Source organism: Mus musculus, chromosome 2 (genome assembly GCF_000001635.26).
Source record: "Mus musculus strain C57BL/6J chromosome 2, GRCm38.p6 C57BL/6J".
NCBI classification, from domain to species: Eukaryota; Metazoa; Chordata; class Mammalia; order Rodentia; family Muridae; genus Mus; species Mus musculus.
This window is the reverse complement of record NC_000068.7, coordinates 16,914,273-17,058,451: the sequence shown is the minus strand read 5'-3', so window position 1 is coordinate 17,058,451 and position 144,179 is coordinate 16,914,273. Positions and strand designations below refer to the sequence as shown.

General features: G+C 38.2%; 1 long non-coding RNA gene and 1 pseudogene across 1 annotated transcript; both read left to right on the top strand.

Annotated features, from left to right (window-relative positions):
• The first annotated feature begins 44,725 nt into the window (after positions 1-44,725).
• 4930515L03Rik (RIKEN cDNA 4930515L03 gene) lies at positions 44,726-139,774 on the top strand. Its single transcript, NR_040632.1, has 4 exons — positions 44,726-44,788; positions 60,372-60,464; positions 131,794-131,843; positions 139,496-139,774. It is a non-coding gene; the product is annotated as an RIKEN cDNA 4930515L03 gene (long non-coding RNA).
• Positions 78,603-79,832, top strand: Gm13326 (predicted gene 13326; annotated as a pseudogene).
• Positions 139,775-144,179: the final 4,405 nt, after the last annotated feature.

Sequence of the window (144,179 nt, the reverse complement as noted above, 5' to 3'; positions counted from 1 at the left end):
ATAAATAAAAATGCTCATTAGAAATCCTGCAAGTAACTGATGAGCAGAGCACCTTTGGGTAGATTGGCAATGTGTCAAATTATCTATAATACTGTTCCTATACAGATAGTGTTTGAAATGGGTATTCATAAATAACAGATTAATAACAAAAGACACCATGACAGCCAAACTATAAAGAAAAAGGCTCTGAAATAATGTTAAAACATGTTTTGATTAAAGTCAAGGAAACTGTTAAAAATGGATTTTTCTGGGTTTTGAGATCTCTGGCTAATAAATATTACAAGAAATATTTTGCTCTAAACTAGCATGCCTTGATCTTGTAAACTATTTTCTGCTTCAGGAGCAAAACTTGTAGTGTTTTATCTCAAAGTTCATTTTGATCGCCTAGTTAATTTTAAAAGTTCATTGTTGGTGTGAAAACTTATAGCTCAGCCACCATTTCTGCAAGGATGAGTAAACAGGTCAAGAAGTTAATTTTTTTTAAAGTGGTCCCAAGAAACAGCAGTGAGACTTCTCTTATCATTTCATTTATGGAAAGGTCACATTAAAAACCAACTACTAGAAACAGGGCACTGGCAAAAAGGGAATGTGGTTATCTGGTTGCTTTTCCTGCATCCAAAGATTACTTATATATAGTCTAAATCTTCTGTTCTGCTACAGCCAAAATATCTGTATTGGGTTATTGTCATGTCTTCCAGAGGATATTTTTGCAAAGAACTGTGAGATATGTCTCAAGTTTTTCATGTTAAACTCATTTCTGCTAATGATAGACAGATTGTTATTTCTCTATTGGTGTCTATTTCTTGCAACAGAATAGCTTAATCATATTTAAACTGTGAAGACATTTTTCATCAAGCCACAATGAGCAATCAGCCCTACACAAAGAACACAGTGGTATAAGAGATAATAGATTTTTGAAGTCTTTCTATCAAAAAAATTTAAATATACACTTACCAAGCTATATAATAATAGGTGACTTTCCCCTTCATCAAAAAGAAGTAGTTGAGATTTTTGCCTTAACTTGTGGGAACTATGTTTTCTTTGTGGTTGATTTAACTTTACCATCAAAATAATTATTTTCTTTTTATAGATTAAGGAATATGGAGGTTTTAAGATTTAGTAAGTTTTCCCCAAAAGTTCCAATGGCTACTTAATGTCTGAGACTGGATTTGAATTTAGCTTGATTCTAAATACATTACTTCCCAAACATTTTATAGTAATGGGCCCCCTCCATGTTCTTCGTTTTGGGCCAGTCTGAAAAGCTTGTACCTTATCTATTTCTTCCAGCCTTTGTTTATTTAGCTTTTTCTTCCCTTTGTCTTTTGTAAGCAAGATATTTAAAATGCAAGGCAACAGATGAGCCCAAGTTTGAGCAATTTGGGACACTCTTACACTTTGAAGTACTGATCTGCCTTTTCCATTTAATTTAACACACATCTTATAAAAAGCTACCCCATGCCTTGAATACAACTGAAGAAAATGAAGGAATCTCAAAATTCTCACAAAGAATGGGATCGAACTGATTTGATGAAAAGCCCCACCCTCTTTCAAGTGATTTAAGTACAAAAAAGTTGATTTCTAACCTGACTATTTGGATGCTGCTGTTCCCTCTTGTCCTGCTTCCCTGTTCTGCCACTTCTGAAAATTAATGCCATTGGCAACTCTTTGCCAGTACTGAACATCATCCCTTTTGCTCCCCCTTTGCCTTAGTTCAGAGATCATCTATATCTCTCAGCCTTCCCACTTGTGAATATAAGAATCTACAGTCAACACAAACAAGCTTGAAATAGAAGTCGACAATGTAGCCATCCACAGAGTAGAGCTAATTACTGGTCTAACTGAGCACTTGGGTCCCCCCCCCCAATCTGAACATAATGCAATGTCACTAAAGATGTAAAAAAAATATGCAAACTTCTGTAAAAAAATTCTTTGATAATTGACATCTAAAGGAAAGCAGACAAGTGGGTGGAGCACAGTAGCTTTCAGTGAAGTGAAATGGTTCTGTGTGATGCTAGCTAGCATGGTGCACACAGAGCATATAATATTTTTCTAAACTCAGATATGCACAACACAAAGAGCTAATCCTAGCATGAACCATGGGCTCTAGCTATCACTGAGTAGGAATACTTGTTCAGCTGTAACAAATGAACCATAGAAATGCAGGATGCCAATTACCACAGTGGGTTGGGAGTATATTACTTTGTATCTTATGTTCATTTTTTTCTATAAATTCAAATAAATTCTATTTTGACATCTACTATTTAAAATTCTGCATTTTGCAGGGTGGGGATGTTTTATTTTTGAGATAGAGTTTTCCTACATAGCTTAGGCTGGATTCACACTCACAACCCACTTGCCTTAACGTGTAAATACTGACATAATAGGTGAGTGCCTCAATACCAGGTTAAAGTTCATTAAAAAAAAAAGGAAATAAGAACGCATTCTGGTTACAATGGATGCATACTACAGTAATAGCAGTGGACCACTATTCCCAAGGTCCCTTCCCAGGAAAATAGATGTATAATTATAGGGCTTTTGTTTCCGTTGATCAACGAGTTTATGGCCAAAAATAATTGCTCTAGGCAATTTAGGAAGGAAGATGTTTTTGTCTTTTAGCCCAGTCACAAAATAACACACATAGTATGTACTTATTGATGAGTGGATACTAGCCAAAAAGAAGCTCCAAATACCCATGATACAACTGGCAGACCATTTGAAACCCAAGAAGAAAGAAGACCACATCGATGTATGGATGCTATAGTACTATTCAGAAGGGGGAAGAAAATAATCTTGGGAAGTAGAGAGAAGGGTGAGGATATGGGAGGGAGAGAGGAGGGGGAGGGAAAAGGGAGGCCAGTTTAGATACAGGAGGAGATAGAGGAGAAGTACAGAGGGTCAGGAATTTGAAAGGAGATGTGTAGCAGTGGAGGAGTAGTAACCGGGGGTAGCCACTAGAAAATCCCAGATGCCAGGGACCCTAGAGGTTCCCAGAAGACAACAGGGAAGACATTAGCTAAAATACCCAATACAGGGGAGACAAAACCTGTAGAGACCATATCTAGTGGATAGGCATGGGCCCTGGTTGAGAGATGGAGCCATTCACCCACCTCAAAAATATTAATCCAGAATGCCTCTTGTCAAAAGGAAATGCAGGGATAAAGAATGGAGCAGAGACTGAAGGAAAGGCCATCCAGAGACTGCCCCACCTAGAGATCCATCCCATCTAGAGACGCCAAACCCAGACACTATTGCTGATGCCAATAAGTGCTTGCAGACAGAAGCTTGGTAAAGCTGTCCTCTGAGAGGCTCTGCCAGAGCCTGACCAATACAAATGTGAATGCACAAAGCCAAACATCGGACTGAACTTGGGGACCCCAATGGAGAAGTTAGGGCAAAGAGTGAAGGAGCTGGAGGGGTTTGCAACACCATAGGGAGAACAATATCAACCAAATGGAGCCCCCAAAGCTCCTAGGGACTGAACCATGAACCAAAGAGTACACATCAGCTGGATATGTAGCAGAGAATTGCCTTATCAGGCATCACTGGGAGGGGAGACCCTTGGTCCTGTGGAGGCTCCCAGGGTAGGAGAATGCTAGGGCACTGACAGGAGTGGGTGAGTGGGTGGGTGAGCACCCTCATAGAGGCAGGAGGAGGGGAGAGGAGAGATCGGATTTGTAGAGGAGAAACTGGGAAGGGGGATAACATTTGAAATGTAAATAAATAAAATAACTATAAAAATGAAAATATAAAATGAAAAAAATGAATAAAAATGAAAAAAGAAAGAAAAATTCTAATAAAATTGAAAACATACTGAAAAACTCCATGCTAGAGGACACTGGTTTGGGGCTGGAGAGATGGCTCAGCAGTTCCGAGTGAGTGTTGGTCTTTTACAGGACCTACTTTTGTCTCTGGCACAGACTTTGGGCATCTCACAACCATCTGTAACTCCAGTTCAGGACATCCAACACTTTCTTCTGGAAGGGGACTCAAACACATATATAAGAAATAGAATAAATCTTTTAAAGAATAGTAGGGGTTTAATGAGCACCATTCCATGCCCAAGTTGCCAAATGTTTTGGTGAGGCTAACACAAACATGCTGAGGGTCATTTGGAATTGAGATCTGGCCTATCATCTTGGCTCTTGACTTGAATTCCCAAGGAATCCTAAATCAAGGGCTTATTGGATCATATCATATTCATTTCACAGATAATAGATGCTCTGATGTCAGTTTGGGAGGTGGATGGGGACAGAGTGCTCTTCCTTTTGGAAATATTGCAGGGCTATTTGATCTGAATCTGTATTTGACATGGCTTCTAAAGTTCCTAAAGGGAGTTTTCCATATGAATGGGGAACGTTGAGACTAGCACTACAAGTTTTTTTTATTATATATTTTTGGCATATATCCATTGTGCAAATGATATAAACATGATACCTATCTTTCCAAGTCTTATTTTGCTTAACATATTATCCAGTTTCACCTGTTTTTTCCCCTATGGAGATTACAATTTGTTTTCTATGGCTGAATAAAATCTCTTCGTAATATATACCATGCTTGTTCTAATATTCATATATTGATGACTATTTAGAATGATTCCAGAGCTTAATTATTATGAATAACTATGAACAAAGATGTTCAAGTATCCCTGTGACATTGACTTAGAGCTCCTCAAGTACAGACTCAGGAGTGATAGAACAGGATTGTGTAGAAGTTCTACTTTTAGACTTTTGAAGGAAACATCTCCAAATGAGTTACACCAATTTACATTCTCACCAGTGGTATACAAGGATCCCCTTTTCATATAGCCTTGCAGCAATGGTTGTTATTGACTTTGTTAATGATAGTCATTCTGAACGCAGTGAGACAGAAAGAACATCAATGCTGTTTTCATTTGCATTTTACCACATTTAAGGGTGGCAAACTTTCTTCATGTCTATTGCCAATCCAATCTTCATCTTTTGAGAATTTTGCATTACGTATTGGCCATCTTCACTTGATCATTTGAGAACATTTATTCATTTAATGTGACTTTATTGATGTGACTAAGGTTTTGATGTTTAGTTTTTTTTATAAATTCTTGCTGTATTCTATAATTTAACTCTCAGATATATAGCTACAACTATATTCTGCCTATTCTTCAGGCTCTTCATTCAGTTATGTTTCCTTTAATTTGCAGAAGCTTTGAAGCTTCATGTAACCCCATTTCCTGTTTTGCTCTTTTTTTTTTTACTAATTAATTATTTTATTTATTTACCTCCCAAGTATTCCTCCCCCTCCAAGTCCCCACTTGCAGAATTCTTCCTCCATTCTCCCTTCCCTTTGCCTCTATTAGGATGCTCCCTCACAGTGGGTGTCCCCTCTCTCTGAGGGATGAAGTCATTAGGCATGTCATCTCCCACTGAGGCCATGTTATTTCTTGCCCTTTTTTGTGCATATATCTTGAGGCACGAGTTTCAGGGTTTTTTTTACTTTTTATTAGATATTTTCTTCATTTACATTTCAAATGCTATCCCAAAAGTCCCCTATGCCCTCCACCCACCATGCTCCCCTACCCACTCACTCCCACTTCTTGGCCCTGGCGTTCCCCTGGACTGGGCCATATAAAGTTTGCAAGACCAGGGGGTCTCTCTTCCCAATGATGGCCGACTATCAGTTCTTTGTTTTTTAATTAATCATTTTATTCATTTACATTTCAGATGATATCCCCCTTCCTGGTCACCCCTCCACAAAACTTCCCATCCCATCCCCTCTCCTCCTCTTTGCCTCTATGAGGGTACTCCTCCACCCACTCACCCACTCTGCCTCACTGCTCTAGCATCTCCCTATGCTGGGGCATCAAGCCACCACAGGACTAAGGACCTCCCCTCCCATTGATGTCAGATAAGACTATCCTCTGCTACATATGTATCTAGAACCATGGATCCCTCCAGGTATAGTCTTTGGATGGTGGTTTAGTCCCTGGGAGCTCTGGGTGGTCCAGTTAGCTGATATTTTTCTTCCTATGGGGTTACAATCCCCTTCAGCTCCTTTAGTCCTTCCCCTAGCTCTTCCATTGGGGTCACCAGGCTCAGTCTGATGGTTGGCTGTGAGTATCTGCATCTGTATTGGTCAGGTGCTGGTAGAATCTCTCAGGGAACAGCCATATCAGGCTCCTATCAGCAAGTACTTCTTACCATCAGCAATAGTGTGAGAGTTTGATGTCTGCAGATGGGATGGATGCCTAGGTAGGGCAGTCTCTAGGTGGCCTTTCCTTCAGTCTCTGTTCCATTTTTTTTTAAATCCCTGTCCTTCCTTAAGAAGGAACATTTCTGGGTTAAAAATTTTGAGATGTGTGTGTAGCCCTATTCCTCAGCTGAGTGTTGTGTCTATCTACTGGAAGTGGTCTCTACAGGTTGTACCTCCTCTTTGTTGGGTATTTTGCCTAAAGTCATCTCTTTTGGGTCCTAAGACCCTCTCACTTCTCTGGAGTCTGGGGCTTTTTAGTGGTTCTCCATCCCCCAGTGCTACATATTTCTATTCAATTTCTTGACCCTCTGTAGTTTTCTCCTGTCCCTTCTAATACCTAATTCTGGCTCCTCTTTTCCCTTTCCCTCCTCTCTCCCTCCCAGGTCTCTCCCTCCCTCTACCTCCTGTGACTGTTTTGTTCCCAGTTATATATAGGATCAAAGCATCTATCTATAATTTGGTCTTCCTTCTTCTTAAACTCCATGTGGTTGTGGGTTGCATCATGGGTATTCTGAGATTTTGGGCTAATATCCACTTATCAGTGAGTACATACTATGTGTGTTCTGTTGTATCTGGGTTACCTCACTCAGGATGATATTTTATAGTTACAATCATTTGTCTATGAATTTCATGAAGTCATTGTTTTTTAATAGCTGAGTAGCACTCCATAGTGTAAATGTAGCAGATTTTCTGTATCCATTCTTCTGATGGGGTTTCCAGCTTCTGGCTATTATAAATAAGGCTGATATAAACAGTGTAGCCTGTGTCCTTGTTATATGTTGGAGAATCATTTGGAAATATGCTCAGTAGTAGTATAACTGGGTCTTCAGGTAGAACTATTTCAAATTTTCTGAGGAAACCACCAGATGGATTTCTAAAGTGGATTTACTAGCTTGTAGTTCCATTAGCAGTGGAGGAATGTTCCTCTTTCTCCACATCCTCTCCAGTATCTGCTGTTGTCTGCGTTTTTTTCCCCCTTTCCTCACATTTACTTTTTAAATTTAGGTATTTTCTTCATTTACATTTCAAATGCTATCCCCAAAGTCCCCCAGACCCTCTCCCTCTCCCCTCCCCACCCACTCCCACTTCTTGGCCCTGGCGTTACCCCGTACTGAGGCATATAAAGTTTCAAGACCAAGAGGCCTCTGCGGATTTTATCTTAGCCATTTTGATTGGTGTGCAGTAGATGTTGAACATTTCTTTAGGTGCTTCACAGCCATTGAATATTCCTCAGTTGAAAATTCTCTGTTTAGCTCTGTACCTCATTTTTAATAGGGTTATTTGGTTCTCTGGAGGCTGCATATACAAACAGCATTTTGCTGCATAAAAGAAACACACCTCAGTGACAAAGACAGCCACTAACTCAGAGTAGAAGGCTGGAAAAAAATCCAAGCAAATGGTCCCAAGAAATAAGCTCGAGTAGCAATTCTAATATCCAATAAAATAGACTTTCAACCAAAAGATATCAAAAAACATGGGGAAGGACACTATATACTCATCAAAGGAAAAACCCACCAAGATGAACTCTCAATTCTGAACATCTTTGCCCCAAATGCAAGAGCATCTATATTTGTAAAGTAAACATTACTAACCTTCAAAGTATACATTTGAATCTCACACAATAATAGTGAAAAATTTCAACACTCCTACTCTAACCAATTGTCAGATCATGGAAACAGAAACTAAACAGAGACACAGAGAAACTAACAGAAGTTATGAACCAAATGGACTTATCAGATATCTACCAAACAATTCACCCTAAAACAAAAGAATATACCTTCTTCTCAGCACCTCATAGTACCTTCTCCAAAACTGACCATATAATTAATCACAAAACAAGCCTCAACAGATACAAGAACATTGAATTAATCCCATGTATTCTATCACAGTACCACAGACTAAGGCTGCTCTTTAATAACATCAAAAACAACTGAGTTTCAGGTCTTAATATTAAATAATTCAGTCCATTTTGAATTGACATTTTGTACAGGATAAGAGCTGCAGACTGGAGTTCATTCCTCTCTAATACTCCTGGAACCATTTGTTGAAGAGGCTGTCTTTTTTTCCCCAGTGGGATTGGTTTTTTGTTTGTTTTGTTTGTTTGTTTTGTCAAAGATTAGTTGGTTTTATCTGTGCAGATACTTAATACCATACTGTGTGGGCTTTTTATAATGATCTGTTGATCCACAAGTTTATTTTGTGCCCAATACCATGATGTTGTGGGTATTATGACTTGAAAATAGGTATGGTGAGTTCTCCATCATTGTTCCTTTGCTTAGAATTATTACATTGGTTACCCTGGTTTCTTTGTGATGCCATGTGTGTATGTAGGATGATATGCTTACACTTGTGTGCCTATAGAGCCCAGAGGACAATGCTGGGTGTCTTTCTCTTATCAGTATCTACCTTACTTTTTGAGACCATGTCTCTAGCTGATAAGAGAAGTCACTGTTTTAGAGAGAGTATATAGTCAGATAGTCCAGTGAATCTGCCTCCATTAGTTAATACAAGGGTCTCAGATACACACAACCTAACATGCCTTTTAAGTGGATGCTGGGGATTTAATGTAGGTTTTCACACTTGGCAGTAAACATTTTACCTACTGGACCTCTCTTGACTTCCTCTTTTATTGAGTTATGTTTCACTAAATAATTTATTTCCCATTGTCAATGAGTTCATATAATTTGTAATTTTTCTTTCTGTTTTCTTCTTTTGTTTGTTGTTCCATTATAAGCAGAAAGAATACAAGAAATTATTTTCTTTTTCTTGTATTTGTTAAGAATTACTTCATGTCTGAATGTAAGCAGTATTTTATAGAGAGTGACCTGATGAAAATAATCTGTATTCTATAATATTTGAGTGAAATATACTTTAGATGTCTGCTAAATCCATTTTACATACAGTTACACTTAGCTCAGATGTTACTTTATTATTATTGTTGTTACGCTAGGTATTATTATTATTATTATTATTATTATTATTATTATTATTAGGGGGAAGTACTGTATTACCTGTTTTTGTTTTTTGTTGTTCTTTTTTTTTTTTTGATGATAGTCGAGTATTAAAGTCACCTTCTACTTTTGTGTTAAAGTCAGTGCAATGCTTTATTTTAAGAAGTTAGGTACACCAACACACTGTGTGTTTGTGTTTAGAGTTGATTGATTGTTCCCTTAATTAATAAAGGGTGTTTTCTTTAGCTTTACTCCATCTGCTTCTTCTTTTAGCTCTATTTCTTCTTTTTTATTCATGTTAAACAAAGAGCAAATATCATGGGCAGGAAACAGAGAGAGCTAGACTAAAACTAGGGATGATATTGCCTCTAACGTTCTGCCTTTAGCAATTCATTTCTCCCAGCAGTGAAGAGACTCCATGGCCTTCAAAATAATGCCACGGACCCGCCGAACTTAGGAAATTAGTCTGAACAGGTGAGAGGGTGCGCCAGAGAACCTGACAGCTTCTGGAACAGGCAGAAGCACAGAGGCGCTGAGGCAGCACCCTGTGTGGGCCGGGGACAGCCGGCCACCTTCCGGACCGGAGGACAGGTGCCCACCCGGCTGGGGAGGCGGCCTAAGCCACAGCAGCAGCGGTCGCCATCTTGGTCCCGGGACTCCAAGGAACTTAGGAATTTAGTCTGCTTAGGTGAGAGTCTGTACCACCTGGGAACTGCCAAAGCAACACAGTGTCTGAGAAAGGTCCTGTTTTGGGCCTTCTTCTTCGGCCAGGAGGAGGCCCAAATACAAGATATCTGCGCACCTTCCCTGTAAGAGAGCTTGCCAGCAGAGAGTGCTCTGAGCACTGAAACTCAGAGGAGAGAATCTGTCTCCCAGGTCTGCTGATAGACGGTAACAGAATCACCAGAAGAACAATCTCTAAACAGAGTCAACTATAACTACTAACTCCAGAGATTACCAGATGGCGAAAGGTAAACGGAGGAATCTTACTAACAGGAACCAAGACCACTCACCATCACCAGAACCCAGCACACCCACTTCGCCCAGTCCAGGGAACCCCAACACACCTGAGAACCTAGACCTAGATTTAAAAGCATATCTCATGATGATGGTAGAGGACATCAAGAAGGACTTTAATAAATCACTTAAAGAAATACAGGAGAACACTGCTAAAGAGTTACAAGTCCTTAAAGAAAAACAGGAAAACACAATCAAACAGGTAGAAGTCCTTACAGAAAAAGAGGAAAAAACATACAAACAGGTGATGGAAATGAACAAAACCATACTAGACCTAAAAAGGGAAGTAGACACAATAAAGAAAACTCAAAGCGAGGCAACACTAGAGATAGAAACCCTAGGAAAGAAATCTGGAACCATAGATTTGAGCATCAGCAACAGAATACAAGAGATGGAAGAGAGAATCTCAGGTGCAGAAGATTCCATAGAGAACATCGGCACAACAATCAAAGAAAATGGAAAATGCAAAAAGATCCTAACTCAAAATATCCAGGAAATCCAGGACACAATAAGAAGACCAAACGTACGGATAATAGGAGTGGATGAGAATGAAGATTTTCAACTCAAAGGTCCAGCAAACATCTTCAACAAAATTATTGAAGAAAACTTCCCAAATCTAAAGAATGAGATGCATATGAACATACAAGAAGCCTACAGAACTCCAAATAGACTGGACCAGAAAAGAAATTCCTCCCGACACATAATAATCAGAACATCAAATGCACTAAATAAAGATAGAATACTAAAAGCAGTAAGGGAAAAAGGTCAAGTAACATATAAAGGCAAGCCTATCAGAATTACACCAGATTTTTCACCAGAGACTATGAAAGCCAGAAGAGCCTGGACAGATGTTATACAGACACTAAGAGAACACAAACTGCAGCCCAGGCTACTATACCCAGCCAAACTCTCAATTATCATAGAGGGAGAAACCAAAGTATTCCACGACAAAACCAAATTCACGCATTATCTCTCCACGAATCCAGCCCTTCAAAGGATAATAACAGAAAAAAACCAATACAAGAACGGGAACAACGCCCTAGAAAAAACAAGAAGGTAATCCCTCAACAAACCTAAAAGAAGACAGCCACAAGAACAGAATGCCACCTTTAACAACTAAAATAACAGGAAGCAACAATTACTTTTCCTTAATATCTCTTAACATCAATGGTCTCAACTCGCCAATAAAAAGACATAGACTAACAAACTGGCTACACAAACAAGACCCAACATTTTGCTGCTTACAGGAAACTCATCTCAGAGAAAAAGATAGACACTACCTCAGAATGAAAGGCTGGAAAACAATTTTCCAAGCAAATGGTATGAAGAAACAAGCAGGAGTAGCCATCCTAATATCTGATAAGATTGACTTCCAACCCAAAGTCATCAAAAAAGACAAGGAGGGACACTTCATTCTCATCAAAGGTAAAATCCTCCAAGAGGAACTCTCAATTCTGAATATCTATGCTCCAAATACAAGAGCAGCCACATTCACTAAAGAAACTTTAGTAAAGCTCAAACCACACATTGCGCCTCACACAATAATAGTGGGAGACTTCAACACACCACTTTCACCAATGGACAGATCATGGAAACAGAAACTAAACAGGGACACACTGAAACTAACAGAAGTGATGAAACAAATGGATCTGACAGATATCTACAGAACATTTTATCCTAAAACAAAAGGATATACCTTCTTCTCAGCACCTCATGGTACCTTCTCCAAAATTGACCACATAATAGGTCACAAATCAGGCCTCAACAGATTCAAAAATATTGAAATTGTCCCATGTATCCTATCAGATCACCATGCACTAAGGCTGATCTTCAATAACAAAATAAATAACAGAAAGCCAACATTCACATGGAAACTGAACAACACTCTTCTCAATGATACCATGGTCAAGGAAGGAATAAAGAAAGAAATTAAAGACTTTTTAGAGTTTAATGAAAATGAAGCCACAACGTACCCAAACCTTTGGGACACAATGAAAGCATTTCTAAGAGGGAAACTCATAGCTCTGAGTGCCTCCATGAAGAAACGGGAGAGAGCACATACTAGCAGCTTGACAACACATCTAAAAGCTCTAGAAAAAAAGGAAGCAAATTCACCCAAGAGGAGTAGACGGCAGGAAATAATCAAACTCAGGGGTGAAATCAACCAAGTGGAAACAAGAAGAACTATTCAAAGAATTAACCAAACGAGGAGTTGGTTCTTTGAGAAAATCAACAAGATAGATAAACCCTTAGCTACACTCACTAAAGGGCACAGGGACAAAATCCTAATTAACAAAATCAGAAATGAAAAGGGAGACATAACAACAGATCCTGAAGAAATCCAAAACACCATCAGATCCTTCTACAAAAGGCTATACTCAACAAAACTGGAAAACCTGGACGAAATGGACAAATTTCTGGACAGATACCAGGTACCAAAGTTGAATCAGGATCAAGTTGACCTTCTAAACAGTCCCATATCCCCTAAAGAAATAGAAGCAGTTATTAATAGTCTCCCAGCCAAAAAAAGCCCAGGACCAGACGGGTTTAGTGCAGAGTTCTATCAGACCTTCAAAGAAGATCTAACTCCAGTTCTGCACAAACTTTTTCACAAGATAGAAGTAGAAGGTATTCTACCCAACTCATTTTATGAAGCCACTATTACTCTGATACCTAAACCACAGAAAGATCCAACAAAGATAGAGAACTTCAGACCAATTTCTCTTATGAACATCGATGCAAAAATCCTTAATAAAATTCTCGCTAACCGAATCCAAGAACACATTAAAGCAATCATCCATCCTGACCAAGTAGGTTTTATTCCAGGGATGCAGGGATGGTTTAATATACGAAAATCCATCAATGTAATCCATTATATAAACAAACTCAAAGACAAAAACCACATGATCATCTCGTTAGATGCAGAAAAAGCATTTGACAAGATCCAACACCCATTCATGATAAAAGTGTTGGAAAGATCAGGAATTCAAGGCCAATACCTAAACATGATAAAAGCAATCTACAGCAAACCAGTAGCCAACATCAAAGTAAATGGAGAGAAGCTGGAAGCAATCCCACTAAAATCAGGGACTAGACAAGGCTGCCCACTTTCTCCCTACCTTTTCAACATAGTACTTGAAGTATTAGCCAGAGCAATTCGACAACAAAAGGAGATCAAGGGGATACAAATTGGAAAAGAGGAAGTCAAAATATCACTTTTTGCAGATGATATGATAGTATATATAAGTGACCCTAAAAATTCCAACAGAGAACTCCTAAACCTGATAAACAGCTTCGGTGAAGTAGCTGGATATAAAATTAACTCAAACAAGTCAATGGCCTTTCTCTACACAAAGAATAAACAGGCTGAGAAAGAAATTAGGGAAACAACACCCTTCTCAATAGCCACAAATAATATAAAATATCTCGGCGTGACTCTAACGAAGGAAGTGAAAGATCTGTATGATAAAAACTTCAAGTCCCTGAAGAAAGAAATTAAAGAAGATCTCAGAAGATGGAAAGATCTCCCATGCTCATGGATTGGCAGGACCAACATTGTAAAAATGGCTATCTTGCCAAAAGCAATCTACAGATTCAATGCAATCCCCATTAAAATTCCAACTCAATTCTTCAACGAATTAGAAGGAGCAATTTGCAAATTCATCTGGAATAACAAAAAACCTAGGATAGCAAAAACTCTTCTCAAGGATAAAAGAACCTCTGGTGGAATCACCATGCCTGACCTAAAGCTTTACTACAGAGCAATTGTGATAAAAACTGCATGGTACTGGTATAGAGACAGACAAGTGGACCAATGGAATAGAATTGAAGACCCAGAAATGAACCCACACACCTATGGTCACTTGATCTTCGACAAGGGAGCCAAAACCATCCAGTGGAAGAAAGACAGCATTTTCAACAATTGGTGCTGGCACAACTGGTTGTTATCATGTAGAAGAATGCGAATCGATCCATTCTTATCTCCTTGTACTAAGGTCAAATCTAAGTGGATCAAGGAACTTCACATAAAACCAGAGACACTGAAACTTATAGAGGAGAAAGTGGGGAAAAGCCTTGAAGATATGGGCACAGGGGAAAAATTCCTGAACAGAACAGCAATGGCTTGTGCTGTAAGATCGAGAATTGACAAATGGGACCTAATGAAACTCCAAAGTTTCTGCAAGGCAAAAGACACTGTCTATAAGACAAAAAGACCACCAACAGACTGGGAAAGGATCTTTACCTATCCTAAATCAGATAGGGGACTAATATCCAACATATATAAAGAACTCAAGAAGGTGGACCTCAGAAAGTCAAATAACCCCATTAAAAAATGGGGCTCAGAACTGAACAAAGAATTCTCACCTGAGGAATACCAAATGGCAGAGAAGCACCTGAAAAAATGTTCAACATCCTTAATCATCAGGGAAATGCAAATCAAAACAACCCTGAGATTCCACCTCACACCAGTGAGAATGGCTAAGATCAAAAATTCAGGTGACAGCAGATGCTGGCGAGGATGTGGAGAAAGAGGAACACTCCTCCATTGTTGGTGGGATTGCAGGCTTGTACAACCACTCTGGAAATCAGTCTGGCGGTTCCTCAGAAAATTGGACATAGTACTACCGGAGGATCCAGCAATACCTCTCCTGGGCATATATCCAGAAGAAGCCCCAACTGGTAAGAAGGACACATGCTCCACTATGTTCATAGCAGCCTTATTTATAATAGCCAGAAACTGGAAAGAACCCAGATGCCCCTCAACAGAGGAATGGATACAGAAAATGTGGTACATCTACACAATGGAGTACTACTCAGCTATTAAAAAGAATGAATTTATGAAATTCCTAGCCAAATGGATGGACCTGGAGAGCATCATCCTGAGTGAGGTAACACAATCACAAAGGAACTCACACAATATGTACTCACTGATAAGTGGATATTAGCCCAAAACCTAGGATACCCACGATATAAGATACAATTTCCTAAACACATGAAACTCAAGAAAAATGAAGACTGAAGTGTGGACACTATGCCCCTCCTTAGAAGTGGGAACAAAACACCCATGGAAGGAGTTACAGAAACAAAGTTTGGAGCTGAGATGAAAGGATGGACCATGTAGCGACTGCCATATCCAGGGATCCACCCCATAATCAGCATCCAAACGCTGACACCATTGCATATACTAGCAAGATTTTATCGAAAGGACCCAGATGTAGCTGTCTCTTGTGAGACTATGCCGGGGCCTAGCAAACACAGAAGTGGATGCTCACAGTCAGCTAATGGATGGATCACAGGGCTCCCAATGGAGGAGCTAGAGAAAGTACCCAAGGAGCTAAAGGGATCTTCAACCCTATAGGTGGAACAACATTATGAACTAACCAGTACCCCTGAGCTCTTGACTCTAGCTGCATATGTATCAAAAGATGGCCTAGTCGGCCATCACTGGAAAGAGAGGCCCGTTGGACACGCAGACTTTGTGTGCCCCGGTACAGGGGAACGCCAGGGCCAAAGGGGGGGAGTGGGTGGGTAGGGGAGTGGGGGTGGGTGGGTAAGGGGGACTTTTGGTATAGCATTGGAAATGTAAATGAGCTAAATACCTAATAAAAAATGGAAAAAAAAAAAAAAAGAAAAAAAAAAAAACAAAAAAAAAACAAAATAATGCCACAAGCTGGGGACCAGACATTCAAAGCACAAGACCATGGGAGACATGTCAGACTCAAGTCATCACATTGTGTTCTCTCTTCTTCACCTTCCACATCTTCTCATCTGAACACCACAGGACAGCTGTAGGCTCCCTTTTGTAGGAAAAGCCTATTAAGAAGTTTCAGAGTATACAAGTCAGGAACTGAGTTTTTAATTTTTTCTGCTCCTTAAAACCCCTCCCACTCAGTAAATGGCAACTCTTTTCTTCTAGTTACTTGAACTGAACTCCTGATAGTCTTACTGAAATAAAAACCCCTGGGAGCCTGTAAAAAGAAAACCATGGTGTTGCCTAATGCATGTCTGTCTCCTAATTCTCTGTCATTGTCACTAACACTCCAGCTTTCTCTGTTCACGTCTTCTTCTAACTGGCTGGTCTTTTCTTCAGAACTAGAGCACTGATCAGAAACCAGGATGGAATTTGGATGGATGCTAGGTTCATACATTCTATACTCCCTACTTCATTTGCTGTTTCCAATGAAGATTAATCAAAGAGCGATGCATTCAATAGGAAAACAAACCTTTATGAGATCTACTTATGAAAATAAGGTAGTTTGCGAAAAGTCTAAACAGGAAACTTTTTAAAAATGTCATTCCTTCACAAATATATTCCTATATATATAAATTGTAATTAAATAAAGAAACATTCCAGGATCTTGGTGTCAAAACATGAATTCTTAGCTAAAGAATGAATCTCAGCAAAAACATCTCACCAAATGTAGACCCAGGGGTATGGAAGATTTCATTTAGATAGAAATTGATCATAAAAGAGAGTTTTTGCATTAATTTCATGGCTAAAGATACTGTCATTTTTCTGTTTGAATAAATGAAATAGAACAATTGCATTACATTCAGAATGCTTAGAAGTGTACTTTATAAACTTTATAATGAGAGCAATGTGTCTGGATATCTGAGCACATCGCTGTAAGGCATTTATTTCCATGTCCCCCCTGTGTTACTGGAACCTTTTCATGTGAAAGCTTGCAGAAGTTTAGAGCTGTTCTTAACAACTCCTTACCATATGTGCCCTGTGCAAGAAGTATACCTGTTGAGGCTGCTCACTCCTCTACCATAACAGTATGGTTATTGTGACTCTGTGAGATGTAGTTTAGTTTATTTCCTTCAATATCCTCCAATCTACCATTCACTTAGGTATTTTTCTGATATTTCATCTTGACACAGAGAATAAAAATGTAAAAGCAATTTTAATAATCTGTCACATAAAATAGTCAACCAAAATCTTATATGTGGAAATAGAAATTGCCTTAAACAATGCAGCTAAAAGATACTCCATAAATTGCAATTACTTCATATTTCACTACTGCTGATACCTATTAACAAGACTGATAGATGTCACCAAGTAATAGACAAAAATGTGATACAGCTTCACATGAAATGAATAAAATGTGTAAGAAATTTCACTTGAGTACTTTATTGACCTTTTTTCTTACAATGTATGTCAAGAGATCAATATATAAGGTATAAACCTAAGTAAATGATCTATAAACTCATGTTAAACACTGTGTTCTAGAAGGGAATAAAAGGGAAGAAGATGTTTTGAAATGGATAACTGTTTTTCACATATTTTATAGATGGGCACACTTAAAATGGAAGACAATTAAAGGTGATAGGCAAAGCCTAATGGGTGCATTAGAGCCTTCAGTAGTCTCTGCATAGTGCCTAATAGATTTGGGGAAAGTACAGGGATTTTTAGATAATCTCTATAGTTGTTTGAAACAAGACATAGAGATTGATATATGTACATGAGACAGGATAGGAAAATTATAGAGACCTGGAAAGGGAGAGGAGCCCACACTCTAGCATCCGTGTAAGTACTGGGTATCCCCAACCTTGCTACACCAAGTCTGTGGGGCTGGGTACATTCTTTCCCACTGAGGCCAGACAAGGTATTCCAGCAAAAAGAATGTATTCCACAGAGAGGTAGCAGCTTCAGGGACAACCCCTGCTCTAGTTGTTTGAGACCCACATGAAGATTGAACTTCACATCTGCTACATATGTGCAGGTGGCTTAGGTCTATCCTTTTTATGCTTTTTAGTTGGTGATTCAGTCTCTGAGATTCCTAAGGGAAGAGGTGAATTGATTCTCTTCATCTTTCTGTGGAGTTTCTATCTCCTCTGGGGCCCCAACTCTTCCAAAACTGTCCCTAAGTTCCATCCACTGTTCGTCTGTGGGTCTCTGCATCCATCTGAGTCAGCCGCTGGGTGAACCCTCTAGAGGACAGCCATGTTGGACTCCCATCTACAAGTATAACAGAGTATCATTAATAGTGTCAGGGATTGGTGCTTGTCCATGGAATGTGTTTTTAGACAGGCTGATTATTGCTTGGCCATTTCTACAGTCTCTGCTCCATCACCTGTCCCTGCATTTCTTGTAGACAGTATAAGTTTGGGGTCAAAAGTTCTGTGGGCATGTTGGTGTCCCTATTGCTCCACTGAGGTTCCTCCCTGGCTACAGGAGGTAGTCTCTTCAGGTTACATATTTTCGGGGTGTGCAGGAAGAGGGGAGTAGGAGAGTGCCAGCATCCCACCAGAGTTCCTGTGCTCTGGGCAGGCATATGTGGGAGGACTGCCGGATGCTTTCCACGCAGCCCCAGGTGGGCATCTGGCTGTGTTAGGCCACTGACCCCAGACGGTGGGTGGTGGACAAGGAGCAGCCCCCGGTACCAGGTTCTCAGTCTCCGGCATCCCACTCTGGATACAGCAGAGGCGCTGAGAACAGAATAGGGGCCCCAGGGTGCCACTTGGTCCTGAAGATAAGGGAAGAGGGCAGAGGGAGAGGGGGGTGCTGGGTGGTTCCCACGCAGGCAACAGCCCTTAGTCTGGTCCATGGCTGTAGCATAGGAAGGCCTTCTGTCAGGAGATTAGACAAGGCTCATTAGGAGAAGGCCTATCCCATCGTTCAAGCACAGCAGGCCTTGATGAACAGAGACAGTCTATGGTGTTAGAGTTTTATTGTAGAAAGGCAGGGAGAAAGAGAGAAGAGAGAGAGAGAGAGAGGGAGAGAGAGAGAGAGAGAGAGAGAGAGAGAGAGAGAGAGAGAGAGAGAGAGGGAGGGAGGGAGGGAGGGAGGGAGGGAGGGAGGGAGGGAGGGAGAGAGAGAGAGAGAGAGAGAGAGAGAGAGAGAGAGAGAGAGAGAGAGAGAAGAAAGGCAGAAAGGCTAGAGAGTAAGAAAGCTTAAAGAGAGTGAGGAGGGACCAAGCAGCCCCTCTTATAGTGGACTGCTATCTTGCTGTTGCTAGGTAACTGTGGGGATGAGTCTAGCCAAAATGCCAGAAGCTTGGGTCATTGTCTACATGACTGCTAGCTACATGCCTCTCATGTGGGGACTTTGGGGGCGGTAACTTTGATGATCAAACACCTTCCATCTCATGTAGGTGGAAATTATCACACATCGGGTCCCACTGGGGTTCAAGACCTCAGCTCAACTGGAGACCAGGTTGTCTGTGCATAGCTCATTACCCCACACATATCCCCAATGCTGTGAGTTTTAGCTAAGGTCACCTCTATTGATTCTTGGCTGTACCCCCATCCCGGGTCTTCTGCACATCCTCAAGATGCCACTCATCCCTCCCCCACCAGTTTCTGATTTCCATTAACTTTTATGGCCATATGGTCCTCTCTCCTGTCTCTCCCAACACCTGATCCTGAACTTACCATTCCCTTCCCCATCCCTTCTCCCACACAGTTCCCTCCCTCCATCTGTCTACTTTGATTAATCTATTCACATTTTAAGTGAGACTCAAGAATTCTTGCTTGGGCCTTACTTCTTGTTTAGATTCTTTGGATCTGTGGAATGCAGTACAAGAATCCTGTATTTTATGGCGAATATCCACTTATAAGTGAGTACATACCATCTATTCCCTTTGGGTCTCCGTTATCTCACTCAGAATGATAGTCTCAAATTCCATCCATTTGCCTGCAAAATTATCATGTCTTTGTTTTTAATAGCTGAGTAGTACTTCAATGTGTAGATGTACCACATTTTTTCTTATCCATTCTTCAGTTGAGGGACATGTAGGTTGCTTCCCCTTTCTGGCTATTAGACATAAAGCTGCTATGAACATAGTTGATCAAGTTCCCTTGTCAAACATCTTTTGGCTATATGTCCAGGAGTGGTATGCTTATATTTTTCAAAATGTAGTTTAATAAGGGTACTTAAATATTGTAACCCCTGTTAGCCCACCACACACCAGAGGTAGTGGAAAGGGCAGATTAATAGGACAAAGAAGGATGTGGACCTGTTTAGAAATAAGAACACTTATTTGGGATGAATCTGATCCACAATGTCAGGACATCAGCAGTTCATTTCACAGGAATGAACAGTGGTAGCTGAATCCACTCACCATCAGCATTCACAAATCAGCATCAGAAGGTCAATCAAGAAGAAACTAAGAGTCTCTGCCAATCATTCAAGTCCCCAGAAGCAGCAGAAAGTCTCCAGAACACCACCTGAGTCCTTTGTTGCATTTCTCACTATGAAATCACTACAAATGATGATCAGCAAAGAGAGGCAAGGTGAACCAATACCACACACAGCATTCTCCACTGTCTGTTGGCTCATATTTATACACTTTTCAAACATCACAGGTTTTCTCAAGCTCTAGCAAAACATCACAGCTCTCTTTTCCTCTCATGCATCTGCTTTAGCATAAACATCCTCTTATAAGAAATTTTCCAGAAAAACATCACTTAACACAGCTAAGTCTCCAAAGAAAGCAAGAATTTCCACTTCATTGGTATAGCTTTGCCGGCAGGTAGCATTCTGAGAAACAACCAAATTGATTTCCAAAGTGGTTGTACAAGTTTTCACTCACATCAGCAATGGAGGAGTGTTCCTCACTGTTCCACATCATTGCGAGCACGTGCTATCAATTGAGTTTTTGATCTTAGCCATTTTGACATATATAAGATGGAATCTTAGCATTGTTTTGATTTGTGTTTACCTGATGAATAATGACTTTGAACATTTATTTAAGTGCTTCTTGAGTTTTTAAGTCCTCTCTTGGGTATTCATTTAGCTCTGTCCTCCAGTTTTCAATTGGGTTATTTGTGGTATTGGTGTCTAACTTCTTGAGCTCTTTATAAATTCTGTCAGATGTACAGTTGGTGAAGATCCATTCCCAATCTGTAACCTACCATTTTGTCCCATTGACATTGTCCTTTGCCTTGAAGAAGCTATTTAGTTTCATGAGGTCCCATTTATCAATTGAAGATCTTAGAGCCTGAGATATTGGTATTCTGTTCAGGAAGTTGTTTCCTGTACCAGTGAGTTCAAGGCTATTCCCACTTTTCTGTTCTATTAGATTTATTTTATCCAGTTTTGCACAGAAGCCTTGGACTTGATTTTTGGGAATTCTTCTACATGCAGAGATTTACTTAGACCAATGCAATTTGTTTTTCCATTAAATGGTTTTGGCTTCTTTATCAAAAAGTATATGTCCATACATGTGTGAGATTATTTTAGGATCTTTGGTTCTATTTCATTGATCAACATTTCTGTTCCTATATGAATACTATGCAGTTTTTATTACTATTCTTCTGTAGTACAGTTTGAGGTCAAGGATGGTGATACATCAGGTGTTCTTTTATTGTTCAGGATTGTTTTAGCTATCCTGAGTTTTTGTTTTTCCATATGAAGTTAAGAATTGCTCTGTCAAGGTCTTTAAAGAATTGTGTTGGAATTTTGAAGGGAATTGCATTGAATTTGTAAATTGCTTTTGGTAAAATGGCCATTTTCACTATGTTAATCCTACTGATCCATAAGCATGGGATCTTTCCATCTTCTGATATCTTTCTCAATTTCTTTCTTCAGAAACTTGAAATTCTTGTCATATAGGTCTTTTACTTTCTTGATAGTTACACCAGGACATTCTATCTCTATTCATGGCTATTGCAAAGAATGTTGCATTTCTAATTTCTTTCTTCGCCCATTTAACACTTATATAAAGTATGGCTACTGATTACTATGAGTTAATTTTGTATGTAGCCACTCTGCTGAAGGTGTTAATCAGCTATAGGAATTATCTAGTAGAATTTTTGGGATATTTTATGTATACTATCATATTGTCTACAAACAGTGATACCTTGAATTTTTCTTCTCCAGTTTGTATACCCTTGATCTCCTTTTGGTGTCCTATTGCTCTAGATAGAATGTCAAATACTGTATTAAGTGGATAGGGAAAGAATGGGCAGCCTTGACTTGTCCCTGATTTTAGTGGGATTGCTTTAAGTCTCTCCTCCTTTAATTTGATATTAGCTTTTGGCTTTGTGTATATTTCCTTTATTGAGCCTTGTATCTCTGATTTCTTTAAGACTTTTACATGAAGGGGTATTGAATTTTGTCAAAGGCTTTTTCAGCATCAAATGAGATGATTGGGTGATTTTTTTTTAGTTTGTTTATATTATGGATTACTTTGATGGATTTTCATGTATTCAGGGATGGTTGCATCCCTGAATCCCTGATCTTGGTGGAAGATTTTTTGATGTGCTCCTGGATTCAGATTGCAAGTATTTTATTAAGTATTTTTGTATCACTCTTCATAAAAGAAATTGGCCTGAAATTGTCTTTCTTTGTTGAGTCTTTATGGGGTTTAATTATCAGATTGACTTAATAGAATGAATTTGGCAGTGTTTCTTCTGTTTCCATTTTGTGGAATAGTTTGACAAGTATTGGTATTAATCTTCTTTGAAAGTCAGGTATAATTCTGCACTAAAGCCATCTGCTCTGGGCTTTTCTTGATTGGGAGACTTTTAATGACTTATTGTATTTCCTTAGGAATTATAGGGCTGTTTAAATAGTTTACCTGACTTGATTTTACTTTGGTAAATTGTATTTGTCTTGAAAATCATCCATTTTATTAACATTTTCAAGTTTGTTGGTGTAAAGGCTTTTGAAGTAAGACATAATGATTCTTTGAATTTCTTCAGTGTCTCTTGTTATATCTCCCTTTTCACGTCTCATTTTGTTAATTTGGATACTGTCTCTCTGTCTTCTGGTTAGTTTGGCTAAGATTTTGTCTATTTTGTTGATTTCATCAAAGATCCAATTCTTAGTTTTATTGACTCTTTGTATTTTTTAACCTGTTTCTAATTGGTTAATTTCAGCCCTGATTTTAATTGTTTCCTACCTTCTACTCTGTTTTGATGGTCTTGCTTCAGAATTTTTCTAGAGCTTTCAGGTATACCTTTAAACTTATGTCCACTTCTCTCTGCTGGTACTTCATCTGACTTAAGTTTGTGTGTGTTGTCCATATTGGGCATCAGCCCTCTTGGTCTGGAAAATATTATTTTCTTTACATATTTTTATACTTATATTATCAAAATTTTTCCAGAATAGTGAATAGCAGTACTCCTATTTAGAAAGCAGTAAACAAAAAAATTGGCAAAGATTATGAAAAAGTGGTTCAGAGACGATGAAGTTCTAGATGGTCAACAAACATATCCAAGGTGATGTTTATTGCTTTCAAGACATGTTGGTTTCAAGCATTTCTTGGATTTCCAAATACTACAGATGAAGTATGAATTTTGTATAATATATGAAGTATATAAATCATCAGAGAAAAGAGAACCAACTTCTCTATGATGAGAAAAGTGTTTCCAAAAGTCATGATAATGAATGATGTATGGCAAGACACAGAAAGGCCCAAACACTATATTGATGCTGTTATCAGTGTGTAGCCATGGAGAACTGTCAGTGGTTGGTAAACCCAGTCCAATTCCTGTGGCACTTTCTACTTCTGCAGTAATTCATTTCCTGATTGTGGGAAGCATGTCCTGCCACAAGGGCCAAGATGGCGCCCTGGCCCATTGCTAGGCCCCGTGAAACCCACATGTTTACTGCCTTGCCCAAACATGCGCAGTGAAACTGCATGCGTAAGCTGCCTGCCAAGTTAGATTATTTCTCTTGATCCGGATCTGTCAGCCTATCTGTGACCGACCTGAGCTCATGCCTGGAGCGTGTGTGATTCTGATTGGATGAGGTGGTGTGGAGCAAGATGAGGTCAGTTGCTGCTACTGTATAAATATAGCCCTTGCCCTAAGTAAAAAAAGCTGCAAGTAAAAAAAAAAAAAAAAAAAAAAAAAGAAAGCTGCGGAAGCTGTGTGAACCCGTCTTGGTGTCCATGTCGTCAGAGACTGTGGCACTGATCATATATGCTTTCGACCTAGTGCTAGCAGGTTTCTAAAGACTTTGCTAAGGAAACCGAAGGAGATCCTAGAAATCCTAATTTGATCTCTCCTATTTATGCTCTTCAGACATTCCCCAAAAATTAGTGCAGCAGTTCCAGTATGTGTACTTTGCATGAGATGGTCAGCAAGGAGAGCCAGGGCTTGTAGCGTCAAATGTACATAGAACATACTTAGTTAAAAAAATTCAGAAGTCAAATTGCTACTATGATTTGGAGAGAAGAGAGTGTGAAAGATTGAGAATAAAATGTTACCATGGGATTTTTCTTTTCTAAATGTATAATTTTCTCTTTTCTGTTATTTTCTATCATTTGGTATATTGAACTTAATCTATTCAGCTTATTTCTGTAAGTATTAAGTTTACATGGCATTAACATTACATTAAGAACAAAGGGATATTATTAGGAGAAATATATTTGAAGCACAGACCTAGCACAACTCAAACTTGAATTTACTGGTAGGCAAGACCTGCACACACATGAAACCTGAAGTCAAAGGCATAAAGTTCAGAACTATTTATATACCAAGAACTGGGGTTGTAACCTTTGTAGTCTAATTCTGCAAATCAAGCTTCCTATTAGGAATATATTTTCTGTATTTTGGATATTCCATTTGAGGTAGGAGAGTTGTGTGTGTGCGCGCACATGTGTGCGTGTGTGTGCACTCATAGTAGTCTACGATTAAAAAGAAAAGCAATTCTTCCTTAAGGCTGGGGTTGTGCCCTGTAGGCCTTCCATTTCATGCCTCTTTTTAGTTCTGTAAGGGAGTATATACATATGTATGTGTCAATATTGTTTTCATCCAAATACTGTTTGTGCAGTAAGATTTTATAAAATCTTTACTTTTTGTTCTGTTGTAGAGAAAAGACAGAAAGTATACATTTGTGATTCAGACATTTTTCCCATTTCCTGGCCATTGTCAACCTCATTGCCTGTTTTTTTGTTGTTGTTTCATTTTTCCCTTTTCTTAACAATCTTGACAAAAAAGATGCCAAGGTTGTTTCAGTCTTTGAGATAGAAACTTTTAAATAGAAACATTTACTCTTAGCACATGCTCATAGTTCCATCATCAGAGCTAAAGTCGACAGGGCTCCCTTAAACACTAGGAAATTGGCTTGGTTGTTCCCCAAGCCACCCAGTGAATGCACTGAATATCTCTAGGACTGTTGCATCATCCATAGATGCTTATGCTGGATGATCAAGTGGGACATCTAGTTCCATTTTTCCAGTGGTCTTTTCTCAAATAGTGTGAAGACAAGCTAGACAGGAAGAGTTTTCTCCCAATTAGTGATACATAGTGATAGGACGCCGTTAATACACAACTGAGGATGATTCTGTTTTACTTATTTGGAATTTGTGAAGATATCATATCTTATATATTACACATATATGTGTAAAGATCTTATATATCGGGAGCTTATCTGTCAGTTATTGGTAAGTGTAAGCACTGGGCAGTTGTGAAGCAGAGAGCAGTGTATTTAGGGAAGGTTCCTGTTGGAATAGGAAGCATGTTTTCTTAGTCATTCATTGTGATAGACTCCAGAGATGATGGATTGCTTCTCCTTGCCATTTTTAGTAGCATTGTAGTTTCATTGGACTGTCACTTGGAACTTACATCACAGAGAAGACTTTCAAAGTCTTTAAAGAATTGGTGCTGTTATCATAATATATCTAGGCATACCTTTAAAAAAAGTAGAACACAGTTGAACATCATAAAAATCACAGTTTTTCCACACCCCAAAGACTCTATTTGAGTGTGCTAGTATCACCACACTACATGCCACAAGAAAATGAATATTGAAAGAAAGAAAGAGAAGAGAAAGAAAGACAGAAAAAAAGGAAGGGAAGAAAGAAAGAATTCAATTGCTACAAAAGAAATCCCAGTTAATGGAATCCTTGTGGCTGGAGACCTGAGAGGATGTTTCAGAAAGCCAGGATTTAAATCCTGATTGTTCTGCAGAGAGGGAAATTATAATGAACACTTTTCAACAAATACACATGACCATAGTCTACTCTTTCATAGGTAAGCATGATTTTAAAATTAAAATTTGATGAATAGCCAAAGCAAAATTGTAAACCGGATTAGGCCTGTTGTTTCTAAGCAACTGAATGAATAAACATTATAAAGTCCTACAAGGCCAAGTCTATGATGATTTCATATTTACTGGATTACATATTATATGAAACATTTTTAGTAGTGTGTGCATGTTTTATATCTTGGGTTTAGCAACACAGACTCTCTTGTCTCTTGTCCCAGGAAACTATTGTCTTTTATTCTCATTACTGTTTTTTGAAAGCCTGTGAAGAAATTCCTTGTTTTGTTTTTCGAGACAGGGTTTCTCTGTATAGCCCTGGCTGTCCTGGAACTCACTTTGTAGACCAGGCTGGCCTCAAACTCAGAAATCTGCCTGTCTCTGCCTCCCAAGTTCTAAGAAGTTCTTAACACAGTAGTTGGTTTCTGGCATAGAAACTCAACCTGCTTAAAAGAAACTTTTAACCAAAAATAATTACCTAAAATTTCTATAATTGGCTGATCTTGTGTTTCTCCTATAACACCGTTTCTTCCTTCTTAGTCCACAGTACACTCACACCCCTTCCTTTCTGGTTCAGGGACCTGTGAGATAAAGTTTAGAACCTTTTGGATGGGTTCAATCATCATAAACTGACTATTGCTTCTGTTGATTAAGGCAAAAGCCATTAAAGAGAGACAGGGAAACTCTTCAGTTGTGGATAGCCCCGGGGCTAATTATATTTGATGTTAATTCCATTTTCCTGTGAGTGGCTGCAAACAAGCAATTGTCAGCAGTCAGGTGATTTCCTGTTAACCTGCTTCCCACCTTAATTTGTAAAATAAAGGAGAGCTGATCAGTGGGAAGATAAAAAAGAAGGTGGAGTGGAAGTTGAGGGGGAGAGATGTAGGAGAAAATGGAAGAGGGAGAGGATGCAGAGGAAGAAGAAGAAAAGCTGAGCAGAAGCAAATGGCTTGGAGAAACCACAATTTCTAAGGGGTCTCATAGATGTGGAAGATGATAGTGTAGCGGTAGATCTGCCCAATCTAGGCACACAACATGTAATCATCTTAACTGTGTTGTGTTTTCATTGCCAGGGCATAATTAGGTTGGAGAGATTTACCTCAACACTCTTCAGTTTTAAGAAGAGAAAGAGCTCAAAGTTGAAAAGAATGACATACTTGGCAGGGTTAGTGGGATTTCATTGCCTGATGGAAAATGACACTGCATTTGTGAGAATAGGAAATCTCATGTGTATAATTCAATGAGGACATAAATAAAAACTGAAGCTCATAGAAAGGATAGAAACACAGAGCCTAAGACTAAGCACATCTGTGAAATGATGTATACTTTTGAAATCTGTCTTTAGTAGGACATTCATGTAAAACTTCAAATTAAACATTGCTTTGCATTGGTCCCTCACTGCTTCAAATATCTCAGAGTTGTTTATTCAAATGGTTTTGAAGACTCCAAGCAATTATAACAAAAATACTAGACAAATAATGAATCAGTGTTACTCATTTGAAATCATTAAGTTGAGAATCTACCTCTGTATTTTGCTCATGTGAGCTATCAGAGTTTGAGACAGCAAGAAAGATGATGTGGAGGCAGGCAGTGCAAACTAGTGATCACCATGTTACAAGATCTGTTCCACAGAAAAATTTTTATATGAGAAGTTCAAAACAGCAGATTACCTCTCTTATCTAATCATAAAGAGTTGAAACTACTTTTTGAAAAGAGTTAAAAAAGAGTTCTAAAAAGAAATCACATATACCCTGTATAGGAAAAAAAAATCATCCTGACTCTTGCTTATTCCATATGACTCCAAAGGCTGGATGTGGATGTTCCTTATAGCCCTTCAGCTATATATGAGATGAGATGTGAGGTGGTTAGAATATCCCTGTGTGTAACTTCACCAAAATAATTCCATGATATATAACCAACATGAACTAAGCACTTCTATATCATTGACACAGTACTTGGCATGGAAGAGTAAGACAAATCAATAAGCCTTTCCTGGAAAGCTGGCTCATATTCTTAAAGCCTGGTCAACACTACAACTATGTGCATTGACAGGAGATTATTCAATATACCATAGGAATGAAAATAAATAGGAAGATTCTATTAAAAAAAACAGCTGTGTGTTCTTAAAAACACCAAATCAATGTTTCCTCTTTCTATATGCAAATTATATCTCAGCTATATGGGATAACAAGAAGGATAAATCTCAGCATAATAGAAGGATAACAAAATCCTGAATTAGACATCCATTATATATTTTTAAAGAGACAAACATAACTGTAGGATGGTGCTGTGATTTATAATGATAGCAATAAAAATTTATAGTCATTTAATTTTTAATAAATTGAGCCCCAAAGCAAGAGCCTTGGGTCTTAGCAAGGATTTCACTCTGGTGACATTTCTTCAGCAGTAAAATAACCTATGACTTCTATAACAGATTCCAAGTCATTTTGAGAGTAAAATTCCTATTGCACAAATGAAAATGAGTTTATAAGAACCTTGAGCACCAGGCTGGCGAGATGGCTCAGTGGGTAAGAGCACTGACTGCTCTTTCAACGGTCCTGAGTTCAAATCCCAACAAGCACATGGTGGCTCACAACCACCCATAATGAGATCTGACACCCCCTTCTGGTGTGTCAGAATACAGCTACAGTGTACTTATGTATAATAATAAATACATCTTTTTTTTTTTAAAAGAACCATGAGCACCTTGAACATGGACACACTGTAGATAAAACCACAAGGCTTAGAGATGCTGTAATAAGTTATAGACTAGCTAGTCATCCGGGAACAGAATGTGCTGCCCCTGTCAGCATGACTAGTCCTAAAAGCGATAGTTGTTTCCATCACATTCCTAACTCTTCTGTTGTCTATAGACCTGGACTTGATTATGGCGCTATCATATCTTGTTTGTTTGAGATTTGTTAAGAACATCAAGAGTAGTAAAGTTTGGCTTACCTTTCCACTTACTCCTCGGAATTCTTTTAGGTTCCTCATTCTCTCCTAGAAGTTATTATCAAAGCTTAAGAGGTATCTGGAAACGTGTCTTGTACTCCTGGGGAGATTCCTTTCAGACTGAAGCAATTGTGTCTTTGTCTGAATTTTTATGACAATAACTCTGGATGATTGATTTTTGGTTAATACTTGTATAATTATATATTTATCAGCATCTTTTCAACCTACCTAAACTTGTATATTCTATTGATGATGTTTGGATTTCAGACACCTGGCAATAGTACAATGGTTTTGGTGCTCAAAATCTTAGCATTAAACTTTTGGAAATATCCATTCTTGTGGACTTGTCGTTTTAAACCTCTTTGATGTTCTCTAATTGTTTCTATTTGAGGAATTTAAACTCACAGAAACTTCAAAGCTATTTTGAAACTCAAATATTTTTTGTTTTGTTGGTCCATATTGGGGTTTGAAAATAGGGTATGCTGTGGAGTGAAGAAATTGTTTAGTGGTCAAGAGCACTTGTTCTTACAGAGGGTCTGTTCCCATCTCTCACATGGGATATACCCACCCAATTTCATAGATTCTGGTGTTCTTTTCTGGCAGTCATAGGCAGCAGGCACTCATCAGTGCATATTTAAACATCAGGCAATACACACACATACAATAAAAATAATAGTTTAAAAAAGAGAGAATATGCCAAGTCGTTATGGAGTCAGCTACACTGAAGGTAGCATTGAAAGGCACTGTGTGTATCTATCCCTCCTCATTATTTTACCTATGTGGCTCTGCCTAATGGGGAGAGAATAGAAACATTAACCCTGTAGAAGGAAGGAACTCTTGGCTAATGTGATTGCCAAAGTTCCCATGTTTACCACTGTGCAATATCACAAGTCCAGTGCCTATTTGAGGTTGGGTGATAGTGGAGAAAGGAGATAGAGAAGCAGGCATCTCACTGTGGCAGATATTCTAGGGCAAGCTGACTAGAGCAGGGTTTTCAGTTTTGTGTCTAATAGGAACTCAGGAAGCCCATGTTTAACTTCCAATTTTAGATCTTAAGAACAGGAGTAAAGAAGTTGTTATTTTGAGGGATCTGACAATCTGTAACTGACAATAAAATTTCTGCTACTATGTATTCCCATCATAATATGTGGACAAGCTATAGAATCCAAAGCATAAGAACCAGCAGATTATGGGTTGAAACCTCATTTTTGTTGTTTATCTCAGGCTCTCGGTCTTGGTGATGGAAAATGAAAAATAGCAATAAATGCAACTCCATGTCAAGGAAGAATACTAGAGAACAGTTGAAGATCAAATAGAAATTCATTATTTCTATTATTCTTAAATTTTCTAATAGATAACTCTTCAGAGTAATATTAGTCATAATATAGAATGTAGACAGATAAAATGCATATAAGCAATGTAATCAGGACAAATGGAGAGGAATTCAGGGACATCTGTTGTAAAGGACTTGAGTTTTCTGTGAAGTTATATAGTGTTATTTAAAAATCAACTTAAATAGTGACAAATATAAATTGTGCATTCTAAGAAAACCACTGGAAAAAATCAGAAGAAAAAAAGGAATAAAATTAGAAGAGAGAAAAAGAAATTTTAGAAAATGCTCAGTTAAATCAAGAAAAAGGAGGAATGAGAGAGAGGAAGAAAACCAAAAGGAGGGAGGAGAAAGATGACAGGCAGAGGGAGAAGGAAAGAAGGAGCAGGAGAAGTAGAAGGAAGGGAGAGGAGGAGAAAGTGGAGGGAGGAGGAGAGAGAAGAGAGGGAAGAATAGGAGGAGGAGGTACAGCCTAAGTTAGGGTTTTATTTGTGTTTGGCTGGTGTGCAGTTTTCTTGAACAATAACAATATGATAACCTTTATTGTGCAAAATTACTCATTTGAAATTCTTTAATTCTTCATCACCATTAATTCACTAGTTAATTGTGTTTACTGAGAGGAGATATTTAAACACAAGCCTTAAAATATATTTCTGGTCTTTGAAAATGTACATATATTCCATTAAATTTAGAGAGTCATTAGGCTCTATGAAAATTATATTAAAGCCACAAATTGACTCCCCAAGGAGTTGCATAAATATACAGTCCTGTAAAATGCTTTATGAGATTTCTATAGGACTATTTCTCTTCTGAATGTATATATGGGACCTCTAGGGATCTCTGGACTTCATGTTAAGACTATTTGTACCACATTTTGTGCTTTTAAAGTAAAAATATGGCTAGGAATTCTCTTATAAAAAAATAAGTTTCCACACAGTCCAGGCCATACTTTCTGTTGATTTGCATCAATCACTACAATCCATGTGCAAAGATGTAGATAGATTCCTGCCACAAAGTGGTCAGAAAAATGACTTAGATGGAATGTTGCTGCAGAGTGGTCAGCACAATGATGTAGATAGGTACCATTGCTGATGGATCCCTGCTGCACAGCGGTCAACACAATGATCAATCACTGTGAAGCTGGATATATGACTGTTGCAAGGTACCTTGTAGAGACAGAAGTACCATTTGGTTAATATATACACAGTAAAGGAAAGGGACCTTTGTAACTTTAAGGCAGGAGGAAACATCTTATTTTATTGGAAGGGTGCAATGACCAGCAAGATATTTTGATTGAGTTCCCAAATAAATGCATGTTCATGTAAGTTGTATTTTCTGATGCCTAATAATTTTGTATTCAAATGTTCTAATTTGTAGATTAGATATATAAGTATCAGCAGAAGGTCTATTTTTTCTTTCACTCATTTTAACGGATTGTCTTGTAATTTCCTTTTCCAAATGGCTTGTATTACATCTAGGTGACCATGGTGTTAGGTTTTAAAAAGGAGAGCCAAGAGACAGCTCAGTGTTGGAAAACACTTGCTGCCAAACCTTAAGGCCTGAATTTAATCCTGGGACCCCTGACCTCTACAAGAATGACATGGTGTGCACCCTGCTCTTCCCAATACAAAAATTTTAAAAGGATGGTGGTATCTTAGAGTTTTATTGCTGTGAAGAGACATAATGACTAAGGCAACTCTTATAAAAGTAATGTTTAAGAGTATAGGGCTGAAGTAAAGTTTCAGAGGTTCATTCCATTACCATCATGGTGGGAAGCGTGGCAGTGTGCAGGCTAACTTGGTGCTGGAGGAACCAAGAGTTCTACATCTTGATCCAAAAGCAGCCAGGAGGAGGCTGGATTTGATTTCATACTGTATGCAGCTTGAGCATTCAAGACCTCAAAACCCTGCCTCTACAATGACCAATTTCCTCTAACAAGGCCACACCTCCTAATAGTGCTATCCTTATGGGCCAACTATTCAAACTCATGAGTCTATAGAGGCTGAACCTATTCAAATCACCATGGAGTGCAGGGCAGGGGAGTCAAGTAGATGTGAGTATATTAATGAAATAGTTTCCATAGTGTAAAGACATTCTATAAGGAATCTACCTAGAAATTAAGAAATTATGTTTGTTTGGGAAAAGATATGAACTGGAGAGACTAGTTGGGAATAGAGGGAGGGGTGAGAAGCTGATTGGGTAATATGATATTATATTATATACTGGTGTCAATCATTAAAATAATCAAAAAATAATTAAATAGAGTGAAAATATCATAGATACTTTTCATGTGAATTTGCAATTCAAATGAAATCTGTGCTAAAATCTTTTTTTAAGTGTCTAAGCTTTATTTTACCACAAGACCCTTTACTGCAAAGCTTGATTTCATCTGATCTCCCTTTTGCTCTAGAAGACGAATCACCAGCAAAATTTTTCTCCCCCAGCCCCTTATTTTCAAAAGATCTTTCTTTAATATAAAAAGATGTCAAAGGCAAGAAAGATAAGAGTAATGAAAAACCCTGAAGAATTCTCATTTTCCACATCTTTCCTATTGCCTTCCTTCACATGTGTCTGGATAGAGAAGAGGCTGTGTGTTCTTACTCTTCTTTTATTTTTCCAAAATGCCTTTGTTTCATCAAAGTTGATAGAACTGATGGCTCTAGAAAATTATATGTCGGTGTACAGGGTTTGAGTACTTCCCTACCCTAGGTGGCTTTACCTCTTTGGCATTTATCAATTTAGCAATGTCTACCCTATTTTATGTTTTACCATGTAACAACATATTTAAAATTGTATTCCTCTAGAACTAATAATTTCACTTTAGGGGACTGATGCGACAGGTCAGCAAGGAAAGGAATATGTAAGATAGGTTTGCTTTGGTCTTGACAACTTAGATACTCCCCAGAACCCACAGACTGGCAGGATATCGAAGCAACTCCCACAAATTGTCCTCTGATCTCAGTATATTTTATAACTTGTGATGCACACATGCACACACTTTGTAATGTAAAAAATACAACATATAGTGTATATATGTATATACTGTATCCACACATGTACACATACAATCTTAAAAACAACTTTGTTTTAATCAGTACTGTAGCCCAAAGCATAAGGTAATATTTAGCATAGGAAGTACTAAGTATTTGTCACATTGATGACTGGCTATGTAAATTTAAAACAAGGAAAAGTTATTGACTGTGAACTCCAGCATCTTCTAGGTATAGCCTGTGGAGAAGCAGACACTTGCCCTGCAAGGATTTATCAAGATCACAGACAGAAAGGGAGAAAAAGGCTCTTGCCTTCATGATGATGGATGTGAGGAGAAACAGGAAACACAAAGCATTGCTATAGTAATTTATTTTTGGTGCAGTCAGAGAAGCCAGTTGACAACCCATCAGCTGGCCTTAAGAACAGCATAAACATTTATTTTGGCCTTTGTTAAAGAGACATATATAGATGCTGAGAAACAACAATTGCAAATGTTGTATAGCTGTATGTAAGTGAAGAATGATGCAGACTCCTTTGATCTAGCTGCTCAGAAATTAATGTTAAGGAAGGCTTTGGACTATTTATATTTTATTATGTAATAAAACTGATTATATTTTTAGTCTTGTGAAGGGCTTTTGGTTTTGATTTGCATCAAGAACTTTCAACATACAATGAAATATTTTTGATCATTTTCAAATGACATTTGATTTCTTAAATGATTCCTTTACACAATGATTATAATGATATGAGTGAAATAGGTTTCCTCAGTACTTTTACTATATAAATCTCTTGCATTGGAAGAAGGAAATTGATTTTTTAAAATAAATTTCTATTACCTATTGGTGAAAAGTTGCTATAAAATGACCTTCTACATATTCAGCTGTTGATGACACAGGAATATTCATAATATAGCCTCATGGAAATCAAATGCATGCAATTACTATTATAAAAATTAATAACAGAATTATTTACTTCATCAAATATAATGCTGCTTATCTATTTCTACAAAGAACTTAATACTTGAGTGGTTGTATTCTGACAATACAGCTGTTTTATTCAAAAACATTTAATAGCAAACAATTCATAAAGTTTATGTAAGTGTTAGTGTGAAAGTAAAAACAAGAACTGATTTGGAGATTTCTGTGTCCTAGAGGCTAATTGTCTAATTGTCTCGATGTCAGATCTTATCATAATGGCAGCAAAAAAATTTAATTTCTTGAGATTTTGAAAAAGTATAAGCCCCAATGTAGAATAGACATGATCTTAAATATTTAAAATGTTTTTCCGACATATTACAAATAAAAGGATGGGATCAATGGGGATCTATTTTATAGCATGTTGATCTATTAACTCACTCTACTTGTGAAATAAGTTCTGTGTCTGAGGATCATGTATTAATTAATATTGTGTAATAAGCCACCCCAATATATTTTCTAACAGCAGGGAAGAAATTCATATTATTGTATTTCTTCTGTGTAGATTAATCTTTTCCATTGCTTCATGAATTCCCCAGTATCTATTTTTTGTGTGTAATTATGCTTGCTTTTTAATTGTATCAGATTTTAAACTAAAATATATAATGTTTAATAATCATCATTGCTATGGTTTCCTGTTCATGTTTTTTCTTCAACTCCCCAGGGCAACAGTGTGAGGAAGGAAAGAGAAGGTTAAGCACTGAGCCATCTGCATGGGTAAGATGAGCTGGAGGAACCTTGAGATCCTATTACTTTTTTGTTCTTCTATCATGTGATGGCCAGGATCAAGATACCATATTGGAAGCAGAGTCTAGGCCAATTATGAGGCAACAACTGATTATGCTGCAATACTGGATACCTCACCATCCAGATTCTCAAGAAAAATATATTCCTATCATTTTTACACACTCTGATATGGTATTGTGTTCTATCAGCATGAGCAGCTTAAGAGAATGATACTGTGCTGTCTTCCTTCCGTGAAGATTTTGCCATTCGACTACTCTTACTACAAATATGATTTGTGGTGATTTTGGTAAAGCATACAATGAATAAATATGTTGAAATGATGTATTCCTTCAACAATATTCATTTATTTGTTATTTTACTATCAAAAACCTATTGACTTCTTTTGGTTATTTCCTCCCCCTTTTCCTTGCTGCCTTTTACCTTGTTGCTTTCCTTCACAGAAGGCTGCTTGTGACCACTTTGTTCTCGGTGTTATCATTCTATCCACAAGAGTTTTTATAATGGTTCTTGCTCTTTTGGACTTCTGAAACCTAAATTAGAACACATGAAAAGTCATTAGATCTATGTTTCATTTAAAATTTTCCCCTCAAAATGAAAAGAAAAATGCTAAGCTTATATTCCTATGTGCTCATCTGGACTTTTTGAGACTAATGACTAAATTGTGATCGTAATAATCCATAGTCTTAATAGAAAGGTTTGTGCTTTAAGTATTTGTGTTTTTGTTGGTTGAACATCATAAAATATTAATGTAATGATATAAATAGTAAAATTATCATTTCCATTTGTTCTACCAGAAAAATTTCTATCAAATAAAGTAGATTGGCTGGGAGCCAATGAATCTGTCAAAGAATTAGTGATTGAATAATGAATTAAAATTAACAACCATTTGGTGAGCTATTTAGCAAGTTATTTAGTTGGATGAAAAGCAAATCTTTTGCCTTCCATGTAGAAAATTATTTCTAAGGTCACTGCACAATGAAGAGGAGAAAAGCAGTTTTAAAAACATCTGAAGTGCATTATAACAATTATAAAAGACTACATGCTCAGTAATGGAGTTGCAAGTAATTTGATGAGCATAATTTCCAAATCAGTTGGCAAAAAGGAAGCAGAGAGAAAATTGTATTAGCCGATGTTGGAGATAATTCTAAACTCAGTCATAAGGCTTAGTTGTCCTCACAAGAAGGTGTTTATCTTCTAAGTTTTTCATGCTAACATCTACTAGGCTTTGCAGAGACACTTTCTTTTCTGGATATGTGTCAACCTTATATTTATTTTGCTTTTCTGCATTACATTTAAAATTGTTAATTGCTCATTGGTATTTTTCACTATTGATATACATCATACTTTGTTTGAATGAAGTATAATCTCATGCTGCTTTTGTTTTCCATTTTTCCATAGTTCTGATGGGAATGGCTAGCCTCAAAACTTCCTATTAACACTGACTCTTGGCAAGTTGTTTTCTTATTTAGTTTCTGTTTTCACTTTTAAAAGATTTTACTGTGTGGTCCAAGCTGGCCCTGAGCTTAGAACTCTCCTGCTTCAGTTGCCAAGTGCTGGGATTTCAGGTATGTACCAGATTAGCCAGCTCCTCTTGGCTTTGATTAAAATTTTGTATATAGTTCTTTCCAACCTATGATCATTCTGTGTGGTAGTTTACCTGCAGTAATGAACTCCTTTGGCAAGAACCTTGTATTGGTCACCATTAAGATGCTTTAAGGCATAACATCAAGCAAATAAATTTGAAGACTAAATACTGTATTCATTCAAATGAAGAGATCAGGGAGGAATAAAGTATCAAGAGAATTTCCAGGAAAAGAGAGAGGTGAATTTTGAAAGAAAGACTCCAGAAAGGGTCAAAACATGGAGCAAAGTTAGCTGACTTCACAATGTCACCTCTAGCTAAACTCACCTATGATTGTAGTGACCTCCTGAGATGTGGTCTGTCCTCTGGCTTTTCATCAGTAAAGCCCAGCTCAGAGCAGAAGACTTAGATCTTGCTGGGGATGATATTCAAGAGCTCTGTCTCCATTCTGCAGCTACAATCAGTCAATGTGTATTTTTTTTTTTTGATAGAGGAATTATAGAACAGAGGGCCAAGCGATTGTTTTGCTGTTGTTTGCTTATTTGTTTATTTTTGGTTTTGTTTGGGGGGAATCCAGTTTGCTATATGTGATAAGCAAATTAAACCTAATTTTATATATAAATATTTCACACACTTTGCTTTATGACTCTGTTACTATGCTAAATGACAGACTTTTTGAAGAATAGGATCAATTTTACTTCCCTTTTCAACACCCTAGTCAAAATTAATTATTGAAGAGAGAAATATAGGCTTGATTGATATCAGTGGGTGTAGATGGCATCTTAGGATTCTATCATTTATGTGAACAGTACTAGTTTCTTTTTGCTGCTATAATAAATGACCTTAAAGGTAGAAGCTTTATGTAACTTGAATTTCTTATAATTGTTTTGAGACAGGGATTATCTGTGTAGTCCTACAAACTCAGAGATCTACCTGCTTTTGACTCCCATGTTCTGGGATTAAAGGGATTTGCTACTAATATACAGGAAATTTCTTGTAATATTCAAGGACAGATGTTCCAGTTGTGTTTCAGCAGATGAAATCAAGGTGGTATCTGAATTGCTGTTCTGACAGAGTTTCTAAATAGGAGTATTTTCTTGCTTTTGCTGTTTGTTTGTTTGCTGTTTGCTCTTGCTGCTGGAAGACAACATTCTTTGTCTTCAGCCTTTGCTCATGATCCCTTCTTCCAACATCAAAGCCTAGCTTCTCCAGGCTCTCTCTCTGTGGGATTGAGTCTTCTGCCTCTTTCTAACTATAAGGATCTTTGTGATTGCAATGGATGTGATTAGATAATCTCCAAATCCATGTCAGCCAATGGATTAGGAGCCTTAATTTTTTTTATTACCATATATTCAGTGTGTTTGAAGTATCTAAAACTTAAGAAAAAATTATTAGAGAGGGTATATTGATCTGCTTATTTCATTATCCAAATGACTGTATTTTTTATTAAACAGATTTTTTAACCTAGACTGGAGAGCTGAATTTTTAAAATCTGACTATAAACTAGGTAGAAGTACCCACATGGCATAAAATTATTTTGAGAATGAGTCCCTAAACATATAAATAAGTCCTAGCCAGATTTCTTCCAGGCAAATCGTTTTCATCTGTTTTTTGTCAGTATGAATCATAAGGACTCCTGGAAGACTGAGAACTCTGCTACAAATGAGAAAACTCCATCTGAAGCATGTTTGTACTTTGAAAATGAACCGCCATTGTGTTTGGATAATAACCCCATTAGTAAAGGTTAATCCTACTTAAATCTCAGCACATTTCGATCTTTCTAGAATGAATTTTAAGCCATTAGAGTCTCCTCAATACACTTTTGAGATAAGATTTGAATATATTGTTCCAAATAGAAGTGTAAAAATAAATATTTTCATAAAAATTAATATCAATTTTCAAAAATTAAAAATCAATTATAAACTCATTTAAACAAGCAAATTCATTATGATTTTATGCTTATAATGTAATGAATTCTAAATTGAGACTAGTCTGGGCAGAAAGAACTCTGCATTTCTTTTTGATCAAATAGAAAGGGAACTAATTAGGAATATGAAGCATTAGGGTATATTAAAGCTTGTGGATGGCTCCAAATTTGTCCTGGACTTTTTTAGCTTCCGGCTGTGATGGTAATTTTATTCTCTACTCTGTGTCCAAGAATCAGCTACCATCTGCTTCAGGGTATGTTTACCTATACTGGCACTTTACTACCAATCTAATTGCTTATTTTTTAAACTAATGAATCTTGTCTTCATTGGCTTTTGGGTTCAGAAAGGAATGTATTATATTCTAAAATCATTAAGACTACCTTCCGTATATTTATTGTCTTTCTACATTCACCTGGGAAAATTAAACACTAGAGTTTAAGACACAAAATCCCAAGTTAAAAATATTCTGCTCCACTAAAAAAATAAATGTAAATTGACTTGCTCTCTTCTGGCCCAATCTACATTTCACAACCATTCTTACAGAATAATTCTTAATCACTATCAGCATTTCCCCTTGTCTGTTCTGGAAATATAGGAGATCTGTTTGTTGTATTATGGGATTATGTTTTGGTTTTAATCCCAGATGTGGAATATTGGGATGCTTCAGATTGGCCACAGCAGCTGACTATAATTTGTCTTGTGCTATATCAGGGGTTCAATTTTGTCAGATGAAGATGTCTCCAAAATGTTGTGACATTGGAACTCTGTGGACTCTTCAGAGGATAAAGAGGATAAAGGATAGCTTCCAGAGAGGCTTGTTGCAAATTGTTGTTGTTGTTGAGTTGTTGGTTGGTTGTTGTTGGTTGCTGTTGGTTGCAGCTTGTTCAATAGTCATTCACAAAGAAGAAACAACAACAAGAAGGAATTTGTTATTCTAATGTTGAAGAGCAAACTTGACCTCCAAGGAACTCGACACCTTTAGTTAAGAGGAAGTAGTCTAACAATAATGTTACCCCATTTCCTCCACTTTTTCCTCTTCTATCTACTGTTAGGGGGTTGTAAGGGTAGGGGAAGGGTAAAGAGAGTTGAAAGAAAAGGAACCCATAAGGTAGAAAAAACTGGCTACAAGGTGTGTGGCTTGAGTCTTTAGAGAAGCTGAGGGATTTATACATTATAGGCAAAGACTCAGCATGTCGCCATGAGTTCCACAGATTTATTATTCAACAGTTAATATTTTACTGATATTGGAACTTGCTATCCCTCTGAGTTTAAATGCCATTAATATAGCTTAATTGCTTCCATTAGTGTGGATTACAGGAAAATACCATGTAAAATGACAATCCTGTGACTCGGTTTTAAAGAAGATGTTTATATTTTATAAATTCTTATAGCCCCCACTGCTTCTTTTACAGTCCAGTGATGTAGAATCTAGTGAGGGATGGAGCATTTCTCATCCATTGATGAGGTTAACACAGGATGCTAGGGTCCCAGATAATCAATGTCTTACCTCCATGAAGAATGAGAAATAAGAGTTTAATTCAGAAAGGAAATAACTAAAATAAGTATAGATTGATTAGGTAAAATTGAGAAAAAACTCAAGGGGAGTAATACCTAGATATTATTATTGCCCTAGAAAATTAACTGTGGCTATAGTGCAAGGTGTTCATGTTTCACTTACTGAGAAGCATCATTTAGGTGAATTGTTTCCAGTTCGTGTCTATTATGAAAACAAACAAACACACAAAAACACAAGCAAGCAAACAAACAAACTAAAACCCTAGTGAAATCTGTGGCTGGTTAGAACTGTGTGAATGAGCATATGCTTTCCTGGATTTGATGAATACTTAAATTTGAAGTGTCTATGTCATTGCCTATATTTTCACACACACACACACACACACACACACACACATGCATGCATGCACAGATCTGTCAGACTATTTCCCAAAGTGGCTGTAACTATATGACATTCCCACCAATGTTGTATGTTAGTTCTAGACCCTCAACAATCCTACCAACATGTGATACGGCCAGTGTTTTCTGACATGTGGCTGGGTGTAGAAGCTCATTGCACTTTTAGTTTGCGTTTCCTCAATAATTATGCTCTTGGAAATGTAAATGAAATAAATACCCAATAAAATTAAAAAAAATAATTATGCTCTTTCCCATTTTTTTCTGTGTAGCTCACCCTTGCCTTAAACTCATGGAGATCTACCTGTTTCCGTCCACTCAGTGTAGATTTCTAGATACTTGTCTCTTATCTGCCTTTAAATATCTTTATATTTCCTTCACTACATCATCTTTAGTGAAATATTTAGAAAAATTAGTTTCCGAATTTCCATTCAAGAATAGAAGAGTTTGAGAAGCTCCCAGTATATTTATTCACTAACAGTGGGGTCAGTATCATCATAGTAAATAAACCTGTTTCCTGGTTGCCTTTCTCCTAACGAATACATTTTCTCTCTTTAAATGCATCATCATTAATCCAGCTTAATTCAGTCCATGCACATGGTTTTAATTCTCTTATTGCTTTAATATAAAATTGCATAAAGGGGCTTAAATTCCTTCTTTTTTTTTTAACCAAACTAATATTTCCTAGTGAAGGTCACTTTTAAGTTTAACAAAATTCAGTCAGAGTATGCATAGAATCCCTTTAATATTCATTAAGTATCATCCAGAGCACAGACATCCTCCTGATCCATGCACTGCTCAGAAATATGCTGTTCTCCTGGAACTTAAAACATTGTAGGAGAAACTTGATGAGGTTAGTTGCAACCCAAGTTCCAAAGTCCTATCTTTCTTTAAGAAGTAAAAGAACACCAGGATATTTAAGTACTGAAATGATCAAAATGTTGAAATCATAGGACCATGCTGAGGAAAATCAAGATACCCATCATTCTGACTTTGGGAAACCCTTTGATAGTCAGTCTAGTGCAGTGCACAGCAAAATGCCAGGCCAATAGTGCTAAAAATGCATTGAAATTTAGACCACACAGATTGTGCTTGGAGTGTCCTTCATATAATTTAGCAAGTGAGAATTTTAAACCTGTTTACAGAGGGGTAGATAAAGTGCTAAAAACTCAGTGGCAAAGTAATTTCTCTCATTCACTGGCAATTTTTAGAACTTAAATAAAACTGTGGGTCCATCTTCTGTTGGTATCTAGAAAAATGGGTCTTGAATATGACACCCCTGATGAAAGAGACAACTGGACCTTTACCTGAAAACACCTTAGGAGTAAGATGCTTAGAAGATGCCACTACACCAGCAAATGCTCAGCTAGTGGTACATGCTCTGATAAATCAATTTTCAGAGAGTTATACTAAAATAAAGCAACTCTAGGAACCAAATGTCAACATTCCAATGTTAAAGCCACTTTGAAAATTTGCTTCTTGTTGGTGAACCCACCAGACACATCCTATACATTGATCATACTTCAAAATCATTGTGAAACTTACTCTGACAGAAAATTCATGCTAGCTGTAACATCATGTTTCCATCAGGATTTAGGGGTTTCCCTGCTGCTGCAACTGACCTAACTGATCATAGGCTGAAAGTCTTCTGAGAATATCATCAAAGAAGCTGATAACAAGTATGTTTGAGGATTTCCAGTTTTCAAGACTGTCTTGATTACAGAGGAAAAGGTTGGCTAAAGGGAACAATGTAAATTCTCTGTTCTTTTGTGGAAGAAATAACTTTTATAACCAGAGCTGAGCCATTATTTTAAACTGATATGACCCAATGTGCATGTGATCTGAAATCGCAGGCAAAATAATTCCCACCAAGGAGTCAATTGGGAAGTGTCTTCTCATCCTTAAGAGAGAATCTTAAAATGGAACTTGTTATTTTTCTAATTCTTGGAAATGTCTGAAGCTGTTATGCCTGATGCTATGTCTACCATAGTGTTACCAAGAAATGACAAGACTGATGAGAAGCCAATGCCATGAGGATTTCAGAAAGGAGGGTAGAAAGCATTGTTCCAGTACTTGAGAGATAGCTCAATTGGTAAGGTGCTTGCCACACAAACATCAGGACCTCAGTTCAATCCCCAGGACACACATGAAGAAGTGAGAGCAGTGGCACACCCTTATAATCCCAGCATGAAGAGGTAGGGATAGTAGGATGTTGTAGGCTCTCTGGCTAATTAACTCAGCTGAAATCGTGAGTCTCAGGATGTAGTGTGAGTCCCTGTCTCAAAATTAAGGCGAATGGTTCCTGAAGAATGATACCTAAAGTTGGCTGATCTCTGGCCTGCACATTCTCATGTGTGAAACACACACATATAAATTAATCAGTAATATTAGGACCCTGGTGCTGTTGCCTAGCCATCGAAATAATCAGTCTCATCATGGTCTTGCTACTTTGCAGACTCACATGTTGTTGTGTCACCAGTTCCACTAGTTGAACTTTCTTTTTCATTCCATAGCCTTCAGTGGAGTTCAGCCTAAGAGACGTATTGATCAGAGAATGTAAGTTCTCTTTCCACAATCCTAAGCTTTTCATAGCTGCATAGCTGTATTTAGTATGAGTTCTCAAGGCCACAATTTACATGGTGTTGTAAATTCTATAACTGATTTTTTTTAATGAAAAGGCTCAGAATAATAGGCAATTCTATCAAGTGCAAATTCTTTTATTCAATGTGGGTTTATTTTAAATGAGCACCATTGTATATTTAATATGTATAATTAATATCACACTGCTAAAACTCAAAGCTTGTTGAATATTCTGCTTCCAGACTCTGCCTACATTCTTGGATGTAGAGGATTTACAGCATACTTGCTTTGTGGGGTACTTGAGGGGAAGTGGAAGACGTAGAGGGAACCCTGAGCAACTGAAATCCCAAGTCATGTATTGTTGACATGGCCATATCAAAGATTCCATTACTCAGCCCCATGGTAGTGGCAAAGACTTTCCCTAGTGAGGCTCTGAATGATGGGAAGAGATTTCCCGAGGGTAGAAGATTGAGACCAACTAGTGTGTAGAAAATCTAGCCGTGACAGCTTCCTTCTCCCTTTTGTTTACACCCTGAGACTGGACCCCCCAGAGAGACCTCCTATAAGAATAGCTAATTCCTTCCACTATGCCATACCTATTAAACACAACAAGGCTTCATGTGGCTTAGTTGGTATCATTCTAACAGATTGCACACACACTGATCCAAGATACACATACCTTTTCTATATGTGTGTCTATGTCTGCCCTTTCTTCATTACCAAACCATTAAGGCAGGGTCTCAGACCAAGCTGCCATAGTTGTGATAGGAAGAACATTTCCAAAGGCAGTTTGATACTTCAGGAAGGTGAGATGCAGGTCCCTCCCTTCTTTTCTCTGTGTTTCCATGTGGAAGAATTTTTACTAATGACCAGCACTTTGCATTTCACTGTTCTTCTCCTTGGTAGATTGCAATTGTGTGTAAAGTGTAGCAGGCCTGTGGAAGCCCAATGGAGTTCCCTCCTACAGTCCCATCCATCAATGCTTAGCACTTCTGCTACTTTTCCTAATGCTATGCAAGCAGGCCAGTGCCATTCTGCATAGGCTGAGCACTAATGATTGTGTCAAAACAAAGCCTGAAGTAGCCACAGCAGCAGAGACAGTAAGTAGTGAGTGGACAGAAAGAGCAAAACTGAACTATCAAAACAAGTATTGGGGGGCAGACAACTTCTGTGGAGAAATACTCAGAAACAAAGTTTTGGAAATGAGTTTTCATGTCACACAGGTGAAGAGCCAGAATCTGTGGAACTGAGGTTGTTATTAATGTGACACGTTGATTCATGGGTCATCAGGGAGGAAAAGTGGATTGTAGAAAACCTGTTATGCACATGTTTTATTTATCTTCAATTTGGAGAGTTTGCCATAATTGTACCACTGGCATGATGAATTACTATAAAGGAAATTGATGAATTCTTAATCTTGAGTACAGTTTTGACCTAGATCCTAGGGTCCAGCTTACTATCTTTTGGAGGCAGAAGGCCCATGCCCAAAAGCCATTGTATCTACCCTGACACCCTCCTTTATGACCTTCAGTATGACCTTTATACTTGCCTTATGATGCCCTTTTGTCTCATCACTATCAGGAGTGAAGGTATACCCAGTATTCCTTTGGCTCCTAATAAGAATGAGCAGTCATTTGTAAGCTCTGTTGTTTTTCTAGAGGTAAGGCCAGGGACCCTGTACTTTACACTTAATCGTCCCAGGAGTACACACTTCCTACCTGATCCTTTAGAAGACATATGGTTTTGTGTGTTTATGGGATTTCTGAGTGACAACAAGCATCTGTATCTGTTTCCTGTGCCTTTTCTTGGGCTCTTTTCCTCCTGTTTGTTTTGTCCTATTTCAATGTTTTTACTTTAGCATTGTATTTATTATATTACATTAATTATAGTATATTATTATTCTTTACATGACTTTATTGTCTAATGAGAGACAGAATGGGAGTGGATACAGGTGGGAGGGAAAGTAGGGAAGAACTTGGAGAAGTAGGGGAAGGGGAAACCATAATCAGAATATATTGTATAAAAAAAAAAACCTATGTATTCGATGGAAGAGAAAAAGATGTTGAATTACATCACAGGATGTTAATATTTCCAAATTGGGATTGTTCCCAAATTGGGTTTTTATAATATATGAAATATTTTATTGAGGCCAGCCTGATAAACATAGTAAGTTCTGGGACTGCTAAAGCTACACAGAGAAATCCTGTCTTGAAAAACCAAAACAGAAAAAGAAAAACAGAAATGTAATAAAGTAAAAAGAAATTAAATGGATGTCACGCACTCAGATGTTGGTTATATTCAAGTTAGTATTTCTGTAAGCAATACTGAATACTGATTCCTTATGAGTATGCCATCCTCTGTAACCTTCAGTTAATGTGGTGGTAGTCAGTCTGGTATTTAACACATTAATGAAAATCACTTGATGAACATTGATTGATTGTCCTGAATTATTTTGTTTTTTCCTCTGTATACCAAATTAGGTGTCTTTGGTTTTTGTTTTTGATCAACCTACTCCTTAAAACATTTTGATTTCACTATGTGGGGATTTTATTCTCATGTTATTTTTTTTTTCTCTCTCTAAACTTCAGGAGCAAATGGCCATTGCTACCAGCAAAAATCACAAGAGAGCTAAGACTTAATGTATGATTAAGATCAAGTAGTTCTAAACACAAATATTAGTGATATTATATGGATTAAATAATTGAATGCAATGCTATGTGAACAGCTTTGGTCATTTCCATTGTGTGGACTTTCATCATGGAAGAGTCAACTCGATATAGTAGATTTGCTTTTACAATAAGCTTTGTATGTAAAGAAATTAATTCTCAATAAAACTAAAACTAAGTACTCAAGTACCACTTACCATTAAGCAGATTGGGTTCTTTGTTTGTTTGTTTGTTTGTTTTGTTTTGTTTGTTTTATTTTGTTTTGTTTTTCAAGACAGGGTTTCTCTGTGTAGCCCTGGCTGTCCTGGAACTCACTTTGTAGATCAGGCTGGCCTCAAACTCAGAAATCCTCCTGCCTTTGCCTCCCCAGTGCTGGGATTAAAGGTGTGCGCCACCACACCCAGCTCAGATTGGGTTCTTGGTTCTCCTTCACCATGTCTGCCCTTCCACATGATCAATGACTTGTTCTTTGTCTTTCATGCCTTATGCTCAATTAATGAATAAACCATGTTGTCTCTATATTTAACCATATAGCCTGCTTTCTGACTAGCATGTACAGCGCTGTCTGGTCCAAACCAGTATCCTTATAAAGAGTACTTCAATAATCTCCTTTTGTGTCGAGTTTATATAGAGAGCAATTATCTCTTGAGTGGTTTACTTGATTCCTCTTCCTCTCCAAAGTGGTTTCCAACATAGTTTTGGATTTCTCTTTATAAATGTAAGTAAACCATGCCAGTTTCATGATCTTCACTCATCCTACTACTTTACAGTTTGTAATAGAAGAGTGCCTCAAATAAGGTGACACCCACATCTCTTGGGGATAATTTACTGCCCATAACAAAAAGACAAGATACTGCATTGTCACAAAAGCTGCACTCATGCTTATGCTTAAATTCAGTGACAATGTAGAAAAGCCAACTTGACCTCAAATGTCCCCGTGAGTTTGTTCTAGTGTTTGTACTGTCTGGGTTTCTGTTCAACTACCCCTTTTGACAAACCTCTTATCCTTTATTTTCTCTATGTCAATCTCTATGTCATCCAGATTCACTAAAGTGTTACAAGTATCTCTGCATTAGGATGTAGACTCATTTAGTTATATTTCCCAGCAGCATCTCCTTCAGTGCTTCTTAACCATTTGTGTTTCATCTTTGAGAGCGCTCTGCTTAGTGCTTAGTGCAAATTTAAAATGTACCCCATTTTTAAGTAGGGCTATTTGTTTTCTTGTGTGTGTGTGTGTGTGTGTGTACACATGTGTGTGTTCATGTGTTGCTGAAGAGGTCCTCATGCATCCTATATAGAAGTGAGGACTTTGTACATGCTTCAAAATGTGTCTACTCCTAAGCTATAACCCAATCACTCCTTTTATCCAGGATTTAGCAGCATTGGGCAGCACTTCTTAAAGATATTATCCAACTTTTTTGATGGTTTTTGGAACCACCTCATTAGAAGTGATTTCATTCCACACAGAACAAAGTGAAATAAGCTGGTAGGTAGAAAAGTGAGCACCCAGCTCAGGTGATTTCCCACATTTGTGAAATCAGTGCATACAATCATGTCAATTGAATAGGTTTTGATTGCTGTTAAGTATGGGAAAGAAAAGGTAATCAAAAAGCTAAGACCACCAAACAAATGATACGGGGTTTTTACTTTTTAACTTTCCTTATGTATCTGGCTCTGCTTTTTGTCTTCTAGTACTGGCTTCAAGAAGTCAGGAAATGTTAATGTAGAAAGTGAGATTGTCATTTGTACAATCATGTTTTAATGAACAAACACATCACTAATGTATTTATGAACATATAAAGTGCTGCATTGTGGCTGTAAAGTAGGGTGCTATATCCTTTAGATGAGCTGATGGATACAAAATTTCTTTGCTTTAAAAATGTCTTAATTCCTGTGAGATGCATAGAAGGCCAATTTTCAAAATATTTAATTATTTCCTTACACAAACACCCGTTTTATTTCTAAAAGACTGGATGAGCACATCACTGACAAAGCCTAGTACCCTTTCAACAACTTTTGAATTTTTGTTTCCAGTAAAGAGAGGGTTTACTTGAAAAACTGATTTTTATGCTGCTACCAACATAGAAAAAGATTTATCAAGTATATTCTTTTGGAATAATACTATAATTAGTATAAATTCTTTACAACTATGGAATGTAGATTTGGAAAACCATCAAACTAAAATCCAAATTTTGGACAGCTCTCTTCTTATTGTAACAACATTCTCCACTGTCCACTCACAATCATTTTTTCAAGTAAAATATCTCCTTCTTTGAGACAGAAATTTAAGCATTCCAAAGAGACTCCATGGGCGAAGACTCCATGTCCACATCACCTTGGACTCTACATTCAATGAGCTATGGGGATGTTATCCTCAGCAATGACTCACTGTTGTCAGTTTTCAGAGAGCAACCTTTTGTCTTAGCATTAGCTAGTGTTGTTTAAGGATCTCCACAGGACCACATTGGTCAACAACTCAAAGGACTGTAACTAAGTCACTCCACTGGAAGCCTTGGGTGCTACAAAATATGGCCAGTTCAGAATCTACTTCGCCCATTATTAGGAATCCTCACTAAGGTCATCCTCATAGATTCCAGGAAGTTTCCATTTCCTAGGTTTCTATCCTCTTCCAGAATTCCCCAATTCCCTCTGTCTCTCCCCACATTCTCTGCCTTCATCTTCCCCATCCTTCCCTTTCTTCTCCACACCAGCCTCCAGCCCACCTTCAACATTTATTCTATTTCTCCTTCTGAGGGAGGGAGGTACATGCATTACTGTCTCCTACCCCACACCCCAGCCTTCCTCTTTACCTAACCTCTCTGGGTCTACAGATTATAGCTTGATTATTATTTATGTAACAGCTAGTATCCACTTATAAGTAAACAAATACCATACTTGATATTTTGCTTTTGGGTTACCTCAATTAGGAAGATGGTTTTTTCTAGTTGCACCAATTTGTCTGAAAATTTCATGATGTCATTTGTTTAAACAGCTGAGTAAAATGTCATTGTCTAAATGTACTACATTTTCTTCATCTGTTCTTCTGTTGAGAGACATCTAGGTTGTTTCTAGTTTCTGGCTACTATGAATAAAGTCACAAGGAACATAGATGAGCAAGTGTCCTTGTGGTAGGATGCTATATGCCCAAGCATTTTAAAGCTGTATCTTGTAGATTGATTTCCAGTTTCCTGAGGAATCGCCATATTGATTTCTATAGTGGCTGTAAAAGTTTGCACTCCAACAAAAAATGGAGGAGTATTCCCCTTTCTCTAAATCTCACCAGCATGACCTGTCATTTGTGTAATTGATTTTAGCAATCCTGTCAGGTATAGGTTGAAATCTGAAAGTAGTTTTGATCTGTATTTTCCTGATGGATAAGGATGTTGAACATTTCTTTAAGTGTTTCTCAGACATGTGGTATTTCCCTATTGAGAATTCTTTATTTAAATATGTACCATATTTTAAAAATTGGATTATTTGTTTTTTGACATTTGAGTTTATCATGACTTTTTAAAATATATATTTTGGATATTAGACATCTATCAGATGTGCAGTTGGTAAAAGTATTTTTCCATTCTTTAGGCTGCCTCTTTGTCTGCTCAGTGGTGTCCTTTGACTTACAGAAGCTATTCTGTTTCATGAACTCCCATTAATTAATCATTGATCTTAATGCCTGCATTTTCAGTGTTCTGTTTAGAAAGTCTTTTGTGCCTCAACGCATTCAAGGCTATTCTTCACTTATTTTCTATTTCTTGGATATTTTCTTTATTTACATTTCAAATATTTTCCCCTTTCCAGGTCTTGCCTTTGGAAACCCCCTATCCCATCTACCACTCCCGTGACTCTATGAGGGTGCTCCCCCACCCACCCACTCCCATCCTCTCACCCAGGCATTCCCCTACAGTGGGGCATTGAACACCCTCAGGCACAAGGGTCTCTCCTCCAACTGATGTCCAACAAGGCCATCTTTTGCCACATATGTGGCCAGCACCATGGGTTGCTTCCTGTGTATTCTTTGGTTGGTGGTACAGTCCCTGGGAATTCCAGGGGGTCTGGAGTGTTGACACTGTTGCTTCCTTCGTGGGACTACAAATTCCCTTAGCTCCTTCAGTTCTAACTCCTCTAGTAAGGACCCCCCCCCCCCCAAGCTCAGTTCAATGATTGGCTACAAGTTTCCTCCTCTGTATTTGTCAGCCTCTGGCAGAGCCTCTGAGGAGACAGCTATATTAGGCTTCTATTAACAAACACTTCCTGGCATCCACAATAACTTCCAGGTTTGGTGGCTATATATGGGATCAATCTCCATGTGGGGCAGTCTCTGGATGGTCTTTCCTTCAGTCTCTGCTCCACACTTTGTATCCATATTTCCTCTTTTGATTATTTGTTCACCCTCTAAAAAGCACTGAAGCATTCACATTTTGGTCTTCCTTCTTCTTAGGCTTCACATCATCTGTGAATTGAACTGTGGGTATTCTGAACTTTTGGGCTAATATCCACTTATCAGTGAGTACATACCGTGCTTGTTCCTTTGTGACTGAGTCACCTCACTCAGGATGATATTCTCAAGTTCAACCCATTTGCCTGCAAATTTCATGAAGTCATTGATTTTTAATAGCTGAGTAGTACTCCATTGTGTAAATGTATCACATTTTCTGTATCCATTCCTTTGTTGAGGAACATCTGGTTGCTTCCAGCTTCTGGCTATTATAAATATGACTGCTATGGGCATAGTGGAGCATGTGTCCTTATTAAATTTTGGAGCATCATATAGGTATTTGCCCAGGAGTGCTATGGCTAGGTCCTCAGGTAGTACTATGCCCAATTTTCTGAGGAAAATGAGTTTGATTTCCGGAGTGGTTGTAGCAGCTTTCAATTCCACCAGCAATGAAGGAGTGTACCTCTTTCTTCAAATCCTTGCCAGCATCTGCTGTAATCTGAGTTTTTGATCTTAGCCATTCTGACTGGTGTGAGGTGGAATCTCAGGGTCATTTTGATTTTTATTTTCCTGATGACTAAGGATGTTGAACATTGATTTAGGTGTTTCTGATCCCTTTGAATTTCATCAGTTGAGAATTCTCTGTTTAGCTCTGTTCCCCATTTTTAATAGGGTTATTTGGTCCTCTGGAGTCTACCTTCTTGAGTTCTTTTGATATGTCAGATATTAGCCCCCTATCGGATTTAGAATGGGTAAAGATCTTTTCCCAATCTATTAATTGCCAATTTGTCCTATTGACAGTGTCCTTACAGAAGCTTTGCAATTTTATGAAGTCCTATTTGTGGATTCTTGATCTTAGACCATAAGCCATTTGTTGTTCTGTTCAGGAAAAATTTCCCCTGTTCCCATGTGCTTGAGAATTTTCTCCACTTTCTCTTCTTCTTTTTCTTTTTTAATTAGGTATTTATTTCATTTACATTTCCAATGCTATCCCAAAAGTCCCCCACATGCTCTCCCACCCACTCCCCCACCCACCCACTCCCACTTCTTGGCCTTGGCATTTCCCTGTACTGAGGCATATAAAGTTTGCACCACCAATGGGCCTCTCTTTCCACTGATGGCTGACTAGGCCATCTTCTGATACATATGCAGCTAGAGACACGAGCTCCAGGGTGTACTGATTAGTTCATATTGTTGTTCCACCTATAGGGTTGCAGATCCCTTTAACTCCTTGGATACTTTCTCTAGCTCCTATTAGATTCAGTGTATCTGGTTTTATATGAAGGTCCTTGATCCACTTGGACTTGAGTTTTGAAATGGGAGATAAGAATGGATCAATTTGCATTCTTCTTCATGTTGACCACCAGTTGGACCAGCACCATTAGTTGAAGATGCTGTCTTTTTTCCACTGGATGGTTATAGCTACTTTGTCAATGGTGTAGGTGTGTGGGTTCATTGCTGGGTCTTCAATTATATTCCATTGATCTACATGACTGTGACTGTACCAACACCATGCATTTTTCTTTTAAATCACTATTGCTCTGTAGTACAGCTTGAGGTCCAGGACGCTGATTCCCCCAGAAATTCTTTTATTCTTGAGAATAGTTTTCGCTATCCTGCTTTTTAATTTTATTTTTTATTTTTGTTGTTTTTTTTTTTATTCCAGATAAATTTGAGAATTGCTCTTTCTAATTCTATGAAAAATTGGGTTGGAATTTTGATGGGGATTGCATTGAATCTGTAGATTTCTTTTACAAGATGGCCATCGTTACTATATTAATCCTGCCAATCCATGATCATGGGAGATCTTTCCATTTTCTGAGGTCTTCTTTGATTTCTTTCTTCAGAGAATTGAAGTTCTCATCATACAGATCTTTCACTTGTTTGGTTAGAGTCACACCAAGATACTTTATATTGTTTGTGACTACTCTGAACAGTATCATTTCCCTAATTTCTTTCTCAGTCTGTTTATCTTTTGGGTATAGGAAGGCTACTGGTTTGTTTGAGTTAATTTTATATCCAGCCACATTACTGAACTTGTTTATTAGCTGTAGGAAAACTCTGGTGGAGTTTTGGGGGTCACTTAAGTATGCTATTATATCATCTGTAAATAGTGATATTTTGACTTCTTCCTTTCCAATTTGTATTCCTTTAATCTCCTTTTGTTGTCTAATTGTTCGGCCTAGAACATCAAGTACTACATTGAATAAATAGGGAGAAAGAGGGCAGCCTTGTCTAGTCCCTATTTTTAGTGGATTGTTTTTTCAAGTTTCAATACTTTTTGTTTGATGTTGGCTACTGGTTTGCTGTATATTGCTTTAGCTATGTTTAGGTATAGGCCTTGAATTCCTGATCTTTCCAAGACTTTTAACCTGATGGGATGTTGAATTTTGTCAAATGCTTTTTCAGCATCTAATGAAATGATTGTGTTTTCTTTTCTTTGAGTTTGTTTATGTAGTGGATTACATTGATAGATTTCCATATATTAAACCATTCCTGCATCCCTGGAATGAAATCTACTTGATCATGGTGAATGACTGTTTGATGTGTTCTTTGATTTGGTTGGCAAGAATCGTATTGGGTATTTTTGCATCAACATTCATGAGATCTGAAATTCTTTTTCTTTGTTGGGTCTTTCTGTGGTTTTGTTATCAACATAATCGTGGCTTCACAGAATGTATTGGGTAGTGTTTCTTCTGTTTCTATTTTGTGGAATAGTTTGAAGAGTTTTGATATTAGGTCTTCTTTGAAGGTGTGATAGAATTCTGCACTAATCCCATCTGGTCCAGGGCTTTTTTTTTTTTTTTAATTGGAAGACTTTGATGACTGCTTCTATTTCTTTAGGGGGTTATGGGACTGTTTAGATGGTTTATCTGATCCTGATTTAACTTACGTATTTGGTATTTTTCTAGGAAATTGTCCATTTCAACCAGATATTCCAGTTGGGTTTAGTATAGGCTTTTGCAGTAGGATCTGATGAATTTTTAAAATTTCCTCAGATTCTGTTGTTGTATCTCCCTTTTCTTTTCTGATTTTGTTAATTTGGATACTGTCTCTGTACATTCTGGTTAGTCTGGCTACAGGTTTATCTTGTTGATTTTTCTCATAGAACCAGCTCCTGGTTTTATTGTTTCTTTGTATAGTTCTTTTTTGTTTCAATTTGGTTGATTTCAGGCCTGAGTTTGACTATTTCCTGCTGTAAAATCCCCTTGGGTGAATTTGCTTCTTTTTGTTCTATAGATTTCAGGTATGCTGTTAAGCTTCAGTTCAGTTTCTTTATGGAGGCACTTAGAGCTATGAGTTTTCTGCTTAGCACTGCTTTCATTGTGTCCTATAAGTTTGGGTACGTTGTGCCTTCATTTTTATTAAATTCTAAAAAGTCTTTAATTTCTTTCTTTATTTCTTCCTTGACCAAGTTATCATTGACTAGAGCATTGTTCAGCTTCCATGTGTATGTAGGCTTTCTGTTGTTTTTGTTGCTATTGGATACCAGCCTTAATCAGTTGTGTTCTGATTGGAGGCATGGGATTATTTCAATCTTCTTTTATCTGTTGAGATCTGTTTTGTGACTGATTGTATGGTCAATTTTGGAGAAGGTTCTATGAGGTGCTGAGAAGAAGGTATGTTCTTTTGAGTTAGGAAGAAATGTTCTATAGATATTTGTTAAATCCATTTGGTCCATAACTTCTTTTAGTTTCACTGTGTCTCTGTTTAATTTGTGTTTCTCTGATCTGTACATTGATGAGAGTGGGATGTCGCACTCCCACACTATTAGTGTGTGAGGGACAATGTGTGCTTTGAGCTTTAGTAAAGTTTCTTTTAAGAATGTGGGTGCCCTTGCATTTCGAGCATAGATGGTTAGAACTGAGAGTTCATCTTGGTAGATTTTTCCTTTGAAGAGTATGAAGTGTCCTTACTTATCTTTTTTGATAACCTTCAGTTGAAAGTCAATTTTATCCAATATTAGAATGGCTACTCCAGCATCTTTCTTGGGACCATTTGCTTGGAAATTTGTTTTCCAACCCTTTACTCTGAGGTAGTGTTTGTCTTTGACACTGAGGTGTGTTTCCTGTATGCAGCAATATGCTGGGTCCTGATTACATATCCAATGTGTTAGTCTATGTCTTTTTATTGGGGAAGTGAGTGCATTGATGTTTAGAGATATTAATAGTTCATAGTTGTTGCTTCCTGTTATTTTTGATGTTATTTTTTGCTTATGTGGTTTTCTTATTTTTGTTTGTTGAAATAAGATTACTTTCTTACTTTTTCTAGGGTGTAGTTTCAATCCTTGTGTTGGGGTTTTCCACCTATTATTCTTTGTAGAGCTGGATTTGTGGAAAGATATTGTGTAAATTTGGTTTTGTCATTGAATAGCTTGGTTTCACCATCTATGTTAATTGAGAGTTTTGCTGGGTATAGTAGTCTGGGCTGGCATTTGTGTTCTCTTAGGGTCTGTATGAGATCTGCCCAGGATCTTCTAGCTTTAATAGTCTTCTTTGACTGTTATGTCAATGTTTTCTATGGTATCTTCTGCACCTGGGATTCTCTCTTCTATCTCTTTTATTCTGTTGGTGATGCTTTCATTTATGACTCCTGATCTCTTCCTAGGTTTTCTATCCCCAGAATTGTCTCCCTTTGTGATTTCTTTATTGTTTCTATTTCCATTTTAGATCCTGGATGGTTTTGTTCAGTTCCTTTACCTATTTGATTGTGTTTTTCTGTAATTCTTTAAAGGATTTTTGCATTTCCTCTTTAAGGTCTTCTACCTATTTACCTGTCTTCTCTTGTATTTCTTTAAAGGAGTTATTCATGTCATTCTTAAAGTCCTCTATTATCATCATGAAATGTGTTTTATATTAGAGTCTTGCTTTTCTGGTGTGTTGGGGTAATCATGGCTCACTATGGTGAGAGAACTGGATTCTGATGATGCCAAGTAGTCTTGGTTTCTGTTGCTTATGTTCTTGCCCTTGCCTTTCACCATCTAGTTATCTCTGGTGTTAGGTTGTCTTGCTGTCTCTGACTGTGGCTTGACTGCAAGCCTCCGTGTCAGTACTCCTGGCAGACCAGTTCTCTCCAGGAGAAATTTAGGTATGAACATCTGTGATAGATGTTCAGCTCTGGGGTGCAGACAGAAACCAGAAGGATCCTGTCCCCAGCTGATCCTTGTTTCCTGTGTCCTGATGGCTCTGGGAGGGCCCCTCTTGGGCCAGAAATTTGAAGAGATGTGGTGGTCTTACCTGTGCTCACTGGTTTGTCTGCACACCTGGGAGACCAGCTCTCTCCTGGAGGTATTTGTATATGTAGCTCTGTGGCACAGGATCAGCTCTGAGCTATTCTTCACTTTTTTTCTGTCATGTTCAGTGTATCTAGTTTTATGTGGAGGTCTTCAGTTCACTTGGACTTGCCCTTTTTTTGCAGGATGATAAATATGCTATTTGCATCGTTCCACATGTAGACATCCAGTTTGAGCAGCATCATTTGTGGAAGATACTGTCCTTTTTATTCAGTTTGTATTTCTGGATTATATCAATAATCCAGTGTCCATAGGTGCATGGATTTACATCTGGGTCTTTGATTAGATTCCACTGATCAATATGCCAAAGCCATAGTCATTTTAGACACTTGATGGGTGTACACCAATTTCTGCAATGCAGAGGAAGAGTATTTGCAACATTGCAGAAACTGTTGCATGGTATTAAGCAAGAATTCTATTTTTGGGTTCCTTTGCTGTTATTTATTTTCTAACTAATGAAGTGCTAGAAACACTGTTCTGGAATATAATACACATTTAATTACTTTCTTTTGCTTTTGTGGCTAATGTGGAAGTTCTCGATTACAAACAAAAGAAATATAAGTTACAAGGGTCTTAGTGAATCCCTAAATGATGCCCTTTCAACTTTACAAGTACTCTGCACTTGATGATTTTGACACATTAACTGAAATAATTTATACAGAGTCAATTTTCACCTGGACAAGTAAGTGCAATCCTTCTGCTCAGATCCCATGTTCAGTATGATCCCTCCAGTTTTGTTCTAACCCTCACAATGTCTCACTGCAGTTTAGTGTTGCTTTTCATCTTCTGGATGCCCTACTATTTTTTACTGTTGATGTATTTTTAGACACAAATAGGTAGGGTCTTACAGATAAAACTCAAAACTGAACTTGCCATTTAGTTAATTGAATAGTATGAATTTTAACTTATTTTATTCTTTTTTCACTTTTTTAATTTATTTATTTATTAATTTTATTTATTTACACTTCAAATGTTGTCCCCCTTCCCGGTCCGTAATCCACAAGCCTCCCACCCCATTCCCCTCCTTCCCCCTCTCCACCCCCCCCCCCCTGCTAAGAGGATGCTCCTCACCAACCCACTCTTTCCCAATTCACTCCCTCAGCATCCCCTTTCCCTGAGGCATCAAACCTCCACAGGACCAAGAGCATATCTTCCCACTGAGGCCAGACAAGGCAGTCCTTTATTACATATGTAGCAGGGGCCCACAGACCAGCCTATGTATACTGTTTGATTGGGAGCTCTAAGAAGACTGGTCAGTTGACACTGTCATTTTTCCTATGGAGTTACATTTCCCTTCAGCTCCCTCAGTCCTTCCCCTAACTCCTCCACAGAGGTCCCATGCTAAGTCCAATGGTTGCCTTTCCTTTTCCAATGCATTTCCTTCAGGCATGAGCAATTCTGGGTTAAAATTTTTGAGATGGGTGGGTGGCCCAAATGGTAAGGGGGCCTCACCAGTCTATCTACTGGAGGTGGTCTCTTCGGGTTCTATGTCCTTGCTGTTGGGCATTTCAGTTAATGTCATCCCCGTTGGGTCCTTTGAGCCTCTCATATCCCTGGTGTCTGGGATTTTTTTTTTGTGGTTCCTCCTGTTCCCCACTCCTCACTGCTGCATTTCTATTCATTCTCCTGGCCCTCTGGGTTTCTCTCCTGTCTCCCCAAATAAGTCTTGTACATACAGTGTTTTCATTTTTACATTCCCTTACCATTAATGATGTCTTCCAACCCAATCCAGAGATGTCAGCCTCATAGGACCTGAGATTTTTGTCTGAGAAATAGGTACTTTCTTGTTTTTCTGATACAAATGTTCCTTTTAGCTCTCAGCTTATATCAGTGACTTTGTCACAGTAATTCTTTCTGTCATGGCAGTAATTATCTCTGGAAAGCCACTGTCCTCATTTGTTATTGTGACTTCACAACTTTCTCAGTGTGAAAGTAAAACCTCTTTATGTTTTACCACTTTCATATGCATTTGTAGCTAGTCTTTACATTTCCCTTCTTTAGTAGAGTGCACATTTCTTCCCGCATCTAAACTTAATTGATCTTATCTTCATTTTCTATGTCCTACTTGGCTCATTGGAATCAAAAGATGGTATAGTCTAGAGCTGAGAGAGGCTTAACAGTGCCCTGTGACTGAACCTCTTTGTTATCTGGGATCCCTTTCATTTCTTCATTGGGTTCTGTACTCAGAAAGGCTTTTTCTAAAAGCAATGCATTTTCTTTGGTAATCTTCCAATTGTTTCCTCCATGTCTTACCACCAATGATATATGCAATTGGTATTCAGAATTCCTCATCAGGGCAAGACTGGTTGTCACTGATTGTGTCACTACACCAAAGTGATAAAGTATCCTCTCTTCCAGCTGGGCTAGGACAGACAACCAATCAAATAGCAAAACTTAATGTTTCCAGAAGCCCTGGGAGTGTTATCTTAAGTGAATGCAAGTTTTCCACTAGGCTATTTGCAAAGCTGAAAATAGCATGGAGTAATCCTTTAAAAGCCCCTTCTGAATCAGGAAGCCTTAGGTGGGGATAAAGAATATAATCCTACCCTGGTGTTTCACAGAGGTTTTCAGTAGGTCATAGTTTTCCATTGCTCCTAATTCATGTCTTTCTGCAACTGACTCCGTATTCCCAACCTGCAGTGAGGTAGATATCACCAGCACCTGCAGATATACACCTGCACCTGCCTTGAATCCTGATCCTCTGTATCAGTGCATGGAAAAAAAAATCTCCACCCAGCAGGACACCAGCTGCCATGGCTAAGAAGCTATCAAATCACAAATACATAACATTTTCACTGGATAATCTGAGAGACCAGATGCCTTTGGGCTTCCCGGAAACAAGCATTGAACATAAACAGTCTGAAATGTGTCTAGCCTAGATGGACTTGGAAGATTCCTCAGTTCTGATAAAACAAACAAACAAACAAACAAACAAACAGAGCAGATCTGAAGTTGGAGATGTCACAGTTCTTCCTAGAAGGATATTAGGTTTGGCTTCTGGCTACTTGCTTTAATGGCTACTTTTAAATTCATCTGGTACCATTCTCAGTAACTCATAAATACTAACTCATTTAATAACCCTTATCCTCCTGTGTTCTTCTACATGGTGCAAAGCATGAACTATGATTGGTCTCTGAGGTCTTGCACTATTTCTTTTTGGTAATGTTGCCTGATGAGCAGGTAATGAATTCTGGTCTTTAATGTGCATCCAGAGATCATGATTTCCTAATAATCCAATGTGTTTTCTTAGAATCATCATTGTATTAAATATATAAAACATCTAAACTGAAAAAAATATTTCTAATAGTTCTCCAAGGCAATCATGATTCTGATTTTTATTTTATTTATAGGGAAACTGAGGCCCACACAGTCCAGTGGTTTTTTTGGGGGAATCACACAGCTTGTTGGCACTAGAGATAAGCTCTGAACCTGTAGTTTATTTTCTCCCCCAGTACAACATAGTATCTGGCTTTTTTCACATCAACCAAATACCCTCTAGTAAATGGCCGATGATGTCTAAGGTCATGTCTGACAGATCGTACAAGACATGGGTTGGACAGATGTCCAGTTTATGCTACTAATTTCTAGAGGGCAATGTAATAACATTGCTATTAGGAGGATAACTTGGGGAGGCATTTACAGGGATATAAAATTATTGCAAGAACATGACACACGTTTGATATATTAGCCATGGACTCAGGTCTCTTTCCTAATCTCACAAAGTATAACCACTGTCCCCCATTTTAATTCTTATTTCTCTCTACTCATTCAAAAAATGGTCTGATCCATATTTGTTTTCTGGCTTACCACCGTACATGGAAAGAAAACAGGGCAATAATTTCTTTCCTTCAGCAACAAGTAGCAGAAAAGTAACCTTACCATCCAAATCACAGCAGTCTCACTGTAAGTAATCATCAAAGTACAAGAACACAGACTCCACCTTCTGTGAACTAGCAGGACCACTGTGCAGTGGAAGAAATTATCCGTGATTAAAAAGGGGAGCATTCAGACTGCAGCAACCAGCTGAGGGTGCTAAAGTTGACCTCACTTTGGATTTTATTGTTTACGGGGAATTTCTCTTGTTTTGATGTTCCCCAGCAGCCCGTGTTAGAATAAAGCAAAATATATTATTGATGCTGGGATTGAAAGAAGAAAATGTATTCCTCCAGTTCCATTATGTTAACGCTTGTAGTGCTGCTCTTCAGCCACTCCCAGGGGCTAGATATGCTTGCTTTGCAATGATTCCCGCTGCCCCAATCTTTAATAAAGCAGTGGTGGGCAATTATTTCATTTGTCTCCCGCCGTTCTTTTACATTGAATCCTGGGCTTATAGGCTTCAATTGGAGGCAATCTTGGCCGTGTGTAACGTGGTCCTCAAAAAAGATGTTGGTTGCTAACATGCATTGGCAATGCTAGCTTCCTTTCCTCGGAATGTCTTGAAGTAGAACAGAACAGCATAAAGGAAGGTTGATTTTTCTGAGGCTGATGTTTTAAGGAGGAAGAAAAATAAGAGAACCCATTTGCAGAATTTTTATGCCTTTCTTTATGGAATGGCCGTTAGGATCTATTTGCAAATATCAATCACTTCCCAAAACATGGTGCATCTATTTTAATTTGCATTTTCAGTGGCTATGCTGAACTCTAGAGCAATGCATTTTAAGTTAAATAACCATTGAGGAGGTCAGCAGGACATTCCCATACCCTACTTTTTAATCTGCTCAGGGTGAGCACTATTCTATCCTAAGTGCAATCAATTTAGGGAGAAAATGACTCCTACAAATCCTAAAAGCACATGAGTTTGTACTTATGTTCGTGGAATATTCACTGTGCATCACAAATATCTCAACAGGAAGAAGAAAATGTGCAGTGTAAAACAAGAGAATGGTAACTGAAGTGGAGTTTTTACCTTGCCATTTGGAAGGCTTTCCAAGACAGATGAAAAGCAAGTATTACAATCAAATCTCATTTATTTAAACAATATTACCCACATAATTAGTGAAAACTTTATATTTGCCTGCAATCGGCAAAAAACTGTGGCAAAAAACTGTGGTCCACAGTTTCTGAGTATTTTCATGAATTTTATCTAACACACAAGTATTCAAAATTGCCTTCATCTTAGTTGTATTATTATCTTTGAAGATATTTACTTCCAGAAACTGTTTCCTTGGTGAGAAAAATGCAAGCTCTTCTTATTAAATAGCAAAGTATTTCTCTTTGATAGTTTGATAGGACAATTTAGTTTGGATAATGAGCAGTAATGGAGCCAAGGCGAGAGAGGGGGAGAGAGAGAGAGAGAGAGAGAGAGAGAGAGAGACAGAGAGAGACAGAGAGAGACAGAGAGAGACAGAGAGACAGAGAGAGAGATAGAGAGAGAGAGAAAGAGAGAGAGAGAGAGAGAGAGCGCTTAACACAAGTGTAGATTCTTCTTGATGTTCTCGATGTTCTCTCACTGCTCACTGGCTGGCTTTCCTTCTGGGAGTTGCTGCTTTGGGATTAACAGAAGAGAGGGAAGGTTTATAGATGGAGTCTAATGATGGAAATAGCAGAATACAATTTATATTTAATTTTTTATTGCCTAACTAGTGCTGTACTTTTGCAGGATTTTCCCTGTCCAATGACGTTAGTACAGAGGAGACCTATGATTGGACAGCGAAAAGGGAGGTGGGGCTAAAGTTGGAGAGAGAGAGAGAGAGAGAGAGAGAGAGAGAGAGAGAGAGGAGAATGGAGGCTGATGTGATGATATCACAAGGTTAGATTAATTGGGATAAAGCTTTTATCGTTCTCAGTTGGCTCTGAAATTATTGCATTGGCATCCTGTAAATTGTGAGTTTATATATACATAAATCTGATTGGTTAACTACCAGCTTTAAGAGTTTTGATTCTACAGGGTTACTGGGTATTGTGATTTCTAATGAATTTGGCAATTCAGTTTGAATACTGGAGTGTGGGACTGCAGATTATAGAAGATTATATAAGAGAGGGAGCTAGTGGTTCCTGGGACAAGCAAGCCAGATGCTGCAGGGCCTAGCTAGAGAGAGTTGCCAGCAAGAGCACAGGAGCACTCAGCCTAGCCCCACCGGGGACTTGGTGGGTTCATTTTTAATGTTTCCTGCAACAGTGTACAACTCACTTTACCAAATTCTGAACTGAAAAATGTTTTTATATAGGTGATTGTATTACCAGGGAATCAAGAAATGCTGAGGCGATAGGAAAAGAATTCAAATTTACCCTGTAAAATCAACTGGGGAGCTTTTTGAATGGGTCTCTTTTGAGTTAGTTAATATTATATAAAACAGTTTGTACTCACATATAGTAAAGCCACTAGGAGCATAGTAGAGCCTGATAGACTCAAGAGAAGGTTCTAGAACTCTGCACATTTGTTCCCTATCATTCTTCTCAGGCTCTTAGAGCACTAAGCAATGGTTTATAGTCAGAGAGCAAGTCACTATATACATGGGGGTCCTAATACGACCTTCAAAGACATGCTCTCAATGACCTACTTCCTAAAACTTGGCCTTGCTTATGTCTTAAAATTTCTCCCACCTTCCAGTAGCTCTAGCTCTATCAGCTGGATCCAAGCTTAACACCTAAGTTTTTCTAGGAGCATTTAAGACACACATAATAACAAGTGACAGAATTGGGTTGTCTGTGAGCACAGGTCCCAGCAATGGTCGGGAGCTGTGCACTCCTAGAACTCTTTAGCGCTTGAAGAGATAACAGCATCGGTATGTGCAGAACCTTTTCTGCATCTGATATTCTTCATCTGTTAATGTGAATTCAACTTAACTCCCCATCCTGGATACTGAGATCCTGTCATTTAAGACATCATGCAGGCACATGAAAGACAGAGAGTCAAAGATTGCATGATTTCTATCACAAATGTAAGAAAAATTGTTCCACTGATCGACTTTGAGAGCAGAGGCTTCTTGCCAGAGACTGACAAATTGGGGAAATGGGGAGGGGAAACCTCAACCAGTGGTATATATATATATATATATATATATATATATATATATATATGTATATATATATATATATGTGTGTGTGTGTGTGTGTGTGTGAGTGTGTGTGTGTGTGTGTGTGTGTGTGTGTGTGTGTTTGTAGTATATTATTATGATTAACATTTAGGTTGATTGTTCATCCTGGCCACTTCAGTACTCATCATTCTTGAAAATGGTGTCATTCTCCTGGAACTAGAATAACACCAGGGCATTCTTTGATAGGAAAGGTTAATTCTATTGTTCTGTAGCACAGCAGGGTGAGTATACATTACAATAATTCTCTATGTGATATCAGAAGGCAAGAATGTGCATGTAGTCACCTTATAGAAATACTAAAATGATGGCATGTTCATCATATTTAGTCAATCACTACTCAATTACAGACATGATTAAAGACATGTCATTTCAAAAAAATATGTATATATATATATATATATATATATATATATATATATATAAAATACTTTTGCCAATGGGGAAAAAATAATAGACTGAAAAGAGTTATTCAAAAGATTCGGTTGCCATTCGGGTTGTGAATTTTAATCTTAGAGAAGTGGAAAGCACAATATCTTTATTATACTGACAATCCTGGTAAAATTCCACTACAATTCAGAGCAAGGAAACAACCTTGAATTTGAAGGAGGGACACTATTGAATTCTGGGTATGTAATGATTCCTTAGTTCTCCAAAAGAGGGTAAATACAGCTGTAACCTGAAAAAAATCCAACTCTATTTGGGCAGCCCCATGGGAATACCTGGTCTAGTATACATTTCTTAATGCCTAAAGTCAGAGAGGCTATTCTGCCAGCTGAAATGCTATAACAAAACATTGTAGAGTATTTGGGGAGCTGTTTTTATATAATAGTAATCCAAAAGAGTCCCACTCAAACAGCTCCCTAGTGTTCCTGGGTAATAGATAGGTGGCAATTATTTCTCATAGTCTGTAGACTGGGTATGTGAGACTAGGATACAGTGTGATAGTGGCCATCTGCTAGGAGCTAATGGCTAACTTTAATAGTGTCCTCACATGGACCTCTCTGGGACCCATGATCAGAGTATGATCTTAATCACTAAAGCTTCAGTCTATGACTTAATCATATATTACAGCCCCACTTCCTACCACAGCACGAAGGCTTATATTTTTCTTTTAAAATATTTTTATTGAGAATTACATATATTCATATAAACTGTTTTGATCAAGTCCACTCACTCTCTAGCTCTTCCTTCATATTCTTCCTCATTAAACTGTTCTTTCAAATTTATGTGCTTGTTTGTTTTAACTTGTGGAGAGCCGGTACGTGCTGCGAGCAATCGCGTGCGTGCCTCCAGTAATCTCTGAGGAGAGCCGTTTGTGCCGTGAGCAATCGCCATTATAAGATGGCGCGGGCCTCCCCTGTGTCTAACTAGTAAACAAGCCTTGTACGCAGGTGCGAGAGTGAATTCACTCCTAGTCACTCCCATTCTCAGGGTGTAATAGTGGGGTGATGGGCAAGCAACGAATCAGGAGCTGTCACGCCATATCAGGTGCTGAAACATCACGCTGCGGGTTATAAAAGCAGCACCATTTTCCCAGTTCGGAATCTTCCTGAGAAGCAAGCAATAAAGCTCTTGCCGCGGAAGATTCTGGTTTGTTGCGTCTTTCTTGCCGGTCGAGTGGGATGCAATATTAACTCACTGAATTACCTTAATGATGCCAGTCTGTTTATGAGTATAATGTCATCTGTTGAATCATGGTAGACTCTCAGGAGCCTCATCCATAAAGAAAGTTGATTCTCCCTCTTCTCACAGCTATCAGTCACCAATTGTCCCCTAACTGTGACTGAGACTTCATGACTATTTCCTTCTTCCATGCTGGAATTTTGTCTGGACTGATGATGGGAAGGTCTTACACTTGCAAACACTGTGTCTTATGCAAATTTCTTTGAGGCCAAGAAGCATTGTTTGCTATAGTCATCTACCAGCCCTGGCTCTTACAATCTTACAACCTTTCTGTCTTCCACCCACTTCTGTGAAGATCCCTGAACCTTGAGATCTGCATGTGTACAGTCTCTTATTATTTGAATATTGAACAGTTGTGAACTTATGTCTTGATTGCTATCTATTGAAAAAAAAGTTCTTTAATGATACTTGTGAGATATACAATTCTATGTGGATAACTATTAGTCATTAGGAGTCAAGTTAATACTATGTCTAGTTGGCAGAATAATAGTATTAAGTTCTCCCTTAGGGACTGAGACCTGTTTAGCTACAAGTGTTCAGCTTCAATAACAGTGCCAAATATGAGCCCCATCTTGTGGAATAAGCCTTAAATCTAGCCAGAAAGTTGATTAGTCCATAGCATTTGTGCCACTGTTACATGAGTGGGTTTGTCTTGTCATGCCAGTTGTTGCTGTAGTTCATAGGGTTCACAGCTATGTAAAACTGATAGATTATGATTCACCCCCAGTAGTATATACCATATGCTACTAAACAAAATAACAGGTAGGGTACAAGGTTCCAGTCAGTACCAGATTGACTAGTGGTCTATGATTCAAGTATGTGCTATCTGCAGCAATATTCTTTCTATCAATTTCTGGGGAGTAACCATGAACAACAGCAACATAATGTACAGTTTCGACTTACCAATACTTCCAAAAGAAGTAACCTATACCCAGCACTGGGTTTTTAATTTAATAGTAAGTGAAGTAGTATCTAGGAAATAGATTAAATGGAGTTGCCCTATAAAAGGAGATTAGTTACACTTAACATACATATTTGGAGATGGAGACACAAATGTTTGGCTACAAAGATAACATGAAAGGAAAAGCCAATACCACTAGAATTTATGTTTGTCATCAGAGAAAAGAAACTGTTTTTGTCCAACCTAGGATTTTGGGGGTTTGTGCATCTAGTCTTAAAACTTTGAAGTTTCTTAGAATCACATGTAAGGCTATGGTTGTATGTATTTTACAATTAATGTTTGCTTTTCAGAGTTCCAGGGACAGATATCCCATCTTGTCATTGTATGCCTAGAAGTTAGTTACATTGTAAAAACTTAAACAAAAGGCAAAGTGATTAAATAGCTTAAGAGTTGGCCATTTGAGTTTGCCAGATATAGCTATCACAAATTAGGAATTCATGCTAAATTAAGAATTATCTAGTTAAATTTGAACTTATGATAGACAGTGATGACAAATACTACAAGTATCCCCATTGAAACATTCAGTATTCACCTGCAACTTAAATTTAACTGGTTGTCATTTATTTTTATTTAGCAATGCTGTTACCAATCTATCAAAAGAATAGTTCTATGCTACAATAAGTACTTAGTAATTATACGTTGAATGATTGTATTAAAAGATATCTTTTAATTATCTGAATATGAATGAACTTAGCTTTGGGCTTGAAAGGAAAAAATACTCACTTTTAGATTCCAGAGTGTTTTATGTACAGATATGCCTTGGACTAGACATGCTAGTGTCTGTGTGTGTGTATGTACATGTATGTTTTAAATTCTGTGATATCTGGTCATATTCCGTGTCCATAGCTTGAGAAATCATGAATTTCTGAACAAAAATGCAACATATACTAATTTTTAATAAATTATGATTCTCAAAGAAATGGATGGCACATTCTGATAAGAATGAAAAAGTATGGAAGATGATAAAGCAACCTTCTTAAAAAAAAACAACTCTACTCTCAAGGCACCAACAAAGTAATAAGAGAAAATGTTGCTTTTTCTCATTCCTCTTCCTTCTCTCCTACCTATCTGAAACTTAGTGGCTGATGATATTCATACAGGAAAAGAGATAAGTGGATGTCAGTTCTATTTCTATCTTCAATTCTGGGAGGATGTTTGATTCATTCAGCACATGACATTTCAAGGCCTCAGAGTTCTGCTAATTTTTGCAATTTCCCACACTAAGTAACCTGGGCATTCCAATCCCCTGGGATTGAGGAAAACTCTTTTAACAAGGGCTGTTTACTTGAACACATTAGTTTCTGAAGCCACCTTTCAATTTACTGTTTAGTAGTGTAAAAGTGCTGGGATCATAATATTGGGTATTTTGTAAAAGATTATCTTTGTATTATTCGAATGCTGATTTCTGTGGCAGGGGAGACTAGGGCAGACTGGACTTTGGTATGGTTATTCATACTGCTACATCATAATCTGTGTATTTTGTAAACACTCCATCTCTCACCTTCTGTTTGATTTACTAAAAAGCTGATAGACTTTAGCAAAGGCAGACAGTAGAAGGTAGGAATTCTGGAAGGGATAGAACTCTGGTCTTACGTGCGTTCGCAACCGGCCAGGAAAGACGCAACAAACCAGAATCTTCTGCGGCAAAGCTCTATTGCTTACTCAGGAGCAAGAGAGGAAGAGCGCAGCAGAGAGAGGCAGAGAGGAAGAGAGAGAGAGACGCAGAGAGACGCAGAGAGAGATGCAGAGAGAGGGGCAGAGAGCAGAGGAAGAGAGCAGAGGAAAAGACGAAGAGGAAGAGAAAGAGACGAAGAGATGAAGAGACGAAGAAGCGAAGAGAGGGAGCGCCAGAAGCCCGTCCCTTTTAAGGAGAATTATACTCCGCCTAGGACGTGTCATTCCCTGATTGGCTGCAGCCCATAGGCCTAGTTGTCATCACGAGAAAGGCAGAGCACATGGCGGGAAAACTGCCCCTGCACATGTGCAGATTATTTACTACTTAGAACACAGCTGTCAGCGCCATCTTATAATGGCAAATGTGAGTGCGGCTCCCCACACTCTGGGAAGGAGTTAGGCATAGAAGATTAAGAGCCAAGATGCAGAAGTCAAACTTATGAAACTCAAGAGAGGTAACCAGCCCCCTGGCAGATATAGACTAGTATAATCATGTTAATTGAGTTATGAGCTATTTGGGGATCAAGCTTAGCCTAAGGCCTAGGCATTAATTCATAAATAAATACACCTTTGAGTCATTATTCAGGACTTGAGGTGGACATAGACAAACCTTAAGTAACACAAAAGGCAGTAACAACTAGGATCTCAAGAAAAACAACAACAGAAAAAAAGCAATAACAATCACAGCAAAATCTAGGCATTGCTTATAGTGGTAAGCAAATGAACACAAATTTGAAAATTTGTCTTCAGTCCAGGAAGAACTGCATGAATGGCTGGCTATTTTTAATTTGCAAGTGAAAAATCAAATCTCCACTCAATGTTCTGGGGAGACATTGTGCAGGGATCTTTTGGCTGGACCAAGCAGGGGCTTTACTTTGAATGCAGAAGAACTATCTGGTCCCACTAAATCCTATTATGTCTGATGCTTGGTATGTTTGGTGAAGCATTCCATATCTTTGCACAGGAGTACTGAGCTAGAGTTTGGTGTCATGTTAAAAAAAATGGGACTTTATTTTCATGTCTCAGACATATGTAGACATGGGAAGATTTTTAAAATGTGTTTTAGCCTATGTGTCCTCTGAATGATCGGCATTCACTTATCTATGAGCCTATCTGCCTATGGCCTTTCTTTCACCAGAAGTATTTGGATCAGGATTAGGGTTGAGAATGGTAGCACACACCTACTGTAGCCTTAGCATTTGGCTGGAGAAATAAGAATCAAGAGTTCAACTACATCCACTGATGCGGCAAGTTTGAAGCCAGAGTGAGACCCTGTCTCAAAGAAACAAACACAAAGGAAGTAAACAAAAAGTTTAAGACAAGGGTCTTGGAAATTTGGAATATGGGCAATGAGACTGCAACAGTGAACTGAGTGATTAAGTTGAAAAGTCAAACAATTGGAGAACAATAATTAAAACAATGAAGTATACGAGGAGACAGATTTGCTCAGAGAAAGATGGAAGGGATTAAACTTCTTCTCCTCCACCTCTCACGGTACTAATCCAAGACGAGAAGAGGGAACACAACATGGCTGGTGGCAAAGCTGTGGCTTTGCTTCATGCTCTGGGGGTTAGTATATCTATAAAAAGTTCTTATTTTACTTCGGTTAATAATACAAGTTTCTGTTCTCTGTGACTGATTCCTCGTGCTGTCTTGCTGGGAGCCAGTGTGGCCTAGAATAAGTTGAAGCAGGACACAGCATTGGATATAGAGGTACCTTTAAAGACTGATTTGGATATAGAGGTACCTTTAAAGACTGATGGTCCTCAGATATAGTTTTAAAGACTTTTCATCTCTGGCCTTTAAACTTTAGCTGAGCTGAATGCTGTCTTCTAAAATATCTTAATAACTTTCTTATCCTTCTTCTCTAATGTAATCATTCCTGGTTTTTTGTATCTTTTTTTAGGAAAATAGATCACATAGTTTTTCCAACATTCTTTTTTTTTCTTTACAAAAGTTCACTAAGTTCCAACATAAATCCAAACCATAAATTGAATAAGAAGTTTACACCAAAGATGTTTACATCAAGAGTAGTTATCTAACTAGACATTTATTTTCCATCACTAACTCCACAGGTTTACTGAGAATTAAAAAGTCATACCACTTGTGACTAAGTTATTGAGGCTCTGTATAAAATAACATAGTCAATATTTCTTTTCAATGTGATACTGGCACATTGTTGTTTATTGTAGTACTGTTTACAATAGCCAATTTAAATATTCTAAGTTATGGACTCCACCTAGGTGTCAATCAACAGAGGAATAGACAAAGAATGTAATTAATACATATAATGGATTCTTTTTTAGCCATAAAGAAGTGACCCCTGTAAAATATGAAGAAGGTAATTTTTATTCTTAACCCTTTTAAAATTAAGGTCTTAAGATGTGGCAGTGTAAGTCATAATTCTGGAACTATGGTAATTTTTTTTGTTTTGTTGTTTTTAATTTATTACTTTATTTATTTTTATTTTTATTAGATATTTTCTTTATATAAATTTCAAATGCTACCCTGAAAGTTCCCTATACCCTCCCTCTGCCCTGATCCCCTACCCACCACTCCCCCTTCTTGGCCCTGGCATTCCCCTGTACTGGGACATAAAAAGTTTGCAATACCAAGGGGCCTCTCTTCCTGGTGATGCTACATATGCAGCTGTAGATACAAGCTCCGGGGGTACTGGTTAGTTCATATTGTTGTTCCACCTCTAGGGTTGCAGACCCCTTCAGCACCTTAGGTGATTTCTCTACCTTCTCCATTGGGGGCCCTATGTTCCATCTTATAGATGACGGTGAGCATCTACTTCTGTATTTGCCAGGCACTGGCATAGCCTCATATGAGACAGCTATAACAGGGTCCCTTCAGCATATGCAACAGTATCTTGGTTTGGTGGCTGATTATGGGATGGATCCCCAGGTGGGGTAGTCTCTGGATAGTCCATCCTTTCCTCTTAGCTTCAAACTTTGTCTTTGAAATTCCTTTCATGAATATTTTGTTACCTTTTATAAGGAGGAATGAAATATCCAATCATTGGTCTTCCCTCTTCTTGATTTGCTTGTGTTTTGCAAATTATATCTTGGGTGTTCTAAGTTTCTGGGCTAATATCCACTTATCAGTGAGTGCATATCTAATGACTCATTTTGTGATTGGGTTACGTCACTAAGGATGATATCCTCCAGATACATCCATTTGTCCAAGAATTTCATAAATCCATTGTTTTTAATAGCTGAGTAGTACTCCATTGTGTAAATGTACCACATTTTCTGTATCCATTCTTCTGTGGGACATCTGGGTTCTTTCCAGCTTCTGGCTATTATAAATAAGGCTGCTATGAACATTGTGGAGCACGTGTTCTTATTACCAGTTGGAACATCTGGATATATGCCCAGGAGAGGTATTGCTGGATCTTCTGGGCATATTATGTCCAATTTTCTGAGGAACCGCCAGACTGACTTCCAGAGTGGTTGTACAAGCTTGCATTCCCACTAGCAGTGGAGGAGTGTTCCTCCTTCTCCATATCTTCCCCAGCATCTGCTGTCACCTGAATTTTTGATCCTAGCCATTCTGACTGGTTTGAGGTAGAATCTCAAGGTTGTTTTAATTTGCATATCCCTGATGATTAAGGATGTTGAACATTTTTTCTAATGCTTCTCAGAAATTCAGTATTCCTCAGTTGAGAATTCTTTGTTTAGCTATGTTTGCCATTTTTTAATGGGGTTATTTGAATTTCTGGAGTCCAGCTTCTTGAGCTCTTTGTATACATTGGATATTAGTCCCCTATCAGATTTAGGATTGGTAAAAATCCTTTCCCAATCTGTTGGTGGCCTTTTTTTCTTATTGACAGTGTCTTTTGCCTTACAGAAGCTTTGCATTTTTACGAGGTCCCATTTGTCAATTCGTGATCTTACAGCACAAGAAATTGCTGTTCTGTTCAGGAATTCAAGGAAAGATCAGGAATTCAAGGCCCATACCTAAACATAATAAAAGCAATATACAGCAAACCAGTAGTCAACATCAAATTAAATGGAGAGAACCTTGAAGCAATCCCACTAAAATCAGAAATAGAGAAGACTTCCTACTTTCTCCCTACCTATTCATCATCTAACGAGATGATCATGTGATCTTTGTCTTTGAGTTTCTTTATATAGTGGATTATGTTGATGGATTTCCATATATTATACCATCCCTGCATCCCTGGGATGAAGCCTACTTGGTCATGATGGATGATCGTTTTGATGTGTTCTTGGATTTTTTTAGGGAGGATTTTACTGAGTATTTTTGTATTGATATTCATAAGGGATATTGGTCTGAAGTTCTCTTTCTTTGTTGCCTCTTTATGTGGTTTAGGTATAAGAGTAATTGTGGCTTCACAGAATGAATTGGGTAGAAAACCTTCTGTTTCTATTTTGTGGAATAGTTTGAGAAGAGTTGGAATTAGGTCTTCTTTGAAGATCTGATAGAACTCTGCACTAAACCCATCAGGTCTTGGGCTTTTTTTGGTTGGGAGACTATTGATGACTGCTTCTATTTATTTAGGGGAAATGGGACTGTTTAGATCATTAATCTGATCCTGATTTAACTTTGGTACCTGGTATCTGTCTAGGAAGTTGTCCATTTCATCCAGGTTTTCTAGTTTCGTTGAGTATAGCCTTTTGTAGTAGGATCTGATGATGTTTTGGATTTCCTCAGGTTCTGTTGTTATGTCTCCTTTTCCATTTTTTATTTTGTTAATTAGGATACTGTCCCTGTGCCCTGTAGTGAGTCTGGCTAAGGGTTTATCTATCTTGTTGATTTTCTCAAAGGACCATCTCCTGGTTTGGTTGATTCTTTGAATAGTTCTTTTTGTTTCCACTTGGTTGATTTCAGCCCTGAATTTAAATATTTCCTGCTGTCTGTTCCTTTTGGGTGAATTTGCTTCCTTTAGTTCTAGAGCTTCTAGGTATGCTGTCAGGCTGCTAGTATATGTTCTCTCTAGTTTCTTTTTGGAGGCACTCAGGGCTATGAATTTTCCTCTTAGGACTGTCTTCATTGTTTCCCATAAGTTTGGGAATGTTGTATCTTAATTTCCATTAAACTCTAAAAAGTCTTTAATTTCTTTCTTTATTTCATCCTTGACCAAGTTATCATTGAGAAGAGTGTTGTTCAGATTCCATGTGAATGTTAGCTTTCTATTATTTATGCTGTTATTGAAGATAAGCCTTAGACCGTGGTAATCTGATAGGATGCATGTGACAATTTCAATATTTTTGTATTTGTTGAGGCCTGTTTTGTGACCAAATATATGGTCAGTTTTGGAGGAGGTACCATGTGGTGCTGAGAAGAAGGTATATCCTTTTGTTTTAGGATAAAATGTTCTGTAGCTACCAATTAAATCCATTTGATTCATAACTTCTGTTAGTGTCCATGTGTCTCTGTTTAGTTTCTGTTTCCAGGATCTATCCATTGGTGAGAGTGTGGTGTTGAAAGCTACCACTATTATTGTGTGAAGTGCAATGTGTGCTTTGAGCTTTACTAAAGTTTCTTTAATGAATTTGGGTGCCCTTGTATTTGGATCATAGATATTCAGAATTGAGAGTTCATCTTGGTAGATTTTACCTTTGATGAGTATGAAGTGGCCCTCCTTGTCTTTTTTGATAACTTTGGTTTGGAAGTCAATTTTATTTGATATTAGAATGGCTACTCCAGCTTGTTTCTTGGGACCATTTGCTTGGAAGATTGTTTTCTAGCCTTTCACTCTGAGGTAGTGTCCTTTTCTCTGAGGTGGGTTTCCTGTAAGCAACAAAATGTTGGGTCCTGTTTGAGTAGCAAGTCTGTTAGTCTATGTCTTTTTATTGGGGAATGAGTTCATTGATATTAAGAGAAATTAAAGGAAAGTAATTGTTGCTTCCTGTTATTTTTGTTGTTAAAGTTGGGATTCTGTTCTTGTGGCTGTCTTCTTTTAGGTTTTTTGAAGGATTACTTTCTTGCTTTTTCTAGGGTGTAGTTTCCATCCTTGAGTTGGTGTTTTGCCTTTATTATCCTTTGAAGGGCTGGATTCATGGAAAGATATTGTGTGAATATGGTTTTGTTATGGAATACTTTGGTTTCTCCATCTATGGTAATTGAAAGTTTGGCTGGGTATAGTAGCCTGGGCTGGCGTTTGTGTTCTCTTAGGGTCTGTATAACATCTGTCCAGGATCTTCTGGCTTTCATAGCCTCTAGTGAAAAATCTGCTGTAATTCTAATAGGCTTGCCTTTATATGTTACTTGACCTATCTCCCTTACTGCTTTTAATATTCTATCTTTATTTGGTGCACTTGTTATTCTGATTATTATGTATCAGGAGGAATTTCTTTTCTGGTCCAGTCTATTTGGAGTTCGGTAGGCTTCTTGTATGTTCATGGGCATCTATTTCTTTATGTTTGGGAAATTTTCTTCTATAATTTTGTTGAAGATATTTGCTGACCCTTTAAGTTGAAAATCTTCATTCTCATCTACCCCTATTATCCGTAGGTTTTGTCTTCTCATTGTGTCCTGGATTTCCTGAATGTTTTGAGTCAAGATCTTTTTGAATTTTGAATTGTCTTTGATTGTTGTGCTGATGTTCTCTATGGAATCTTCTGCACCTGAGATTCTCTCTTCCATCTCTTGTATTTTGTTGCTGATGCTCGCATGTATGGTTCCAGATTTCTTTCCTAGGGTTTCTATCTCCAGCGTTCTCTCCCTTTGGGTTTTCTTTATTGTTTCTACTTCCCTATATAGGCCTTGGATGGTTTTGTTCAAATCTATCACCTGTTTGGTTGTGTTTTCCTGTAGTTCTTTAAGAACTTTTACCTCTTTAGCAGTGTTTTCCTGTATTTCTTTATGTGAGTTATTAAAGTCCTTCTTGATGTCTTCTACCAGCATCATGAGATATGATTTTAAATGTGAGTCTTGCTTTTCGGGTGTGCTGGTGTATCCAGGACTGGCTGAGGTGGGAGTGCTAGGTTCTGATGATGGTGAGTAGTCTTGGTTTCTGTTAGTAAGACTCTTATATTTGCCTTTCACCATCTTGTATTTCCTGGAGTTCATTATTATAGTTGTCTCTCATTGGAGCTTGTTCCCCCTGTGATTCTGTTAGGCTCTGTCAGCAGACCTGGAAGTCTAGTTTTCTCCTGAGTCTCAGTGATCAGAGTACTCTCTGTAGGCAAGCTCTCCTCTTGCAGGGAAAGTGCACAGATATCTGGCATTCAGCCCTGCCTCCTGGCTGAAGATGATGGCCTGAAACAGGTACTGTCCCAGAAGCTGTGTCACTTCTGCCTGTCCCAGAGCTGTGTAGCTTCTGTAGTCCACACTCTCACCTGAGCAGACTAGTCTCTGCGGGATCTGGGACCTGAGAGGGCTACCCAACCTGCTCCTTCAGAGCCTTCCCAGGAGGACACCTCTCCTCTGGTGGGGAAAGTGCCCAGATGTCTGGAGCCTGAAATGGGGTCTGTGCCAGAAGCTGTGTAGCTTCTGCCTGTCCCAGAAGCTGTGTAGTTTCTGTAGTCCACACTCTCATTTGAGCAGACTAGTCTCTGAGTGATCTGTGACCCAAGATGGCTCCCCCACCTGTTCTGGCAGAACCCCCCCGCCCCCACCGGGCGGACACCTCTCCTCTGGCGGGGAAGGTGTCTGGAAGTCTGGAGACCGAAATGGGGTCTGTCCCAGAAGCTGTGTCACTTCTGCCTGTCCCAGAAGCTGTCCATAATCAATATTTTATCTTCTGTCCTTGTACTTACAATCAATTGTTAGATCCCTTTTATAACCTTTGGTTAATTGTTTTACAACTTCTTGGAATGTGTTCTAGGTTGTAAATGCCTGCTTTCTATATCAGAAACAATTAACTCATGACACATGAAGACTAGCAGAGTTCTAATTGCAGTTTTCATATCAAAGAGGGCTTTAAAAGCAGTCCTATTAGAAATGGCTTAATGATCACTAGTATAATTTTAGGAATTCTTATAGGATCATCATTAAGAATTAAGAAACCATCTATTTGTCTATACAGCATCACTACAAGACAGTACATCTTTGTTGATCTGCAGAAATCTTTCCAAAAGGGTGGATTAATACCTAGAGTTTGTTATTCAAATTTAATAATAACAGGAAAGGCATATTAATAGCAGTACTCTTTCGTAAAATGTATCCCTGTTTGGTCTTGACAGAAAAGGGCTCATTCATTGGAGTTCACAGTCCATGATCTCAGGAAGATCACCTGCTAGTTTTTACCATCTTCTATATGGCTTCTGGCACTGTCTCAGCTTACCTCTACATTTGATTTCTTCTGATAGTAAAATTTGTTTATAGAGTTGGATCTTCCTAGGCTTCCAAAAGCTGTACCTGTGTACATTTTTTCCAGAAGGTTTAACCTACTTGACCTAAAGAAAATCCATTTGAATCATTGATCTTGTTAGTTTAAGCCATTGTTGGAGCCACAGGGAAAAGATCTGCTCTTAATAGAAAAGTCCAGTCTGTCAACAGTGTCCATTAGTCACTAAGAATGACTCAACACAGCACATTATTTCTGGTGTACCAGAATGCCAGGAAATACCACTACTGCATTGATTGTACTTGGCCAGGTTCCCGTAGATTGTGGGCAGTAGTTGGGGCTCATCAGATTTAGAACACTTGATCTACATTGAAGCTGGGAAGCCCTCTTTAGTTATTTTGGCAAGTAGATAGGTATGTCAATAAAGGAGCTTCAATCTATGTATGCCATTGTATCCTACACAGTCCCAGTGGTTGACTTAATTAGGTGATAAGGGAATGAATAAAAGACAGGCAGACACACAGAGACACATACAGAAAAACTGGCTTTAGATGAAATGTACTTGCTATTATAGATGGATACCAACTATGCAAGCAACTTGGAACCTCAGTGTGTTTGTCATGTTCTATGTTGTAGTACAAGAAAAGAAGGAGGTAAGGAGTTGGAATAGTGTTTGGCTATAAACATCCAGGAGCCAGAAGTTGCAGTTGCTGGGTTTTGTGTGCACTGCCAGCGTCTGTACACTGACCAGAGTAAGAATCTTTTGTCAACTGCAAGCCTGACCCAGGAAAGGTTTTGACAATTCCCATGGGTCTGAGACCGTGGCCCTTTTCAATAATGCCTTCACTCAAGACTTCATACACTCCTCACACTTCCTCTAAGGGGTTCATTTAACAAACTGCATCACATTTATGTGCTGCCTTTCCAGAACAGTTATATGATAGCTTAATTCTATTGGGATGTTGCTCACTTTTAGAGGTCCTTCGCTAATCTGCTTATCAACTGTCATAACAAAACTTCACAGAGAATGTGGTATAAGGAAGACAACGTTACTTCTTAGGGTTATAGAGACACTGATCTTGTTGTGAGGATACCACTCTCATGACATAATCTAACTTTAGGTCTGAAGGCTGTGTTTCCAAACACCACTATGTTAGGGTTAGGGCTTCATCATGTGAATCTTTGCACTGTAGACCCTGAGGGAAAAAAGGAATTACATTCAGGAATTCCAAACCATGGAGAAAGCATGAAGGAAATTGGATTTGTGGGGCCCTATGACCTGGATAGAGCTACTTATATTTACAGAGGTTCCTTCCCTCTGGTCTATCCTTCATCCTGTCTTTCTTGCAGCTTGCATGTGTCTTAGCTACATTGCCATTGTGAATTAGCTTGCGTTTCCCATTGAGGTTTTCATTCTGGTTCTTAATATTTTCCCATTTTGCTGGTACATCTTATTCTTCTGTGAAGCAGTTTTCATTTAACTGCATTGAACAAGTGCTTAAAAAGTTGCCTTCTTGAGAACTTGAAACATTTCATAACAATCTTCGGCTGTGGTTCAAAGGTATTCTGGAGTGGACAAATGTACTTCTACATTTTCATTTATTTTTCTTGGTGGATGTTTGACCTGTGGTTTCACTGCCATTTTCTTATTGACCACAGTCATTCACAGTAACAACCCAAGGTTTGTCAGCTCTTCTCTTCTATGTTTTCCTTGAGAACTATGGCACCTATTTCATAACTATCCAGATTTGTGTGATAGCCCATTTCCAGGGTGTTTTCTACTTCTCAATTTGTATAATTTGGTAGTCATGAAAATGACCAGCCATTTGATTTCTCAAGTAATTACAAAGACTTAAATTTTTTAGTGTACTACCAAATACCACACAACTCAGGTTGCTAGGTTAGTAAAGTCTGTTTGTGTATTAAAACAGGCTATCTATCTATCTATCTATCTATCTATCTATCTATCTTATGTTTGAGTATTTTGCCTGTGTGTAAGTGTGTCCACCCCATGCATTTAATGCCCTCAAAGGATAGAAGAGATCATATCTTCCCTTAGGACTACAGTTAGCAAATGTTGTGAGCAGCCCATCAGGTACTGTACATCAAACCTGGCTCCTCTGGGAGATCAGCCAGTGTTCTTAAGTGCTGAGCCATTTTTCTGGCTCATGAAATAGGTCATTCATCTAAGAATTTATAAATGATTAAGGTTCCGTGGCAATATCAATGCACACTAAAGCTAAAACTAACTAAATTTGCATATAATCATGTGATGGTAATAATAATAATAATAATAATAATAATAATAATAATAATAATAATAGGCAAGAAGAAAGTGATGAAACAATGTTTCATCAGCACTCCCAGTGGGCAGAGGTAGCATAACTCTATGTGGAAAATAATCATTCAGAGTCGTAGAAGCCCCAAATGCAGGGGCCCTGAGGCTGGGGCATGCTTGATTTATTTGAGGCATTATAAACTGAGCAGAGTAATCAAAGAAAGGAGGCCAGAAGTGCTGAAGAGTTAAAAAGGCCAAAGAAATGGAGTTCAATATTTCAAATCTGAGACATTTTCCACAAGATGTTTTAAATGACTGTCTCTAGCTTGTGTCACTATTGTTGCTTGTTGGGACAGAATATCATAACTACTCTGGTTCCAGTTTAGGTTCCCTGCTTCTTGTTTTGTAGCATGTATAAACAAATCGCTGCCACATGATATCTCCAGCATGAATGGCTCCACCATGATTTCCTTGCTGTGGTGAACTGAAATCTCCCTGAATCCAGGAGTCAAAGTAAACCTATCCTCTCTCAAACTGCTTCTGTATGGTGTTCTGTTATGGCCATGAGAAACATAAGTAACGCCAAGGGACTGATAAGCCCAGTGCGCTCTCTCTCTCTCTCTCTCTCTCTGCTATTACACAAGTCTTATTTTTACCTCTTAGCCCTTGACCTTGATCTTCCATGGAGAGCTTTTGTCCTAGAGTCTCAAATGACTCATTCCTCTTGAGTGTTTACACAAATGGTCTTTCCTCAGAGAAGTCATCCTCCCAACCTTTCCCATCATTGTCCCCAATTCATTGTGTTACTGCTGTGGCTGCCATTGCTTTTTAGCACTCACAGATCAGCTTCTGTCTTACTATCAGCTGCAGCTCCACAAGGCTTAGTGTTGTGATTGATTTTCTCACAACTTTCTCCTCAGTGCCTGGAAATTTTATCAAGCACCACCTAATACTTGTTGAATAAATAACTGGATAAGTGAGTGTTAATGCTCTATTAAAATAGGACAAAACTGATTAAAAACTTGAATAGTCATAAGAAAAGAGTTAACGTAAATGTTTTGAAAAAAAGTATGTGAATCTTGAAGTGCTTATGTTTGTATGTAGATATGTCTACCTTAAGGTATGTCTTGTAGCTCTGCTCATCCCTGTTCCAGAGACAGCCACAACTTCTTGTGCAGTGCTAGCCTCATCCCGTAGACAAAATGGTGAAGGTCTGTGTGAATGGATTTGGCTGTATTGGGTGCCTGGTTACCAGGGCTGCCATCTGCTCTCCACTTGACAAAGTGGAGATTGTTGCCATCAATGACCCCTTCATTCACATCAATGACATGGTCTACATGTTCCAGTATGATTCCACCCATGGCAAATTCAATGGCACAGTCAAGGTCGAGAATGGAAAGCTTGTCATCAAACGGAAGTCCATCACCATCTTTCAGGAGCAAGATCCTGCTAACATCAAATGGGGTGATGCCAGTGCTGAGTATGTCGTAGAGTCTACTGGCATCTTCACCACCATGGAGAAGGCTGAGGCCCACTTGAAGGGTGGAGCCAAAGGGTCATCATCTTTGCCTTTTCTGATGATGCCCCCATGTTTGTGATAGGTGTGAACCCCGAGAAATATGACAACTCACTCAAGATTGCCAACAATGCATCCTGCACCACCAACTGCTTACCCCCTCCCCCAGGCCAAGGTCATCAGTGACAACTTTGGCACTGTGGAAGGGCTCATGACCACAGTCCATGCCATCACTGCCACTCAGAAGACTGTTAATGGTCCCTCTGGAAAGCAGTGGAGTGGTGGCTGTGGGGCTGCCTAGAACATCATCCCCTCATTTACTGGTGCTGCCAAGGCTGTGGGCAAGGTCATCCCAGAGCTGAACGGGAAGCTCACTGGCATGGCCTTTCATGTTCCTACCCCTAATGTATCCATTGTGTATCTGACATGCCTACTGGAGAAACCTGCCAAGTATGATGAAATTAAGAAGGCGGTGAAGCAAGCATCTGAGGGCTCATTGAAGGGCATCCTGGACTACACTGAGGACCAGATTGTCTCCTGTGACTTCAACAGCAACTCCCACTCTTCCACCTTTGATGCTGGGACTGGCATTGCTCTCAATGACAACTTTGTAAAGCTCATTTCCTGGTATGACAATGAAGATGGCTATAGCAACAGGGTGGTGGACCTCATGGCCTACATGGTCTCCAAGGAGTAAGAAACCCTGGACCACCTTCCCCAGCAAAGACACTGAGAGCAAGAGAGAGGCCCTCGGTTGCTGAGGAGTCCCTATCCCAACTCGGCACCCAACACTGAGCATCTCCCTCACAATTTCCACCTCAGACCCTGATAAGAGCAGGGGCTTAGAGAGCCTTTCCTACTCTCTTGAATGCCATCAATAAAGTTCACTGTACCCACACAAAAAAAGTTATGTCTTGTAGATATATCTACAAGATAAGACATACCTTGTAGATATGTATACTTTAAGGCAAGAGGAAAATACACAATGAAAATGAACTGTGAGGAAGGGAACGGGATGGTGATCAAGTGTGGGGAGAGAGGGTATGGGAGAGGGCTGGAAATGAGATTGAAAATATGTAGCAGAGAATGGCCTAGTTGGACACCAATGGGAGGAGAGGCCCTTGGTCCTGTGAAGGCTCTATGCCCCAGTATAGGGGAATGTCAAGGCCAAGAAGTGGGAGTGGGTGGGTAGGGGAGCAGGGAAGGGAAAGTGTATAGGTAACTTTTGTGATAGCATTTGAAATATAAATGAAGAAAATATATAATAAAAAACTAACCAAATAAATAAATAAATAGGTCTTCTCTTCTCTCTCTCTCTCTCTCTCTCTCTCTCTCTCTCTCTCTCTCTCTCTCTCTTTGTGTGTGTGTGTGCAATTTGGCTAGCAATAGGATAATTGTGTGCCCAAGTTTGGGATGGTTTAGTTTATTGCTACTGTCCTGCTATAATTATTAATAGCTCTCTGACCTTTCTTCTCTCTAAAGTGTTCCAGTTTAGATGATGAATTATATGGTCATTGGTGATTGCAGAAGACACATCTGTAACTGTAACTCACCAACAGACTTGTCTTCACTTTTAATTTCAGACAATTTATCTCTTCCAACTCATGCCCTTTTCACATAAAAATCTGACCCTAAATTATACAAGGCCTTTTCCAATAAAAGAAATTAGAAATTATTCTAATTTGTCGAAGGGAGTATTTTTTCAGCATAAATTTGTTTCCAAGTGTGCCAGAAAGGAAAGCCAATGTTCCTTGTCATCCCTATGAGAGGTATAGGAAATAGCTGGATTCAACTGGGATGGAAAAAGCCGGCTCTCTGTTGATTTCTAAGGCCAGGCTTTTATTACTATGCAGGCCACAGTGTGTTCTTTGCTGGTCATCCAGGACATATATCAATAAACACTGCAGCTGGACAAAAGAAGACAGCACAATGCATTGTCCGTGGGCAGTGAGTAAACTGTTTCTCTGAAGGAAGGGGCAAGCAGCTATTTTCAGCAGTCATTCACACAGTCTGTCCGAGAGGAATAGGATTAAAAAGTCTTTGAAGTTCTCTTTTAACCTTATAATAACATCTCACCCACGTTCAATGTGGATGAATTTGGAAATCTTCTCTGGAAGTGATTGATCTTTTCCCCTCTCAGTGATGTCATGGATGGAAAACAGAATTTTCCTTGGACTCCCTTGTGTTCTAGTGTCTCCTAGAAGGTCTTTGGTCTGTTAAACAAAACAAAACAAAACAAAACAAACAACAGCAGCAGCAACAGCAGCAGCAGCAGCAAAAACAAACCCCTCTGCCTCTTTCCCTTCCCCGCGTCAGTTTTTTTTTTTTTTTTTTTTTTTTCTGGACCATGGTCAGCACATATTTTGTATTGTTGCTCTATCTCTGAAGTCTTTCATACACACCAGTCAACCATTGTTATTATTTAGCCATATCTTACTGGGGTAAACACCAAATTACTTTATTTTCTCTGATTATTTTAAAAGCTGTCAGGACCCATTTTTTTCTCCCCAGAAGTCTCATTTAAACTGGAACTAATACTAAATTTACTAATGTTTTCCACCATTCAAGGTACTCAGTACTTGACATTAATTTTTGAATGAACAAGCAAACTTTTCTATAAACTTGACTTATCTTAAAATATCAATGACTACCTCCTGTACTTTACTGCTTAACAAACTGACTTCCTTTGGGGTAGGGAGATCTCATACTATGTAGTGTTTGTCTCCACCAGCAAGAGAAACTGAGGTCAATTTCCAGAACTCATATAAAAAATAAAACACAGCAAATGAAAACAAAATATTAGCAAAACCCAGGTATTTTTGAACCTGTAATTCCAACACTAGAGATGCTGGGATAAAAGGATTCTAGGATTTATTGACCAGTTACATCAGTCAAATTGAGGTGGTCCGGGTACAGTGAAAGACTGTCTCAAAAGGAAAGGTGGAGAATGATTGAGGAAGGCTCCAATGTCAGCCTCTGGTCTCCACCTTGCACATGGACACAAGTACACATTTACAAAATTGATTCCCTTTGCTAATAACTATAATGGGGATTGATAGATAATTCTTGGTTAAATTAGGGGACACAAAGCTTTTCTTAAGGTTTTTGCTGTGTAAGCAGTCAAGCACTTTCCATTTTTCCCTTTAGCATTTGCAGATAAAGACATGATTTATTCTGATGTCATCATTCTGAACCTAAAATAAATGATGTTTCAGTGAGTGAAAAGCAATAAAGCTTGTGCATAAGTTTAATAAACTCATTTCCATCAGAAGTTTGTTCATTTAAGTCTAGAAATGACTCAAAGAAGAAGCAAATATAGAATGAATGAATAATAGGATGAAATAAGTACCTAAGAATATTTGATGTAGTTCCATAGGAGAAATTGTATATAAATGGGATATAGAAAGCAATAAAAACACCTTTCTCCAAACAGCATCCTTTTGGAGTCATATAGCATGCATTCTCATCTCAGAAGAGCAGAAGGGAGGGGACAGGAAGGGACAGAAAGAAAATATTAGTAACAGCTTGCTTTTTTATGTGTTTGTTTTTCCAGAAGTCTTTTAATGCTACTTGGACTCAATAGTAATTATTACAATCCTCATGTTCCAGGAATTAACTTATCCCTAATCAATGGTGCTTTTATAGTAAATAACCAGTGTTCTTCATGAAGCTTATTCTCTTTAAAAGTGATGGCCATTGCTCATAAATTGCAAGAGCCCAAAGTTGCTATAAAATCCAATGCTTGTTAGTTCAGAATTAGGACATTGATTAGAACTATGAAGAAAAGCTCTTGGGTCTAATAATGGTCTGGTACAACAAGTCTTCTATACAGGATGCATTTGCATGGCCAAGGAAGGCTGTCTAGACAAAAATCTGAAGCATATTTTGTTTCAACACATAGACATTCATTTTCTAGTGCTAGAGAAAGCCAACTAGGGCAAATGAAAAGAAATGCTTCATGCATAAACAATTTACCATAACTTAATTTGGATGTAGTTTAGAACCTTTTGATAATATAATTGAAGATGGTTTCTTATGGTTATTGTCAAGAAAGAAGAGGGAGGCAACTTATACATGAGAGACCCTTTTGAAACAGTTCTACCTGCCAGAGACTAAGATATCAGTGCTGGGAGCAGGAAACTGCATCACTTGTTTTACAACAAATCTAAACCCAAGACCCATATGTTTCCATGGACATCTGTCAGCTATCTCTTCCTGGAATTGGAAGAATGGTAGAAAAAGTTTTGTGCTTCCCAGAGAGCAGTAAACCAACCCAAAATGTAGAAAAGTAAAAAGATGAACGGCAAGCAGAATTTATTGAACAGATGATGCTCATTAAGTTAACGGAGTTTTGAAAAGAAGCGTGTTGATGTGAATAATTTACTCACAAATTCTGTGTATTCTAAATTCACAAGGAAAAAAATCCCAAGGCCAAAATCCTTCCAGTATTTCGTCACCATTGTCTAGAACTTACCAGAAAAATACAGTAGTCAGCAATTTAAACCAACCCATAAATATGTGCCAAAAATAAAGTCTAGAAAGAAGAACAGAGAGAGCATGAGCACAGGAGGCCAGCATAAGGCATCATGGGAAACAGAATCCACCAACAGGTTCACAGTGGAGAAGGAGGACTTAAATTTCTTCAGCTGCAGGACTAGGCTGCTTTGTAAAAACTGCTTTTCAATGTAGCCTCTATATGTATGTGTGGTTCACCTAATGCGTAAACATTTTAGTTAGTCACAAATATTACTTTGTTTAATTCATCTAATTGTTCTAACTGGTTTTATAATTGAATCATATGTCCACTTCCAGAGTTTCATGTTTGCTAGAGTTTGGATAGGATTCTTCCTTAGAGGCCCATGTGATAAAGGTCTGGTCCTCTGTTTTCACCTCTGTTGTTAAAATAGGATGGGGTACCTTTAAGAAAATGGGCTCAGTGGGGTGTCTTACAGGTGTTCTGTTGAAAAGGAGTATAGTATACTGGTCTCTCTCTCTCTCTCTCTCTCTCTCTCTCTCTCTCTCTCTCTCTCTTCATTTCTGGCTTGTGTAGTAAATGGGCATCCTCTGTTGTGATTTGTTTCCATGATATATAGACCACTGTGCCACTGGACTCACAAAGCAGCAAGCTCCAGACTGGCTTGGACCAAATCTCTTGTGAGCCAGTGCAAGCCCTTTCAACTTTTACAATTCTTTGTATTTAGCATTAAAATATCATCAGAAAGCTGACCAACATAGGCTTCATTAGAAAAATTGTAAGACCTGGTTATTATAGGTCTGCATTTTCTCATAGCCTGGAGCTGTGTTGATGTAGTTTGTCACCTTGGTTCAGGAAGAACAGGTGCAGTGATAAGCAGGAAGGCAATTAGCTGGAGGCTCACAGACTAATCTGACCAGAACAGAGGGTTCTAGGGAGAAAACTTTGAAAAGATCAGTTGGAAACAAACTGAGGGCATTTGGAAGGTCAGGACAAGCAATTTGAATTTAATCTGATAGGTTCTTCACACCATGTTCCCACAGTGGGTTTTTATTTTGTGAAGAGTCGATGTGTTCTGAGGTTCAAATCAAATAATGTCAGGCTTTCTCTATTTGTGCAAACCCAAATTAATGAAGGCAGACTTTTCCTTCTCATCATTTGTGAAATTTTCGATTCGGTATTTTTCTTAAATATTTGATATACATTCCTGTGAATTATTTGTCAGCACACTGTAATCAGTCAACATCATCATCATCATCAACAACAACAAAAGGTGAAAAATTTTGTATCTCAAACATAGACAAGTGGATAGGTTTACCCTAACAGCCTTTCTTGCCTTGGGAATTTGTTCTTATAGTGTATGGTTTTTATATATTTTCATAATAGTTGACTCATATCTCTGAGTTTATTTAAAGAAAAAGATAGAGTTTCATTTAAAGAAAGTAATAAGCTTTTAGAAGAAGGATTAATGTGTATGTATGTGTTTGTGTATATGTGTTCATGGTGTGTGTGTATGTGTATATGTGTATGTGTATTTCTGTGTATATGTCTGTGTGTCTCTATGTGTGTGTATGTGTCTCTCTCTTTTTCTGTCTGTCTCTGTCTCTGTCTCTCTCTGTCTCTCTGTCTCTCTCTCTGTGTGTGTGTGTGTGTGTGTGTGTGTGTGTGTGTGCGCGCGCGCGCGCACGCTCACGCATGCATGCAGACATGCACGCTTCTGTGCCACAGTTTTGGGGGGTCAGAAGATAGCTCCATGAAGTCAATTGTCTCCAGCAATGTTAATGTGGGTTCTAGAGACTGAATTCAGGCTGCCAGGCTTGTGTAACAAATGCCCTTACCCACTGAGCCAGCTTGTAGGCCAAGAGAGCAAAAATACTTTGAGCCACTATCAAGTAATAATGAATTCCTTAACTGAAAACCTTTATTTTACTCTCTCAGTAAATGGTACAGGCTCGAGGCAAAAAGCTCTGGAGAAGATGTGCATGGTAGATTTATAGCTATGAAGTGCAGCACTAACATTTTCTCCCTCCTCCATCTGGAGCTAGAGTCCTTTTTCGTATCATTTGAGTACCATGACTTCCACTTGTTCTTGAATTAGCCTAGAAATACTGATGGCAGGTAACTGCAAGCTGTTGACTGTTTTTGCTCTTTTTATATTCATAGTTTAATAGCACAGCATGATGGTTCATTTTAACTGTAACCTTGACAAACTCTGGAATCACCTGGGAGAAAAGCTTCAGTGAAAGAGTCTAAAGCCATTGGTCTCAACCTGTGGGCCATGACCGTTTTGCGGGGTTGAACAGGGATTTCACAGAGGTTGCCTAAGACCATTGGAAACCACAGGTATTTACATCGCGATTCATAATTGTAGCAAAATCATAGTCATGAAGTAGCAACAAAATAACTTTATAGTTAGGATCACCACCATATGAGAAACTATATTTAAGGGTCACAGCTTTAAGAAGATTGAGAACCAGTGGTCTAGATCAAGTTGGCATGTCTATGCATGAGTAATAAACGTTAAAGTTGGAAGACCTGTCACCTGTGGAGCATTCTAATCTTATCATCCATTGTCTCTAGAGAAGCAACTATATCCTTTCCAGGGCAGGATATAGTCAGAAAATGGAAATTCAGGTCACCATTACTGTTTTTCATCTTAAGCTGGATGAAAGACCTATGAGTATTGTTCCTTACATAAGGTCTGAGAGTGGTATCATCAATGGGAGGAGAGGCCCTAGGTCCTGTGAAGGGTACCAGTATAGGGGAATGCCAACACTAGGAATGGGTGTGGGTGGGTTGGGGAGCAGGGGGAGGGTAGGAGGGGAAAGGGGACATTTGTAAGGGAAACTAGGAAAGGGGATAACATTTGAAATGTAAATAAAGAAAATATCTAGTAAGAGAGAGAGAGAGAGAGAGAGAGAGAGAACCTATTTGAAGGCCTTAATTCCTTGGGGCTGTGCCTTCCAAAGCATGCTGTCTCTTGAGAAATGCTGGTCTCTTCTGCTTCTTGGCTGCTGTGTGGTGATCAGTTTCCTCTACAAAATATGCCTATCATTATGTGCTGGGTTATCACATTTAGCAAAACAACTGGCAGTGGACAGGGATCACCAAAATTATGAATGAAAAGTAAACCTTTCTTCTTTTTAAGTTGATTATCTTAGAGATTGTCATTATAGTAATGGAAAGCTGACTAACAGTGACAAGAGTAGCATCTAGTTCATAGAACTGTAAGTGATGACTGTAAGTACAAAATCCTCTCTATATAATACCCAATGCATTGCAAAATAAACAGTAATAGCTACTATCAATAAGTAGCACAAAACCTTGAGGTTTAGAAAATTAAACAAGACCATACAGCTAGTAAGTGATATAGACAGGATTGGAATTCTAATTGAGGTGACCTAGGTAACACCAGTGTATAAGCTTAATTCAGGGGTCAATAATACATTGTGAATACATCAGCCAAACTAGAATTTTAAAATGTATTAACCAAGAAAAATTTTTAATTAACATTTAAATAGTTTACTTTGAATAAATATTTATGATTGATCATTTAGATATTATTTTCATGATGTTTTGGAAACATAATAATCGTTATCGACAAGTTGCTAAAATATGAAATTATGTTCACTGAATCCTTATAATACAAGAGAAGATTCTAAGGAATGATTCTAAGAGGCTTACTAGTGCATACTAGTTTGGTCTTCCCATAAGAGCTAAAAGTGTATTTGGGGTTGTGTGAAATTTATTAAAAATGCTGTGTAGTCCTAGTTCCATCTAGTTTTCCCACATAGCGTAATCAACTGGCCAAGGCTAGACAAAGCAAATTACATAGAAGTGCAAAGAGACTTTCTGAGCCTTAATATGTTTAATACACATATATATTAAAGATAGTTAAGTACTGCTGACTTTTGCTTTAAATCATTAAATCTAATCAAATATGTTTATATGAACGTTCTTCAGGGCAAAGTATAATAAATAGAGAGATGCCCCAGAGGTTAAGCACATGTGTCACACTTGCAAGGATCTGAGTCAAACTTTCAGTAGTCACACAGGATACCTTACAACCACTTGTAAATCCAGCCCCAGAAGATTCCAGGCTTATGGAGAAACATGCACTCACAAGCACGTATCCCCACACAGATCCATACACAATTAGCATAATACTACAATACATTTTTTTAAAAAAATTTATGGGTAGAGTCTAACACCACCATAATCGTTAGTTGCTTTTCAGTTAAAAAAAAAAAATCACTTTCCTGAGAGAGATACATATTTAAAAACAAAAAACAAAAAACCCCACCTAGATGCCATTTCAAACTCAAGTCAAACAGCAGAAGTTAAATCACATTTTCCTTTAATAGATCAAAAGAGCCTTTGGTATTTCCCTCCCATCACCCCAACCTGTACATTAACACACAGAGCCGGCCAAATTGTGAAGTAGCTGTTGGCTGTGGCCGAGAGCTGAAAAATAACACAGAGCTTGTATGTTAGAGTGAAAAAATGTGACTTTCAGGGTGCTTATTCAAACAGTTGTTCTCAATCAACTATAAATTGACCTTTCTTTGTTACAGTAGCTGCCAAAGTCACACCCTCTCTCCAAAGTTTTAAGGATTTTGTTTTTTTTTTTACAGAGTTTAGTTCCTGATCAGCACCTTTAAGAACACCCAAGGATTTTCCACTTGAGTGAAAGAAGCCCTCATGTTCTTGCTTTAGGACCATAATATGAAATTGATTTTGGAGTCTCCACTCATGTCATGTATTTCTAATTTCCGTCAGGTCGGATCCTGTACAATTTCAGGAACTAGAGGTCTCAGATGAAGGAAAAATACCTTGGTCTGCAGCTTAAGAATTTTTTTTTTATTCCTGTCTTCCCAAAAAAATATTTAGGGCAGTCTTGTACTATTAAGAACAAAATCCATCAGGTATTGCTGAGAAGCACAATAGTCTGGGAGGTGGGCAGAGGGCAGAGGGCAGAGGGCAGAGGGAGGGCAATGCCCTCTTCGTTTGGTGTCTCATTTCTGTATAAGTGTGGGAAGTTACCAAAGATCCTTGTTTGTGTTCATTCTTCCGTTGTCTCTCATGGGAAGATCCTTACTACTCATGAAAAGAAGCTTAGCGAGAGGGTCATAGTAAAGAGACTGGTATTGCCCAGGAAATGCTACCTCAATAGCAATCCTGAGTTTTCAGATGCTGATTAATAGAAGTGATGATGAGCTGAAGATTTCAATGTCTCTCATTTATTCCTGTAGTGATGGAAGCAGAAGTGTGAAAACTATCTATAATAACCTGCTTTGTTCTCTGAATGGTACCCAAGGATGAATGCTGTTAACAAGGAACCAACTCACATTTTCACATGAAGGGGGAGCAAGTTATGAATGTGCCATTGTGAGCAGAAGCATGGATAGTCAGTCAGTCAGGTGACAATTGAATGATCTGTCTTCAATCATTCCTTTTCCCCAATCTATCTGCCTCTTCCTATCCCCCCCCCCTTTTTTTGTCTGTTTGTGAAATTTTCCTCTGATGACAGCTCTTTTTTTAGACTGTTACTTCAAGAGTGTTTGCAGAGCAAATGGCCTCGGAGTATGGACATAGATCACGGGGTGTGTTTATTTTATGTTTAGAATAATAAAGATAATGTCTCCTTTGGGGATAAAGGCTGGCCAGGTTTATATGTAAAACTCTTTATAGTGTTGGGAGTTTGCAAACTTGAGGCTCCCTAGATATAACTTAGACTTGTTTATTCACACAGTGTCTACATGAGCTTTCCTTGTTCTCTGGAATATGGTGACAAGAAGAACTGGCTTTACCATTTGGGCCATGATGTCTTTTCTTGTTGTAGGAATATAAATCATCCCTGCTTACCATACTTAGCAAAATGAAATTTATTATTTGTAGTGAAATGCAAAACTAACTGTAAGACTACTAACTGTAAGACAAGCAAAAACTCTAGGGGGAAATAATCCCCATATGCAACTTGTAATTTCAGATCTTACCAATGACATGATTTAGCCTTAAATTCTTCTTTTACAAAATTGATATAGTAGTTGTGTCTGTTTCAGAGCTATGAATTTAACATAAGTAATATGTGTAATCTTTTAACATTATGACTTCAATAAGAAATAGATTAAAGATATAAGTAGTATTATCATTATTATAGCTGCAAATAATACATCTTTGTGGCTGCAATGTACCCTATAGCCTTCCATGCAGTACAGTTTACATGTGTAAGACATGCGATTTACTCATTTAAGTGAGCAAATTACATTTCTGTCCTGTTTTTGTTCATTCCATTGTCTTCCACAAGACATTTTATTAACAAATCTAGGGGCCAGCACAATATAGCTGGTTTAATCCTTAAGTACTGCCAACTAGATTCCAGATAGTAAGTTCTCAGTTGATTTCCATTTACTAAACCAGAAATTTTATAGCTGAATTCTATATCAGCTTGGAGCCTGACAACTTACTGAGATTAAGCTTCATATTAAGTGGGGCTGAGTGAACTTTACTCAGAGAAAAAAGGAATCTCTTTTCGCCCTGTGGAAATTTTTCTGGGTGAAGAATTCATTCTATATGAAATTCTTTATTGTGTCATTTCTTCTTTCTCTGTGACGGATGTAAGTAATAGCAGGTCAGCATCCTTTGTCAATGACTTGTGTTTATGGACTTTAATCATTCCCATGGTTTTACCTTGGATTTATTCCAAAGTCTCCTTCTATTTTTTACTTTAAAATTGACATTTGTCTTTGGACATCTGCTCTTCCCAAGCGTGGGACTGTCATCTCCAAGCTCTTCCCAGATGTTTCATAAGCATCCTCTGGGCTTAATATAAACCAGACTCTCCAGAGAGACTGTTTCCCCTTACCATGTCACAAAGATCCCCCAACAGTTGCTTAGAGGTGCCACATGGCATCTTTCAGAACAAAGATGTATGTTGCAGAGCCCTTGGCCCATATTTGTGCTCTGACACAAGGGGGTACTACAAGATAAAAAGTTCCTGGAGAGATGAGAGATACAAGGGGCATATCGCAGCACAATAAGGAAAATTTACAGCAATCTTATGGCCAACATCAACCTGATTGGAATGAAACTCAAGCCATTTCCAGTAAAATGTGGAACAAAAACAGAATGTCCACCTCCTCCACACCTATTCAGTATAGTACTTGAAAATCTTTCTTAGATCAATAAAACAATGGAAGGAGATCAAGGGGATATCAAAAGGAAAAGTACCTCCATATTAAATTTTGGGTAGGGAGACTATGGAAATAAAGAGACATTTGTTTATAGGCAACCATGAAATATAAATGTATGGGCTTTTCCACAAAACGATACAACTTATGAAAAATACTAATTGGTAAAATCTTTTCTTTAGTGATAATTTTGAAACACTTTACATCAAACTCCTTGGGGTAGGCTCCTGGAAGCAGCATGCCCTCCATATTAGTGTAGATATAGTAGTCATTTTAACAACATGCCTGAGCAGTTTGAAGTACCTTATGGAGATATTTATATATCAGGGGAACTAGACATTTGTTTTATTTTTAAAGTTCTTATTTGAGATGAAAATTTTTGCTTAATTAAAACTGAAAAAAGGAGAGCAGCTGGGACAGTGTCCTATGGGCCTACATCTGCACCCAGGGGGTGGAGCTGTCTCCTGGCCCTCTGTACACCTACCCTGCCAGGGTGGAGTTACATCTAGGGAGTGCTCTGATCCCTGGATTCAGGGGAGATTGCCATTTTATCTCTGGTGAATCTCTAAGGCAGGGCCACTCAGGAGTACACAGGCCACAGAAGCAGCAGAGCAGCTGGGACAGGGTGTACATCTGCACCCAGAAGGTGGGGCTGTTCTGAAGCCCCCTGTCACTGGTCTTGCCAGGAGAGAGCTGGTCTCCCAGGAGTACTGACAGAGATCTACAGACTCACAGAAAGAGCAAGCTCCAGCCAGAGACAGCAAGAACATCTAACACCAGAGATTACCAGATGGAGATAGGCAAATGCAAGAATCTTACCAATAGAAACCAAGACTACTAGGCATCATGAGATGGGTGAGTACCCACCACAGCGAGTACTGAACACCATAACACACCAGAAAAGAATGATTTGGATTTAAAATGATATCTCATGATGCTGGTAGAGGGTTTTAAGAAGGACATAAATAACTCAAAGAAATACCGGAGAACACAGCTAAACAGGTAGAAGTCCTTAAAGAAAAAACACAAAAATCAATTAAAGAATTACAGGAAAACAACCAAACAGGGGAAAGAAATGAAAAAAAAAAAACATCTAGTAACTAAAAAGGGAAGCAGAAACAATAAAGAAATCATGAAGGATGACAACTCTGGAGATAGAAATCCTAGGAAAGAAATCAGGTGTCATAGATGCAAGCATTGCCAACAGAATACAAGAGATAGAAGAGAGAATCTCAGGTGCAGAAGATTCCGTAGAAAACATTGATACAACAATCAAAGAATATGCAAAATGCAAAAAGATCCTAACTCAAAACATTCAGGAAATCCAGGACACAATGAGAAGATCAAACCTAAGGATAATAGGTATTGATGAGAAGGAAGATTTTCAACTTAAAGGCCCAGTAAATATCGTCAACAAAATTATAGAAGAAAACTTCCCTAACCTAAAGAAAGATATGCCCATGAACATAGAAGCCTACAGAACTCCAAAAAGACTGGACCAGAAAATACATTCCTACCATGACATAATAATCAAAACACCAAATGCACAAAACAAAGAAAGAAGATTAAAAGCATTAAGTGAAAAAGATCAAATAACATATAAAGGCAGACCTATTAGAATTACACCTGACTTCTCACCAGAGACTATAAAATCCAGAAGATCCTGGACAGAAGTCATACAGATCCTAAGAGAACACAAATGTCAACCCAGGCTATTATACCCAACAAAACTCTTAGTTACCATAGATGGAGAAATCAAAGTATTCCATGGCAAAATCAAATTTACACAATATCTTTTAATGAATCCAGCCCTTCAAAGGATAATAAAGGGAAAACTTTAAGACAAAGTTCTAGCCCTACAAAAAAGCAAGAACGTAATTTTTCAACAAACCTAAAAGAAGATAGCCACATGAACAGAATTTCAACTCTAACAACAAAAATAATAGGAAACAACAATTACTTTTCCTTACTATCATCTAATAACAATGGAATCAATTCCCCAATAAAAAGACATAGACTAACAGACTGGCTACATAAAAAGGACCAACATATTGATGCCTACAGAAAACACACTTCAAGGGCAAAGACAGACACTACCTCAGAGTAAAAGGCTGGAAAACAATCTTCCAAGCAAATGGTCCCAAGAAACAAGATAGAGAAGCCATTCTAATATCAAATAAAATCGACATTCAACCTAAAGTTATCAAAAAAGACAAGAAGGGACACTTCATACCCATCAAAGGTAAAGTTTAACAAGATGAACTCTCAATTCTGAACATCTGTGCTCCAAATGCAAAGGCATCCACATTCATTAAAGAAACTATAGTAAAGCTCAAAGCACACATTGTACCGCACACAAAAAATAGTGGGAGACTTCAACATCTCACTCTCCTCAATGGACAGATCATGGCAAGAGAAACTAACCAGAGACACAGTGAAACTAACAGATGTTATGAAACAAATGGATTTAACAGATATCTATAAAACATTTTATCCTAAAACAAAAGGATAAACCTTCTTCTCAGCACCTCATGGTACCTTTTCCAAAGCTGACCATATAATAAATCACAAAACAAGTGTGAACAGATACAAAAATATTGAAATTATCCCACATGTCCTATCATATCATCACAGACAAAGGCTGAACTTCAATAACAACATAAGTAATAGAATGCCCACATACATCTGGAGGTGGACAACACTACTCAAGGATAACTTGATCGAGGAAGAAATAATGAAAGAAATTAAAAAAATTTTTAGAGTACAATGAAAATGAAGCCATAACATACCTAAGCTTATGGGACACAATGAAAGCAATGCTAAGAGGAAAACTCATAGCTCTGAGTGCCTCCAAAAAGAAACTGGAGAAAGCATACACTACCACTTGACAGAACACATGAATTCTCTAGGACAAAAAGAAGCAAATTCACCCAAGAGGAGTAGACGGCAGGAAATAAACAAACTCAGGGCTGAAATCAAACAAGTGGTACAATAAGAACTGTACAAAGGAAACCAAACCAGGAGCTGGTTCTTTGAGAAAATCAGCAAAATAGATAAACCCTTAGCCAGACTAATTAGTGGGCACAGAGACAGTATCCTTATTAACAAAATCAGAAATGAAAAGGGAGACATAACAACAAAATCTGAGGAAATCCAAAATATTATCAGATCCTACTACAAAAGCCTATACTCAACCAAACTGGAAAACATGGATGAAATGTACAATTTTCTAAACAGATGCCATGTAACAAAGTTAAGCAGGACCAGATTAATGATCTAAACAGCCCCATATCTCCTAAAGAAATAGAAGCATTCATTAATAGTCTCACATCAAAAAAAAAAAAAAAAAAAAAAAAAAAAAAGCTCAGGACCTGGTGGGTTTAGTGGAGAAGTCTACTAGACCTTCAAAGAAGAACTAATACCAATACTCCTCAAACTATTCCACAAAATAAAAACAGAAGGAACTCTACACAATTCGTTCTATGAAGCCACAATTACTCTGATACCTAAACCACCAAAAACCCAACAAAGAAAGAGAACTTCAGAACAATTTCCCTTGTGAATATCAATGCAAAAATATTCAATAAAATTCTCGCAAACCGAATCCAAGAACACATCAAAACGATTATTCATCATGATCAAGTAGGCTTCATCCCAGGGATGCAGAGATGGTGCAACATATGGAAATCCATCAAACTAATCCAGAATATAAACAAACTCAAGGAAAAAAAACCACACGATCTTCTTATTAGATGCTGAGAGCATTTAACAAAATCCTACACCCCTTCATGATAAAAAGTCTTTGAAAGATCAGGAATTCAAGGCCCATACCTAAACATAGTAAAAAGCAATATCCAGCAAACCAGTAGCCAACATCAAATTAAATGGAGAGAAACTTGAAGCAATCTTACTAAAATAAGGGAAGAGACAAGGCTGCCCACTCTCTCCTACCTTTGAATATAGAATTTGAAGTCCTGGGCAAAGCAATTAGACAACAAAAGGAGATCAAAAGGATACAAATTGAAAAGAAAGAAGTGAAAATATCACTATTTGCAGATGATATGATAGTATATGTAAATGACCCCAGAAATTCCACCAGAGAACTCCTAAACCTGATAAAAAAATTTCAGTGAAGTAGCTGGATATAAAATTAACTCAAACAAATTGGTAGCCTTTCTCTACACAAAGGATAAACGGGCTGAGAAAAAAATTAGGAAAACAACATCCTTCACAATAGTCACAAATAATATAAAATACCTTGGTATAAGTCTAACTAAGCAAGTGAAAGATTTGTATGGTAAGAACTTCAAGTCTCTGAAGAAAGAAATTGAAGAAGATCTCAGAAGATGGAAAGATCTCCCATGCTCATGGATTTGCAGGATTAATATAGTAAAAATGACCATCTTGCTGAAAGCAATCTACAGATTCAATGGAATCCCCATCAAAATTCCCATCCAACTCAATTTTTCACAGAGTTAGGGCAATTTGCAAATTCATCTGGAATAACAAAAAAATAGGATAGCAAAACTATTTTCAATAAAAAAAGAATTTCTAGTGAAATCACCATCTCTGACCTCAAGCTATACTACAGAACAATTGTGATAAAAAAAAAAAAACTGCATGATACTGGTACAGTGAGAGACAGGTGGATTAATGGAATAGAATTAAAGACCCAGAAATGAACCCACACACCTATGGTAAATTGATCTTTGACAAAGGTACTAAAATATCCAGTGGAAAAGAGACAAAATTTTCAACAAATAGTGCTGGCTCATCTGGCAGTTAGTATATAGAGGAATGCGAATTGATCTATTCCTATCTCCTTGTACAAAGCTCACGTCTAAGTGGTTTAAGGAACTCGACATAAAACTAGAGACACTGAAACTTATAGAGGAGAACGTGTCAAAGAGTCTTGAACATATGGGCACAGGGGAAAAATTCCTGAAGAGAGCACCAATGGCATGTGTTATAATATCAAGAATTAATAAGTGGGACCTCATAAAATTGAAAAGCGTCTGTAAGGCAAGGTACACTCTCAATAAGACAAAAAGGCAACCAACTGATTGGAAAAAGATCATTACCAATTCTAACTATGATAGAGTGATAATACTCAATATATATAAAGAACTAAAGAAGTTAGACTGCAGAGAACCAAATAACTCTATTAAAAATGGGTTACAGAGCTAAATAAAGAATTCTTTTTTATTTATTTTATTGGGTATTTATTTCATTTACATTTTGGATGCTATCCCAAAAGTCCCCCACATGCTTCCCCACCCACTCCCCAACCCACCCACTCCCACTTCTTGGCCCTGTCGTTCCCCTGTACTCAGGCATTTAAAGTTTGCATGACCAAGGGGCCTCTCTTTCCACTGATGGCCGACTAGGCCATCTTCTGATTCATATGCAGCTAGAGACACGAGCTCCAGGGGGTACTGGTTAGTTCATAGTGTTGTTCCACCTATAGGGTTGCAGATCCCTTTAGCTCCTTGGGTACTTTCTCTAGCTCCTCCATTGGGGACCCTGTGATCCATCCAATAGCTGACTGTGAGCATCCACTTCTGTGTTTGCTAGGCCCCGGCATAGTCTCACAAGAGACAGCTCTATCTGGGTCCTTTCAGCAAAATCTTGGTAGTGTATGCAATGGTGTCAGCATTTGGAAGCTGATTATGGGATGGATCCCCAGATATGGCAGTCTCTAAGATGGCCCATCCTTTCGTCACAGCTCCAAACTTTGTCTCTTAACTCCTTCCATGGGTGTTTTGTTCCCAGTTCTAAGAAGGGGCAAAGTGTCCACACTTTGGTCTTCATTCTTCTTGAGTTTCATGCATTTAGCAAATTGTATCCTATAACTTGGGTATCCTAAGTTTCTGGGCTAATATTCACTTATCAATGAGTACATACTGTGTGAGTTCCTTTGTGATTGGGTTACCTCACTCGGGATAGTGCCCTCCAGATCCATCCATTTGCCTAGGAATTTCATAAGTTCATTCTTTTTAATAGCTGAGTAGTACTCCATTGTGTAAATGTGCCACATTTTCTGTATCCATTCCTCTGTTGAGGGGCATCTGGGTTCTTTCCAGCTTCTGGCTATTATAAATAAGGCTGCTATGAACAAAATAAAGAATTCTTAACTGAGAAATACCGAATTGCTGAGACGCACCTATAAGCATGTTCAACATCCTTAGACATCAGGGAAATGCAAATCAAAACAACCCTGAGATTCTACCTCACAACAGTCAGAATAGCTAAGATCAAAAACTCAGGTGACAGCAGATGCTGCCAAGGATGTGGAGAAAGAAGAACACTCCTCCATTGCTGTTGGGATCACAAACTGGTACAACCATTCTGGAAATCAGTCTGGCGGTTCCTCAGAGAATTAGACATAGTACTACCTGGGGACCCACTAATACCACTCCTGGGCATATACCCAGAAGATGCTCTAACATGTAATAAGGACACATGTTCCACTATGTTCATAGCAGCCTTATTTATAATAGCCAGAATCTGTAAAGAACCTAGATATCCTTTAACAGATCAATGGATACAGAAAATATGGTACCTTTACATAATAGATAGAACTAGAAAGTATCAGCTGGGTGGTGGTGTTGCTCATGCCTTTAATCCCAGCACTTGGGAGGCAGAGGCAGGTGAATTTCTGAGTTCCAGGCCAGCCTGGACTATAAAGTGAGTTCCAGGACAGCCAGGGCTATACAGAGAAACCCTGTCTCAAAAAAAAAAAAAAAAACAAAAACAAAAAAACAAAAGAAGAAGAAGAAGAAGAAGAAGGAGAAGGAAAAGGAGAAGGAGAAGGAGAAGGAGAAGGAGAAGGAGAAGGAGAGGAGAAGAAGAAGAAGAAGAAGAAGAAGAAGAAGAAGAAGAAGAAGAAGAAGAAGAAGAAGAAGGAGAAGGAGAAGGAGAAGGAGAAGGAGAAGGAGAAGGAGAAGGAGAAGGAGAAGGAGAAGGAGAAGGAGAAGGAGAAGGAGAAGGAGAAGGAGAAGGAGAAGGAGAAGGAGAAGGAGAAGGAGAAGGAGAAGGAGAAGGAGAAGGAGAAGGAGAAGGAAAGAGGAAGAAGAAGAAGAAGAAGAAGAAGAAGAAGAAGAAGAAGAAGAAGAAGAAGAAGAAGAAGAAGAAGAAGAAGAAGAAGAAGAAGAAGAAGAAGAAGAAGAAGAAGAAGAAAGTATCATCCTGAGTATGGCAACGCAATCACAAAAGAACAGTCATGATATGCACTCACTGATAAGTGGATATTAGCCCAGAAGCTCGAAAAATCCAAGATACAATTTGCAAAACACATGGAACTCAAGAAGAAGGATGACCAAAGTGTGGATAATATGATCCTTCTTAGAAGGGGGAACAAAATACCCATGAAAGGAGTTACAGAGACAAAGTGTGGAGCAGAAACTGAAGGAATGACCATCTAGAGACAGTCCCACCTGGGAATCTGTCCCATATACAACCACCAAACACAGACACTATTGTGGAGGCCAATAATAGCTTGCTAACAGGAGCCTGATATACCTGTCTCTGGAGAGGCTCTGCCAGTGCCTTATAAATACAGAAATGGATGTTCCTAGCCATCAATTGGACAGAGCCCAGGGTCCCCCAATGAAGGAGCTAGAAAAAGTATTGGGCGCCACTTATCCCTTCCCCGGGGGATTCAGTTATTCGTGGGTGCGAGGGGGACTGCAAACCTGGAAGGAGATGGGAGGAAGAAATAGGAGACCAGGAAGGGTACCTATCGAGGTCTCGTTTATTATGCTGAGGTGCCTTCTTTTTAAGCATACATCGCAGGGAATATGGGAGGGGTTGAGGGAGAATTATACAAAGAACAAAGAAGTAGGCATCTGCTGACATGGGGGCCGAAGTCAGGCGCCAGGCAGCGGGCACTTTGCATCTTATTTCCGGAACATCGATCCTCCTTGACAGCCTTGGGTGTCAGGCTGGGCTCAGGCATGACTCATGTCCTTGGATGTCATGGGAACTCAGGAAGAGATAGGGAAGAGGGGACTATAATTCAGCTTTTACAGCCTCAGGTGCCAGGAAGGGAATAGGGAGGAAGGGGGTGATAATCAGCTCTTAGCACAAGGCCATTTGGCCTGTTAGGGAGATTGTGAAGGGCTTGCTTTCTCATGGGATGGTCTCTGACACCAATTAGCTGAAAGGGTGTGCAGCCCCATAGGAGCAACAACAGTATGAACTAACTAGTACCCCCAGAGTAGTCCCCAGAGCTCCCTTGCACTAAATTATTAACCAAAAACACATGGAGAGACTCATGGCTCCAGCTGCATATGTAACAGAGGATGGCCTAGTCAGTCATCAATGCGAGGACAGGCCCTTTGTCCTGTGAAGGTTCTATGTCCGATGCCAGGGCCAGGAAGCAGGAGTCGGTGGGTTCATGAGCAGGTAGAGGGGAGAGGGATAAGGGGATTTTTGGAGGGGAAACCAGGAGATGGGATAACATTTCAAACGTAAATAAAGAAAATATCTTTTAAAAACCTGGAAAATGATAAGCAATGCTGGTCAACATGTGTATATGCTATGCAAGTGGCTTTTATCCATTTTTTGTCAACACAGTTTGACTAAGTTGGTGGCGTGTCAAACTGACTTCTCATCTTCTGGGTCACTCTCTTCTCCCATCTCTGTTTTGTGGAACACCACTTCATTAAACAAACTCTAGGAAATGTAAGAATTCAGCGCATTTGCCAATACCTTGTCTACCCTAACACTGAAGATTTAAGACATACATTAAAACAATAAAAGCAAAGGCATACGTTATTAAAAATCCAAGATAAATTCTGGTAAAGAGGACTAGGGGTATGTTTAGTAATAAACCTTGTATTAGCATGTCTAAGGCCTCAGGCTTTATTTCGAATTAAAAGAAGAAACAAATGTAACTTCCTTTAAATATTCATTTTCCATAATTGTTTGATCACAGAATCCTTTCATATAAATCTGTCTTAACACTTTTCAGTGCAATTATCTTTAAAAGTACCAGGAGGTTTGGCAAAAGATTACTCCAGTCAAAACAGTGAGACTGACAAAAACAAAATGTGGAAACCCAGTTCTAGTAAAAACAGTGTAATGAGAAAAAACAATGCAATATGCCAGAAAGTCTCGTGCACTTCTCTCTCAAGGTCAGAAGTTAAAATTGTATATTGCAAAGTTTTTTTCTTTTTAATTTTGTATAACAACACCTTTTTAAGTTGATTTCTAAAAATGTATGATCGTCCAAAGAGAAAAACGTTTGCTTTTGTGTGGGAGAGGACACCTTTAGTGTTAGATGACTACAGGAGGAAGACATTAGAAGTTAGTTTTACTCGGTTCTCAAGCGTTGTTGCCCTGGTTCCATTTATGTCATTTACGACACCGAGAGCTTAGTAGGTCCTGCACCTGTTACATTTGGTTCTCTGTCTTATGAAATCACCTTTGTTAAATATTGTACACCTACAGATGCATATGCCCAAAGTATGTGAACTGTCTGAAGAAGAAAACACTCATCATCTGACTTCTCTGAACATGTACATGTTAGCTTGTATAGATAGTTCTCAGTCCTAACCCATCCTGAACATCAACTGAGGTCGTGGTGGTCTAAATGCTGTCTCCTCCATTTTACTTTATTCTTATATGTCCAGGGGAAGTTTAGAATTTCAGAACAGGCACAAATATGCAGCTGCTATCCATTACTAGCACTTAAAATGTTCACCATCAAAAATGATGATGGAGCTTGCAAGTATTTTATAAAAGCCTCATGAAAAATTTACTGTTAATTTGCATTGAAAATGAAACCTGACTAGGTAGACAACTACTGAGAAGCAAGATCTAAAAAATACCAAAATAAAAATGTTAAAAAGGTTTAAAGGCAGCATGTACACACTAACATGTGAATTTTTGCCAAAGGTAGACTTTACTTTTTTCTAATTTTAATATTTTGCATTGTTAGGATTGACCTCAGACCTTTGTACTGTAAGCAAGTGATGGACCACTATGACATTTTCCCAGCAGCATGCATGGAATTTGTAATGAAATGGTGACAAGCTGAATGTACTTTTATTCTTATACAGTAGTGCTGAAGCTATGTGAAGTCTTTTGAAAGTGAAAGAGCTTAAATATATAGCAATTATGAAGATTTTTTTGTTTTGGTTTTTGTTTTGGTTTTTCTAGACAGGGTTTCTCTGTGTAGCCCTGGCTGTCCTGGAACTCACTCTGTAGACCAGGCTGGCCTCAAACTCAGAAATCCACCTGCCTCTGCCTCCCAAGTGCTGGGATTAAAGGTGTGCACCACCATGCCCAGCTTCTGAAGAATTTTTTGTACTGTTCTTGGCTATTAAGGCAGCTAAATGGAGCACAAATAATGAAATAAAGCTTTAGCAATTAGTGTTCTAATGGAAGTATGATGTGTTGTAAGAATCAAGAAAACATTAAACTTCCTTTAATAAGAAAGTATCTTTCTTAAAAATGAAATTTGTAAAGCATTACTTTTGAAAATAAGTATTGATCCAGTATTGAAGTCATACAGAAATGGTCTGCAAAACCGTCTAAGTAATCAGATACTTATTTAAAATAAAATTTGATTCGATTTATTTATGTATATATGTGTGTGTATATGCATTTGTTTGTTTGTTTGTTTGTTTGTTTGTTTGTTTGTTTGTTTGAGACAGGGTCTCACTGCATAACCCTAACTGGCCTGGAACTTGCTACTTAGACCAGAATGGATTCAAACTCACAAAGATCTGCCTCCTTCTGTTTCTGCAGTGCTGGGATTAAATTTGTGCCACCATACCCAGCTTAAAATTTGATTTTTAGCATGAGAATCTTCAATTCTCACAGAAATAAAATGATATATATTTTTACAGAAATGTTTGCTTATATTATGCTATTTTCCCTCTGTTCTTGCTTCTTGGGAAGGTGGGCAAAAGGAAAATTTAAGCATTCAAATATACAGAATGCCATTCAAAGTTTCATTGTATAGTGGGTAAATACTAAGTTCATGCTGCAGATAAAGCAGAGTTGCTCAATCATTTTTAGATTTTCACAGTTGATACATTCATAGCAGCTTATGATTAGAAAGCATAGACTTGCATGTGAATTAGTTACATAAAGAAGTTATTCAGGAGTTTTGTACATCATAGCATATATCAATCAATAGCAATTAACTAATCTCACATTAATTTATTACTTAATGTCAGACCCGTTGAAGTCAAAGGCAGTTTCACCCAGTGCATTGGCATGTGTCATTAGTTTAAAACTAAAATAATTATTTTAAAATTGCTTATTTGATTGTTTTCCAGATTTAATTTGAATACTTGTGTGCAGTTCAGGGAACAGTATTAAGAAGATAAAGTTGAAAGAATGGATTCTCATTTCAATGGAGGCCTTACCTTATATCCTTTAGTAAGTGCTAGCATAGAAGGTACTTGACCATGGAGGTTCTAGCTCATGGTACTTGGTACTGTCCCATGGTTATGGTCAGATGTTCTCCTTTTACTCCATCCCTGTTAAATTTTCTGGAATCACAAAATCCCAAAGGAGTCAAATAAGGTCAATTTTTTCCTCAAAATTCTCCTTTGCCAGTTTAATTCTACCCAATCACAGTGCTACCAACTATTTCCACCAGAAAACCCAGAGTGCTACCAGAAACAAATGCCTTTGCAGATAGTACAAAGCTTGTGCTCTCAAGGTCATGCTGAACAAAGGTGGGTTCTAAGGCTAAAGATGGGTGTCTGGTTCAGTCCTCAAACACATTGGCACAGGGGAAAATTTCCCGAATAGAACACCAATGACTTATGCTCTAAGATCAAGAATTGACAAATGGGACCTCATAAAATAGAAAAGCTTCTGTAAGTTGAATGACACTGTCATAGGACAAACTGACATTCCACAGATTGGGAAAAGATCTTTACCAGTCCTACATCTGGTAGAGGGCTAACATCCAATATATACAAAGAACTCAAGAAGTTGGCTTCCAGAGAACCAAATAACCCTATTAAAATGGGGTACAGAGCTAAACAAAGAAATCTCAACTGAGGAATCTCAAATGGCTGAGAAGCACTGAAGAAATGTTCAATATCCTTAGTCACCAGGGAAATAAAAATAAAAACAATCCCGTGATTCTACTTCATACCAGTTAGAATGACTAAGATAAAAAACTCAGGTAACAGCAGATGCTGGCAAGGATGTGGAGAAAGTGGAACATTCCTCCATTGCTGGTGCGATTGCAAGCTGGTACAACCACTCTGAAAATCAGTCTGTCAGTTTCTCAGAAAATTGGACATAGCATTACCTGAGGACCTATACCATGTAATATTACCTGAGGAACTATACCACTCCTGGGCATATACCCAGAAGACACTCCAACATGTAATAAGGACACATGCTCCACTATGTTCATAGCAGTCTTATTTATAATGGTGAGAAGCTGGAAAAAAACAAGATGTCCCTCAACAGAGGAATGTTTACATAAAATGTGGTACACTTACACAATGGAGTACTACTCAGCTATTAAAATCAATGACTTCGTGAAGTTCTTAGGCAAATGGATGGAACTAGAAAATATCATTCTGAGTGAGGTAACCCAATTACAAAAGGACACACATGGTATGCACTCACTGACAAGTGGATATTAACCCAAAAGCTTGGAATATTCAAGATATGATTTACAGACCACATGAAGCTCAAGATGAAGGAAGACAAAAGTGTGGGTGTTTCGGTCCTTCTTAGAAGGGGGAACAAAATACACATGGGAAGGGATACAGAGACAAAGTGTGGAGCAGAGACTGAATGTAAGGCCATTCAAAGACTGCCCCACCTGAGGGTCCATTCCATATACAATTACCAAACCCAGACCCTATTGTGGATGCCAAAAAGTGCATGCTGACAGAAGTCTGATATAACTCTATCCTGTGAGGTTCTGCAAGAGCCTGACAAATATGTAGGTAGATTCTGGCAGCCAACCATTGGACTGAGCACTGTGTCCCCAATGGAGGAGTTAGGGAAAGGACTGAAGGAGCAGAAGAGGTTTGCAATCCCATAGGAAGAGCAACAACATCAACCAACCAGATTCAGTCAGAGCTCCTAGGGAATGACTTATGGCTTCAGCCGCATATGTAGCAGAGGATGGCCTTGTTGAGCATCAATGGGAAAATAGGCCCTTGGTTCTGTGAAGGCTCAATGCCCCAGGGTAGGGGAATGCAAGGGAAGGGAGTTGTGAGTGGGTGGATGGTTGGGGGAACACCCTCATAGAAGAAGGGGGAGGAGGGATGGGATGGGGGTTGATAGGAAAACCAGGAAAGGGGATAACATTTAAAATGTAAATAAAGAAAATATCCAATAAAAATGAAAATAAAAATAAAGAAAATGTTTAGAGACTTCTTGAGTTTTTGTCTTAATTTATTAGAGTAAATGACACACACACACACACACACACACACACACACACACACACACACACAGGTGGCGGGAGGCTGAACCCACTAAGTGCCCATCCACTTAGTCTTTAACAAGGATAAAATTCACAAGATACTAGGCATGTGAGCTTATGCACATGAAGGGCTTGCTTGATCAGTGATGTGTAAATGCCACTACTGTGATTATGTGCAACCTAGTTTGTATTCTTCCAGCTGAAATCTGGAGAAAGATACCTGAAGACGGAAGGCTTGCTTTTGTTATCTAGTTATTAAGAGAGCATGACATCTATCCAGCTTTGCTCTAAGATAGATACCCTTCTGAGCTACAGTTTCCATCTTACCGTCTGGTGGTCTAACATCAGCTATCTGATATAAAGATGTCAACAAGAAATGTAATTGTACAATTTCTAGTAGCTACCCAAAAGAGATAGCATAATCAAGTAGTGGCAACACAATTACATCAGCATTTAGGATCTAAAGGTCAGGAGTTCAAGGATAGCCTCATCTACATAATTGACTTGAGCCCAGCCTGGATACATGAGGCATTGACTGAAAAAGTAAGCAAAGAAAGAAAGATAATACTAAGTAAATATATTTGTCCAGCATATAGTCAATGGTAAAAGTACTGAGCTATCTTATTTATTCTCATGCTAAATGTTGTACGCTCATATGTAGTTTAAATGACAGTGTATCATAAGCAAGAGTAGTCTTACTTCAAGTGTTTTGTAGCCATTTTTAGTTAGTGACTTTATTTTTTTCTCATTTTTTAAAACTGCATCTTCTTTATTTTGCATACTTTTAATTTCAGAACAAAATAAGACAAACAAACAAACAACAAAAAAAAAACCACAATACACAACATTCAACCCTGCTATAGTTGGTGACTTCCTTAATGGATGGCTTAAGGCTAAAATGTGTTCTACATATAAAGAAAATAAGTAGATAACTAGGCAACAAAATGTTATGGTTTTGGTCTAGACTGTACATAGAATTAAAGAATTTAGCACATATGTATACATCCATGAAGACTTTTGAAGTACTTATAGACAAGCTGTTTTAACTAGACCTGTGTTAAAGAATAGAGATAAGAAAATATTGACCATGTCATCCATTGCAAGGTTGACACAAACAGTGGACACTTAAAGGCTTGAAGACCCTTGGATTCAGGGTTTCTGTTTCATGGCTTTGCTGTTCTCTCTATGTGATAATAGCTGGGAGTCAGAATTTTCATTGTGCCATTTCTGAGTATCTAGCAGGATGTTATGTACTAGGCTGAGTGAAGGGCATCAACTCAATTTCACTAGAAGTTAAAATTGCCAACTCAATGCCTTTTAATCCCTCATTGACCTATGCCTTTAATTCTGGGGATAGATTTTTGGATCAGCAGGGCATCTTGATGAACCTCAGAGTGGAACCTGGCATATAATGCAGGCTGACGAACTAGAAGCCAAAATGTCCTTTGGGGGTAATTAGTGCCCTCACCTCTTTGAGTGTTCAGTAAGTCCTGCGATCTCAGTGTTCAAACTACATCCAGAAGATAATTAGGGGCTGCTGAAAGCTGTACTAACTCTGCCTGGCCATGGGGGCATTGTAAATTACTACTTCTTCAATAGACTCATCAGCTTTCTGCAGCTCAGAGCACCTTGGCCCTAATGCCCAGAGGAGCTGAACATGGATTGTTCACATTATTACATTCCCATCAGGAGTTCTGAATATCTTCTTACAAAGACTGCATTTCTCTGCTTTTGGAGAATTTTGGAGACATGAAGAGTTAATGCCACATACCTGAAGAGAGCTGATTAGAAGTTGAGGACATTGCTTAAGGCCTTGGAAGAGATTTTAATCGACACCATGTTTTGATTCATGACTGTGTGTATTTATTTATTTATTTATTTAGGCAGAGTTCCACTCCATTTATCTTTTTCAAACAGACTGTCAAACTGTGCTGCTTCTAAGCTATAGATAGCTATTGCTTCTAAGATTCCTATTAAGTTCCATGCATTTTTCATTTGTTCCTACAGTGATCATTTTATAATGACCATAATATCAAACCTACAGTGAAACTTTATAATACAGTGGATATGATTCTAAGCCTCACACAAATGTTAACCCATCAACTACTCCAGCAGATTACAAGATAGGTACAGCCCATAATTCTCTTGTTATAGGCAGGTTAGACAAAGTCAAGAAGAGAGGCAGAGTTGGTAAGTTAAAGATCTTCTAGCTGCTGCCACTACTAGATATTACACCATACCACCCTGCTGCTCACTCCAAAGAGCAGCATGTAACACATGCTTATGACTTCCCTTAGCTCCTACAATGAATTAGATTCTGTTTCCCTTCCTTTTCTAGATACAATGTGGCCTTGAGGTTTAGCTAGTCCTCATCAGTGCCTCCATGGTTTCTAGTATGTGAGCTAGGCCCCCAGAAATTTCCCATCTCTTGAAAAGTTCTATGTGTGTCCTGCCCACCTCCAGAACTGAAGGGAACTGAAAACTCCTCTTTGGGATCACAGTCACAGTAATGGCTATCTCTCCTAATGAAGCTCTTCTTTGGATCTGAAAGGGGTCTCCCTTCCCTCCCTCCCTCCCTCCCTCCCTCCCTCCCTCCCTCCCTCCCTCCCTCCCTCCCTCCCTCCCTCCCTTCCTCTTTCCCCCTCTAGTATTTTCCATGGCTCTTAATAAATGTAAGGACTATAATACTATAAAGCCTTCTGAAGAACAACTTGTGTCTATTTCCTTTCTATGAACCTGTTAACTTTCACTTAGAACAGGGGTGATCACCCAGTGACATTTGGGTGGTGAGTGGTGGAGTCATTCTCCAACCCAGAAGCGTGCTTTAGAATTTGTATTCTTGGTTGCTAGATGATATGGCTCTTATATGGAATATGATACTACTTATACTTGTGTTTGGAGCAAAATGGGGGCACAGAGATGAAGTAACTTGCCCAAATAATCCAACCAGTGAACTCAGCAATGAGCATTGGAATGAAGGTTCTATTTTATGCCACTCCTACACACTTCTTGCTGAGCTTCCAGTACAAGGACAAATCCTTCTCACTGTGAAAGACTTTAGAGCATGCAGATGTCAGGGCTGGAGATTGCAGTGGCTGAGAATGTACAAAGCCCTGGGTTCCAGCCTCAGGAATGAATGAATGAATGAATGAATGAATAAACAAACACACACAAAAAATGTAGATCATGAGCTGTTTAGTTGTGCGGACCTTATTTATTTCAGAGAGTGCTGTTTCCAGGAAGTGTTATCAAAGTCTGTGACATCCAGGTTATTGCAGCTTCTCATATTCACTCACATTCACTGGGTGAAGGGGAGGCAGTGGCAGCAGCTAGAAGATCTCTAACTTATCAGTCCTGCATTCTTGACTTTGTCAAGCCTGTAAGAACAGAATTACAGACTGTGTCTATCTTGAAGTCTGCTGGAGCAGTCGACGAGCTAACGTTTCTCTGATGCTCAGAGTCATACCTGCTGTATTATTAGCCTTCACTGTATGTTTGCTACTATGATCATTATAAGATGGTCCCTGTAGGATCAAATATGATTATGAAAAATGCACAGCACTTAATAGTAGTCTTACAAGCAACAGCTATTCAGTTCCAACAGTTTGACAATTGTTTGAGAAGAAAGATTAAATGAAAAATGCTCTGGTTAATACATTTGCTACAGTTCTTCCAAATCAAGAAAAATGGTTCATGATAAAAAGAAAGCATTTATCACAACCTGCTGTTGTTAGCATCTTTTTTTTTTTTTTTTTTGTCACTTTAGTACATTTATTTTTTTTTTCCATTTTTTATTAGGTATTTAGCTCATTTACATTTCCAATGCTATACCAAAAGACCCCCTTACCCACCCACCCCCACTCCCCTACCCACCCACTCCCCCCCTTTGGCCCTGGCGTTCCCCTGTACCGGGGCACACAAAGTCTGCGTGTCCAATGGGCCTCTCTTTCCAGTGATGGCCGACTAGGCCATCTTTTGATACATATGCAGCTAGAGTCAAGAGCTCAGGGGTACTGGTTAGTTCATAATGTTGTTCCACCTATAGGGTTGAAGATCCCTTTAGCTCCTTGGGTACTTTCTCTAGCTCCTCCATTGGGAGCCCTGTGATCCATCCATTAGCTGACTGTGAGCATCCACTTCTGTGTTTGCTAGGCCCCGGCATAGTCTCACAAGAGACAGCTACATCTGGGTCCTTTCAGTAAAATCTTGCTAGTGTATGCAATGGTGTCAGCATTTGGAAGCTGATTATGGGGTGGATCCCTGGATATGGCAGTCTCTACATGGTCCATCCTTTCATCTCAGCTCCATACTTTGTTTCTGTAACTCCTTCCATGGGTGTTTTGTTCCCACTTCTAAGGAGGGGCATAGTGTCCACACTTCAGTCTTCATTTTTCTTGAGTTTCATGTGTTTAGGAAATTGTATCTTATATCGTGGGTATCCTAGGTTTTGGGCTAGTATCCACTTATCAGTGAGTACATATTGTGTGAGTTCCTTTGTGATTGTGTTACCTCACTCAGGATGATGCTCTCCAGGTCCATCCATTTGGCTAGGAATTTCATAAATTCATTCTTTTTAATAGCTGAGTAGTACTCCATTGTGTAGATGTACCACATTTTCTGTATCCATTCCTCTGTTGAGGGGCATCTGGGTTCTTTCCAGTTTCTGGCTATTATAAATAAGGCTGCTATGAACATAGTGGAGCATGTGTCCTTCTTACCAGTTGGGGCTTCTTCTGGATATATGCCCAGGAGAGGTATTGCTGGATCCTCCGGTAGTACTATGTCCAATTTTCTGAGGAACTGCCAGACTGATTTCCAGAGTGGTTGTACAAGCCTGCAATCCCACCAACAATGGAGGAGTGTTCCTCTTTCTCCACATCCTCGCCAGCATCTGCTGTCACCTGAATTTTTGATCTTAGCCATTCTGACTGGTGTGAGGTGGAATCTCAGGGTTGTTTTGATTTGCATTTCCCTGATGATTAAGGATGTTGAACATTTTTTCAGGTGCTTCTCTGCCATTCGGTATTCCTCAGGTGAGAATTCTTTGTTCAGTTCTGAGCCCCATTTTTTAAGGGGGTTATTTGATTTTCTGAGGTCCACCTTCTTGAGTTCTTTATATATGTTGGATATTAGTCCCCTATCTGATTTAGGATAGGTAAAGATCCTTTCCCAGTCTGTTGGTGGTCTTTTTGTCTTATAGACAGTGTCTTTTGCCTTGCAGAAACTTTGGAGTTTCATTAGGTCCCATTTGTCAATTCTCGATCTTACAGCACAAGCCATTGCTGTTCTGTTCAGGAATTTTTCCCCTGTGCCCATATCTTCAAGGCTTTTCCCCACTTTCTCCTCTATAAGTTTCAGTGTCTCTGGTTTTATGTGAAGTTCCTTGATCCACTTAGATTTGACCTTAGTACAAGGAGATAAGTATGGATCGATTCGCATTCTTCTACATGATAACAACCAGTTGTGCCAGCACCAATTGTTGAAAATGCTGTCTTTCTTCCACTGGATGGTTTTGGCTCCCTTGTCGAAGATCAAGTGACCATAGGTGTGTGGGTTCATTTCTGGGTCTTCAATTCTATTCCATTGGTCCACTTGTCTGTCTCTATACCAGTACCATGCAGTTTTTATCACAATTGCTCTGTAGTAAAGCTTTAGGTCAGGCATGGTGATTCCACCAGAGGTTCTTTTATCCTTGAGAAGAGTTTTTGCTATCCTCGGTTTTTTGTTATTCCAGATGAATTTGCAAATTGCTCCTTCTAGTTCGTTGAAGAATTGAGTTGGAATTTTAATGGGGATTGCATTGAATCTGTAGATTGCTTTTGGCAAGATAGCCATTTTTACAATGTTGGTCCTGCCAATCCATGAGCATGGGAGATCTTTCCATCTTCTGAGATCTTCTTTAATTTCTTTCTTCAGGGACTTGAAGTTTTTATCATACAGATCTTTCACTTCCTTCGTTAGAGTCACGCCGAGATATTTTATATTATTTGTGGCTATTGAGAAGGGTGTTGTTTCCCTAATTTCTTTCTCAGCCTGTTTATTCTTTGTGTAGAGAAAGGCCATTGACTTGTTTGAGTTAATTTTATATCCAGCTACTTCACCGAAGCTGTTTATCAGGTTTAGGAGTTCTCTGTTGGAATTTTTAGGGTCACTTATATATACTATCATATCATCTGCAAAAAGTGATATTTTGACTTCCTCTTTTCCAATTTGTATCCCCTTGATCTCCTTTTGTTGTCGAATTGCTCTGGCTAATACTTCAAGTACTATGTTGAAAAGGTAGGGAGAAAGTGGGCAGCCTTGTCTAGTCCCTGATTTTAGTGGGATTGCTTCCAGCTTCTCTCCATTTACTTTGATGTTGGCTACTGGTTTGCTGTAGATTGCTTTTATCATGTTTAGGTATTGGCCTTGAATTCCTGATCTTTCCAGAACTTTTATCATGAATGGGTGTTGGATCTTGTCAAATGCTTTTTCTGCATCTAACGAGATGATCATGTGGTTTTTGTCTTTGAGTTTGTTTATATAATGGATTACATTGATGGATTTTCGTATATTAAACCATCCCTGCATCCCTGGAATAAAACCTACTTGGTCAGGATGGATGATTGCTTTAATGTGTTCTTGGATTCGGTTAGCGAGAATTTTATTAAGAATTTTTGCATCGATGTTCATAAGAGAAATTGGTCTGAAGTTCTCTATCTTTGTTGGATCTTTCTGTGGTTTAGGTATCAGAGTAATAGTGGCTTCATAAAATGAGTTGGGTAGAATACCTTCTACTTCTATCTTGTGAAAAAGTTTGTGCAGAACTGGAGTTAGATCTTCTTTGAAGGTCTGATAGAACTCTGCACTAAACCCGTCTGGTCCTGGGCTTTTTTTGGCTGGGAGACTATTAATAACTGCTTCTATTTCTTTAGGGGATATGGGACTGTTTAGAAGGTCAACTTGATCCTGATTCAACTTTGGTACCTGGTATCTGTCCAGAAATTTGTCCATTTCGTCCAGGTTTTCCAGTTTTGTTGAGTATAGCCTTTTGTAGAAGGATCTGATAGTGTTTTGGATTTCTTCAGGATCTGTTGTTATGTCTCCCTTTTCATTTCTGATTTTGTTAATTAGGATTTTGTCCCTGTGCCCTTTAGTGAGTCTAGCTAAGGGTTTATCTATCTTGTTGATTTTCTCAAAGAACCAACTCCTCGTTTGGTTAATTCTTTGAATAGTTCTTCTTGTTTCCACTTGGTTGATTTCACCCCTGAGTTTGATTATTTCCTGCCGTCTACTCCTCTTGGGTGAATTTGCTTCCTTTTTTTCTAGAGCTTTTAGATGTGTTGTCAAGCTGCTAGTATGTGCTCTCTCCCGTTTTTTCTTGAAGGCACTCATAGCTATGAGTTTCCCTCTTAGAAATGCTTTCATTGTGTCCCAAAGGTTTGGGTACGTTGTGGCTTCATTTTCATTAAACTCTAAAAAGTCTTTAATTTCTTTCTTTATTCCTTCCTTGACCAAGGTATCATTGAGAAGAGTGTTGTTCAGTTTCCATGTGAATGTTGGCTTTCTGTTATTTATTTTGTTATTGAAGATCAGCCTTAGTGCATGGTGATCTGATAGGATACATGGGACAATTTCAATATTTTTGAATCTGTTGAGGCCTGATTTGTGACCTATTATGTGGTCAATTTTGGAGAAGGTACCATGAGGTGCTGAGAAGAAGGTATATCCTTTTGTTTTAGGATAAAATGTTCTGTAGATATCTGTCAGATCCATTTGTTTCATCACTTCTGTTAGTTTCAGTGTGTCCCTGTTTAGTTTCTGTTTCCATGATCTGTCCATTGGTGAAAGTGGTGTGTTGAAGTCTCCCACTATTATTGTGTGAGGCGCAATGTGTGGTTTGAGCTTTACTAAAGTTTCTTTAGTGAATGTGGCTGCTCTTGTATTTGGAGCATAGATATTCAGAATTGAGAGTTCCTCTTGGAGGATTTTACCTTTGATGAGAATGAAGTGTCCCTCCTTGTCTTTTTTGATGACTTTGGGTTGGAAGTCAATCTTATCAGATATTAGGATGGCTACTCCTGCTTGTTTCTTCATACCATTTGCTTGGAAAATTGTTTTCCAGCCTTTCATTCTGAGGTAGTGTCTATCTTTTTCTCTGAGATGAGTTTCCTGTAAGCAGCAAAATGTTGGGTCTTGTTTGTGTAGCCAGTTTGTTAGTCTATGTCTTTTTATTGGCGAGTTGAGACCATTGATGTTAAGAGATATTAAGGAAAAGTAATTGTTGCTTCCTGTTATTTTAGTTGTTAAAGGTGGCATTCTGTTCTTGTGGCTGTCTTCTTTTAGGTTTGTTGAGGGATTACCTTCTTGTTTTTTCTAGGGCGTTGTTCCCGTTCTTGTATTGGTTTTTTTCTGTTATTATCCTTTGAAGGGCTGGATTCGTGGAGAGATAATGCGTGAATTTGGTTTTGTCGTGGAATACTTTGGTTTCTCCCTCTATGATAATTGAGAGTTTGGCTGGGTATAGTAGCCTGGGCTGCAGTTTGTGTTCTCTTAGTGTCTGTATAACATCTGTCCAGGCTCTTCTGGCTTTCATAGTCTCTGGTGAAAAATCTGGTGTAATTCTGATAGGCTTGCCTTTATATGTTACTTGACCTTTTTCCCTTACTGCTTTTAGTATTCTATCTTTATTTAGTGCATTTGATGTTCTGATTATTATGTGTCGGGAGGAATTTCTTTTCTGGTCCAGTCTATTTGGAGTTCTGTAGGCTTCTTGTATGTTCATATGCATCTCATTCTTTAGATTTGGGAAGTTTTCTTCAATAATTTTGTTGAAGATGTTTGCTGGACCTTTGAGTTGAAAATCTTCATTCTCATCCACTCCTATTATCAGTACGTTTGGTCTTCTTATTGTGTCCTGGATTTCCTGGATATTTTGAGTTAGGATCTTTTTGCATTTTCCATTTTCTTTGATTGTTGTGCCAATGTTCTCTATGTTGTTAGCATCTTAAAAGTCTGTATGTGAAGGCTTGGTCCTTAGAGTGCTCTATGGGAGATGGAGGTGTCAAGAGGTGAGGCCTTATCACTGGGGGATGCCAGTGAAGAGGATCATATGATTCTGTTGACCCATAATCTTTTTTTTCCTGTCTCGTTCATCTCCTTTCCTGCAGGATTAGTTTGCATACCATGGACCCAAAACAGTAGACCCAATGTGTCTTGGGTTTGAACTTCCATTCTCTAAGTTAAATTAGACTTTTTGCTGTGAAAATTTCCTTTCTCATTGTATGATTATAGAATCAGGTGAGAGACAGCTTTCCCCCATTTTCTGTTTATTTTGTAGTTGTGATACTGCTCATATATTTGCAGACGGCCATTTGTAGTTTGTCTAAGAGTGCTTCTCAATGCAAGACAGTTTTAGATATATGAACACAAACAGTGTAGTAACTAAAGAAATCTCCGAGTACCAGTGTGTTCTTTATTTCTTAGAAAAATATTTGACCAATATACATAAATCAATAGTGGAATGATACATGAAAAAATAACTTTTGTGCAAGATATTTTCTCAATATATCCCAGACTCCTCTCATGTACTGGAAACTGGACATTTCTTTTTATCTTTTTGCTATTATCAGATTTTCCTTCTTGCTGGCAAGAATCAAGTAACACCTAGACCAATCAAGTATGAGACAATATTCCTCTTATCTCATTTCTGGCCAAGAGTTCATTTTCATATATTTGGACATTTCTCACCAAGCACATACCAAACTCGACGATGATATGTCACCACTCATGGAGTTTGCTTTTATGTTGTCTACAGACTATAAGAGAAAATGTACGCATTGGAATTTTTTATGTATCTATGTCTTCCATAGGATAAAAGGAGAAAGTCAGTATGTGAAATGTCTTTTATTATTTTAATGCAGAAAATCAAATGATGGGTGCTGGTGAGTTGGCCTAGTAGTAAAGGCACTTGCCAACAAGCCTGAAGACCTAAGTTTGTAAATGTGAGCCCTGAAACCTTTGTGTGTGGTAGAAGGTGAGAACTGAGTCTCCAAACTTGTTCTCCAAGTTCTGCATGTGCACCATGGTGTTTGTATTCCCCTCCCCACATAAATAGATGCAATGAAATATTTTTAAAAGACAGAGTAATGATTTGTGTGTTTATGTTCTATCAGACAAGAGTTAAAATAGCCCCAATTTGTTGGCTGGCTACTAATTTGTTATATAGCCCAGGATTATATATCTTGACCTTCTCTTTCTCTGCTCCTAAATACTGGCAGAGAGCATCTCCAGCTTGTGGTGAGGATTCTGTGGTTCATCTATGGCTCCCGAGTCATTTACAATGCTTGTCAATAACTTGAATTTTCTGATGGCACAGTCCAAGTTTTGACTGGACCCTCAGAGGAAGACAAGCATCAAATTTTTGAAGAGTATTTTGTGATCTATCAGTCATTTCAAGGGTTTCTCCACTTTCAACGTGTTTAAAAAACATCATCTCTACATGTCCCTAACTTTAAACTACTGTTTAAAGTCTTGTTCGTACTATAGCCAAATACAACACTATTCTCAAACACTGCTATGGCTGTAGAATGTGTCTTCCAGAGACTTAGGGTCCATGTTTCTATGAAATAACTATTGTTTAGGGGTGACTCCAAAGTCCCTCTTTAACTCAAATGGGCTTTGGGGAATTGGGGTGGGGAAAAGATTTCCTTTTTGATATAATTTCACTATGTAGTCAGGGTTGGTCTTAAATGTGTGCTCCTCCTGCTTCAGCCTCAGAGTTCTGAGACTACAAGTTCTGAGACTCCAAGCCTCTCTCAGTTCTCAAGGTTTTGTTGTTGTTGTTGTTGTTTTGTTTTGTTTTGTTTTGTTTTTCGAGACAGGGTTTCTCTGTATAGCCCTGGCTGTCCTGGAACTCACTTTGTAGACCAGGCTGGCCTCAAACTCAGAAATCTGCCTGCCTCTGCCTCCTGAGTGCTGGGAATAAAGGCGTGCGCCACCACCGCCCGGCTCCAGTTCTCAAGTTTTATGTTCCATTTGTGTAACCTGCTTTCCATGTTCACTGCTGGCTCATTGATACTCTGAGCTGGTGACACACTATTTATGTACAGAAGATGGTTTAGTAGCAACAGTGAACTGAAAATGCAAAGAAATAAAGCTAGTCACGGCAAGCTAATTTGTTGCTATAATATAGCATAGCATAAACCCATGCACGTGTAAACATCCCTTGGCAAGCTAGGAAATTTCCCAGATAAAAGCCAAAGGCACAATTCCTAAATATAATTGATGTTTAACTTAGTATGATATAAAACTGACAATCGTAACAATCTATCTAGAAGAAATAATGTGAGAAGTCAGCGGCCTTAAGAAATGGGCCAGAATACCAAGAAAGTGGAGCTGAAACACAGTTACGTCCTCTGCCATCTATTCAGGCTGTTCCCAGATTTCAGTTTTGATCCATTTGCATGGTCAAGGTGATAGATTAATAAAAAGCAAGGACAAGGTACTAGTCTAATATCAACTTTACTTTGTTAATAACACCATCTTGCATTTTATTTCTCACATTCTCTATTATCAGGATGGCTAGTTGACAGCAATTTGTTGAAGAGTAATTGTCCCATAGATTCAAAGCCTCAAAAACCGTGTTCCTATTAATTTACTAGGTTTAGGCTTACGAATGCAAGAGAATATCTGCTTTGAAGTGTTTTATTTCAAAGGATATTTATTGCATTATTCTATTAATGTAAATAATAACAATAAAGAATCCTATATGTTATATAAAAGGAAATCAGTTATACATACTGTACAATATTTTATACATGTTTTATAGGTATAAACTTGGGTTTATACAAATTATACATTTCTTGTATATAAAAATTTATATATAGTTTTTTTTAAGAGCCTCCTGTAGTTTACTCTGGCCTCAAATTCATTATGAGAATGACACTGACCTTGAAATATCAATCCTTCTACTTGTATCTCAGTGAGCTAGTATGTCCACTGTACCTGAGTTTTTAGCTACATAACTATTATAATTTAATAATTATTAATTATCTGTAATATTTTTATCATGTTAAAAAGTTAGAAATATTTTTTCATGTAACATAACCAATTTGTAACATAGCAACACAGCAAAATATAAATTTTATTTTTAAAACTTATACATGCATTCTGAAAGAAAAGAGTTAATGAGGAAGACCAGGGAGATTGGTAGTGGATGAAAGTTCTTCCCTCCAAGCCTGGAAACCTTAGTTTCATCACCAGAATGCAATGAAGCCGAATATGGTGCTTCATAGCTAAAACTCTAACTCCTATACTGAGATGGGAGATGGGAAGGCAGAACCACCCAGGAGCAGGTCACCTAGATAGAGCAAGAGAGGCAGCAGAAATTGAGAGATCTGCATCAATAGACTGAACAGAGAAAAGTGAGTTTAAATGTTGATCTCTATCTCCACATGTTCTGAACACACATAGGATATGACTTTCCCCCAGTTTCTTTTTATTTCTAAGTTTCTCTCTTTTTTACTTTTTTCTTTTCTCTTCTTTTCTTTTCTCTTCTTTTCTTTTCTCTTCTTCTCTTTTCTATTCTTTTTTTTTCTTTTGTCAGTAAGCTCAATGAAACATCATGATGAATTTTGGAACAGTCTGGCATATTAAAATGTTGTTTTTCACTATTGCTCTGTAATACAACTTGAGGTCAGGGATGGTGATTTCCCCAGAAGTTCTCTTATTGTTGAGAATTGTTTTCACTATCCTGTTTTTTGTTTTTGTTTTTTGTTTTTTGTTTTTGCGGGGGGGTTGTTCTTTTGTTTGTTTTTTGTTTTTTGATGTTCCAGATGAATTTGAAAATTGCTCTTTCAATCTTTTTGAAGAATTGTGTTAGAATTTTGATGGGAATTGCATTGAATGAATTGCTTTTGGTAAGATGGCCATTTTTACTGTCATTCCTGCCAATCGATAAGCATGGGGGATGTTACCATCTTCTGAGGTCTTCTTCAATTTCTTTTTCCAGAGACTTGATATTCTTGTCACACAGATCTTTCACTTGCTTGGTTAAAGACACACCAAGATAAATCTATATTATTTTATATTATTTGTGACTATTGTGCCGAAATACTAACAAAGGAGAGATAGAACCTGTACAGACCAAATCCAGGGGTTAGACATGGCTCCCAATTGAGAGATGAGGCCACCCACATATCTCAAAATATTAACCCCAGAGTCTAAAGAAAATGCAGAGTCGAAGAGTGGACCAGAAAGTGAAGAAAAGGTCATCCAGAAACTGCCCCACCTAGGGATCCATCCTATCTGCAGACACCAAAATTAGACACTATTGCTGATGCGAAGAAGCACTTGCTGACAGGAGCCTGGTATGGCTGTCCCATAAGAGGCTCTGCCATAGCCTGACCAATTCAGATGCAGATGTTCACAGCCAATCATCAGACTGAACATGGGGACCCTAATGGAGAAGATAGGGGAAGGACTGAAGGAGCTGCAGGAATTTGCCACCCCATAGGAAAAACAATATCAACCAACCAGCCCCCCAGAGCTCCAAAGGACAAAACCACCAAGCAAAGAGTACACAGGGAGGGACTAATGGCCCTAGCTGCATATGTAGCAGAGGATTGCCTTATCGGGTGTCACTGGGAGGGGAGGCCCTTGGTCCTTTGGAGAATCAATGTCCCAGTGTAGGGAGATACTAGGGCTGTGAGGTGGAATGGGTGGGTAAGTGCACACCCTCATAGAAGCAGGGGAAAGGGGATAATATTTGAAATGTAAATAAATCAAATATCTAAAAAAAAATGTTTTTCTTGACTGTTCTTGCCTGATAGAAAGTCATGTGAGGTCTAAATGTACAGTTAGAACTTATTTGGGGGCTGCTGAGATGACTCAGTGAGCAGCACAACTTGATGATGTGCCTTCAATCCTCAGAATGAACATGATGGGGAAAGATAACCAACTCCCTCAAATTGTTGATGACTTCCATATATGTGCCAGGGCACCCCACCCCACAATAAATAAATAAGTACCGAAAAACCACTGTTATTTTGATGTACTTACCTGGGTGAGGATTGGGTTTTTGTTTCTATGACATTGATATTTTATTAAATAGCAAACACATGAGCACGAGAAAGGCTTTGTTCTCTAATATTTCATTAGTCCACATTCCTCAGATCCCAGAAGTTCTACTAACAGATGGTGGCTGGCAAGTGATTTTACTTGTGGAGAAGGAAGTAAAAATGTTGGTATAAATCTTGTATCTTAGAAACAGATTAGATGCACCTAAAGAATTAGGAACCAAAGCAGATACACAAATCAAATCTCAAAAGAGCATCCCCCTAACAAACAATGGAGAACACAGGTACTTTCAAAGGATATTTTTAGTCAAATCTCATATTTATGAAGATTAAATCACTGGGTAGAAGAATAATGGGCTGATCTTATCAGTATGGACTGGGGTTTTAGATTTAATTTGTCTCAGTCGTTGTTCAGAGTTGCATTTTTCTAATTTTCCATAGAGGACCTACACGTTTGTAAGAAAAAACAAAACCAACAAACATTGGTGAATAAGAGAGAATGTGTGATTTGAGCATCCACACTGTCTAAAACCTAGTACAACTCACTCAGTCTTAACCTCTACTGATGACAAATTTATAAAATATATAAAAGCGTGGCCTGATTCACTATTTCAAGTCAGAAAAACATGAATCTGTTAGAAAAGGTTTAGCCAGCTGCTGAAATCCTCAAGTGTCTAGTGGGTAAGTTTTCTCAGTGCCAAACAGATTAGAAGGCTAGTGAGTCAGGACAGTTCTCCCATTTGATCACTGAAAAGGAAATGCTTTCTAATTTACTATTAAGTACATAGTTGGAGTATATATATGATAGGTAGATATACATAGAGAGAGATGGATAATAGATATGTAGATAACAGATAGATATAGATAGACAGATAGTAGATATATAGATAGATGGGTGGATAATAGATTATGGATCGACAGATAGACAGAAAACAGATGAATGAATAAATATGTAGATACATAGATGATAGATAATAAATGAATGGCTACGTAGATACATAGATATATAGATAGATGATAAATGTGTAGATAGGTGTGTAGATAAATAGATGGATAGAGAGAGAGACAGAGAGAGATGGATTAATACATTGATTGATATAGTATTTTGGGCAAAGGCTTAGGGGACTGAGAAGCAGTAGTCATGGTAGTTTTTGGCTCCAAGTTAGCACTTACCAAACTCTGTTGCTGAAAAAGTTCGTTTCTGAGGTTGTGTTTAATTCTGTAGTTGCTTCACAGACATGAAACTTAATGGATAGAATGTTTTAATGGACGAATGTTTTAATTAGCAGTCGAAGTTGGTTAGTTCAGAGGGCAGGGCTGATGTTTTCAATTCTTACCTAAAACGCCTTTCCAGGGAAAGAGAAGCCTGTAGTCCTGCTAGTATTTCTTAATCCTTGGAGGAAACCTACTCTGCCCTTCAGGCCCATCGTTTTATGGTGAAAAGTTGCAAACTCAGTCTTGTCTCTAGCTCTGTCATTTCTATTTGAAATATGTCAACAGATTGTCAAATTCCGCAGACCTCAGGAGTAATTAAGCCATCCAAACTAGATTGAATGTAAAAAAATAATCTTCACTGAATGTGACTACTCAGACCATGCCTTCCTTATCCCCCTTCACAGATAGATCCCCGTGACTCCATTATTCTTAGATTGGGGGAGAACATCTCTCCACAAGAAGCCATGGTTCCAGATGGACGATCAGTAGGAGAACATCTATGACTCCACATCCTCTGGGTTATGTTAACATCCATCAGGCTCTCCTAATGACCAGCATTTTCTTTCCAAATCAAATGTCGGCTATAAAATGACTGAACTCACAACATTTAATAAAATGGACCCAAGAAAAATGAAAAAAAAAACCCATATGAATTGTTTGATTTTAAACACCATAATTCTGAAGCCTCGTGAGTAGGTATAGATGCAGTTTTAAATTATTTATTTTCTCTAACTGGGTCCCAAAGGCACTATGATTCTAGAGGGATTTTAATTTCAGAGAGCCTTAAGAAGTTCTATTATTTGGGAGTCAGAGATCACAACTGAACTGGAAGCCAGAGTTCCTAGTCTACATCCAGCGTATTTATAAAGCCATGTAATGGATCCATTTTGAGTTGTCACATCTCATCCAGATGTTCTCTCCAACAGAGGGGTGTTTATAATCATGGAGACAGGCAATATAAAAAGACATTTATTACTAAGTGACAGCATTTAGTTGCCACCGGGTGTCTGCTTCTCCCTACAGGAAGCCAGGCCCGTTGAGCACAAAGCTGAACTGGAGGGAGGGAAACTTAGCTTGGAGCAGGTAGTTGCAGAGCAGTATCTCTGTTGGTGATGAGTCACCAGGCAAAAACACCCAGAGACAGCTTCTGAGAACTGGTTCAGTTTATCTGGGATAAATGGGGAATATTTATGACCCTGGGGAGGTAGCTAGGGTCTTTGTGGGCAAGGATTGTGAGGCTGTACACCATTGGCCAGAACAGCTGTGTTGGAAGATACTTCATTTGCATACTCAGAGGCTGTAGGGTAGATGGGTGGAAGCCTTATAAGGTCAAAAACTGGAGCCTGTTAACTGTCAGGATAATAAATTCCTACCAGGATTGATGATGGCAAAGTTAGCTTTATGGTACCAGGTTGGGAGGAGAATCGAGCCAACTTCTGCCATCTTCATGTTTGAGGTATCGTGGTTGAGGCTTTCTCAACCCTTCCTTTTTTAACCCTGGGCCACTATGGTCCCACATATAGTTGCTGGCTTTTCTTAGGTGGATGTTTACAATGGACATTCTCAGAGGCACTGTGCACCTAATAAAGCAAGGGAAAACATTCAATGATTCTCTTCAATACTCTATCTTTGCCTTCTCCAACCTCTGTGTGTGTGTGTGTGTGTGTGTGTGTGTGTGTGTGTGTGTGTGTGTGTGTGTGTGTGAGAGAGAGAGAGAGAGAGAGAGAGAGAGAGAGAGAGAGAGAGCTTGTTTGCATGTCCTTGTGCATGTGCACATTTATGTGGCTAAGCCAGGTTAACTCAGTAGTAACTATGCCCTCTGTAATTGTTAATCACACCATCAAAGCATTGCCCTGATTTGTGTGTTACTTTTTCGTTGTCCCTGCTCCCAAACCTCAGCTGCATATTTCTCTAACAGAAATATTTTTCTGTCTTCTTTTTTTTTTATCTTACAAACCTCCTTAAACATCTTCTGACAGCAAATTGTACTTTGTAATAAATGCCTAGGAAGTGGCACCAACAAGCTCGCTGTCAAGGTTTTGTACAGCATATCATGGAAAACGAAGCAGCAAGCTTTGTGATCCTCATCCTAGCAAGCAGAGCACATTGTGAGGAAGGGTGAACTACTAAATATGGCATCTTCATGCATTTTGGCTCACATCTGATTTTAAGTCCCATAAAGTGATGTTTGGCAAACACCTAACTTGATTTTTTTCAAATTTTCTTATTTTTGGATAAATAATTAAATGCTTTCTTGTAGAAAATGCAATTTCCTGACTGAATCTGTCAAACATATATTTTATAATTGCCTTTTATAGAGGGAAATCTGGCTTGGGCTTGTTACTGAGTGAATGACTAATGTGTACAGAAATTGTTTTTCTGATGAAGTGACAAGAAGTCAGCAATGTCTACTTGGTGTGTTCTGGAAATAGTGTCTGGGAAATGAGGTAGCCTTGAAAGTTGAAATTATGACTCACAAAAATGAAAATGAAATGAGATATAAGATTTTGCATGATTTTTCTAAGAAGGTAATCTTCAATTATTAAATGAGGAGGTAAAAAATAAACTTGTGGTTCTAATATAAAAATAAGAGTGAATATATAACATCCTTTAGTGTTTCCATAAAATGAAACAAGAGATTAAAAGATTATGGAACAAATAATACTTACATGAATACTAAAATATTTGAATTCTAATTTCAGGACCAGGCACTGCCACAAGTTTCTATGTCATGGATAAATGAATACTTTAATTACAATTAATCCCTGAAAGTTAACCATGAATGTTTGTGCCTGTATGTAACTCAATGAGAGTATATAGGAACAACGTGAAGGCAATCAACAGAAAGCATAAAATACATGTGTGAATTTTTCAATAAATAAATTAAAAGCATGCTAAAGAAAGGAAAATAACATAGCGAAAATTATGTTTAAAAAATTGAGGCTGACACAGGTGGAAAGGGCCTGTTCACCTGTTTATGGATTGGAAAAGTTTGCATTGTTAAGGTGTAATACTGTCCAAGACCCATAGATGCAAAAAGTTCTTACCAAAAATTCAATGTTATTTTGAATAGTAATTGCACCTAACAATATAAACATTACTAGGGAACCCAAAAGACCCCTAATGATCAAAACAATCTCAATCAAGAAGGAAGCTCAGGGTTTGACATTTCCTCATCTCACATGTACTTCAAAAATATGGTAATAAAACCAACATACAACACAAGTAGGTACATAAGCCAAGGAAGCACACTAGCTATGCAGAAACAGACGCACACGTACACAGAAGTGTGGCTTTAGCAGAGTGCTGAGGGGACAAATCAGAAACGGCGGGTCTTCAAGATCCTGATGCTGCAAACACTTGGTCCATCTGTGAAAGAAGGAAGTTATCCAAACAGCTCATAGCATACAGCAACGCAACTCGGGACAGAGTAACAATAAGTGAAGTATTGATTGACTGATTGACTAGTGAACCTGTCAGTACAGATGCATACTTTGTGAGATAGCATCTAGACTTTCTGAAGAATTTATACTCTTTATCTTTGAATTTATGTATCATGCATGTGTCACATGTGAAGGTCAGAGAGCAACTTTGTAGAACCATTTCTGTCCTACCGCATTTACATAGATTCCAGGAGTCACGCTCAGGCTGCCAGACTTGTGTAGCAAGCATCTGTACGAGCTAGTCATCTCTCCATCCTGCTGAAGGATGTTTAAACGGTATGAGATAACACTGTGTGGTTAAGAAAGCACAAAATAAGACTGTAACTGTTAAGATTTTTAAAAGAGACTACAATGAAAATATTTTTAAATTATTTGATGTTTTCCTTTGGGTAAAAAATTATGGGTCATTATTTTGCTCTTTCTTACACTATTCTTTCCAAACAAACAAACAATAAATATATGTAAAAAGTTATTCTTTCCAAGGTTGCTGATTTTAAAAGTATCACAGATGGCATCATACTCTCGGGAATGACTGAAAATATGTACCTCAGTGCCTACTTCTATTTACTGTCATGAAAAATTCTAAATGAAATGGAATGACAAAAATTCTGAGTTCTCAACAATAAGGTGACTATCTGGTATCAAGCATTTCCAAAGAGTGACAGTTCAAAGTTGAGTGTGTCCAGAAGGGCCTGGCTTTTCCTTTTGATGTGCCACTGGAGCATCTCAGAAGGAAGCTCATTTGCATGAAGACACCTTTGCATGCTCTATCAATATTCCACTGCCCTGGTTCTCTCAATATAAAACTCCTTAGGGTAAAATGTCTAAGGCTTTGATAGGTTCCAGAGTATCAGGGAATGTCCCATTAAAAACTATACTTGTATAGTTCAAGCTGTGAAGTCTCAGATATACTCTGAAATTTTAAGCTATGTGGAGAACCCAAGAGAGTAGGAAGGGTGAATCTTCAAAGTTTCTGTGGGTAGGTAGATGACATGCTGTGAATAATGAATGGTGATTACGGAAGAGGCTCAGGTCACCTGATCTTGCTGTTTTATGCAGGTACTCATATTTGATGTCCATGGTAACAGTTGCTGACATTGCCTGATAATGGGATCATTATGCTGAGCTAAATTGGTCACTTAGCTATGATGAGATTCAAAGTTCTGAACAAGTTCCTTAGAAGTACCTCCAAACCCTGCCAGCAAGATGGCTCAACAGCTGAAGGTGCTTGCCACTGAACCTGAGGACCAGAGTTCAATCCCTGGGTTCCACATGGTGGAAGGAGAGAACCAACTCCAACAAGTTTTTCTCTGTTCTGTCCACTCACACCACAGCAAGCAATGTAAATACAGAGCTACAAACAATAAATGTGTGTAATAAGTTAAAAGCATACCCCAAACAGCCAAGCACACAGAATGAGTCCAGAATCCTCAATTGCTGTACTTGGATATCTTGTGTTCTGAAACTGTGATTCTTAGCTGTCAGTGTTACTTGAGAAAGTGATGGAAATCTTTTTTTTTTAATTAGGTATTTTCCTTGTTTACATTTCCAATGCTATCCCAAAAGTCCCCCATAACCACCCTCACAAGCCCCTATCTACCTACTCCCCCTTTTTGGCCCTGGCGTTCCCTTGTACTGGGGCATATAAAGTTTGCATGACCAATGGGCCTCTCTTTGCAGTGATGGCCGACTAGGCCATCTTTTGATACATATGCAGCTAGAGACAAGAGCTCCGGGGTACTGGTTAGTTCATATTGTTGTTCCACCTATAGGTTTGCAGTTCCCTTTAGCTCCTTGGGTACTTTCTCTAGCTCCTCTATTGGGGGCCGTGTGACCCATCCAATAGCTGACTGTGATCATCCACTTCTGTGTTTGCTAAGCCCCGGCATAGATGGGAATCTTAAGAGGTGAGATTTAGCTTAAGGATGTAGGTAGGTCCCAGTGGTCTGACTTTGAAATTGGTATCTGGTTACAGCCCCATCTTCCCTCTCTGCTTCCTGAACACACTGTGAGGTGAGCAGCCTTCTCTTCCATATTCTTTCATGATGCTTTGCTTCGTTTTGGTCCAAATCATTGGAGGCAGGGATCATGCATGGACTTACATCTATAGAACCATGAGCTCAAACAAATCCCTCCTCCTTTGAGTTTGTGTCAGGTATTTTGACACGAGCACAAGAAGTTAATGCATCAACATAAGAATTATACTGTTAGGTGAGCATGGTAGACCATGTCTGGAATCTAAGGACTGTGTTTCGAGGGTGTGTACTGAGGCAGGACGGTCACCTCTGAATCTGAAGCCAGTTTGGGCTACATAGTGAAACAGATTATCTACTACCATACTCAGGTGGGTGGAGTCTAAATTTTCCAGCTGAACATACTGTGAAGTCAGAAAACTCTATTCCTTCTCTATATTGAAGGGAGTACAGAGTGAGAGATGGCTAGGTTAGTTATATCCTGCTTTAAAAATCAATCCTTATTTAGTGAATAAAGACTGGGACTGCATTTGCTACCATCACTGAATTGCTTGGCTCTAGTAGGTGTGACACAAGGACTCTGTGATCAAATGTTGTTTAGGATACAACAGTTACATCACTCACAGCCACTTGCTTTACAAAGTACCATGCCCTTAGGACAATTAGAGGACAGAACAAAACTGAAGGTCAAAGGTGCCTGCAGTGCAGAAAGTGTGCTATCTGTGTCAGGAGAGTATTTCCTTCGAGTTGGCACACACTATAGAGTTCATGATTCATCTTGCCATCAGGGGGCCACCTTCAGTGGCTTCGGGAGGGAAGTGGAAGGTAGACAATTACTCTTTCTTGTATACTTCTTGAAGAAGATTATCATAACCAAGGCTTGATTTTCAAGCATTTTTTTGTGTCCAATATTTCTGAGCTGTCATATCAATGTGGGCTAGATTTATCTACAAAGTGACCCTCCAGCTATATACAATCCAGTCGCCATAGGGTGTGTGAAAAAAAGGACTATGTGGAGAGAGTATTTCCTGTGCTAAATCAGTGTTTGACCTCTTGTTCTTTACAGGGCCCCTCCGTGGAATGCTGTGTGTATTCACTGGAGTAATAAATGTAAACACAATGCAGCTTTCAACTAAAACTTTATTTTGTCATAAATGACATAATGAATCACACTTGTGTGTCAGGGGTGGTGGTACACACTTTATTTTTCATTATTTAATCTATTTTTTCACTCCATATCTTATTCCCCCGCCTACCAACCTTCGACTGTTCCACATTCCATACCTCCACCCCACCCACCTGTCTCCATGAGGATGTCCCACCCCCATCCCACCTGACCTCTAAACTCTCTGGGGCCTCCATTCACTTAAGTGTTAGGTGTATCATCTCTGAATGAACACAGACCCAGAAGTCCTCTACTGTATGTATGTTGATGGCCTCATATCAGCTGGTGTATGCAACCTGTTTGGTGATCCAATGTTTGTGAGATCTCGGGAGTCCAGATTAATTGAGGCTGCTGATCCTCCTACAGGATCGCTCTTCTCCTTAGCTTCTTTCAGCCTTTCCCCAGTTAAACCACAGGGTTCTGCAACTTCTGTCCATTGGTTGGATGCTAATATCTGCATCTGACTCTTTCAGCCGCTTGTTGGGTCTGCCCGAGTGTGGTCATGTTATGTCCCCTTTTGTGAGTGCTCCATAGCCTCAATAATAGTGTCAGGCTTAGGGACCTCCCCTTGAGCTGGATCCCACTTTGGGCCTGTCACTAGACCTTCTTTTCCTCAGGCTTCTCTCCATTTCCATTCCTCTAATTCTTTCAGACAGGAGCAATTATGGGTCAAAGTTGTGACTGTGGGATGGCAACCCCATTCCTCACTTGATGTCCTGTCTTCCTGCTGGAGGTGGGCTCTGTAAGTTCCCTCTCCCTACTGTCAGGCATTTCATCTAAGGTCCATCACTTTGAGTCCTGAGAGTCTCTCAACTCCCAGGTCTCTGGTGCATTCTGGAGAGTCAGCCCAACCTCCTATCTCCCAAGGTTGCCTGTTTCCATTCTTTGTGCTGGCCCTCAGGACTTCAGTCCTTTTCCCTCACTCAATACCAGATCAGGTTCCCCTCTCCTCCCCTCCCTCCATCTACTTTCCCTCCCAGGTCCCTTCCTCCCTCTCCACTTGAGATAGCTTTCTTCTCTCTCCCAAGTGGGGCTGAGGTGTCATCACTTTGGCACTTCAGCTTGTTGACTTTTTGAGTTCTGTGGACGACTATATCTTGGGTATTCTGTACTTTTTTTTTTTTTTTTGGCTAATATCCACTTATTAGTGAGTATATATCATGCATGTCCTTTTGGGTCGGAGTTACATCACTCAGTATGATATTTTCTAGTTCCATCCATTTGCCTGCAAAACTCAGATTGTCCTTGTTATTAATAGTTAAGCAGTATTCCAACTGTGTAAATGAACCACATTTTCTGTGTACATTCTTCTGTCTTGGAACATCTAGGTTGTTTCCAGATTTTGGCTATCACAAATAAGGCTGCTATGAACATAGTGGAACATGTGCCTCTGTGGCATGGTGGGGCTTCTTTCAGATATATTGCCAAGAGTGGTATAGCTGGGTCTTCAGGTAAATGTATTTCCAATTTTTCTGAGGAACCTCCAAATTGATTTCAAACTAAAACTTTATTTTGTCAAAATGACACAATGAATCATACTTGTGTGTCACGGGAAGTGGTGCATACTTTAAGCCCACACTTGAGAGGCATATAAACTCAGGAAGATCAGGAGTTCAAAGTCACCCTCAGCTAGGTGTTAAGTTCAAGGCCAGGTATGGCTAAGAGAGAAATTTTATTAGGAAGCAATACTAACACAGAAACAAAACAAAACACGTTGTAGTTGTATTTTTCCTAAGATACAAATGAAAAGCAATGCATATAAGTGTGGGTTTATTACAATATTCAAAAGGAGACAAAGAAACAGTATATGTTTTGGGGTAAGGATCCAGAAAGGAGGAAAGAGGACATGTATATGGTGGTGACAGAGGACATGAAGCTGCTTTTCTAGTTCACCTCTGTCACATTTTTCTCACTTGTGTAATTAAAAAGCAACTGGAGCTGAGACTTCACTGAGGCACTTTGACCCTTTGTGCCTTAGTTCTGGGCACCATTCGATAGACTCCTATTAGCATTTAGTAAGGAACAGTTGCCCTACACTGAATTTGTAGAGTTCCAGTTTCACAGTCCAGCCTCATTATTTTCTGGTTATGTGTTCTAGTGAAGGACATTACTACAATTTCTCAACTCTAGCACCTTTTCTTCAGAGGCATATTTTTATGGTAGCTATTTCAGAGCAATTCTGCAAAAGGAAAATGAGATATTCAGCCTGATGGTTGCTATATAAAATGTAGATTAATCTTTACAGAATATACTGTGATTTTGACACTGACGTATTTAAGAATCTTTTCCCCTTTATGTGATCTCACATTTATATGCTTAACCGAAAAGAGGTAGAGTGGTCTGTTTTCCATTGTCTGTTCTATTTCTGTTCCCAAGGCTGAACAATGTACAAGATAAGAGCTTTATTTAGTACACAGCTTTGCAGGCTGAAAGTTTAAGTGACACAGTGCTGACTTTGTGAGCCCCTCCCCTTCAGCTGCTTTATAACATGGCAGATTCATGGAAGACATTTGTGAAAAGAAGAGATTACACAGCAAAGGAGAAACCCAGAGAGTTAGCAGGGGTTACAAATTACACTTTCATAACAACCGTTTTCTCAGGAACTAAGTATAGTCTTCCCAAATATCAATTCTTTAAAAATCATACTCCTGCCCTAAAGACATAAGAACCTATCACTATCCTTATCTCTTAGAGACCTCATATTACCACACTAGAGAACCAAGTGTCTGACATATGAGTGATACCTTAGGGAATACACTTAATGTACATCCACAGATAGCAACAATCAACTGGGTGAACAAAGTGTCTAGAAATGAACTCCACCTTGCCAGGCTTAAGCATACAAATCATAAAGACAGGAATCAGAGTGTCACTTAAGAAATAGACTCCATTCCTTAATTGTCACCTAAATTCAAAGTGCTTATTTAATAAATGCCTTGAAGATTCACAAAGAAGATTATTTTCCCATGGTTTATTAGGGCTTTTAAGATTCTTCCATTCTGGAATGTTAGATATTTAGAACCATAATGCCCTGTGGTTGCCTCTAACCTCAACACGTATGTGTATCCATACATGTATGGACATATGCACACATACACATACATAAAAAAGGTTGGATAAAAATAATAGGTCCAGTGTCAGTAGTGTTCCTTAATTTCTTTCTCATTTTCATTAATGTAAGAAAATGCTATGTATCAGGGTATAATGTGAGTTAACACAGATCATGAAGTCAGGAGTAAGGCTATTTTCTTGTGACATCTTTTTTTTTTTTTTTTTAACATGCTGATGTTTATATTCCACGGAATGCATTTCCTGCTTCAGACTACATAGGGGAATTGCTTTAGCATTGTGTCATTGGGGAAATCCATTCCTCACATTAGTTCTTTCTGCCATGTTTGAGCCTATTTTCTTTTTGTCCTTTTAGGGACTGTCAATAGTGGAGTGTCCCTTGCCTAGGGTGTCCACAATACAGTGTGACAGGAGAAAAAAAGTCAACAGATTGCTGAGTCACAATGAATCATTACTACAAAAACTATGCTTCCTTAGAATGAACAGATAAACCCAAACCAAATTAAACTACTTAGAGTATTTAGGAGCTAGAACATTCTAAGGTTTGAAATAAAATTATGTGCTTGTAGTAAATACTATCAAGAAAATGAAGATGACTAGTTAGGGGAAAAGTTTCGTTTGACTACCTTTTCTTTTTTTACTCTGATGTTATATTATACACTGGTGGACATAAAGAGTAATATCAACAAAGTCCGTGGTACTCATATCACCATTTTGATATTAATATTTTTATTGTACAATGAGATAATTTCATGTCTTCCTAAATATGATCTACTACCAGTGTCTATCTTTAGGAAAAGGTAATACAAAGACAGAGTTATCATTTCTGTCCAATATCAGACAGTAATTTGGCTTAAGAATTTTTGGCTAGGTCAGTTTATTATTTACTTCCAGAAGTCCTCTACCATCACATCAATATGGTTTGACCCAATATGTGTTTGTTTGTTAATAAATGATGGTGCTTTCTGAGAGTTTGATATCAAGCAAATCCTTGTTTTCAAGAAGAAGAAAGGTTAATGGTTAACTGCACACCCACTTGATAAAATGCATCAGTCTGTTATTATTCACATGTGTATCTTAACAAGTACTTTTGGGGTGTGTGTGTGTGTTTGTGTGTGTGTGTGTGTGTGTGTGTGTGTGTGTGTGTGTGTGTGTGTGAGAGAGAGAGAGAGAGAGAGAGAGAGATGTCTATGTGTGGGGCCGATTATGGCATAGCATGAATTTCAGGTCAGAAGCAACTTTATGGTGCTGATTCTTTTCTGACATATTTATGCATGTTATGGGACTCCAACTCAAGCTATTAGGCTTGTGTATCAAGTGCCATTATCCACTGGGCCATCATGAAGCCTTTAATAACCACTTTTAAAGATAGAATACTCAGAGATATATGGCAGTACACATCTAGAAACCCAGCACTGGGGAGGCCAAGATCAAGAAGGTTGACTCAAAACAATAATAAATAAGTTAAAAACTAAAGTTACAAGGAGAAAATATGGTCAAAATATATTGTATGAGAAAAATAATAAAAATTTAAAAACAAAGCTACAGCTACATACAGACAAATGCAGCCAGTTTGCCTTTTGCAGTTATGATACTTATATAAACATGTGTTAGTAGTGACAGAAAAGTAAGGGTCTATAGAAGCAGAGAGATTGAGGTTATTATAATGTTGATTACACAGTACCAACTGTAAATGGTACTGAGTTGAAAATAAATAACATTGGGTCTTTGTCAAGTGGTTTTCTATATGAAATGTCAAACTTTAGCATCACATTCTCATTGTAGCATTGTCTCGAGCTGAGCAAGCTTCCCTGGACAATGGTATTGGAAGGCTCCATAGGACTATTATTCTCTGGAGTAGTTCAAGCAAGCCCTACCTTCCTCAGTCCTTGTTTCTCTCCTTTGATATTGGAGCATGAGGAATTTTAATGGGACAAAGTAAAGCAGGATTCCATTGTAATAGTAATTGCTCATAATAAGGATGATTTGTGTTGTGAAAGCTGAGATGAAACTACCTTTCAGATGAATCTTATCGAAAGTGCTAGGCCATCATGGCCTAAAGTGGGGAGTGGGGAGTAAGCCTTCAGATCTTAGGAAGAACTTGGTTAGGAGAGACAGCCATTGTGGACGTCATGGTGTGGATGCTGGAAGGAAAGAACACTTAATTTCCTTCATGCTCCAGATTATGAAAAGTATGACACCTTACCAAAGGTAGCATGTATGGTCCTGAAAGGGAGACAACACTCAATTCTAATAACAGTTTCTGAGTCTTAGAGACAGTGTGTGTGTGTGTGTGTGTGTGTGTGTGTGTGCATGTGTTTGTGAAGGTGCATAAATTTGACATTGAGTTACCTAGCCTGCATTCAGAAGGTAAAATGCAGAAAGGCATTAGATGAACAGCAAGATTATTTGCATCTGACTGTCAAAAGGAACTGGGTTTACTCACAGCTGTGTGGAGAAGGAAGGACTCAACTCTTTATGAGTTGCAGAGTTCCTTACCAAGTCTCTAGAGAAAGGTTCAAGAGTAAGGCTTGATTTTTGTGAGAAAGTCCAGTAGCCAGAGTGTCTGTAACATAACACTAACTCCATAATATCCAAGCTATTCCTTCTCTTATGGTTTCATACAAATATACAGCATTCTGCTTATAATTTCCAATTTCAAAGTTTTGAACTGCATTGTTGCAAGGAAAATTTAAAATTGAATGAACTATCTATTGTATCCTGTCATCAAAATATGTAAATTCATTATGTTTGCTGTTTGGTAATTAGTCATGATCACTTCTGTCCTGATATTGTTCAAACTTACTGGTCTGTCTAATGTTCTAAATTCTTCCATATTTGTTTTCTTCTCAGATTTACAGAAAGGATTTCTATCTACTAAGATGACACTGCCTCTTACTCAAGTAGGTTGGATTAAACACAGATATAAATGTGCTAACATTACATCACCAGTTCTCCTAAGAGAAAGCACGTTTCAGATTCCTAAGCAACTACTATCTTCTTGAGGGATAATGAAGGAAGATTTAAAGGTTACCAGTCTTAGGAGGATTGGGAAATATGCATATCAATCACCCAAAACCAGCTATGTCTGTGGACTCTCAGACTTCAGGACTGAGCTGACAAAAGAACCTGCACTTCTGCACATAAAGTTTCACTTTAAGTCACAGCTTGCTCTGTAGATAGTTCTATTCCTGAAAAAAATAGCTTACCTGTACAAGGCCATCATTTTTTAAAGCAAGATATGCCTGGTGTTCTAAATATTCTATCTGTGAGTCTTAGTATCATTACTGTTCCCTTAGCTACAGATATCATGAGTGTTTCAGACAGGAATTTTACAGTGGCCTTCCATGGACATTTGATCCTCTTGTCTTTTGAGTTTATTCTATTTTACTTTATTTTATTTTTTTTCCCTGTTACGTAGTAAAATCACAGGGATGCAGAGAGGGATGCATGGAGGGTTTCTTCTCATGGATAGGTAGGCAATGAAACTCCTTGACTCCTCATACTTGGTCTTGAGGATTTTAGAGCAGATTTTCTAAGACATTGAAGGGCAGGGAGAAGGGATAGACAGTGGGTTGGTTTTGTTGTTGTTGTTGTGAATTTCAGTACCGAATAAATGCTACTTTAAGAAGTGTGTAATAGCTACTTTTTAGAAGTGTGTAATAGCTTTTTATCCCACACCTCAGGATTCAGTGGACATGTGAATAGAGAGGAACGAGATAGGGGTTAGATTAGATATAGGAAAAAAAGTCTCATAACCTGGAAGCTTTATATACATAAAACAAAGCTCAGTAGATCATGGCCAATTCCAGAAGAGTACTGAGACTTCATTTGTAGATCAAAAGACCTTTACAGAAAAACACAAGTTTCTAGACAAGAAAACAAGTCTCCTGTCACTTCTTTAAAAACAAAAAAATCCAAAAAACCAGAACAGTAGTTCTGATTCAGGTGAATTTCAGTAACTTGATGATTCATGAGAAGAAAGACTAGAATAGCATGCTAGCACTTGTATAGTGATTAATGAGTCATGCATCTATTTTGTTTATAACCCCACACACTTTTGGGAAGTGAATGATGGATTTGTAAAGATTTTATACCATTTATATACCTTCATCAACCTGAATTGTAATGAACCTGGAGAACAATGACAAATAATGCGGTCCCATTTTTCTCATTTTTGTGTTTAGTATTAAAAAATATAAATGTATTCACTGGGGATATTCAAGCCTCAGTGCTTTAAGACAGAGGCTCAGGAATCAGCTATAGAAATATCAGAAAAGCCATAGAAGATATTTCGTTAACATCCTAAAAGCAGTGTAGAATTACAAAGAACAACAGCTAGAAAAGTTGGTACCTAAGTAACTCAGTGTGAAATTCCCAGGCAGTTGGCAGAACAGCTATTCATCTAGCTAAATAGCATGCTGACCATACAATAAAACTAGTCTACAGGTTGACTGACTCATGGGTGTACCTGCAACTACCTCAATTTCCATGGCACTTCAGGGTCTGTGAGATCCTGGAAAAAAATAAAAAGGGAAAAGTTAGAATTGGTTAGAAATCAATGGAAATCACAGCATTTATATGTGGTGGAGGGGGGGTGGAGTGGGGGTGTGTGTGCTGGTGCTGGTGCGGGTAGAGAATCCAAGAAGAAATGTTGCAAATTTGCATTCAATTGGGCTTATTGGGCTCTTGTAGCTAAATGGTGGTAGAAGCAAATTTTTCTTATTTGACAATAATTTTAAGTTTACAATTAGCAAATGTATATTTTTGCAGAGATAAGTGGTTCAGTAAAGACTCTATCTGGGGAGTTTATATACTACTGGGCCAGATTAAAAGATTTACTAGAGGTGTATAAAGCAGAGTTCTGGTCTCTTCTTAGTCATCAATGAATGCCAATTAAGTAGAACAAGCAAGCCAATGAGTCAAAGTCTGTAAGTCAAATACTGTGTGAGACTAGGCTCTGCTTTACCCTTCTGATCAGAGCCTCTGAAACTTCTTCCCACTTAAAATTTCTTCTGCTCTCTCCCACCAATTTTATGCAACCCCAAGTGTACAGGCTTAGAAAGTCAGTACACAAATTTTTATTGTAAATAAAAATTAGAGAAATTTATTTCAAAATAAGTATTTAAATTTTATATAATATATCATTAATTAAAGATGGATGGGAATTTATATACTGAAAGATAGATAAGGTTGATATTTTTACATAAAGAATTGAATCTTGCTGATTACTCAATAGGGAAAAACAGAATATCTTCAGTGTGTTCTAGAATTGTTTGATATTTTGATTTTTAATTATTAATTATGAAAATGACACTTTGCACAAATAGGTAGTTTTAAAATGGCAGAAGTATGCTTAGAGCCATTTAATGAGTTATTAGAAATTCCTTAATAATCCCCAATCAAAAATTCACTTAATGGTTCAAGTCAGTAACTCAAACAGCAGGTTTTAAAATGAGATATTCTAACATCACAAAATCCAAAGATATTATAAGTTGATGTACTCTGAAGATCAATGGTAGAAAAATATTAAAAGCCCTTATTTTCCACAAAACATATCATTTTACTACTTAAGAACATAAAACTGACTATTCAGAAAAATTTGCAACTTTTAACAAACATAAGTGCCTAATCTAAGTCTACAAACACTGTCTCAGTGTCTCAGACACTGTCTCTGGCTTCTTGTGGTGGGAAGACAGCATGCCCAGTACACAGTGCAAGTCATCTGTGTTTAGAACCAAGGCTGCAGTGGAGCTGTACCATGTCACACAGATGAACACTGTCGCAAACATCAGATACTCTCTATACATAGTATTTTGAATTAAATTTAAGTCCTTGGCATTCAGAAACCTTTAGTGAGGTGGAATTTTTCATGACTCATATATTTAGTTGCATGACCCTATGTAGTTGTACACTTACATGACTATGACCCTCACACAGTACAAGAAGCTGTGATCAATGTTGGCTTTCTCATCAGAGAAATTCAAATCTGTTCTTTATTTCTTTATTATTTGGAGTAACTTGTAAAAATTTTTATTCTCTTGGACACCATATATAACATTGAAAAGAAGCAATGTTTAAGAAGAATTTCTCATCAGAATCATTATTATTTTGTAAGTTTTGTTTGTGCATGATGTTTGTGTAGCTCAGCACTCATGCCAAGTCTTAAAACTGGAGGGCAGAGGACAGCTTTGTGGAGTTGGTTTTTGGTTTTGTTTGTTTGTTTGTTTGTTTGTTGTGGTTTTTCGAGACAGGGTTTCTCTATATAGCCCTGGCTGTCCTGGAACTCACTTTGTAGACCAGGCTGGCCTTGAACTCAGAAATCCACCTGCCTCTGCCTCCCTAGTACTGGGATTACAGGCGTGCACCACCACACCCGTTGTGGAGTTGGTTCTTGTCACATTGACATGGGTTCTTGGAACAGAAATTGGGTCACCAAGCTTGTGAAGTCAATGTCACTCACGTAGAGAAATGGCATTGACAATTGTGGCTGTGATCTAGACCCTTTGCTACCAAATATCCTTGTGTGGTCACGCACATAGTTTGTGCCTGTGGGCATATACTAGTGGCCAACCTTACTTACTGTGTATACACGATGTTGCTATATTTTCATTGAATGTATTTCAGTTTTGTGAGGTAGCAGAGGATGTGGATGGAGTAACAGGCTTTTTAAAAAATAAAATAGCTGTCTCTTGTGAGACTATGCCAGGGCCTAGCAAACACAGAAGTGGATGCTCACAGTCAGCTATTGGATGGATCACAGGGCCCCCAATAGAGGAGCTAGAGAAAGTACCCAAGGAGCTAAAGGGAACTGCAACCCTATAGGTGGAACAACAATATGAACTAACCAGTACCCCGGAGCTCTTGTCTGTAGCTGCATATGTATCAAAAGATGGCCTAGTCGGCCATCATTGGAAAGAGAGGCCCATTGGACTTGCAAACTTTATATGCCCCAGTACAGGGGAACGAACGCCAGGGCCAAAAAGTGGGAGTGGATGGGTAGGGGAATGGGGGAGAGGGTATGGGGGACTTTTGGGATAGCATTGGAAATGTAAATGAGGAAAATACCTAATAAAAATATTAAAAAAATAAAAAAATAAAAATAATATAGATAACCAAGGAATTCTGGGAAAATGCACAGTCCCTTACACACAAAGTTAATACAGATCAAATGCAACAAAGCCTGCTTGTTTCTGCAGTCTCCTAGTTGCTCTCAGTATCTCTTTAGGGGAATAATTGCCAGTTTGACTAACAACTTTGCTTGGTTGTTTCTATGTATCTGTTTTTCATTCTTCCTTAAAGGAAGACATTATTGTAGAAGTGGGCCAACCTTGCCATAATCCACAAAAAAGTCATATATTCTTTCAGTTATATTTAAGGCACAATCCAAACCTTCAGTTATTCTATCTATCTCTCTATCTCTCTATCTCTCCTTCTATCATCTATTTATCTATCATCTATCTATCTATCTATCTATCTATCTATCTATCTATCTATCTATCTATCTATGTTGGTGTTTTGAGACAGTGTTTCTCTGTGTAGCTCTAGCTGTCTTGGAACTCACTCTATAGACCTGGCTGGCCTTGAACTCAGAGATCCACCTACCCCTGCCTCCTGAATTCTAGGATTAAAGGAGTGCACCACTATGACCACATGAGCTGTAGATTTTTAAATGTTTGAGAAATGTATATATGAATAGTCTTACTTGTTAGAAGCAAACATTAAAACAGGTTACTAGTGTTCTTGGTAATACCCTAAGACAGCAATAACAGAACCCTTCTGTTTTAAAGTAAGACTGGGACTCTACTTAAGAGTTGTAATGCTTGTTTTTGTTTGTTTGTTTGTTTTAACTTGAATACTTTTTTAAACTTAAGAAGATCTTGAACTTAGTCTAACCTTCTATTAACTGGTAATTAATTGCATTTTCCATAATCCCGTTCTTTAATTTCTTTTACCTTTGAGGATTCTAGACTTGTAAAATATAGAAAAAGCATAGAATGTCAGAAAGGCTGTACAACTCTATAAATTCACTGGAAGTCAATAAAGTGTATAATTGTAAATATATCAATAAATTTTAATCATATGTAAATTATACCTCAGTAGAGCCTCTGGCAATATTTCAGGTTTTTCAATGTGGAAACTTTCTTAGTATGCTATTGTTTTTTGCACATGTGAAACATATTTCTAATAGCTGCATTGAGGTATAACATTTATCTTCAAAATCACTCATTGTGTGTGCACAGGTCAATAACTTTCAGACTTACTGTGTCTATATGTTTGTATAGCTACGGAATCCATTCCCAATTTCAGTTAATGAAGAATGCCACTTAGATTTGAAATTAGTTTGCTATTTCACTGAATTCTTGCTATTATAGTGACCAAATGCAAGGGTTCATTATACCCCTGTCTTGCTTACATCTATTGTTCTGTAATCATTCATTAAGTGATCTTTTAATAAAAGGATTAATGTCTGAGATAGCTCAGTGTTGAGACTGCTATTTGGCTTCTTACTATTGTCAGATGGGTGCCTCATGAGAGTCATATGCCCTAATAAGTTGACTGTGGATCTTCATTTAATTCAACTTTGCAAGATTTCTTCTTTGCTTAGAAAATGGGTAGAAAAAAAAAGAAATTAGGGTTATTACACCTTAGATTTCCTTTGAAGGGAAGAGAAAATGAGTGGGCGAGACAGACCAGGTTTTCCTTATTATGTTTCTTGCTTGTTTGTGAATTCCTCAAGGAACAAAACTCTGAAACAATTCCTGCAGTGTCTAAAACAAATAAACTGGGCTGTGCAGTATGCCAAAGATTTCCACATATTTGTGGTATTCTTATAAAAGAGAGACAGAGAAACAGAAAGGAGGGAAATGGTTTGATTTAATTAAAGGAAAAGCAGGTCTGAAGACACAATTTTCAGTGAACATCCTGCATCTTGCCTCAAAAACTTGTATCAGTGATGAATGATTCTGAGTTAAAGATTCTCTCCTTTTCTTGTCTCATGTCCTGCCACATTAAATACCACATGTGTGTAAAAAGGACACACCCAGCTCTTTAGCCACTCCTTTTTATCCAGATGTACTAATGACCTAGTCAGAACTCCCTGCTGGCACCACTTACACACTGGTAATCACACTAAACAATAGTATGATTTTGGTATAATTAACACACCATAAAATTCACTTAAACTCTAAAATCAGCACTTAACATAGATTTGTGTAGTCATCATACCACACAGTCAAATCTAAAACATTTCACCACCCTTAAGAGAAATCTTGTATTAATTTTAATAATTATGATTTTATTCACATATTTTTCTCTAACTTTGCTCTACAAGAAACTAGTAGACTACTTTTCTCTGCATATAGTTTCCATTTCTGTACTATTTATCCTTTTTGTATGTAAATAGTATTTTGTTATAAAGAAAGCCAAATAGTGATGGAAAGGCTTATATTCTCTTTCTTTGTGTATATCTCTCTCTGTCTTTGACTCTCTCTGTGTCTTTGTCTCAGTCTCTCTCTCTCTCTCTCTCTCTCTCTCTCTCTCACACACACACACACACACACACTGCTGTTTTCTGAACTATAGCACAATATCTGAGATTTACTCTTATAAAGGAAAGAAGTTTATTTAGCTCATAATTCTGGAAACTGAAAAGTCAAATGGCATGGTGATGGTAGCCACAATAACAAAATACTTTCACCTTTCCAAAAATTAACTAAGTCTGAAAGCGCAGGTGCCCAGGCAGTAAAGAGTTAATCATCTTTTAGACAGCCTCTTACAACAACTGCCTGGATGACAATCAAAGTTCAGTCTGAGTTTGGGAGGCTACAAAGCATGCCCTAACACCACCCCCTCTTCTGAATATTTGAAAATGCACTTTTATTCCTCTATGAGAAGAAAAAGTAGGCATAAGGGTCTTTATATTTAGCATTTCAACAAATGACCAAACCTTTCCAAATGGCTACAATATCTGCAGCCCCATTGGTACTGTTTGGGGCTACTAATTCTATTATCTTTTAACCAAAATTTTGCCTCTCCAATTATACATTCCAGTCTAAGAAATTATATTTTATTTTAGCCTTCATTTTTGGTTACCTATTTATAGCTCAGCATACTTCAAACATCCTGGTATACCTTTCTACTTGTGTATCTCTGTGTGATGCTTTTAAAACACTGCCTTTGCCTGAATCCCTTAAAAAGCAAGGGAACAAGTTCGTGGCCTTCATGCTTGATGCAGCCTAATCCTTCCCTATGACATGTTCAGTGCATCAAAGCTATAATAAAAATAAGGAGGCCTATTTAAATAACAGTATTTTTCAGGCTGTCAGCAAGACCAATTCAGAAATAAAAGTTATATAAGCTGTTACCTAAGTAAAGTCATCTTTAAAATATATTGAGTGGCATTTCAGCTACTGGAGTTTGGTCTACCAAAAGCCATAAACAATAGAAGGGTAATAAACTCCAGGATGTAGGTTCACTATTTCTTCTTTTCCACTGAAATGAAATAAAAGTTAAAAAAAATACTAATAAACTTTCTTCTTTTTTTTTTCTATAGGCCAGAAGTCTCTGTACTATAGAAATAAATGAAGAACAGAATCATCTGAGCATTTTCTCACTCGTCCAAGTGGTTTCTACTACTTATCTCTCTCTGAAGGAATCGTCCTAAAGTGATTGCTTTTTTATTAAGGCAAACTTGATCTAGGGACATTATTGTCTGTTATGCAACCAACAGATCCATATATCAAGGACTATGGTGATATCAAGACAGGCAGAACTATGCAAGAACTGGGATGCAGGACCACGGATTTATTAATACAAATATTTTGTAATTTCACATGTTTCTGTCTATTCCTTGTACCAGGGATATCTTAACTCTCATATCATTTGACAGCAATTGCATCGTGGCTGCTTGAAAAGTTAATTAGGATTCCTCATCCTTCTAAAATCCAGATTTAGGAGCCAGGTAGATATAGAGTGACTGGATATCTCTTCAGTTTTCATATTTTTAGATAATTATGTTCATGCAATTAATCAATTAATACTACATATTATTTTAAACTACTAGTTTCTTCTTAATATATTTTAGGTAACATTTAGCATCATTATATCCTTTTGAGAAACAGTAGTATATAATATACATTTTATGTATGAATATTAAATAATTTTTAAATTTCCTTATTACTTCAAAGACATATACACTATATATACTTATGTATGCATACAAATATGATAAGTGATTCATGGTTGCACAACATACATGCATACATATTTAGATAAAAACTTATAGGACATAGTAAATAAAAATACAGAATCACTGATGAAGTCCATTTTTAATATTTTAGTATATAATATCAACTCCATCCTTTTTTCAAAAACTGCATTCCTGTCTTTTGTGTATTAGAACACATATTTCTTTATATTTACTTAAAATGAGCTTTTCCATGTTCGTTGATGATGATATTCTATGTCATTTTATTGTAGAGGTCTTATTTCTCTTACTTATCAAGATCACTAGTGCTGATCATAAATTAGAATCAAAGCAAGCCTTCAGTTTTTAATCATCTAGGCAGCCATGTTTTGTATATGTGAAGGGTATTCAATTCCCATTTTTACTGCTGAGGAGGTATAGACTCAGGGGAAGTAGGTCACTTGTGGGAAGCCACATGTGCCGTTGCAGAGTGGCACTGACTACTGCTGGCCACCACGCATAAGTTTGAACAAACAACCAATGTATACATATGCAGTAAAGTTTTTTGCAAAGACACTGCCTGGCCCGGGCATGATAATGAGGCTTTGAGAGTATAACCAATCAGATGTGAGACATGCAAATGAGGTATGATAATGAGGCTCTGTGAGGTACAAAGAGAGAGTAGCCAATCAGATGAGGAACATGCAAATGAGGCTTAGTGCATAACCAATCTGGGTGTGAGACACGCCTCTCCTAGGCCTATATAAGCAGCACCGGTTCTGGGCTCGGGGTCTCTTCGCCTCTGCAATCAAGCTCTCCCAATAAACGTGTGCAGAAGGATCCTGTTGCAGCGTCGTTACTGCTGGCCAGTTTGGCATGCGCAAGAGTCACTCCTCCTCAAGTCCTGGAAACTCACAAGGTGCCCAGATTTGCATTACTTGAGCAGAGAGAAATTTCATCTGCTGACTCTGTGTTCTTCATCACATGGGCATACCTCATTTTTTCAGGTATGTAGTGGTCATGATTTTAGCCTGTTGGGACAGATGTTCTAGCTACTTTGGAGGCAAACTTCTGTATTCATTGGGTTTGGAAATTATGATGATGAAGGTCAGCTTTCCCACCATCCACTCTTCAGAATGTCACATGTAGCTCTGAGATGATACATGGACATGACATGACTTCTTCCTTCTTTCATTATGAGAAGAAAGACATGACATGATGTTTTTATTGTAAAGTCAGGTTATTCAGCCTGATAACCAGCATGCCTGTTTACTGCAGATAGAATACTTAGAATACTTAGAGTCAGAGTATGATTATAAAGTGTCTGCCCTTGGCTCATTAATTAAGCAGTTGTTTCCCAATTGGTGACACTATTGTAAAGGTTATGGGACCCTTGGATGGTCAAGTCTGGCTGGTCACTAGGAAGAGCTTTGAAGTTTATATCCACCCATTTTCAGCCTGCACACTGTTTCCCTATATAAATGTCATATGAGGAAACAAGACTTACCCTCTCTCACCAGGAAGCTACTCTATCAAGCATCAATTACCATGATGTACAGCACACTCTGGAACATAAGGCTAAAAAGAGTTCTCTTGTAAATTGCTCAGTCAGATACTTTGTCACAGAGATAAAAGAATTAAGAAGTTTAGTTTAGATACTGGTGACCTTATAATAAATATGAAGTTTTTCTTATTGTGACTTTCTATAAAAAAAAAAGAAGGTGAATTCACCCAAAGAATAAATACTGCTTCTTGGAGATTAACCATGTGCTCAGTTGAGTAGATTCAGCTCTACTAGATAATCAATTCATGTGGCCCTACACAAGTCATAGCAGATCTCTGAACCTCTGATTTCTTTTAGCTTTGTTTGTGCCTTTATTTAGTTTAATCGTATTGAGACATAAGGCTTAGTATGCATCAGGGAAGTCTCCTACCATGCCTTGTACTATGTACTGAACCTGGAGCCTTGATCATGTATCTAAGAAAGTAGAATCAGCAGTACCTCCTTCTTGGATTGGTAAACAGTTGACTCAAGCGAGGTTAAACTCATAATTATCACCTACATGTCTCTGCTTCTTTTTCATCCTGCCTATTGTTAGAGAGCTACCAGTTTAGGAAAAGAAGATGAAAGCCACTCATGCAGCTAGAGGGAGCTGGATGTAATTTCTAAGTTCAATTATATTTGTAATTAAAATAGAATATTTGTATGACTTTTCCTTCTCTCTTTTCCTTCCAGCACCTCCTAGTTAACTCTTTCTCAAACCATTGCTATGATGCTTCATTCTCAAGATTATATATGTGTGTGTGTGTGTGTGTGTGTGTGTGTGTGTGTGTGTGTGTGTGTAACTAGCCAAGATTGATTTCATTGTTTCTGTGTGGGGGTTTCAGAGTTGACAGCTCTGCATTGGACAGCCAATAAGAAAGCTCATTCCTGAGAGAGTCTGATTCCCTTTTTCACAAATGTTATTAATTGTTTGTGGTTCTTTGTCTAGTTGTGAGACCTTGCAAATTTTTGCCTTTCCACATTAACTTGTCTACTGATATTTCCATGTGTCTGGTCTTGTTTGTGCAGCCATTTCAAGAAAATACTGTTTAGCATCAGACTTCTTTGTATGTTGGCTCTTAGAATCGTTCTGCCCTCCTCCATGTTATTCTCTGAGCCATAGATGCAGGAGCTGTAATGTAGCTATATCTTTTGTTGGAAGACACCGTAATTTGTGTTGGCACAAGTTTAGAGTTATAGGATCAGGGAATGAGCAAAATAGAGGCTGATAATGCACCAAGAGTTCCAGGTCAAAGTCATTGCTGACCACAATATTACAAAGAGTATATAGTGGTGATGTGAAATATAATGTAATCAAATTGAGGAGGAAAATAAAATAAATTATAAAATTGGCTATTTTAGTCCCTTAGCTTGAAGCTAAGGAGCCAAAGTTATGTATGATACCACATCACCATATATATATGCCTGTATGCCTATCTATTATCTATCTATCTATCTATCTATCTATCTATCTATCTATCTATCTATCTATCTATCTATCTATCTATCATCTGTCTGTCTATCATATATAATCTCAAAGTTCTTCCATGCGCAAATAAGAAAGAAGGGTAAAATAGTGATAAAGTTATCATGTAACAAACCAAAGATGCTTCTGGAAGAATATGGCCAATGATGTGTGTGATCTGAGGAACAGATGGGATACTGAATGTGAGAGAAAGGCATAGAAGAGGTTTTGGAGGGGATGTAACACAATAACCTGGCAGAGAAAAGTTTCAGAATATGCTTGGTACTGGAGTTAAGTGGAAAAACAAAGTTTGAATCACACTGGGCAGCACATCTCTCTGGGATCTGGCATCTCTTAGGTGTCTGAGATAGTATATGTACAAATGGAGCTTGTGGTTCTGACCATAATCTGTGGTTCACTGGTATCCACAAGTGAAAGCTTAGTCAGGAGAGTCCACATTTCTTCTTCTAGCCAACAGGGGTCAGTATTCCGACATTTTGCTCACCTGGGCACAGGCTGATATCCAATGGGGTTTACAGACAATGGAGAAGTGAACGTACATTCCTTTTGAGTCCCAGAATCTTTACCTTTTTCTATTCATCCTCCAGGCTTCTGCTCCAGCATAAGACTACTTTAAGTACTCTGGACAGAGAATCTTACCACATATATGTTAAGGAGAGGTAGAAAGAGGCATGTTTTCACAGTATCCTGTCTCTGACAGATTGTGTTTATGCTTGCTGAGGTCTGAAGTCAATGGAAGTTCTGGTAGTAAAAGAAGCTGAAGATCTACAATGCAATAGAATGGCTCTATGTAAAAAGGAGGCACGTGTGCATTCATAATCAACCAATGAGTTTCAATGTAAATGTAAAGCCATTTGTCTTTGTTCCTTGAAGTGGAAACTTTCAGTTTCTTTGTAAAGTCATCTATGTCAAAATATGTTTTCCTGAAGTGGAAAAAGGTGAAAAGATGTTTTACTAAGGCAAACACTTGATAGGACTCACGATGAAGGATTCTTTGCTAACTCCATGCATGTATTTGTTCA